At 38.7% G+C, this 121,896-nt stretch overlaps 1 protein-coding gene across 3 annotated transcripts; it reads right to left on the reverse strand.

Moving 5' to 3' along the window:
- Positions 1-41,366: 41,366 nt before the first annotated feature.
- On the reverse strand, positions 41,367-115,188 carry STIM2 (stromal interaction molecule 2). Of its 3 annotated transcripts, XM_055703180.1 has the most exons (13): positions 114,819-115,188; positions 76,713-76,843; positions 65,537-65,651; positions 58,370-58,481; positions 57,579-57,694; positions 56,063-56,240; positions 54,944-55,121; positions 54,182-54,349; positions 53,869-53,969; positions 53,381-53,619; positions 49,578-49,779; positions 49,160-49,308; positions 41,367-48,792 (listed from the first exon to the last, which is right to left on the reverse strand). In XM_055703180.1, the coding sequence occupies exons 1-13, from the start codon at positions 115,027-115,029 to the stop codon at positions 48,755-48,757; spliced, it is 1,938 nt and encodes a 645-aa protein (XP_055559155.1). In that variant the 5' UTR covers positions 115,030-115,188; the 3' UTR covers positions 41,367-48,754. The 3 variants fall into 3 exon arrangements, with proteins under 3 accessions (XP_055559155.1, XP_055559148.1, XP_055559164.1); XM_055703173.1 differs by lacking the exon at positions 49,160-49,308 and having other exon boundaries at positions 114,819-115,181; XM_055703189.1 differs by lacking the exons at positions 49,160-49,308; positions 49,578-49,779.
- Positions 115,189-121,896: the final 6,708 nt, after the last annotated feature.

Genomic DNA, 121,896 nt, shown 5'->3' on the forward strand with positions numbered 1-121,896 from the left:
GCTATAAAAGAATTCCTAACAGCAGGGAAGAAGGCATCAAATCAACTGCTGTCATATTAAATATTTCCTACAAAGGAGGAAATATGCTTTAGTGCAATGAGATATCCAGCAGAGGATTTTTATGTAGCATGCTCAAGAATTAATCTCTGTGTTCAACCCTGCACTACTACAGCTGAGTCAGCACCACTCTTTTAAATGACCTGATTCTGTAATCGCATTATTAATATCATGAAAATGACTTTCCTCTTTGCTGTTTTGTGCTATCAATGGAAAGCCACAGAACCAAAATGCATTAGCTCTCATAGGTCTTCTCTAGGATTATTTCCATTAATACAAACTGAATTAATATGGAGGCATTTGAATAATCACCACTTACATGCTAGTGCCAGAGCTATGTCAGGAGCTGTGGTTAACTTCTGTAAAACATTGCACTTTATTTGTGTTATTGTCATCTGAACCATGCATATTTTATCATTCTCTATCAGGATGATATCTTGCAATATACATTGTTATTCTTTTCTTATTTCTTGGCATATTATATACACACTGTCTGCTTTATGTTCCCTAATTAGAAAGCCTAAATTTTTAACTGGCACATGTTTAAATTTATGCATTTGAAGAGGGGAATTCATTACAAGAAATAAACATAAGAAATAGCAACATAATGGAGACCCTTTTTATTTTTGCAAGACATTGACTCAAACTTTGATTTGTAGGGATTTATATAGCTACAGCTTTTAACTGCAAAGAGGAGAGAGTCTATTAGGGTACCAGAGGATAGCTTTGATGGCCAGTAAAAGTAAACTCTTATTTCTGAGCAGTGCTATAATTCAAGTGAACTGCAAATGTGAAGAGTAAAGTGTTTTAGAAAATAACACCTATGATAAATTTGACCAGTTCTAATCTAACTGAGTTAATAACCAGTAGGTTCAAGGCAATCTGTGGATCTTGTACAGCAACCCAAACTCTAAAGACTTCAGCGTTTGTAGCAATGTATTAGTAAGCATTTTAAATGCAAAACAGCCTCGGATAGCCAGGTCAGAACTGATAAAAGTGCTGTACCATTTGTCAGCATATTTATTCCACAAAATAAATTTTAAAAATAAGATGCTTCACGAAGCAAAAACAACAAAAATTCTTGCAAGACAAAGGATATACTAGGAACTCATCAAACACTGTGATATACTGCTGAAAAAAATTATACCTCCCTTGTATGTATTTATGCATTATTTTTGAAAAAGATACAACAGGCATGATAGTGATAACAAGTAGTCTTACACACTTACACACAAAGGCAGGAGTCAATCAAATGTCTTGCACTGAAAATTACCATAGAAAAAGATTTTTCTGTTGCTATTAAACATGGTTGAAGCAAGTTTTCAGCTGTGAAAGAAAGGTATCATTATTAAAGAGAATTCAAAATAACTGGAGTGCCACACAGTTGCCACAGGCTCTGGAAGAAGGATGGAGGTAATAGCCACTGTGCTGTCCATCATGCCCACCACTTTTCTGAGTCCTTCCAACTTCTAGGCCACCTGTTGCAGGGTTATTGCAACATAAGCATGAATTCCTAGAGATGTAAAACTTCACTATACAAACAGCCTCTAAGCAAAACTATGGAGACAATAAAAGAATCACCATACCAGAAAAAATAAAGCTAGAACAGCAAAAAGCAACAATGTATTAGAAACATTGAACCAAAACAAACATTGACTTTCAGTGAAGTAAATATATTCATCTCCGCCTGAAAGGAGGTAAGACCTATCATTTATGAGGGGCAAGGCCTCTCATGAACGTACAACAGCCAATTTACACAAACATTCAGCTGGGCTATTTCCTCATTAATTTTCTTCTGAAATATTTTTTCTTCTTTGTATGTGGAAAATAATGCTTCACAAAAGTTCACACGGGGAAAAAAAATCAAGTGTTTAATCCTACCCTGTTACTGTACAGCTCCAGTTACCATAACAACTTGCTGTAGCTTTTCTCATAATAGGCTTAGGGTAGCTTGTCCACAAAACCATTTTGTCACTGGAGGTACCATTAGTACACTATTTCACACCCATGCAGCCTCTCTGTTGCCAAGAGTCAAATCTATTTCATTTTAAGTGTAAATATAATTCACAGTATTTTGAGATTTCATGGCTAGAAAAGCCAAACTACAGGAAACGTTCGTAATCACATCACTTATCAAAGTGGTACTGGGTTCATAGTTTAAAAAAAATAAAATTAAAAAATATCAACCTTTACCCTACTAGTGTTCATCAAATGCTTCAGTATTTCACTGTGCTTATAACAGTAAGTAGTATTTTAAATGCACGTGTGAATTTGTAGCTGTATTTTCAGTCATCTCACCAGTTCATTTACGCCAAATCTGTAGTTTTTTCATTTCTATAATTATAAATTAAATATTATTTAAGTGTGCACTATGTAACAACTCATTCGCAGGTATCTTTATTCCTGTTCTTTGGGTAAGTATTGCAGCTCTGGAGAATGATTGCCAAAATCCTGTGGATAAAGTTGGAAACCCAGTGCTCAGTTTGGGGCTCAAATGTTTCTTTGAGCTGCATTTCACAATGCAGACATTCTTTCATGTAATTTATTATTAAATATCAATTTCTCTCAGTCTAATTTTGGTAGCAAGTGTTTGTACAAAAGCTAAGGTGGAGCTTGATGTCAAAGCAGTAGGTTTGAAAGGAGGATTCGCAAAATATCTTTTAGATGTTTTGAGCTCTTATAATTCTTTAATGAAAGTATGTCGTCTTTTCAAGATAATTATTCACAGTGCCTCAGTGTAAGGGAAAAGGTGTACATTCAACCTAGTCTGCCATTTGGTGTTTCCAGTGGAGCACATTGAAGCAAAGTGCTGGAAAAACGGAACTCAAACATTCCAGGTCTTCTAGACACCTTCTACTGGCAGGGAAGATAAAAGATTAAATTAAAAGCCCCAATGCTTTTATCACTGGAGAAATCTAAATGCAGACAACTCCAAATTTTTTCTTCTGCAGAAAGTCTTAAAGTCTCCTTTTAATAGGTCATGAACAGGAACTCATAAATGTGCACCTGTAGCTGATGTTCAAGGTGCATTCACACTCCCAACAAAATTTTCTTCCTGTGGCTTAGCCCCTTGAAGCAGGCTATGCTGCAATCCTGCACCTGGTTTTGGTACAGCAAGACTAACAAACCCTTACCGATAACAAGCATCTGCCCATCAGATACAAGACCCAATAGCATCTCAAAGTAGCAAAGGAGTGGTGCCGTCTCTGATTCTATAGGATAAATAACACAAGGTCTGTGTGAAAGTCTGTGCCCTGGATGGTCCCTACTTCCCCATGCGAGGGAACTCTCAAACACTCACCAAAGTCTACGTGCATGTGGGAACCAGGATGAAGGTGGGCAGTGGTCCTGACTTACAGAGATGGAAAATCCCCACAGTTCCTCTGATTTTCTGTGCAATTTTCTGTACTCTTTGTGTGACATTTTAACCACCTTGTCAACTGATACAACAAAATTAGAGTCCATTTGCAGGGGTGTTGTAATTACTTTATTTCCTCTTTAAAGGCATTGCTTAATCTAAATTCTCCCCCACTTAAGTTTATTTCTATCTAAATAATTTGTATCTGTGAAGTTCTTTGAGGTCTTCAGATTTGAGTTGTGTTATTTTATGAAGCTTGATGTTTAAAGTAGTCTTAAATCAAAGCAAACAACATGACATATCTGGACCTAATTTGATGTGTAAAGACCATTATTATCTAGTTAGCAATCTCCTCTCAATTGTAAGTATTTTAAAAAGATCACTAAGAGAAAAATTCTGCAGTGTTACAGTCAACACATGCAAGTCATTAGCTAACAGAGTATCTACCCTTACCTATAGATAGAATTTTGTCTCTTAACAAGTGATGAAGAGCAGCAAGAAATTTTCATGTAGGCATCCTAAGTGGTTCTAGTCTAATTGATTAGCGTTTCCTGAGCAGAAGTGGCAAGCTAACACTACTTTGCTGATGTCAGCTCAGCTCTGACATCAGTACAGTCCCTACTGCAAACTTTAAAAGGACGTGTAAGTAATATGAGCAGATTTTTATTTTGGACCCATTAAAATGTTAGAGATCTCACTGTCAAATAAAACCAGCAATATGGAAATGAAAAGCAGTTATTTCCAACTTCAACTATTACCATGAAGAGACATAAACTAAAGTAAAAGTGTACTTGAAGCTTTCTTGGAAAAACAGCAATATTGAATTCTTGGGAGTTCATTAATCTGTACAACACGGTCCAGCTTAATATTGCAAATTCCTCAGCTTTCATAACTAAGCAGCCTTCTGTTGAGGGAAATGCAATGAAAAAAACAAAGAAGAGGTGATGAAATAAAATCAGTACAAACTGAAGGTTAGTAGAGCCTTGTAATTCCAGTTACCTCCATGGTCAAGTTAACAGGCTTTTACTGCACACAAACTAATGCCTTGTTTCTATCAGAAGACAGATGTGTGATCCATGACAATCACTACCCACTAGACAGTCCATTTAGACAAGGGAACAAATAAACACTGCTTTAGGAACACATTAAAAAAAAAAAAAAAAAAAAAAAAAAAAAGCTGCTGCCCAAGACACTGCCATGTAAGACAGCCTGAGCTCAACTCGCAGGCAGGGTGAGAAGGAACTCTGACACTCTAGTGCAAGTGCAGTATTTGGAAAAATAAGTGGGAGTTGTGAGGCTCTGGCACAAGGAATGGTGGAAGCTGAAGAGAATTTTTGTTAGCAATAGTCTTAGAAGGTCTGGAAATACGCAAACACAGAAACTGTTTCCTGTCCAGTAAAATTAAACTTTGATACATCTTCTTCATGTATCTGTTATACATATCAACAGGACCACGCCAGAGAAACGCATGTCTCATCTTGACCTTCCTCGGAACAAGTTGCAGTGTCGTCAATTATTTCAAAGAGCAAGAATGCTAAATGCAATTGTATCTTGAGATTCTGTAGCAGCTATACATCTACAAAAGACATGAAGAACCAGGTGCAAAGCCACATTCAAGGATACATGTAAACCCTGCTCTATTGTCATAACATGAAAAGCGTGTTTGACCAAGTGAGCTTATCCTTTATGCTCTTCTAAACACATGCTTCATGCTGTATCTTTTAACAAGCAGCTGGCTGTTGCACCAATTCATAATACCCTGAGTAGCACCACTTGCAAATTACTTCCAAAGAAATGAGTACTTAGAAATTTGTCAGAGACCTGATTAGATGGTGAAATGAATCTGTGTTAGAGGCGCAATAGACTTTGATCAGTTTAAAAATGGCTTGTTTGAACATTTGAAATCATTAGCAGGGTGCAAATGGGAGTGATATAATTTAGTGTTGAGAGCAATTAGATTGGAGTTCATTTTGTAGTGTCTATTGAGTATGATATTTTTATCTGCTTTATAAACATTATAATACTTGCATAATAGATGCGACACTCATTCTTCTTGAACATTATTATAGATGTCTTTTTCAGTAATATTCATACACATGAAAGCAGTGGTAAAAATAGTATTTACTCATAACCTGATCTCTCTCTGAAAGACAGCTGAAGATTTCGGTGGATCAAATGCTTACTCTGCCTTCCAAGATCTTTAGACATTTATCCAAAGATCTACTAAAGCAATCAATACAGATGGAAGCGAAGCTTAAAGACCTAGATCTACAAGTTACTGAGATTGGTTTAGAAAAATCCAACTACACATATTAAATAGAAAGCAACTTCCTTACAAAATATCATTAATCTGGAAATTATACTTCCAGTTTCTCCCAAAATTTAAAGTATTACTTCTAAAATAAAGCCAAGTAAAATGAACATGCTCCAGAGAGATTTCATTCAGAAAATATAGTGATCAAATTCCAGAGTTCTCTGTTATCTATCAAATTTATTTCATATTTTCTATGTGAAATTCTGATGGTTGCCTCCCTGCCTTGTTCTCAGCAGTCCTCCCCCAGTCTCCAGTAACAAAAATGTAAAGCTTTCATATCACTTTGCAGCAAAGAACAGTTCAGAAATACAGGGGTTTTTAATGGTAGCCTGCAGAAAAATAAACACATTGATTGTAGGGGTCTGAAACTCAAGATACATAGCCCAAGAAGCAACCTACTGACAGACAACAGGGTTTTCAAAATCTCATTATTCCACATAGTTCAGTATCTTTTTGCATTAGAGTAGATCACATTAAGGGCCTGATCCAACCATTTCAAACTCAACAGCAGTCTTTCCATTGCTATCAGTAAGCTTTGAATCAGACACCTAAGCATGGAAGTTGATATACATGGAATAAAAGTGCCATCTAGAAACCAGTAGCAGGACTGCCTCCATGTGATTCATGTGCAAAAGCAAAAAACACGCAGAAACAGACTAGTAAATGGGTGGGTTGGTTAGGTTTTTTTCTAATGGCAGCGTTCACCATGAGTCATTTCTAATACACAACACTTACTGTTAAATGGACCGCTTCAGTCTTTTGAGTAGTTTTCCTCACAGTACCTGTATGTGAGGTATGGAAATAATTTTATCTTCATTTATATACAAAAACTTTGGGCATTTAAATATGCTCATAAAAAGAAATTCTGTGGCAATGAAGGAAGTTATGAAGCCAAAACACGAAGTTCATACAACCAACTTTTTCTTCCCCAGCTTGAGTCTCTTGCTTACTCAGGCACTGCTGCAATATTTGTCTCTGCACCATTCCTAGTCAAAAAATTACTGTTTCCTTCAGGGTAGCATCAGGAGTTCAGACCTGTGGCACCAGCATGTTCCACAGTGGCTCTGGTTGGGGATTCATCCCAAATCAGAGGATAATTGCTTGCTCCTCAAAGCCCTATTCCAGGTTCCACAAGCAGGTTTTGCTGTTTCTAAGGGCAGCATTGACAGAGGAATCTGCATTGGCACCTTAACCAGAGCACCCATAGAGGCTCTGCTAACAGGTCAGAGGAAAGCAGCATATAGGCAATAACTGTCACTATTTAATGCTACAAAAGCTCCTCATCTGCCATGTAATTTATTCCTTTTGCTGAAGCTAAATCCTTAGAGCAAACATAACAACTACATACAGAATCAGTTTCAAATAAATGATGACTTCTGCCCCATTGCCAAGTTTTCACTCAGGAGCTTAAAATTTGTTGTCAAGCAAATCAAAAACTGCTGTTCCTGTTATTAGCACTCCACACCTATCAAACCATTACTTCTCATTCAAATCCTTCATAAAAACTCAGCTTGCTTAAACATGTGGTTGTGGGGGACTAAGTCTGTGAACTTTTATTAAGCTTCATTCATCCTGCTTTTTCAGTCACATATTTTAGAAGAGCCACATAGCATGGTCTTTGTCATAGGTTGTAAAGCACAGAGTACACCAATAATCATAAATTTAGTAATAAAAGATTAAGAAACAGAGTCAAGCTAATCAGAAAAAGATATTTTCCCAGCATCATATGTATTTCAAATATTTTTTCTTATTCTTTTTCCTTCCTGAAGGACATGTCAACATGGAGGGCAGAGCAAAACAAAGCAATCCAGCTCATGAGTTAACTCTAGTTCCCACGAGGCAGCTGAGAACAAGGTTAAGTAGAATCATCCCAAAACACTTCACCTATGAATTATTTTTCTGAAGCAAAATGTTTCATTTGGCCTATGCAAAATACAGAATTGTATAAATAAATAAAAAAATTGTAGAAAATTGACTGTGTTCAAAAAGTAACAAGAAATATATTTTTCTGCTGCAGATGGCCAGATGGAAAATAAACCAACAAGCTTTTAAACACAATTTGTCCATCTGAATAGTTTCATTGTTTTGGGAAGGGAAGGTTTTTTAGTATTATTTTATTCTAAACAATCAGTCCTTCAAGAACACCAAGTCACTTAAAACAGAAACAGTAAAATAAAAATCTTTCTGCCTTTGTTGGAAGATGTGTGATCAAATAAAAGCCACCAATGGTGAAAGCAAGATGATTTCAGAGAGACAGAGTTAAATAGAGAGGCTCCCAGATGACCTTACTAACAGATGTGGATAGTATATTACATCATCATTATGAGGCAAAACTACTCTTTTTGCTTGTAAGTTAAGTTAATGTGGTAATATCAGTACTTAGGGATTTTAATAATAAAACAGGTTTCAATCACCAGCACGTTTCTACACCTGGTGAGGATCGAGTCAATTGTATCAGGATGCATCCTGCAGAGCATTAGCTACTTACAAGTGATGTCCCTGTTCATCTACCTCCAAAGCTTGCAGGATAGCAAAACAGGAGCAGGAGAGGGAAGGGAAGCCAGCGTGGGTGGCAGCAACGCTGCTTCTGACAGGCCCCTTAACTGAGCCCCCATATAGGCTCCCAACACCACCCACCCACGCCACAGGGATAAAAGACAAGCAAAATTAGGGCAGGCCTTGCAGCAGTCAATACAGAAATATCTCTAGGACTGATCTGAATAGACATTGCAGAACTAAGAGCTATAACGTGTACACAAATGGTGAGAAGGAGCACTCAAGCCCAACCCAGTCAAGACAGAGGGAATCAAAATGTTTCCTCACCTCACTTGCTGCAGCCTTACCACTTGTTTGTATTCTCCAGTTTGACCCTCCTGTGGGCCTTGCCAGTGGTACCTCCCTATATTTGGGCAAGGACCCCTACCCCTCACATCTATCTTCCCCTGAGCAGCTCCACAGAGAACTTCCCTGTGCCAGATCCAAGTGATGCACCCCAGGTCAGGAGGCTCCTCAGTAGAACAAGGAGCTTTCCTCCCACCTCTACAGTGAGAAACAAGAAACTTGTATAATCAGTTAATTTAGACACTGAAATGAACGTTGTTTTATGTTCTGACATTAAAGGATATAAAAATAATTTAAAACCTGGAAGGCAAATTCACTGTTGGTGCAAACAGCTGACTTCAGTGACATTCAGCTTGTTTATGCAAGCAGCGAATTTGGCCTGCATGTACTTTTTGCTCAATGTTTCTGTCAGACAATGTAGAGCTAACAATATTTGGCTTCATCTCACTCTGGGCAGATCAGCTATTTGCACCCAGGACTTTTTTCTTTGCCCGCCAGTTTGAATTTTCCCCCAGCCCAGGCTTTGATGTACCTTTATAACAGCTGCAAAACACATTTCATGCCAAGGAGCAATTTGCAGGCACAGCACTAGACATTTCAGAGCATTGCTAGTTATTCATACAGTATTTTTTTGGCAGGTTTTTGAAATATAATACCATAGAACTGTCGCCTCTCACAGTAACAAGTATTTTCATGCATTTGTCTTTTCTGTGAAAATAATTCATAATTTTTTGCCACAACAGAGAACTCATCTAGCAACACAGAAATTTTAAATCCAATATTTTGCTTTTAATAGTGCTAATTCGAAAGCAGTCTTGACACATGTGTACAAAATATCTCTTGCAGGTAACAGAAAGGAGACAAAAAAACCCCAAAACCATACCACCCTTATATTCCCCACTGCATGCTTCAGCTGACCTACCTTCCCCCAGGGAAAGAACGCAATGCCTGGTAAATCATATGCATGCTGTGAAAGCAAAGGCTCATCTCTCTATTCCTGCTTTGTCTGTACAAAATGCACAAACTCATCCTTTTAATTTGGATAATAATTCCACATAAGAAAAGATTTCTGTTAAGGGTATCGGTCATATGTACTTCATCTACTTGAAATTTCTAAAACCAGGCCAGGAAGGCTCTGAACTTTGTAATTTATGAGTGATTTCACCATAAAGATATGGTAAATGATTAAAAAAAACCAAAATGAACCCAAACAAACTATACCTTGCACTCATCCTTTACTATCAGTAGCACTACCAGCAAAAAACAAAGCTGTTCATAGTATCTTTTCTCAGTGAAAAGAGTTTCCTCCACAGGCTAGCTTCTGGAGTATGAGAGGTTTAGTTGCCTTCTAAGACCCAAATGTATTTCCTACAAAGCTCTCCAAGGACAGTTTTATCACAGATTTAAATTTCATTGATCTTCAACTATTAGCAAGCCCTTCCTACAGGCCAACAGCCACAGGGCACCATTTCTAGCCTTCTGTGTTTCCTCAGTTCAGCAGGTACACCACTGTTTTCTTACCTTTTGTTTCACATCACAGGTAGACTTAGCCATCGTCCTGACCTAAATTTTCAATGTAGAAATCAGCCATCCAAATCTCATGTGCTGGAAGACATCCATCTCTATTCACCAAGTCCTCCTCACCTCATTTACCTTATCAAAAACTAATCTCATCAGACTTAAAGGCATTCTGATATTCTGGCTTTTAGCAAAGTACTGACTCATCTCTGGGGGCTAAGCTGGAGGCATTTCCAGGAGAACCTCCTGAGAAAAGCTGCCTGCAGCAAGTTTCAGCCCACCAGCGCAGGTCCCCCCTGTCCTGGAAGGCAGGTCAGCCCTGCTTGTCCAGGAAAGGATGTCCTTCTCCCATCTTCTCCAGCCCCAGAACCTCTTTAGGAAACAGAGAAAAGGATAACCACTGCCAATTCACCACTCTGCTCCTGCCCCCTTATGTACCATCCTCAGCTGCCAAGCAATTTGATATTCAGTTGGCAGCAAGCATCTTGTTCTCTCAGAGAAAGTAAACTAATTGCCTTCATTATTACTGTTGTTTCTCATCCCATTTGTGCTTTCTGCCACTTGGCTCTTTTGATCATTCATTTTAAACATACACAGACTTCAATCCATTTAGATTTATCAGTGTTGTATTCTGCAGGTTATTACTCTTTCCAGAAAGTAAGTTTTCTTGTAGTTTGATAGTGTTTGGATAAGTATGGAGTCAGTGTCTCCCTTTGCACCTTATTTACTTTTCCCCTTCTTCCACATATCAGTTAATAAAAAAATATGGATGTAAAGGGTAAGAAAATCTTACTAGATAAGAGCAACTGCAGAAACATACAGAGAAGTTAAACACCATCACCTAGCAAATCAATAGCAAAGTCAGAAAAACTTCCAATCTCTTGATCTAAATCCTAGACAGTCTCAAAAAAGTACTTTATTTCTAACATCGCCTTGGCCTCATTTATGACATATTTCTCATTTCAGTTGCTCGAAATATTTTCAACAGTGAAAGAAAAAAATACATGATAAGTTCTCCTTTATTTTCCTGGTTTAGTTTTAAATTAAACAGAAGAAACTAGCTTCAACCCTAAAACCTATATTTCAAAATTTAGGTTTGATTAAAAAAGGAGAGATTAAATGGACAACAGAAAGTGTGGATGATTTTTTGTTTAAAATGAGGCAATTTTTATTAAGAGCAGGAGGAAAAATCTCTACAAGTATTTCTCAACTGTAACTTGCTAAAGATAGATAAATATAAAATACAAATGTTTGACTCCAATTTGGTGTACAGAATAATAACTACATAACAACAATAGTCAAAACCTAAAGATTCGGTTCTCAGGATCTTCTAATATTGAAAACTTTACTTCGAAGCATTTTTGCCCAAGTATTTGATAGATGAAAAAGATACATATACCCAAAATGATCAGAGCAGATAGCACAGCAACTAGCCTTCAAGTTGTCACTTAAGAGACTCGGATAGCAAAAAATACAGCCAGCAAGGCAGCTGGATGCACAATTTATTTCCAGTCTCTTTTCTCATATTAAAGACTATTTCTCTGTCATAGCAGCAACATTCATTATATTTGGAGCAGTGAAACAATGAAAACATCATCACACCGTAATTGGCCTGGGAGATGCTGGCATTAGGGTATGTCAGTTCTTTCAGTCAGAGGAAGATTGTGGCTCATTCCTCTGCTGATCCCCACCCAGAAACAGAAACAGCTCTGCAGCCAAGAGCTTCTACACCTATCTTAGAGCTATTAGTCTATCCTGTCATGCTTAGATGCCCTAAAACAAAGTGATCAAACTCAAAACGAGCAGTCAGTCATCCCTACTGGATTCCACTCTGGCTTGTAACAAATTGTGGGTTTTATGAGCAATTACAATTAAATCATTCTGTGATGAATCTGTTGTTGAGAGGCACCATAGGAACAAAACCAGCAGAATAATTCAATTTGTTTTCTCACTAAAGATACATTGTTGATCCGTATTTTTCAAATCAAGACCTTCTACCCTTGTGTCTTGTAAAAGACAGAGGACATTTCTCTAACCTCATTAAGTTCATAACAAAGACCAGAAGGAATACTGTCTTCAGTTTTCAAAAGATGACATATGGTGTGTTCCACAGGATTGTCAGAACTAATTTCTGAAATCTTCACCTTAAATTGGCTGACAACTGTGCTAAGCTAAATTTATTTTTGTATTAACCCTTAGGAATACAAGCACTTTCCAGATTGCCACCAAATAGCGATACTAGCAACTTTGCAATTCCATTCTGTTGTTCATCTGAAAGCTTCAAGGCATTATACACGTGCCAATCTTCAGAACACCTAGTAGGAGAGATACTAAAGCCCCTTTAAAGATAGAAACATAGAGTAACAAATACAATAAATTAGATGCAAAGTAAGATTGCAATTCAAGGACAAAGCCAAGGAGCTAATTTCCCAAGACCTAGCTCATAGCTGCTGACAACCTTACTGTTAAAGACAGTATTTCCTAAATGTTTAGCAAACTCGCTACAGTATCAGCACCAGCCAGTCTGAAAACTTCTGAAAGCTATCATTTTCACATTCACAGAAAACCATCCACATGAGGCACTGACTCCAGTCCTGTTGACTTTATGAAAGCTGTTCTGGGTGGGACCCAGAAAGATGTTAATTTCAACACTTCCATTCATGTACATCAAGAATTTGATGAAAACTGGGAGACCTCTGCCTTGCTAGAGAATCAAATTGCTATTGTCCTGAGCAAGGACCTTAAAGTGAGATGCTCAAAACTATTAAGCAACTTGTTTCCCCTGCCCACCCCTACAAAAAATCTATAAATGGATAAAACATTGTTCTGTACTTCACAGAATCTATGAGGAAAGCTGATTAAATACAAAGTTACTCAGTTATTACAGCCAGCAATCATGTAGACAGGACGTTAGTAAAAAGAAAGTTTTTCCAATAAGTGCAGTGTCACCAGGTAAAACTTCTTCCATCATTTCAGATGGGCTCTTCTAGCTTTTGCTGAAGGTTGTTTCTAGCATTACTCTGTACAGCTGTAAGGCTACCTAAAAAGATCAATAAGATCAGTGAACGCTAGCAAAATCAGTTTTAACAACACATCCAGACATACATTTCTCAGAAACTAGACAAGGTAGGCATTCTTTGGCTTAGTAGCAGAGAAAAGGAAAGCTTACATCTCTAGAAATCATTTCCCATTGATCGTTTCTTGACCAGATACACAGCTTCCCTCAACTCCATCTAGAGAAGTTGCCTTAACCATTCCTAGATTTTCATTGCACTACGGCATATTGCAACATACTACAGTTCCAAGTGAGGTATTTTTCTCACAAAACATTTGACTAGAAGAAAAGAAAAGCCTTTTTGGAAGCGAGGAATAACTGTTGTCCCCAAGATATTTTTGTTCCCTCAACTGTAAGTTAGAAATTCCTGCACATTGTTATCTCTAAATCTAGCTACTCACAGATTCTTCCTAGCTGTATTTCCATAATCAGCTACAACCCATACTTATTTTTGGTCTGCATGTTCATTGTGCCTGACTGCAGTGTTAGAAATCACAACCCATCTGGGTACATTTTTTTTCTTTATCTGACTACTGTTTATTACGGCTAACAAGAATTTGCCTCTGCATTCTCCCCAAGCCGTGAATGTGGTTATTCAATCACGATATGTAAAGATCATTTCAGAGGTAATCTCAGATTCAACAAAAAGTATAGGCAAAAAGTACAGGCATTCATTTCATGAACAAAAAATACTTCAGCTGGTGTTGTTCAGGCAACAACATCAACTTACATGCAGTATTTGGGAGACATCACTCGGATTGTCTGTGAATAAAGAGTCTTCAGAGCCAAAGACTCTCTCTGTCATGCATCAAAAATTAAGCTCGCAAGCTCCTCTAGGCAGAGAGGAAGAAACAAAGAAAACATTCAAGTCACTTTTAATCACATACACATAATACACAAGTGAATGAACAAAAATAACACCAGTATAAATCCTTCATCTAGCAGCTCATCACCTCCATTGGAACTGCTGAAGCAAAGACTTTATGTCAGCTTCATATTGATCATAGATGGAAATCGGTTAACCATTTTCCTCTCACCATGAAACTGCAAGTATCTTTGTAATATAAAAGTTGCCTGTTCAACAACAAAGACGCTTTAGCTTCAACAGTCCTGAAAATTAGGCCGATAACTCCATTGTGCTGCGGCCTATATTCAAAACTTGATGCAGTCAAACAAATTAGAGATGTCTATCTACTGTTCAGAATGAGACCTCTTGATTTGGGGGGGGGGGGGGGGGCAGCAGGGTCATAATAGCATCAATATGTCTGAATTTTTGTAAATATTTTTTCAATTGTTCTCTAAAAATTAAAAGTTACTTTTTTCAGTAAGCTAGTATAAGCTCAGGATCCATAGTTTCTTACAGAGCTGTGCAGAGGCATTCTGGAAAGAGATACAGACATTATTGCCAAAATTCCAATCATTAGAATACATGAAGTGCTACACCTGAGAATACGGTAAGGTTGTAAGATCAGACAGGCACAGTTGGCCTGTAATTAATATAATTGCACTGACAAGTATATTCATGTGTGCATATATAGAAAAATAGTTATAGCATAAAAATTTTGTCTTGCATAATATTAATTTACATATAAAGTAATATTTAATAGAAGTAATTATTTCCTGCAATAATAATGTTTTCCAGTTACACTTCATATACAGTAAGAGCTTATGTGTGTGCCAAAGCATATAAAGGATTTTTATGCTAAGTCAATGCTACAACATTGTATTAGCAAAACATTTGGGAGCCAGCAGGCCCTAGGTTCTCAAATATCTTTGAGTCCAAGCTTGTTTTGCACCAGCTACATTGGCAAAAGGGTTTTTTAAACCAAAGTCTTGACCTTTCCAGGGCAGCAAAAGTTTCTACTGTACATTGCCATTTCCAAATATAGGCAGAAATAGTCCTTTCTGTACGTTCACAGGAAGGTACTCCGGTTCATTTTCAAGTGAAATACAAACCTATTTTCCCAAGCAAAGCGGCAAAACTCCAAGGGCAGGGGAAATGGTTACTGCTGGCCTTCAGTAGGATGATGTCTACTATGTGAAGCTGTGTAGCTGTCCAGGATCTAGGTGTCCCAAGACATCTTCAGGAAAGTCTCTAAAAAGTACAAAACCCACTAAGATACTGTTTAACAGCATATGTAGGCCCTAGTTTGCACAGTCTTTCCTACTGGTTTCAGTGCTTCAATCGGTTTTACAACACAAGTCTGAACACACTTTAGTAGGCTCAGACTCCCAAAATGTGCTCAGTCTTACTGCTTGAGGAGGTGAAACAGCTCTCTAAAATAACAGTACACTCTTGTACAAACACGTAACTGCTGAAAATGGAGACATCCCAGCACAAAGGGACGCTCTTGCACCTCCATCACCACATTTCCACACATTGCTGGTTTAGAAAAAGGTTCATCTTCATGACCCTAATGTATTCAGAATTCTCCTTGATGACTGCAGAAGAACAGAGCCCCACACACACCTGCTGCCTTCTCTTAACTTTTGATTCAGCAAAACTTTAACTAAATCTTATCAGTTAAATAATCATGACATTAACATGAACAGTTGCACTGCTATGTTGCTTACTCTTCTTGTATCCCCATCAGGTCCATTTAATTTATAGCATCTCTGAGACGAGGACTAATTACTGCTTTGTGTTTGCACTCCAATATGATTGAGCCCTACTTACAAGCATTTAAGATAATTATTGCATACTTGTATAAATTGCCACAGAGACAATTCAGGCATAACTACTTTTCTTCAGTGCATGTAAAAATCTCACTTTGCTGTTATTTGGAAAACAAGATATAGCACTGAGAACAATAAGAATTAGCAAAAAAAAAAAACCAACTTATCTGTGTGTGTGTCTGTGTGTGTCTGTGTGTGTCCATCCATCCGTCTATCCCCCTGTCTAAAAATTTCAGGACCTAGGATCAAATTTCATGCCTAATCTGTTCTTATCTGAACCAACTCTCTATTGAAGGCAGAAAACAATTAAGTGAAGCTCATGAAGTAGCCACCCTTGAATTTTTGGTTGAAGATGCAACTCCTTGTAATTTTCTATTTATTTTCCACTATATGAGGTTGAATTAGCTTAACATTTGCAAGATGTAAGCATCATTGAGCCTAAACTAGAAACTACACCTGATCTGGCCTCAAATATCACAAACATTATTAAAGTCCCTAACATTTTTCTAGTGGAGAAGTTTTTTGCATGGAAAATAAGCAAAAATGTTAGTAGCTCCAGCTTCACCCAATACTTCATATAAATGATGTCATACATTAATGGGATGCAAGCTTTCCAACAAATTCATGATAGGAACATTTCAACATTATGCATCAGTTTTTCAAACTCATTTCCAGTAGCATCACAGCTAACTCTCCACCAGAATATGTTGAGAATATGTGCTGACTTAGTTTTTGGGTTTTCTAAAGCAAATAACCTGAGAAAAAGTAGATACTTTAATCTATGTAAATATAAAACTATACAAAATTATGATGAAACAGTTAAAGTGATACAGATTATTAAATTAACCTGCCTCAACAGTCCATGAGGAAGGAAAACTGGGCTATCAAAATCAGCTGTAATTGTTTAATGTGGATGAAAACCAACAATTCAGAACTGATCATATAACTCACAGTTAGTGTGCGAGTGTTAATGTGCAATACCTACGTGAATCAGGCTCTATTGATATATTTTAAAGATCCAAAATCTATTTTTGTAGAAATTGTTTAGAGAAATGGAATCTAACCTACAGGTTAGCATCTTAGAAACACCAATTCAGAATTTAAACAGCTTAATATATTATCGTACTAAACACCCCAGTATTTTCAGAGAACAGGAGTCTGTTTGTTTAATCTCCTGGGATATTACAGATTAAGACATTAAAATTGCATGGGAAAGCATAACTGTGCCCCCTTGTGTGCATTAGTAACATCATCATATGACAGGTCCTGAACACATTACATGCTTTTCTGCCAACTTAGTTTTCAGCTTATGAAACTTTTTGTAGAATTTAGTTAACGCTGGGAATAATCCTGTAATGAGTAGCACAAATGTGACCGATAACAGGCAGCAAAGGGAGATGCACTGTAGGCCAGCCCTCCATCCCTACCACTCATGAGTGCTGTTTGCCCATGATACCCTCCAACACTGCTCACAGGCAGAGGAAATTAAAAAGCTGAATTTAAGCTGAAGGGAAGAACAAAGTACAATACGCCTGCAGCACGACTCATTCAATATCACTACCCCCAGGCCAGCAGTGTTGGGGAACATTGCCACAGGCAGTGTTTAATGCTGTCTTTAATATGCTTAGAATAAGCATTTTTATTTTAAAAAAAAATCCTATACTGACTGAGGATTATTTTTTTTTAATTACAATAATGGAGCACAGTCTCCAGAACTCCAAAGAGTCTTTCCAAATAACAATGAGTAGTTGCAGTGACAGCCTCTGAGCTTTTCTAACACAGTGAAATAAGGTAACTTGGGTGTCATTGGAAAATTACATTGGCTGCAGTATTCTGCTCTGTCCACGGGCCGATGTACTCTCAGAAGGGAACTACTGAAGATCTCCAGGAAAATTTGTTCCCTGTTCAGTCATGTGACCAAATACCACTTAGGTTAATTCAAAACCAAAAGTTATTGATTCTCTCTGCTTTTAAACAAGCTAATTTTGAGGTACCACATGGATGAACAGAGTACACAGAAGTCTGGCTGGGTACAGCACTGGAATTCTCTCTGTAGACAAGCTAGATTCCCTTCCTTCTCAAAAATCATTTAAAAAACCCCAAAGCATTTCCAATTTAGACAATAAAGTTTAATTGCATAAAAATCATGTATCCAATACTAAGCAAAAGAAAAAAACCCACAACAACAAATTTTAGAGAGGTTTCAGTGTGTAAAGCAGGAAATTGTTTGCTTTGTTCCCTCCCTCTCCCACCAGAGACAGTATTTATACTCTTGGCACAATGTGACAGAGCAGTACCTTAAAACAATAAGTAGGATATAATTGCTTTAAAATCTATTTCAGTACAGACTAGGTATGACTAGGGTACAACCCCACCACAAGTGTTGGTGTCCAAAATTATTTGTCTACAGGAGAAGGGAGTCTTTCCAGATGACTGCTTGACCTTTGTAGGAGGTTGAAGAACATGTTAGATCCTTTTCCTACCCACATATTCTGTTCTCCCAATTGCTGGTTTTCTGGTTATCGTAACTGATAAAAACAAAGAACTGCAGGTTAAACAGCATTTGCAGTTATAGATGTAACATTGCAAATAGTGGGATTAAGGCAATGAATACAGGCTTGCAGCCCCAAAAATTTTCAAAGATAGTACCTAGAAATTGTAAAAACATACAAAATTAGATTTTCATACACAGACATATACATGCAAATTGTGAAGGTGATGCCTAAAACACCACCTGACTTTCAGAAGTAATACAATCCAACCCTTAAAAAGGAAGAAAAAAAAAATCTGAAAAGGCATGCATAACACTGAAAATACATTACCAAGCTACCAATAAATTAGCTGCACTAACTGGTATCTTCTCTTTTCTGTGTATCTGACCTCTATAGTCTCTGCAAAGACCCTCACCTCCCTGTGGACCTGAGCAGTCCCCCATGCTGTATATACACCCTCGGGCTGTGCAACTGACTGTGCGCTGCTTCAGGAGCTTCGTTTGAGACACACAGACCCATAGAAACCAGTTAGCCATGCCAGGTAGGCTGCTCCTGGGGCTTACACTGGGCTGCTTTCAATTTCTCCCACTTTCATCTTCCCTGTTCCAGCAACCATTACAGAGGGGGAAGGATGAAGAAGGATAAAATCCCTGAAGCCTACAAAAGAAAAATTAACAAAACAGGCAATCAAGATCTGCGGAAAAGCAGGCAGAGCATCATTGCCAGAAATGGAGGGGCCCAAGACAAGTTTAGCCATTCTAAACATTAGGAAAGATAGGCTGCTTTGCCGTCTAAAATCCTTTCACTCCAATTACTATGCATAAATACTGTATTTCAAGAATCTTCAGATGAAGGACATGGAAATTATTTTTGTAATCAGATCTTGAAATCTTTGAGGTTTTTTTCCATGTTGGTTAACTAACACAGGCTTCTTCATGGTATTCACGTGTATTAGTCAGCAAACATTAGAAATGTTAAAAAAACTACTGAAATAAAGGTAAATTGGTACTGAGCTACATCAAGAGAAGCTTAAAAATCTATTTCAGCATGTGATAGAGAGAGTTTTAGCATATTGCACAAACTTCAAAATCCCATTCTTGTGCTGTTTGCAGGAAAAAAAACCCACAAATTACTCACTGCAGCCAGAAAGTCTGTTCTGGTAAGAGTTTTATTGGCTAAGCATGATTTAAGATGGAGCAGTCTTTTTTCCATATGATTTGCTGTTTTTCTTCATTATCCCTCCACCCCAGAAGTTCTTCTTCAAGTGAATCAAGTAGTTTTCCCTTGAATGGGATTTTAAACACTCATGATAACAATTCTGATAAGTAAGACTGCAAGCACAAATGCCTCAGTCATTCAGGAAAAATCTTTTGTGAGAAGTAAAATTTTTAAACTGTTTAGTTTTCAGGTAGTATCTTCATTTGAATTGGTTTTTTTATGAAAAAATGAAAATTCCATAACTCCTGAAAATCCAGTCTGTATAGGTATCCACTCTGTTCAAGGATGTCCAATCCCCTGTTAATGCAATAACTCTCTTGTTTTTGTGATCTTTCTGCTTCCAATGTGTGCCACCCGTCCAGTCTCAACTTTGCCACTTACAATCATTAATAATGTTCTAGTGTTAATCATTCTTCAAAAATAGATGAACGATGCATCTGCATGGATTTTAAAGTACAAAGTTGCACCTTTATTAGCCGTGAGGTGATCTTCCTCTCCCAAAAACCTAATACCTTACTGGGTCTAGGCTGAAGTTAAACGATATCTTTTGAGCACTTATAAAGCAAATGCCCTGACTCCTTTCCTCCTTATGATGATATACCAGCTATACCCTAAGATTCTGTTCATTATTTACCCCTGAAATCTGGTTTTCTCAGCTTTGCATTCCTTTAAAGAGTTGTAAATTAATAAACTCTATCCCTATAACACGAAACAAATCATATTCTTACTTCATTTTAAAGCAAAATTGTCCCTTAAAATGCAAGTAAAGACACAGCCACCTGCTTTCTATTCTCCCAGATAAAGAAAAACACTTCAGGCCAAAAATACAGAGGCAAATCAAACATTTGGAGTCTAGGCAATATCTCCATTGTTTGGGAGAAGGACAAGCAATGCTAGCAGAACAAATGCCTGATTCTCAGGAAAGAAGACTTATCAGATTGCCAGTGGCTGCAGGAGGAAGATCAGAGCCTCTTCTCATTCAAAACTTAAGGGGAGTTAATGTCCCATAAACAGCGTATTTTAAGGGCAAAGCTATAAGGTAACTTTAGCTAGGGACACGTTTTACGTGCTCCAACAATGATGAAATTATATGATTAATAACTAAGCAATAAGATACAAAACTGAGAGGAGTGGCGGACACACCAGGAGGCTGCGCTGCTGTTCAGTGAGACCTGGACAGGTTGGAGAGTTGGGTGGAGAGGAACCTAATGGAGTTCCACAAAGGCCAGTGTAAGGTCCTTCACCCAGGGAGGAGTAACCCCACGCACCAGTACACACCAGGCTGGGGCTGACCTGCTGGGAGGTAGCTCTGCGGGGAAGAACCTGGGAGTTCTTGTGGACACCAAGTTGCCATGAGCCAGCAGTGTGATGCCCTTGTGGCCAAGAAGGCCAACAGGATCCTGGGGTGCATTAGAAGCATGGCCAGCAGGTCGAAGGAGGTGATCCTGCCCCTCTGCTCTGCCCTGGTGAGGCCACATCTGGAGTGCTGTGTCCAGTGCTGGGCTCCCCAGTTCAAGAGAGACAGGGAACTGCTGGTGAGGGCCCAGCGGAGGGCTACAAAGATGATGAGGGACTGGAGCATCTCCCTTATGAGGAAAGGCTGAGAGAGCTGGGCCTGTTTAGCCTGGGGAAGAGAAGACACAGAGGGGATCTTATCAAAGTCGGCAAATGTCTTAAGGGTGAGTGTCAAGAGGCTGGAGCCAGGCTCTTTTCAGCAGTGCCCAGCAACAGGACAAGGGTCAACAGGCACAAACTGCAACACAGGCAGTTCCTTCTGAATATGAGGAAAAACTTCTTCACTTTGAGGGTTACAGAGTACTGGAACAGGCTGACCAGAGAGGGTGTGGAGTCTCCTTCTCTGTAGACATTCAGATCTTGCCTGGACATTTCTCTGTGCAACCTGCTTTAGGAGAACCTGCTTTAGCAGGGTGGTTGGACTAAATAATCTCCAGAGGTCACTTCCAACCCTGACCATTCTGTGAATCTGTGAATATTCCAGCAAACAAACTCCATTGAAACACCTTTTAATTTCAAAAATATTCTGAGTAACCCCCATTAATGCATGGGGGTTCAGCATTTACTTCACTTTCAGTGTTTACTGTATCATAATATTCCCATATTTAATAAACGGATTAAAGATGCAGCATAGACTATATATCTTTCCTCAGATAACATTTTGAGAACTACTCAAATTTGAATTATTTTGTTCTGTCTCTCAGCTGGTAATAGAACTTCCTTCAAAGGCTCTTTGCAGGTCTAAAAATCATCAGGCCTACAAAACGTTGTATCACATGTCCTAAAGTATCACAGATTCAATCACAGATCAATCACAGATTCCTCACACCTCTTTTTCTTCTGCAGGTCGTATCATATATAATGTTGGAACCATCCCCTAAAATGGACTGTGCTTCTGTTAAAATATGTTTTCCACAGAGAAAAGCCTCAAACTGAGAATTAAAAAAAACCTCAGAAGTGACTTCTGTCTTTTGATTAAAAAACAAAATATTTGAGCAAATAGAACGACAGCTTGGTTTGGGTTGGAAGGAACCTTAAAGATCATCTAGTTCCAACCCCACTGCATGGGGAGGGACACCTGCCACTAGACCAAGTTGCCCAAAGCCCCATCCAACCTGGCCTTGAGCACTTCCAATGACAGAGCATCCACAGCTTCTCTGGGCAACCTGTTCCAGTGCCTCACCACCCTCACAGTAAAGAATTTCTTCCTAATATCTAGTCTAAATCTACCTCTTTCTGTTTCAAGCCATTACCCCTTGTTCTATGGCTACATGCCCCTGTGAAAAGTCCCTCTCCAGATTTCTGGTAGGCCCCCTTGAGGTACTGGAAAGCTGCTGTAAGGTGTCCCTGGAGCCTTCTCTTCTCCAGGCTGAACAACCCCAGCTCTGTCAGCCTGTCTTCATAGGAGAAGTGCTCCAGCCCTCTGATCATCTTTGTGGCCCTCCTCTAGACTTGTTTCAACAGGTCCATGTACTTCTTACACTGGGGGCCGTAGACCCAAACACAGGTCAAATACTTTTTACTAATTTTTTTCCAGGTTTTCTCAAGTGAAACTACAGTAGCCCCATGAGGCAGCCAGCCTTAACTTCTGGAAAGAGCTCTCACCAGAATTCCCCCTGACAGGCTCCACAGCAGCAAGGTGGCTTACTGTCGTGGTTTAACACCAGCCGGCAACTAAGCATCACACAACTGCTCACTTGTTCCTCCTCAGTGGATGCGGGACACAATCAGAAAGCAAGAAAACTTGTGGGTTGAAATAAAGACAGTTAAACAGGTAAAGCAAAAGCCGCACACGCAAGCAAAGTAGAACAAGGGATTCATTCCCCCTCCCCACCGGCGGGCAGGCTCAACCACCCCCAGGAGGGCAGGGCTCCAGCACATGTAACCGTGACTGGGGAAGGCAAACGCCATCACGCCCAACGTGCCCCCTTCCTCCTCCTTCCCCAGCTCTACCCGCTGAGCATGGCGCCATACGGTATGGAATGTCCCTTTGGCCAGCCGGGGTCAGCTGTCCCGGCCGTGCCCCCTCCCAGCTGCTGGTGCCCCCCAGCCTGCTCGCTGCTGGGGGGTGAGGGGCAGACACGGCCTCGGCTCTGGGTCAGCGCTGCTCAGCAGCCACCGGCACCTCCCTGAGCCACCAGCGCTGGCTCCAGCACAGATCCAGAACATGGCCCCGTACAGGACACTGGGAAGAAAACTAACTCAAGCCCAGCCAAAACCAGCACACTCACCAAAGCGGCAGATGTAAGCACAGCACACTGGTTTCAAGAGGCAGGGTGAATCGTTTCAGTCACTGTGAGTAGTAAACCACTGAAATGATATTGCTGAAAGAAAATGAGAGGAACACTGATACTGAGGAAGGTCAAAACACACAAATTGACATCTCAGAGAGAAGGAAAGGATATTTTTTTCTTAATGCCATGCTAATAAGGGTGAAATAGACACCAATACTGTTTGCAGATGATATAAATAAAATGGTGTGTAATGCTCGGTAAAGTGGTAGGTGCAAAGGTTTCACTTATGCTTTCACAGGGATAACACACAAAGTCAAAAACCTTTTGTAAAATAGCTTCATTAACATTAAAAAGATGTAAAAGTATGACATTCTTCTAGTACTGAGAGCAGCTACAAAGGTAGTAACCCTCACTTCCTGAACATCACTTTATGTTACATGATAGCAAACCCCTGTGGAAAACACATTAAACAATATTAGCATAAAGCTTCCCACTGCACAGAGAACAGAATCTCCTTATGGTGACTAGAGCAGGCTAGAAGAAAAATGATGTCGCAAAAGGTGACCTCTGAATAATTTTATAGAGAAGTGATAATATAAACCTATTCTCCCAAAATAGAACAGCACAAGAATCGCAGTTATGAGCTGAAGAGGATTAGTTCAATTGTCCTATAGCAAGGAGAAAGTATTTGGTTTAAAATTAAGAAACTACAAATTAAGAAATATGATTACATTAAGTAAAATTCTGTTTTGTATGACCTTTCCTATTGACAACAGGGTATGAGTAATCTATAGAAACACTGGTCTTGTCATATCAAGCAGTGCATAGCAGCATTAATGCTGAAGACCTTCAAGACTCCCTAATGATAAATGGTTACACTGTGGTAGCACTAGTTAGCACGCAGAGTGCCAAAATCCCTTGAGAGTCAAAATATTCCCACAAATATATATCACCGATTAAAGTTTTGTAAAGTAAACACAGTAGATTTCTTACAAACAAATTGAGCAATGGAAGGCAGTCTTCAATTTTATTCAGTAATCGGGATAATTTATTTTTTTTAGATGCGGTAAGAGTACAAATTCATTCCAGTTTTAGCCAATAAAAAGCTCCATTTATGGTCTATAGAAATGCTAAACTTGTACACTTTGAGGATTTATACATAAATAAAGCCTAAGCTTAAAAATAACCAAAGTATTTTTTCATTCCTGTTTAAAAATATTTAATAGTCTTTGAGCCCAGCTGACTGGCAGCTTTTTCACAAATTCAAACACTCCTATTTTCCTGAAAAATTATCATTAAAAATTGTAGTTATTTAAACTTCCTTTTGCTTTCCACAGTTAAAAAAAAAAAACAAAAAAACACACACACATACAAAAAAACCCAAACCATAGTTTTCCTGTCATTTAATTTTTTCTACAACAAAAGAGCTTTGTCAAGGGACTTTGGGGGCAGCAGCCACCCCAGCAGCTCCCGCCAGGCCCCTCCTGCCCAGACGCTGGAGCGCAGGTGCCCGGGGCCCCTGCCCAGGCCAAAGGGCATGGCTGCCACTTTCCCGCCTCCGCCTGCAACCTCTAGCAAAGCTGCACATGTGTCCCACAGACACACACATGCAGAGGACACAAGCAGGGCCAGTCACTCAGGCTGCCACAGACAGGGTGCTGCCTTCAACAGCACCTACATACAGGACTCACATAAAACACAAGCCCAGACAGCCACATCCCTTCCCCCTTTTCAGCTGGTGGAGACAGGAGGTCACCGGTGAAGGCACACACAAACACATACCCACACCCCACATTCACAAGCGCACGCACATCTGTGGATCCCCAAGTACCAGCACAGCTTCTCTGCCTGTCCAACACCCCTGCCCAGATCCTGGACCCCCTTCCCTGCCCCACAGGTGTCCTACTCACCAGGTGGTTCTGCTGGAGGTCTGCTAGTGGACACACACGCACACCAGATCTGAGGGAGATACCCTCGCCCCCACAGCAGCTAACACCAGGCACACAGGCCGGGGCACAGTCCTGCTCCAGCTGCTGGTGCTGAGCTCCAGCTGCTGGTGCTGAGCCCCTCACTCGCACTGTTCCTGCCCCAGTGGCTGAAGCCGAGACCTCCACCCGCTCCAGTGGGTGGCACCGAGACCCCGCGGGCTCCAGCAGCTGGTACCACAGTGCAAGGGTGCCCACAGCCCCCATCGGACCCCAGCAGCTGGCACCCAGTCCTTGCAGCACTCACACACACCGGACACACTGCGAGGTTACACAGAGAGATCATTAAAAAAGGATTTAATCAGAAGATGAGACACACTGTGGTGATGAGGTGCAGGGCTGAGACAAGCATACTGACCAGCCCTGTTTTACAAGTAACCAACCCTTTCATTACCCCTTCCTCTCTATTCCCACTTTGCTCCTCCCTGATCCCCTTCCCCTGCACATTTCCCATCGGTTTCTCTAGTACCACTGACCTGCAACATCCTGGACCCTCAGGTTTTCAGCCTTATCAGCTGCAAAGTCTAAGTTTGCCTGCAGTTTCCTGACAGCTCGTTAATTTTCGTTTCTTGTCCTTGTCCCACTATGTTTGTCTGTCAGGTCTGTGACTCTGTAGTTCTGTTATTGCTTCCCCCCTTCTCCTTTTCATTGCATTTGTCAAGGTCCTTGACCAGATAATCTTACAGAAATACATATTCCCACATTCCCCACACCCTTTATCTCTTGGTGTGACATTCCCTATGTACTCCCACATAACTTCAGTCAGAAGTTTGTAAGGATAAGTGAAATCAAGTAAAAAATGCACTTTAAAAGAATCCATAGATAAATTGCTATGGGAGTATTCCACCTTCTACTCTTGCTTGAGGTGTGCTCAGGCAAGGACCGTACTCATACGCACACAGAGAATTTACACTCCCTGCATTTACAAAGTAGCTCCATTTTATTTCAAAGAATCCTTCAGGGAGGAAAGTTATACTCTGTGTGAGTAAAGGATGCTTTCAACTCAAAATACAAGGCAGATCATACTGCAATAAGCCAATCTTGGGGGGATGCGGGGTCTAGCTAGTCTACAAACCAAAGACAAGGATTTAGTCAACAATTCTACTTTATGAGAAGGAAAAAAAAATTACATTTTCCAACTTTGAAGAGAAGTTTGCAAGCTAATGCTATAACTGTTTCACTGTCTTTTTAAACCACGAAAAATGTAGAAAGTTTTTTGTCAAATAGAACTTAATTTTGACAGAAAGTTTATTGTTTCTTGTCCTCGTGTTCCAATAGTTATAGTTATGTACCCGGCTAACTCTCCCCACTTTGCAAAAAAGGGTAACATCAGTTACAGGAGTAGCACTATGCAATAGTGCTTAAAGCTTCCACAATAGCAACCTTCCCACAAAATTCAGAGCAAATGCTAGGCACAGTGAGTAGCAATAACATACTGGCCAAGGATGGCCAGGGCATGTAACAATGAGGGCAAAGAAAACACATACTTAACAGAATAACCGGCATCATCAAAGCTGGAGAAAGAGGAAAAGCATGACATCTTTGAAATTGTCTGTTCCCCTCCAGAGCTCCAGAAAGTGTTTCTAGACTTCAAATGTCTGATCCCCTAAAGACTAATTTAATTCTCCCTCCTCCTTAATAAATTAATTTTATTTAAATGATTAATTTATTAAATAAATTTATTATTATCAAATCTTTTTTCTGTATTCTAAAGTTAAGAAACACTGTCAGGAGTATACAAGAGATTATATGCTTAAAATTTATTACATTTGGTAACAAAGAAATGATATTCAATGTTCCAAAACAAATATTATTTGATGTAGAGGATCTAGGGTGGAGCTTTTGCCAAAGTGTTAATCTAGGTAACCATCAGACCAGCTCAATTCTTCTAAGATCTTACAATGCACCTGACAGATAGAACTCATACTTGCTCAGCATATGCATCCATATTTCAGCCTAAAGCTCTTTCCTTACAAATGTGTCTAAAGTACCCCAGCTCTCTGTTTTAACATGCATTTTGTGTTAGAATTTAATTCCGCTATATACAAAGAATCTGACAAAACACTGTTCAAAAGATTAACTCTTCCCCCAACCTCAAGTCCTCCTAGGAAACCATACATTAGTGGAAGTTCATATGTATTCCCAAAAAGTTCCTCTAAGTATCACCATTTCATAGCAGTTATACTTGACAAAATATGCTGCAGCTTCTAATTGAGTCAGGCAGTTTTTATGAAGAAAGGCTTTTTTTTTTCTCCACTTTTACAAAACACAGCTTATGAATTCTACCTGCTTACTGATAAATTTGACACTATTGGAAAAATAAGGCAGCTGATTTAGGAAACAAGAATTATTCACACTGGGGAGGTATACATCATTAACCATTTTTTGTTTCTTAATCTGTTCTTCATGTGCTGTAGATAGAACAATTCTGCCACCTAGAGTAAAATCCAGGACCAAGATAAAAAGATTTTGGTGAACATGTATTATCTGCCTGACTAATTTGAAATGGAAGAGACACCTTCCGTGGCAGATAATTAAATGCAAATATTTTGGGTTTATTCATTTTTTTAAATTGTGCTACAAAATATTTAGTAGGCTGTTGCTATCAAAATCAGCAGCATTGCCAGAGAACTAGGTGAAATATGATAAATACAGTTGAGATAATTTACATTTTTATTGGCCTTTTCATTACACACACCTCCAAGTACTTCCAAAACTTCACAAAGCAGTTACCCATTTCCCTGTATAAATGGGACAGAATTCCATTAACTAAGTTTTAAATTAGGAATTGGACAAATCAGGAATCATAACCCAGTTTAACAGGAAAATGGTTTCTGTTCATTCTTTATATATATATACACACATACATCACATTTCCAAATATTTCTATTTCTGAGGCAAAAAACTGCTGCCAGTTGATACGTAAAACACTGCTACCTGGGAAGGGAAAATTGAGGTAACGGCAAGGGAAAGCAGTTCCTTACAAAGAGTTAATGATCTTTAATTTATATAAAAGCCAGGATTTTAGCATCTAATTAGTATGAATTAGTGCATCTACCTCCAGCTCACAAGGGTGAAAAGCTGATGTATCCTTGGTTATGAATCTGTGGTTTTAAAGATAAATACAATAAATTTAAAGCAATAAATTGTCCTATTCTGAGGGCTCAAAGGACATATACTGAGGTCTTCATAAGCAGTTATGTCAAAGTACAAAATAGCACATAATTTTTCCTCTAATGACTGAAATACATTTGTGATGGAGCTGGTAGATGGAGATTTACTTCCAGCTAAATAGACTAGAAGTATGATTTTCTTCCTCTACGTTCTCTCTCTCAGACAGAGGAGAACGTTCTATGGAAGGTAATGCAAGGTTACTCCCTTGGCTCACCAGGCGCTCTTTGAAAAGGCATGGAGAATTCTCTTAAGTGGCAGGTTCTGGATGTAACCTTTGGATCACAGTCTTTAAAATATTTTTTTCTAGAAGCCAGGAGAGTGTGGCCAGATAAAGCATCAGGTTTTTTTGCAGTTCTCTTCCTTAAACTCCTGAAGACTAGATAGTGAGGTAGCTGGACCTTGGCATGACCCATCATGGCCATCCTTACATGTTTGTTTTTGTGATAGGAAAAACACCAAGAATGAGTTGTTGCTAGAACTAAAAATAGCCTGTGCTTATTAGCAATAATATGTTGCACTGGATGCACATAGCACACTTCATCTGAGGATCTAAGTGTTTTGCAAACATTAATTAAGCTCTGCACTGCTGTTATGATTCACAGAATGTCATTATCACACCCAAGGGATGTAGGAAAAAAGCCAAGCAACGTATAGGGAAGCAAGCCCTTGACAGCACAATGACTCTGGTTCCATTTCAGATCCCATCAACCTACATACCTCCCAGGACAAAAAGTAAAGTCAAGGATTACTCAGAACATAGCACATCATTTTTATGTGATTTTTGAAGCATAAATTACTGTAAAAATGTACTTCTGACCATTCTTTCTTTTCTTGTCACTTGTATTATTAGCATTTCCCAGTCCTATTATTATTCCTCTTTATTCTGATCTCTTATCTTGGTAACCCTGAGTACGTTCACCTTTCTTTTCAAATCCGCTAGTCTTTACCTACTTCCAATCATTTGTCCTTGGAGTATCATTTCCTTCAAACACCCAATTCTTCACATTCTTTCACTTGACGTTCCTACCCAGAAGTCAGATATTTTCCTCTCTCAATCTTTACCATGTTTCTCAATACTGCACTGATCATTTCTGACTCCCTGGGGAGCAAATCACTTTCTATTGTTATGAACAGGGAGTAAATAGGCATAGAGGATCTCAGGAGCAAAGACCAGCAACCAGCATTCGTTGTTCTCCACTACTTCCTTTCTTCTCATCTCCATTAAAGCAGAAACACACTGAGGATGTGTCCTCAGAGTTTCAGTAACTGGCATGTTTAGTGCTGTGATAGGTCTTTATAGTATCAGTCGCGGCATCACCAGGAAGCCAGCACTCCTGCGCGCCTCTCTGAAGTGCCTGTACGCTCTCACAGCATGCAGAACTGACATTGGGGCTTACAGGTCTGCATGCAATTGCAGAGGTATGATCCCATTGGGACCATGGAAACACGGTGGGATAACTCACACAACTGTTGCAATGGGTGGACACAAAGCATCATGGTGAGGAGGTGGAGTTGCCCTTGATGTGAGAGCACCACAGGGATGCATGGAGCTGGATCTGGGGATGGGTGATGAGCCAGCTGACAACTTACAGGTCAGAATCACTGGACAGACCAAAACCAATAATGTTGTGGTGAGTGTCTGCTACCAACCGCCTGATCAAGAGGAAGTACTGAATTTCAGACAACTTCAGACAACTGAAGAAGCCTCACATGCACAGACCCTGGTCCTCATGCAGAATTTGACCACCCCAATATCTGGTGGAGGCACAGCACAGCAAAACAAAAGCAATTGAGGATGTTTCAGGACTGCATTAATGATGACTTTCTGATACCAATGATCAAGTAGCCAACAAGGGAAGATGCTGGAATTTATACTTAAAAAGAAAGAAGAATGGGTCTGGAGTGTTCCAATTTAACCGCCGTAGACAGCTGAGCCCCATGCAGCCACTCACTCACTCCCCCAACAGAGGGATGAAGTAGACAATTTGAAGGATAACAGTGATAAAACTTGTAGGTTGAAATAAAGACAGACTAGTAAGAGACAGAAAAAAAAACGGGGGGGGGGGGAACAGGATGGACACGACATCAACAAAACAAAAACCCAATATGCTGCCCAGATAGTCCCTGAGCAACATTAAGCCCTGGAAAACTTCTCCCTAATTTTATTGCTGAGAACAATATCAGATGGTATGGAATATCCCTTTGGTCACTTGTGATCAGCTGTCCCAGCTGTGTCCTCGGCCAGTCTCTTGTCCACAGAGAGAAGACCTTGACACTGTGTTAGAGCTGTTCAGCAACAGTGAAAACATTGGTGTGTTATCAGCACCACTTTGGTCACAAATCCAAAACACAGCACCATACAGGCTGCTATAAGGAAAATAAACTCAGTCCCAGCCAAACCTAATACAGGGGGTGCGAAAGCTAGGGGCAGTCTTAGCTGCCATAACCTTGAGGCATGGAGTTCAGGATCCAGAGAGGAGGAAACAAGGCAAATATTAGAATCCTGTTTGGGAAGGAGAATAGGGACCTACTTGGAAGAGTCACATGGAGCGTGATCCTGGAGAAAAGTGTTTCAGCACAGCTGTTTGTTTTTTGTTTGTGGGTTTTTTTTATTTTTTGGTTGGGTGGGTTTGTAGTGGGTTTTTTTTCCCAGTGATCACCTCCTCCAAGCTTAAGAATTGTCTGTGCCAAGGTGCAGACTGTCAGAACACTCGCATGGATGAACAGGGGGCTCCTAACAAAACTCATCTATCAAATGGGAACATAACAAGAGATGGTAGCACGGGCAAGTGACCCAGGAGTAATACAGAGACACTGTCCAAGTGTGCGGTGATGGGGCTGGGTAGGCCAAAGTCCATCTGAAGCTGAATCCAGTGAGAGACATGAAAGGCACTAAGAAAGGCTTCTGCAGGCATATCAGCAACTTACAACTAGGGGCAGCGTGCTGAATGTGATGCACAGTATATGCTGACAGCCCGCATGGATAATGCTGAGGCACTCAATGCCTTCTATGCTTTGGCCCTTTTTACTGGCAAGATTGCCTCTCAAATCTCAGGTCCCCGAAATTAGTGGAAAAGTCTGGAGCAAGGAAAACTGTCAGTAGAGAAGGGATACACCCACAAGTGCTGAGGGAGCTGGCCCATGCCATTATCAGACCACTATCCACTCTTTTTGAAAGGTTATGGTGATTGACGAAGGTTCCTGAGGACTGGAAGACAGAAAGCGTTGTATCTTTCAGAAGGATAAGGAGGAAGGTAGGTCCTGAAGAACTACAGGCCAGTTGACCTCACCTCAAACCCTGGCAAGGGTGATGGAGCAAATAATTGTCAAAGCGATTTCCAAGCACATGAAGGACAGAGAAGTGATGAGTCATCATGGACTTATAAAGCAGGAATCATGCCTGATGTGGTGGTTTGACCCTGGCTAGATGCCAGGTGACCACCAAAACTGCTCTACCACTCCCCACCTCAACCAGACAGGGGAAAGAAAATATAATGAAAGGCTCATGAGCTGAGATAAGCACAGGGAGATCACTCAGCAATTACTGTCACGGGCAAAACAGACTCAACTTGGGGAAATTAGTTTAATTTTTTACCATTCAAATCAGAAAAAAAAAACCAAAAACCAACCAAAACCAAAAACACCTTCCCCCCACCCCTCCCTTCTTCTCAGGCTTAAATTAAATCCCAGTTTCTCTACCTCCTCCCCTCGAGTGGCACAGGGGAACAGGGGTTACGGTCAGTTCATCACATGTTGTTTCTGCCTCTCCTCACACTCTGCCCCTGCTCCAGCACAGGGTCCTCTCCCACAGGAGACAGTTCTCCATGAACTTCTCCAATTTGAGTCCTTCCAATGGGCTGCAGCTCTTCACACACTGCTCCAGCATGGGTCCCCCACGGGGTCACAAGTCCTGCCAGCAGACCTGCTTCAGCATGGTCTTCCCATGGGTCACAGCCTCCTTCGGGCATCCAACTGCTCTGGCATGGGGACCTCCATGGGCTGCAGGTAGATACCTGCTGCACCATTATCTCCATGGGCTGCAGGGGCACAGCCTGCCTCACCATGGTCTTCACCACAGGCTGCAGGGGAATCTCTGCTGTGGCACCTGGAGCACCTCCCCCCACTCCTTCTGCACTTTCATGTCTGCAGAGTTGTTCCTCTCACATAGTCCCAGTCCTCTCTCTCACTGGCACAGATTTCTGCTCCCCAGCTTCTTAAAATGCTATCACAGAGGTGCTACCACCATCGCAGATTAGCTTGGCCAGGTCTGTCTTGGAGCCAGCTGGCACTGGCTCCATTTGACATAGGGGAAGCTTCTGGCATCTTCTCACAGAAGCCACCTCTGTAGCAACACACACACACACTATGCAAACCCACTAGACCTGAGCAGCCTAATAGCCTTCCACAATAACGTGATGAGTTCAGCAGGTGAGGAGAGAGAAGTGGATATGGCTCATCCTGACTTTAGCAAGGCTTTTGATGGTCCCGTCACTTTCTTATAGGCGTACTGACAAAATGCAAGTGAGGTTAAGTGGACAATAAAGTGGACTGAAAACCAGCTGAGCTGCCAGGCTCAAACTGGTGGTTGTGATCAGCAGCACGAAGCCTAGCTGTAGGCCCATCACTAACCTTGTAGCCCTGAGGCTGATACTGGGGCCAGTACTGTTTAACCTCTTCAGCTGGAAGATGGGACAGAGCACAACAGCAGCAAGTCTGCACATTATAAATGATGGGGAAGAGTGGCTGATATACCAGATGGGTGTGTGGCTGTTCCAAGGGACCTCAACAGCCTGGAGAAATGACCCAACAAGGAACCTTGTGAAGTTCAGAAAAGGGAAATACCTCCAAGTGCTGTGATCAGTCCTGCTCTCCCCAGTACAAGAAAGATGGACAAACTGGAGCAGTTCCAGCACACAGGGCCATGAAAATGATTGCAGGACAGGAACATCTGAAGTGTGGCTCAGAGAGCTCAGATTGTTTAGGCTGGAGAAAAGGCTCAGGGAACCTTATCAATGTGGATCAACACCTGCGAGCACAAGACTAAGCTAGACTCTTCACAGTGATACACAGCAAAAGAACACAAGGTAATAGCCATAAATTCAAATGGGATTTTCCATTCAAAGAAAATACTGGTTCTAACACCAAGGCTGGTCACACATTGGTACAGGTTGCCCAGAGACACACTGTGGAGTCTCCATCTGTGGAGATATCCAAACCCAAACTGAACACAGACCTGAGCAACCTACCATAGATGACCCAGTTTTCAGTAGGGCTATTACGGAGTCTCCAGTGATTCCTTCTAATCCCAAAAGTTTCATGATTCTGTGGTCTGTGTTCTGATGACAGAATAAGGTGAAAATAAAAAAAAATAAATAAAAAGAAACTGACTGTTCCCCAATATGTTTCAAAATCAACATACCAAAAGAGATCAGAGACTGTTAGACATTCCCAAGAAACATACACTAAGTGCAATCCACCTGCAGGTTAAGCCATCAGTCATCTCACCCAGAATAAGATCTCCGAATACCTTTGAAACACCAGGTGGGCTTACTCACCATGTTGAGTACCAATGAAGTCAAGCTGCAAGAGTTTTACAGAAAAGCAAACGCTGATTGCTTTAGCAGAGGACACTTGTTCATGTCTGCAGCTAGCTAGCAGCAGTAACAGGATAAGCTTGAACACTCCTTTCTCTTATTTGTGTGTACTCTATTAATTTATAGAGGCTTTTAGAATAACTAGCAACATGGATGTGAAATACATATACAGCACTGTTGAAAGTCTTTGTGATTGTTCTGTACCACTTACGCTTTATACTCTCAGTACTTTTGTGTCTTTTCTTTCCCCCCATCATGTCACTTTATAAAACTCCCTGTTTAAGACGAAGGAAGGCCAAACATGGGTTTTATATTATGCTCTTTCCTGGCATCTCATTTTACTTGCCACTCACTTCCCACCACCACCCCGACCCCCCAAAAAATTAATTGGTTTGTGTGTATCCTGAAAGACAGAGCAGAGTTTAATGTAGCTTTGAAAATCAACATTTCTCTTTGCAAGAGAAAATGCTTAGCTCTCAGAAGAGTTTTATTCTTTAATCTGATGAATTACTAATAACATCTGGAATTCAGAAGAGTACGTTCAATGTTCAATTAACAGAAGCTTAACATTCATTCAACCCCTTACAGGAAGCCAGTCACTATTGTCTTTCACAGAACAATCGAACAGTGTAATTAAAAGTCACAAGGCAAGTAAATGACAATAAGAACTAGATTTCACCTTCCTCTCTGAAGCTTTGCTAAATGTATTATCTCATCTATTTGTATTTGTTAATGCAAAGATCCAAAGTTACTACCCTTTGTTGATACTCACACTTTTGAAGGGTCAGAAAACAACAGAAATCTTTCAGTGACAATAGACAAAACAGTTTTCCACTTGAAAGATTCATTGCTTTAAGGTGCTAGTGGAAATTTATATGGATCCTTAGCCATATATTTATTTTATACATACATATGTATATAGAAAAACACATACACACAACTGAAGTTGAGTTTGAAGCAATGTCAATTTTCTTTTAAGGAAGTTGGTTGGGGATTTTTCCTGTCTTATTACTGTGCAGATAGCTGTGCTAGGTACTAGCTATTTCATTTAAACTGAACGTGGCTGAGCTGCTCTCTGGTAAGGCCCCCAAAACATACAAAGCTCAATCAGTAGGAGCCTAGGCAGAGCAATCAAGTACTAACTTGGAGTGCACTGGGAAAAGCTCAGCTGGGGCTGCTGTATCTGGCTGCTGAAACAGAAAAGAACAAAGTCCTACTGGTTCACTAAAAGCAGCTTTGAAAGACCTGTAGTTTTATAGAGTATTTCCAGAGCAGCCATCACTAGGTAAGTTTAAGAGGGCTGCGTAAAAGGTTCACGAAGCAAACTTCTTCACAGCTGTGAGCAAGACATTACTACTATGTTTTATCACTGAAAAACATACATAAAGAACACCACACTACCTCAGTTTCACTAAGGACAGGTAAATGATTTGCAATGGTGGAGAGTATATGTAATAATAAGTTATATTCTTGCACTATAAAGACACAAAGTCTCATACACAACAACCTTTTCCTATGTACCTCTACAATCCAATTCTACAGTGCGGTAGAGAAAAAGTATAAATAAAAATTCAGTAATTAAGGTTTTGGTTGCACTTCCAGCATGACTTAGCAAGAATCTGCTAGTTTCAGCTGAACATATCATACTACCAGAGATGGGGGCAGAAGTGTAATAGAAACATTAGCAATAATCTTACTGGAAGACACTCTATTTGGAAGAAGTGCCCAAGGTAACTTGCATGAGCTAGAATTTCAAGTTGGCAAGTTGATAAAGCATTGTTTAAGTGCTTCAAATTTATATGATACTGTTTTAAATCAACTTAAAAAACACAAGTGTTGGTAAATCTTTCTGGTGTCCACAACAGTAAGCTATAACAATTCAAGGTGGCTTCTGATTAGAGATTCACAATCCAACAGTATTTTCATGAAAATCAATACCGATGTGATGTTTGAAATCATACCTTTTCTATTATTCTCTCCCCACCCCTCCTAAATTCTTCATTGCTCCAACTACACCCTAAAGCACAGTACTGATCAAAGCAGATGTCCTTTGCTGTTACAATCCCCTCTCTTCTTGCATGCAAAAGAATCCAATAGCAGGACACACAGATTTCCTTGAAGTCTTCAGTAAGCAAGTTGTGAATGTGATATATCATGGATGCAGCACTAAAACAGTGATTCACCAGTGTAAGACCCTCAAGAAAAACACAAAACAAAAAAAAAAACAAAACCAAAAAAAGAGGAAAGAGCTAGCATTTCAACAGAGTTCAGGCTGCTTTTAAAGCGAGGGAACTATTCGTTTAATTTCCAAGTCTTCAAATGAATGTTTGACTTCTCCCAGACAGGGAATACAGTAAGAAATAAAAGGCTTTTTTCACAAACAGCTAAGAAATTGAGCCGCCTGCCTCGTTTATATACTTCTTTGTAGAGAAGTCATCCTGTAATGCGCATACTAATTTTCCCTTGTGAAAAGGAGCAGCAATAATAACCAACAAGTTGAACGTTAGCATATTTGTGACCTAGCCATCAAATCAAAATGTGTGAATTACAGTGCTGCTTTCTCCATTGATGTTCAGAATTCAACATATGCCAGCTTACACAGTGCTTGGAGATGAAGAGCATCTTTAAAGGGATGGAAAGCATACACCCCCTTCTCCCTCTGGAAGAAAAGAAGAAAATTAATATTTGGTTGTAATGCAACAAAATCAATCACAGCTCTTTGATAATAGGTTTGTCTGAGCTTCCCTGGAAAATAGGACACTTGAGAATTCCTAACTACAGTAGATACAAATCCAAAATAACCTTTGCAGTTGCAGCGAATTAGTGCCAAGGAAGGCTGAATTATTTCCACACAAATCTCTGAACAGTTTGGTTCCACAGGAATACTGAAAGATCTGGCAGAAACCAAAAAGACAAGATGATCATCTGAACCAAAATACACCACCTTCTACCTACAGATCTGTATGAAGGTAAGCAGCACGGGGCAGCTATTCTTCCGGAGTCTGGCAAAGGGTATATATAAGAGGATCTAGAGAAAGGAATGAACGTTACTGGGGATCTTGCACTTAATTTCAATAGCTCTGGACAAAACAGGGGGAGCATAAGCAGCAGAACTGTATTCTCTGCTACATACTCAGGAGCAAGGCATGGGAAAGTATATGGTGTTTAGCTGTGTTTAGAGAAAATGCCAGCAGGAGTTTCTGCTTTTGTGCAGCTCCCCTTCACAGGCCTCCTACAGGACCTTTATTTTTAAAGTACAGGATCTCCAGATAATCCTCAAATTATTACCATTCAATGTTACAATGGAGGCTCTGAACAGGAGTCTTTTCAGACATGTGGAGGAACCCAGTTTGGTTTTCTCTTTAGCTTGCTCTAATGTTGAAGAGTACACCACACCTCTCAATATGATTGATTCAAAAAAAGAAAAGCCACCTCTTGTAAGAGAAATTACCATCACGGCAGCTAATGATTACCTTGCACAACTGACCATACTTTAAATGTCTTTACCGCTGTATTTTCAACTCACCCAATTCCAATCCTGACATCGTGCATGTTCAAGTTGATTAGCAGCTCAACACCCAATTCTACACTGAGCTGCCAAGACTCTTTCCCGAGTTCTAAATTACATCTAGAGCATTCCAGGGATAAAGTAGTTGACATTTCAAACATACATTTATCACAACTGATCACCTTATCACTCTTCCACACTTGTTTACACACATTCTGCCTTTCCAGTCTTCAGTGAAGTTAATTACTGGTAAACCTAATGAGGTACCTTCACTGTTCCCATAAGCAATGCAATTGTATTACTCCTTTTAGTTTCTTAACTCTTGGGCTGCTGTGCCATGAGCATTCTTCTGTAGCCCTTTGCAAGAGGAACTACTGTGTTTTCTTTTATTCATGCTACTTTGGGATGTTGAAGGGTAAAGTAACACTTATCTTTTCAAGAAAACAACCTGATTCAAGACTGCAGAAACTAGAGCTCCTTCAAGGCTTCTTCCTAATTTTGGCATGGTTTAGATGGAAAAAGCCTCAGTATTTTGGTGAATTTTCTCTGCTCCCTGCAGAACCTCAACTAGTATACTTGTCTATGACTAATATTAGCAATGGCACTTACTAGCTACAGCAGTTGCCTCAGACACATGATCCCTAGCAAGGCCCAGTAGCTCTGGCCAGACCTGCCAGCAATTAAGTATTCCAGGCTTGACAAAACAAAATGCCAATAAAAGACTTGGAACTTGCAAAAAAACTTCAGTTTGTCCGTAACATGAGGAGACACACTGACAAAAGCAAAGCAGCAGAGGTATCCCCCGCCTGATTTGTACAACGGAGGTTGCAGAGGTACACTTCAGGGCATAAACTGCAGCGCAGAAACTTTTCTTGGCATTATACAAGACAAAAAGAAGTCAGATTTACCACAAAACATAACTTCATGTTGAGGTAGATGCTGGAACTGATGGGTTGAGCTGCTTTTCAAAAGAAATTAAGATCACGTACACAAATAATTTTGCATTTAGATATTTTACACTAGAAAGCTTGTCCTAAATGGATGTATTCTCTCCTATTTGAAGTTTGTCATCTGAGGTTTTTGGGCTTGGGGTTATTTTTAGCTATTTTGTTGTTTTTCTAGATATTAAATTTGGAAGTTTTGCTGGTTACAGATCTGAAGACAAACATCAAAGCAGAAACTAACGGTTAAAGAACACCTTTGGCTGAACAATTCAGCCATGACTAGACTATGAATGCAAAGGACTTTATTTTAAAGGGTCATGCATCTCTTCAGAAAAAGTCCACATTCAGAAGCCCTTTGTTGTTTGGTACTGGTGATGGATTAACTTTATAAACTTCCATCAAAACTCAGTGTTTCTCTCTTATGTCTCTGCTGCTGCTGCTTCCACCCTAGACAGAAATTAAGCAAAGTCTCTGTCAACATAAACTACAGTTATCCAGTCTATTATATGCTCTACCTAGGCGACAGCATACCTAAAAAAAAGAAAAAAACACTTTAAACACCACAGTGTTTGGTGGTCGGGGTTTGGGTTTTTTGTTTGGTTTTGGTTGGTGGGGTGTTTTAGAGCTTTAGGGCAGCCATCTATCTTGGAGCATTCCTGGCGGACAACATCAGATACACCATTGGAGATAAATAAAAAACCAGAAATAACATTCTATTTTTCTCAAACTATTTTATCTAGAATTGCTAGATTAGCACATTCTATAGGTTAAGCAGAAAGCAGAACGGATTCCCCCTGCCAAAGCAGTGTTTTTATTCACAGCCCTCTTAACACCTTAAAAACAGGGTATCTTTCATCAGAGCAGAATTAAAGGCTGTGGGAGGTCCTTCAGCAATTTCATAGCCAGTGTTAGATCTTCCTTCATATATACCTCATCTTTCCAATCATTTTTCCAGACTCCTGCATTTCAGAGTACAAATAACCGTGCTTTTCCTCCTGTACCCCTGTCCCAGCCTCTTCCTTCATGCACACGTGTATTCACACGCCTTCACCCACATGCTGTAATTGTGACTTACAATTTCTGTAATACTCTCCTATTGCTAAGCCTCCTCTGTATAAAACAAAAGAGAAAAACTGGAAAATGAGTAATTTGGTAAGATTTAAGTAGTACACAGAACAAATGGAAATCCACCCTGAGGTTCAGAAATTACTTCCAGAATATTATCAGTCTAAAAGGTAAGACCTCTTAGAATACAGACAAACCTTGGCCTTCAGAAGTTAACTATTTAACTTCCTCCTGGAAACAATGGAGGAAAAGTGGTAATTTTAAGTACAGAAGTAGGAGAGAAACAGGACTGAACCATACAGGTATTGCAGCTGATAGGGAACTCAGTTAAACTTTACTTTGATTCCTTGAATAAAGAAACACTTTCCACTGTCTAGGTATGTTAGCAGTTACTTCGCACATCCTTACAAGGCACTCAAAAAGAACAGGGAGTATGGGAGACCTTTACCAAACTTAGAACCAGCTTAACCAGGAGCACTCTATCCCTAGGAACAGCTCAGTGCTCAAAGGACCTTGCAAGAGATTTCTTGCCCCATTTCAACTTTGTTCCACATGCTCCATCTCACCAAGGGCAAGCAGGATGCTATAGAAATTCACAAGCAATGCCATCACCCAGTGGGAACTGGTAAAACTGTCACTTTAAAAGCCTAAATTCGGCAGAGTAAGGAAATGGACTTCGATTCAACAGTAATCAAAAGCAGTTAATCTAGTAAAAAAACACCTGACTTCAGTGACTGAATACCAGTTTGCTGAAGTTGTTAATTAACCGAAGCTCAGTAATATCCCATGGGGATTAGAATGCTCTGTGTTCCACTTGCTCGGGTGCCAAGTCTTGCAGTAAAATATTTCTTATAAACTATGCTATAACATCTCAATCAAAATTTGCAGGAGAAATTAATAGTAGGTCCCCCCCAACAGAAAGGTATTTAGCGCTCTGAAGATGCAAAGGTGATTTAGGCTTTGCCAGCCCATATGCTTTTTCCACTGATAAGCAGTTAACACTGTTTAATCAAGAACACGAAGGACATATTGATGTGAAACCAGCGACCAACTCACACCAAGGTATTGCTTCTCAGGAGGGCTGCATTAGAAAACTACAACTGAAAATAATTTATATACAGATTCAATTACCAATATCCTATTTTTATCCAGGAAAAACTAATTTGTTTTGCACTATAGGTTCTCTAAACACTATTCTCATCGACCCCCCGGTCCACACCTGTATTGTCACTTATTTATCTCGCTGCAACCTTGTCACCTCTACATAGGTGGCACTTCTGGTTACAAGAGAAGCCACTTTTAAACAGCTCTTCTTGATATACAGCTAGTGCTTCTTTCCTTCTCAGAGTTGCTACAGTTAAAAAGAATATTAAATAACAGCACGAATTTTCTTTTTTTGCTTTTGGTAGAAAGCCACAGGTTCTCAAACTAATCCTCAAACTCAAAATCACAAGGCTATGCATTATTCCAGCAGTCACTTGGAAAGGCTTTTCACCTTGTTCAGAAGATAAAAACATAAAATCCCAAATCTTAAAAATATGATGCAACTTAAACTTAAAAAGGCTCTTTCAAGCAAAAGCACTAAGGCTCAGGATCTCCAAGCCTAACTCTGGCACCCTGGCTGCCCCAACAAAACTGTATCCACCTTTCCCTTCCCAGTAATATTGCCACCAAGCTTTAATAATAGCATGAAACAAAGAAGTGTTACAGACTCCTAAGCAGAACAAAGAAAATTTATCTCAAGTTTTAAAAAAGGCTTATATACTCTGGCAACAGCCTAAGTTCAATTAACATTACATAACATTCTCACTAACACAGTTTCACTTTTCAAAATGGAAGTCAAATTTATTCAACATTAAGTGTAACAACACATCAGAAATCAATATCCACTTATAAAATAAAGCAAAGTAACATGAATAAACACAGGAAAATACTGTCTGAGACTCTCCAAGCAGGACATTTCTCATAAGACTCACAGAAAAAAAAAAAGATTTTTATATGCAAACAGACTCAATTCCCAAAAACTCAGTTTTTTCCAGTTGTAAAGCAATATATAGCTAATGGGAGATAAACTAGAAAAGGGAATGAAATGCATCATGCTGTACAACACCAAAGAAATACTCCAACTGCATTTGCGTACAGCATTAACAACATGCAGTAGATGAGGTTAAAAGCAAGTACAGTGTGTATATATTAGAGACAGAAACTAGCCAGTCTGAGGGCTTTGTTTCTTATTTTAGTTCAAACTAATGAAAACAAACAGATGCTAAGAGCAAACAGAGGAAGAGCAGAATCTGCACTGAGAATAACATCTCTTCCCAGAACAGTAAAGCATCTTGAGTAAGATTTAAATTGTGCGCATTTTCACTCCGTTGGTCCTCTTCTTGCTATGTCATTCAAACATACCTAGCTCCAATGATGGGCTTTATGCAAGTATCTACGTTTCTATAAAGCTGTAATTAAATAAAACAATGCAAGTCATTCAAATTCCGCTAATCCTTTAAGTCAGGCATTAATATGCTGAACACTCACTACAACTCAATGCTATTTAAATTAAAAATAAAAACAGGGCAAGACATCTGGCAAACAGCCTTGCTGAAATGTAGGGTATTTTAATTGTTTTTGTTGCTTGGATGAAAGCAGTGTGAAAATACACATGCTACCCATTTCGTTAAGAACTATTTAAACAATTATTTTCCACAAAAAGTTGGGATCTTTGTTGGTTCTAGTCAGTCCACAGCCTGACAGATTTCTCTTGCCAGTCTTTTTTTTAAACAAACCCCCAAGATCTCCTATAGCTCGTCAGCTATTGAAAAGCAAGCAAGCAAAGCGCACATGCAAGTTATTAGATTTAGATAGCCAAATATAATTAACTACAAAGTTCCAAGCAGTAAGTACATCTACATTCCCCTGGGGAGACTCAGTCTTACTGGGAGATGGATTTGAATGCTGATAAAGAATGCCAGTTACCTGGTTCACTTCAGAAGTTCTCTGCCTTCCACTTGAGGACTTCCAAGAGCCCATTCTACCACCTAACAAGCTAATAAACTAGTACAAATATTCAAGACTTAAATTCATTTCAGTAAGAATGGACTGATGGCTTACAATTGAAGACTGACTTTTGTAGGGCTAGACATATTGACCTTAATTTTAAATGAATTCAAGTTTGAAAATAATTGTGCAGCATCAAGATAAAAGTAAAACACAAAGGAAAAATTAAGAAAGATAAACTTACCACTCACACACAAATTGCACAAGTCAATGCTCTACCTAGTTTAACTCAAGTACAGCAGTGTTTTTACAACAATATCCAAAAAGTAACTTATCTACCACTTATCTATTGGTAATTCTCAGCTGAAAAAAATGTTGTATTCAGTACCTGTTTACTTAACAGTAGAGGGATCACAACGAACCAAAATTAATTGAAAGGAATGTAAAGGAGAGTCTTAATTCAGATGTCTTTAGTGCATATTAAACCAAAATTGACTTTAAGACATGCTACTGAAACCATTATCTGAAACTGGTCTGAGGTCCAGCAATCACATAAGCTAACTATGAAATTTAATGCTGGGTCAAAAATGGAATAGAAATATGAAGGTAATGTCCTGCAGAGTACGTCTAAAGAAGAAAGGTTTTTTTCCTTGGGTAAAGAGTTACTCATCTGAAAGCTTTGAGACTGAATATACCTCTCATCTTCAGCAATGTAAGTTGTGAGTATTCCTTAGTCTTCTGATATAGGAGCAGATGAAACACCTCTGAACTCTTTTTTCATCCTCTATAATGAGCAAGAGGAATTTCTTTCTACCTTGCTCAGATGTGCTTTCCTTAACATCTAAGCAGAGACCAACCTTCCACTTCCATTTCAGTGAAGAATTAAATACACAGAACACACATAATTTGGTAAACTTGAGATTCAAAGTTGTAAAGGAAAAAAGATAACACAAATCATTTTATTTCTGAAAGACTGAAGTGGGCTGATAAGTACTGCCATCTTGCTTAAGTAATGTCAGATGCAAGAGCAACTGGGAATAACAATTCAAAGGTTAATATTGTTATAATTTATATGAATCAGTGCATTCTGTTTGTGCAAGACAGGACTAAGTGGAAATTCAGATCAGCACCATCTCTACAGGGCTATCTGTTGAAAACGCTACTGAAGCCCCAAAGAATGATTACCTAAACATTTACATGCTGTCGGGCAGTCAGACTCTACTAGCAAAAGCCTTTTTTGGTTATTGGTTATACCAACATCTGTGTTTAAGTCACTAGTAGAAAAGTTTACCAGCACTTTGAATCAAACAGCCTTAGAAGGTTTAACCATTACTCAGTGAAGATGCAACATCCAGGATTAAAATGCCTACAGCAATTCAGAGCAAGCAGTGTTTCAGACATGAAACAGTAATGCATCATTTTAGTCAGTGGAACTGGAACAAGTTAGAAAACAATGTGCACCCTCCTACTTAATATATTGTACAAGGAGATAAGCAAATAGTAAAAGAGGTCCAAGAATCAGTAATTCCTCTATTTGGCTTTAAAAAAAAAAATATTAAGCATTCGGTTTATTTACATTCTTCTTCCCTGCTTGTAAATGAAAAATAAATGCTTCTTTGCACGTTATAAAATTAAGGTAATAATCCCTCTCCAGCAATGTATCTTAGAAATGGAATGAAACTATCCTGAAGCTCTAAACCGGCAGTACGAGAAATGCTAGCTAAAGCTCACCTCTCTCCTATGCATGCTTTTTTCCCATATACTGGGAAGCAAAAGGGCAAAAATCTCGAAAGCTTCAATTTCTAATAAATTTTATCTTTTTAGGCTTTCAATCAGTCATAAATTAATGACCAATTCAAGCTGGCATCCATAAATATAAGAAAACTGAAGTCAAGTATCCTTGGCTTCACAATCTTCAAGGCTTCCAAATGAGGAACTGTATTCTTATTATAACATTACTACCTGAACTATGATGGAGAATCTTCCCTCTTTCAGCAAACTGCCCACCAGAAAGTGGAGGGTAACCTGCTACCTAGGTACCAGTGAGGTGGGGAAAGAGATGTTGACATATGCATGGAACTGCCTATGAGAAATTTTAGATTCCATCCCTGAGCAGGGAAAAAGAATCTACTTCCCTGTCCACTCTAAGCTGGTCAAAAGTATTCCCCATGGCAACCAGAAATCCTTTCCTAAAATTTTTACACTATTAGGAAAGAAGTATCACATAGCTTTAGTAAGAATTGTGGAAAGGTTTGGGTTTGTTCAGTTTTGGAAGTATTGGGTTTTTCTTCTTCATGCAGAACCACTTGACAGCTGCTTTTACAGGTGAAAGACTCAAATGGTAACCTCTTCAGGGAGAAGCCTTTTAAGCAGTTTCCACAAAGGGCTGCTCTCCTGACAAAGTACTCTTAAAATATTTCAAGAAAGCAAGATCCTCATCTTCTGAAAAATACTGGAGAATTTAAAATAGAACATGGAGAACAGAAACTAAAAAAAAAACCAACCCACCTCTGATCACAACCATTCTGAGTTTAGAGCTTAGGAATTCCCCAGCCATTTAAAGATGATGACACTAGATGATTGTCTTGAATGACTGACATGTCTTATAGAAATCCCAGTGGTTGGAACCCTGGCTGGATTCACTGACTGCAAGCCAGTTCATGTTACACCATTAAGCAAGTGGAGGAAAAACAGAGGACCTTTGAATGCATATCGTCTCACTTCTGAGCTGCTGACATATGCCAGATACTTCAACATTAAGACTGGATTTGACGTTTGCCGGTGAGGATCTGTCTACCTGACAGTCAGTGCTCTCAGCAGGATGCTAACGGAAGATGAGCATTCCTACAGTAGCCATAGTACAAGCAATGCAAGTCACTTTGGGGACAAGTTTAAGTGGCAAGATCCACAAGGGGTCTATTAAAATGATTTAACCCCACCCTCAACTCTATGAACTTAAAATTGCAGTCTGTGCTCCAACATACAATCCTCACCACTTCTGATCATATTAACTTAAGCTTTTAGTTCTATAATATTAATTATTAAATATAATATTATTAGCAGCTATAAAGTTACAGGACAGCTGGTAACAAACCGAGTGTTGAGAGTAGTCTGTGCTCCAAAGGTTTGCCATTTTGAAGCCAAAAAATCTGTTAACACTATGATAATCTTATTGATTTGTTTGTAGGAAGCCATAGCATTTTTTTTCCAGAAGACATTTAAATTGTGTATTTTAAAAAGAATTAACACTTAAACTCACAGCCAGTGAAGAGTACACCACCTCTTCCATTTCAATTTTTAGTTATACTTACTACAGAAAACCGAATTTGTCTGTTTTGGCTTCTCAGTATTTGAGCTTGCCTGGCTTACGTCAGGATTAAGTAGTGCTGTCCTCCCACTCCTCAACACCAGGTAATTTCTTCCATGTGTAAATATTTACTCTCCAGTATCAAGACGCTGTTTCATCATCTTTGGTAATGATAGAGACATAGTTCCTCAAACCTCACACAGCAATATCTACTATCCAGCCCCAGATCTAACTTTAAACTCTGTTATTGCTATAGCCTTCTCAAGTGCAGACATCAAAATTGAACATTTTTCTGGTAGTAGTCTTCTCCGTGCTGCTTGGGAGGCAAGGTAAGTTCCCTACTTTTACGTATGTTTTTTTCCCTTTGTATGTGTTCAAGTACTTCATCAGGCTTTTAACTACAACTCTGAATGCTCAGCATTGAAGTGGTTCTCTGGCACAAGTTTTTTTTTGCATTGCTGGGGGTCTTTTTTGTCTACCATGCACAGAGTGTACAATCTTTCTTCAAAAAGACCACTGTTACCTTCTGACAGTAATACTCCGGATTCCTTCTGCTCTCTTAAGGAATTAATCAATGTACCAGGACATTTAAGGTACTTGTACATGCAAGGTCTCTATCACATTTTCTAACCCTCCTCTTCAAACCATTTCACTAGCCATAAAATATGCTTTTGTTAACATTGCCATCACTTCTTGAGGACAGACCTAACACATTGGTATGTACAGTGGAACCTAAATAGAAAATTATAGAAAAGACATGTATCACTTGATTTCAGTTAGCTACAGGTTTTGAAGGCTTCTTACTAGAAAAAAATTTAGGCAGTCAGTGAATTAATTCTTTCATACAGTACAGCATGTACATATTGGCAAGAAGCCCCTAATCACAGGTCGCTGGCAGTGGCACCTGTTACTGAGGCAACTAGAATACTCCTATGGAAGAGCTGAAACTATTTAGTCATCACTGGGTAAATTGCTTGTGTTCACTAGAGCAAGAAGTATTTCTTTGGAATGTACCTCAAAAGAAATTCCGCTCAGTAGTATTTTCAAACTGAATAAAAGGCACTGTTACTCAAGCAGTACATTTGTTGTCTCCAACTGTTTTAAAAAAAAAATTAAAATATGTTTTTGAATAACTAGCTACTGTTGCTCTAAGAAGGCTTCCTTGTTACCTCAATTTTCATCTCTCCCTATAAAAGCTTAACATAAAAAGTGCTTTTATCTAAAGCATGTAGAGTCTCACCTTTATATCTATCTTTATATCTAAAATTATGAATTAGTATAACAGTATGCATTATAAAATTATACCATTTACTTCAGACATGGCTGAACAGCTAAATCTTCAAACTATACAAAAATAAAGTGTATGAAATCTTACAAAAGGAGGACATTAAGACATTAATAGCTAGTCCAAAAAATATAACTTATACACAGCAGTAATAAGCATAAGCAATGTAGCCTACAACAGCTTTCAATTAACAGGACCTCTGAAACAAGCATCAGCTAAAATTAGAACATTCCCAACACAATGTTTCCAATTTATTGTCTTTACCACAGTACAAACTTTTACAAACCAAATGTCCATTGTCTGTCAGTCTGTAAACAAAAGCTACTATCTCCCTCCTCATTTTAAGAGGGTGAATGTTTTCAGTCCTCGGTCAAGTTTCATATCCATCACTTGCATAAGGAATTAAAAGCCTCTTCTCTTGTTATTTTTCTTTTTTTTTTTCTTTTTTTTTTTTTTTTTTTTTAATCATACAGCCTGCAGTGAAGTAAAATCACAGTGAAAGTCCTGGAAAAAACATGATCTTTACAGCAGGACTTGAACCATTCTAATAATAAAAGCATGGCATTTCCATTTCCAGAAATCAAGTCAATTAGAAATCCTAAGTTCTACTTAAAAACCCCAAAAGATCTAAAAGTGAAAAGATTCATCTTCTCAGTCAAATACAAGTCTTTCGGTTTCACTTGCAGAGAGACTTTTCCAGTCTGTAAAACAGTAGTGCAATTCAATTAGTTCTACTTTTATTTTTCTTAAAGTCCAGTAGATAAATGTCCTAGCTCTACGGAAAGATAGGAAGATGCTCCAGTAAACAAGAAACTTTGGCAAGCCCAGGAAGGCTTACTAGTCCATTAAAGCTTAGAAGTCCAAAGTGGCTTAAAAATAGTTTATGAACAAACTAAAAACCAAAAAAAACCAAGAAAACAAAATTTAAAACAAAACCACTAAAAAAAGACAAACTAAAAAAAAGGAAATAAATAGGCAGAAATTAATGTAAACTGTCTGAACTTTTAATGATTTCTCATTAACAGCTGGCACAACCTTTGACAGTACAGTCAGTTAAATATAGTTGACCTACAGAGCATTCCATTAGGGCAACCAGTCTGGAACACTCAAATGGAATTACATTCCTAAGACTTAAAAAATAGAGTTCTTATAACACTACTATAGGTTTCTTCTGCCCACCTCACTTACACTTCTTCTTGAAGAGGCTTTTTATTTTTGATGGCTTTTTGTTTTTTTCACCATTTTGACACAGGTCCTGCGGGATGCTACTTATCCTAGGGACAGAAGCAGCTTCATGGTTGGGTTTACTATCACTGCTGGCTGAAGAACATGAGGTGTGCCGAGGCTTTGGGAGTGGGACCCCAGTTGAAAGCTGATTCATGCTGCAGGACTTCTCCAGGATTCCATTATAAACTTTGCTTGCAGGGCTAAAGATCATGCTCTTAGTTTCTGCCATGCCTACACAGTCAGGAGAGCCCCTAGAGATATCTGCAGTTAGAGAAGAGGAGTCTCCTGTAGATGATTCCTCCAGTGAGAATTCTTCTGGGGATATTTTCTGAGGAGAAAGTGTCTGGTAGATCTCAAGACTTGCTGGAGGAGACTGCTTCCTTCCGGTGGATGAATTTAAGGAGTCACATTCCGAACCTGTTTCCTGTATTTCCCTGAGTTAGAGCAAAGACAGGAGAAAACATAATGAAACTACTATTTCCTTCGTGTAATTAAAAAGGAAATTAATTTAGAATCAATAACATTAGTCTAAAAGCACCACCCACACTTTTCCTTAGTATTTAATTAACAACAAACATTAAGTTAAACATTTGAAGTCACGACTTTCATTACATTATTATCTAAACTTAAGATAATTAACTTGTGTGATCTTGTTTTTGTGAGCAGCACCATCTGCCCAGAATCAGTCATTTGTATCTCACTTCAAAGAACAAAAACTATCTCTGAGAAAAGTTATGAAATGAAAGAAGGAGAATTAAGCCTATCATACACAAAAAGTTTCTTCAGGACAAGTGTCCCTACCTTTCAACAAGCTCATTTGCTCCTTCCAAAAGGAATTTAACCTTTTCCTATGAGGCCATGTAACAAGAGTAGGTACACGCTCAACATGCTGTAAGAATTGTGTTACCATCCATCTTCTCTTCGCCCAGTAGCTGACATTGCTTTTGATCCTAGTTTCAGATGTAAAAGCCAGTAACATATTGTAATGGAGAATCAGGGTTAGTTCAGTGCACCCTGGATTGTAACATTACTTAACTGTATACGACATGCTAGCTATTTACATACATATACCAGACAAGAACTCTCTCTGTTCAATGAGGACTATATTAATTTATATTATCCTACAGATTACTTTTGGCTTGGTTCAACCTCTAATTCTAAACTGCTAGTCTCAAATAATCCTATCAGAGTTCCAAGTGCTGTTTGCTAATCTCCGTACCATTGTTTATCAGCAGAGAAGTAAATGGCTTCCTCCTCCTCTTCAGTTCGATAAAGAGCGGGGCAGCTCGACACAGAAAGGATGTCAGGGTCAGGGGACTGCAAAGCATGCTGAGACTGCGGAGATGATGGCACAACATTGCGTCTTGATCGACACAAGCTACTGCTTCTTGCCAGTGTGCTGGGAGGTTTTACAATGGACCCTGAGGCAAAGACAAAGCAAACCAAAACCCTCCAAGTGACATTGATGGTAACAATATCTACTCTGAAGACTAAATAGCAGCTATCTGCTTCAGCCACAGTGATTCTTAAAAAACTTTGACATTGCTCAGCTGTTTAGGGAGAAGACAGACTGGCATCACCTTACACATTCTACAGTTAGATGAAGCAACTAACCAAGATGCAACTGCAGCAGTCTTGTGACTGCCAAATATTACTCTGACCACGTGCACCAAAGCTCTGGCTCGCTATGCTCTCTTGAGAACAAAGAGAAAGATTCTACTGGAGCTCCCAACCCTTTATAAACTGAAAATAGCAATGCTGAAATTAGTATGTTACACAATATCCTGTACTTTACTTGCATGGTGATTTGGAGCTTAAAAGAATATGTAAAAGTTCTGCAATGCAGGTATACCTAACCGAACAACCAAAATAAAACACACTGCATTAGTTGAAAGTTATGTTAGCCATGGAAGACCAATTTACCTAACATGATAGAAAATATAACTCAATCTCATTTTCAGTGCAAGTATTTCCTATTTGACAACACTTCCTTTTGCCAGGCTAACTATGAATTTCTAGAAACAAAAAATACTACGAATGGGGGAGACAGCAACACAAAACTTGACCAGGAAAGTATCTAACAGGAAGTGACAAACTAAAATGTTCCTAATTAATTCCTCCTTCAAAGGATGATTAGGCAGCAATACTCCTACGGAAATAAATCTACAGACCTCTTTTCAGGCTAGCAGTTTTGAGTCTCAGGATTTCTCATACCCCTCCTCAAACTGTCCCACAGAATGCATCACTGCATAAGACAGACGGACCATAGCCTTCACTGATGTTCAAAACCGGTACCAAACAAAACACACTAAAAAAAAATCAATTATTTTTGTAGACAAGGATGTCTAGCCTGACAAAAAATGTTTTTATTTTTTGAGATGCCAGTTTTGCATCAGGTAAATTAAAGTTTCCCTTACTGGAATCTCAGGAAAGGTTGAGTTGTCATTCTGTTTTAGTGCAGGAAATCACAACTTCCACAAAACAAGTAACTGCACCTTCGCCAACGCGTAGACTTTGTTTCCTGCTGGGCTGAGCAGAAAAGAGAGGTATACAAGTCCCACATGACAGCTGTCATGTAACTCAAATTTTTGATTTTACTTTCCATGAACTCCCTACAGACCTGAAAAGCAGGTGCTGGCAGCTCAAAAATAAGCCTCTGTCATTACAAATATATGTCTAAAAAAAACCCACAGACATGAACTGAGATAAGAGTAAGAATCCCTTCAGAAAAGTTACTCTGTATCCAGGTAAATCAGATGTCATCCTACTTGCTGATGTAAAAGCAAAGATTGCACCATGGGTGAATTTTGAGAGAAGTTACAAGCATTTTGGTTCCTTGTAGGTATATTTACACAGCATTATGAAGGATTCAGCTGTGACAATTTAAGGTCTAGAATTTTCTAGTACAAATGAAGCTCAATAAATCAAGGAATCAGCTGAATCCTAATCAGTCAATGGAAAAGCAGGAATTTCAGTATTACTTTCCTGTAATGACTTTGTTCCAGTCTTGTACATCTGGTTTTTTATCCCCCCTTTTCTTCAGCCAGGATGATTAAACAGATCTACTTCACACCATTTTAGCCTGTCGTCCCAATTGCTGACTTCAAATGTTTCAATCTTAAGAGACCAAAGGATGCTGGGGCAAGGTAACAGCCCAGAGAATTCAGTTTAGGTCCAGACTGAAACAGTCTTGCTCATAACTGACCTGTCTGCATGCTGCATTTTGTCTGAAGCCTCATGAGTGGAACAAGCTATTTTGCTTCTGTCCCTTCTAATGTGTATTTGTCATTTTTGTCTAAAGGATGGGAATAATTTAGCAGTTACCAAACTAACCTACAATAACTTGACTCCTAAAGTGGTTTCAAATACAGATCATTTAGCATATTTTCTCTTTACTTCCCCACTTCCAAGCGTTTCCTGGTGTTTTTTTTTTCACTGAGTAGAAATTTTAAAACCTACTAAGTTAAGGAGAAGATACTTCCCTCATGTAATCACTCACAAAAATCAGGCTCTTGTGCCTTACCAACATTCAGGAAAACACATTTGAAATTTTTGTAGCATTACCAAGACTCAGATAACTTTCATCACTGAGACAACATCCATTAACTAAATACTTCCAAATGAACTGAACTTTAAAAACAAAAACAAACCACCATAATTGCAAAAGCCCACAAAAGCAAAAGTTTCAACTAAGTATGCTCTTAAAACTGTACAGTCCTCCTCAAATCACAGCTCCTCTGAAACAACTGCACTTTGCTTTCTGGCTTCACTTCTATGCAAGACCTGAATGAGAAGAGTGACTAAAAAACGAAGTGTGACTGAAGTCTTAAATACATATTTAAGTGTTTTGTCATTTTAGACCATCTGGAAAGTTGGATAATAAATGGAGCTCTTCATTTTGAAATCAGACCACAGGTTTCTCCATACAGACTTGGATGTTTAACTCTAGACATCTTATTTTACCGAGCCATCCAAAAATTTTGTTGCTAAGGTTTAAATCAAAGCATTCACAGCGAAGACAACTAGAGACACAATATTCTTTAAAAGCAATAAAAGCTTGCAGTAAGTAGTGTTGCATAACTTTGCAACGTGGCCTATAAAAAAGTGGTTACATTCAGTAGACAGACATGTGACCAAGGCACACTAAATGAAGCCGGCAAAGTGGCAACCACTCTCCTTATGCTATTTTAAAATACACTTCTAATTTCTTCTGAGAATCCCAGCCCTGGAAGAAAAACGTACACATAAGACAAAGTTTCCTTCCCTACTCATTTCTCAGCTTGATATTAATTGTTTGAATACCTCCATGGGATCTTTTTGATTTGCCTCTAGAGTCCAGTTAACCGCAACTTCCATGAAACAGGCTCTTGTATTGACGCAATAACTCAAGATACAAGGGTGGTCTGAATCCCCAGTGTATCTCTCTTGATCATAGTTTAACCAAATCTGGATTTTCCCTCCCTCCAGCACTTGGCCTCTCTGCCTCACAGTCAAACAATCCACTGTATCCAAACATAAACATTCTGCCTGAAAGCTTCCCTTGGATAACAGGATTTTGTTCCAGCCACTGAAGAATGTTTAAAAAGCTCTGTAGCACATGGCCTCTTAAAGGGTGCGATCCTCCTAGTAGCTCAAGGGACCCTAGACTAACTCCACCCCTTCCACCTGAAAGAGTAAGTGTGCTAACAAATTCATTATAATGCATTACTCATTACAAATGTTTGTCTACACAGCAATCCAAGCATGACAAGCAGACTTTCAAAACCTTAGCTGGATATCCCCCCCCCAATCTCCCACTAAGACAGAATAAAGGCTTTTTCTTCACATTATTTTTATTGTAAAAACCCATTTCCAGTTTATACAAGTCCCAACAGATGCATCTAAAATGCTAGATAGAATTTTGTTTCTTGATTTGACTTTGATCCAGTCCTGTTTGATTTCAGCACTAATCTCCCACCTGACTTTACAAATCCCATGCCTCCCCAACTCTCCCCCTTTCTTTTTATTGAGCACACCACTTACCATGAAACTGTGAAACTATTGGAGGAGTATCTTCATCCAAGTCATCAACTCCCCCTGCAATTGGGTAAGGAGGAATAGAAACTCGAGGCATAACTACCCAGCTGTGATCAGAGTAGAGAGAGGAGGTCAAGCTTGGTAGCCCAGAATTGTGTGCTATTTGAAAACCACAGATCTTCTCAATCTGTTGCCATCGATAAAGACGCTCTCTCAAACATGTCGTCAGCTCAGAGAGGGCTTTCCTAAAGAAAAGCACAAATTAAAATTACAGGCACTGTTCTTAACGACAAAGCAAAGCAATGCAAGCGCAATCATCCCAGCATACCAGAAGATCCATTAGGACTGTCCAAATATTTGTCATTTAATATCTTTTAAACTGTTTTACTTAAGTGCAATGGCACTAAGACACTAAATCCCATCACTCTCATAAAATTCCAGTGTTTCAGGAATAAATAGTCACAAAAGAACATGCATCCTGTTAATACTCTTACTTTGCTTCAAGGATTTTATGGTCCACTTCATCCAGGGAGGAGCTGTGTGCAACATGTAACGTTCCAAATACAGTGCTTCTCTTCTTTTTTATTTTCTCTGCCTAAAAGCAAGGTCAAATGAAATGCATAAAACTGGGAGTTACAGACTTAACACAGATATCAATCTTAACAATAGTGACAGGTAGCAAAAAACAACCCTGAGGAGGGGAAAAAAAAAAAATCTCCAAATGCTTATCTAGACAATTTGTATTTACTATTTCATATATCTGTAGGTCCGAAAAGTTTTAAGTAGGTAAAGAGTAAGTGTTAGTACCTCATCTTTGGCGATTGCTAATTGCATTTCTGCATGCTGTCTTTTGATATTGTAATACTGTACTTCAACTTCATGTGTTAACTGAAGCCACTTCTGCAAAGCTTCAGGAACAGACCAATTACTTCTCAGCTCAAACTCCTTTTCAGCCTTTTTTAAAGCCATGCGAACCTAACAATCAAGAAGAAATAAAAGTGTTAACAAGAGTATCATTAGAAACAACAGAAGAAAGTGAAATATAAGCACCTTTATAGGCTGCAGCAACATACTAAGGCTTTACGGAGCTTTGGTGTGTGCCAATTGCTGTCTGGAAGGCAGATCTGGCATTTCTGAAATATAGCATATGAATTTCCATATACTGCATTATACTTAGATTTTTTTCCTATGGTATATAGCCCCTAACTTGAAGCTTAAATATTTTTATAAGGCAGCATTTTTATTTAGTACAATAAATCTAATTATTGCACTGAGTGAGACAAAGCTACTATCTCTCATCTGATAACAAGGTGGAAAAAAGCTTTCGTATATATTTTGTTCCATGAATCCAACATGATGAGCTAACATACGAAGTGTATGTCTTCTTAGTTTCAGGATTATTTTCCTAGCTAATGGCATGACTGACATACAGTTATTAAGTGCTCTTTGAATTTTTCCATTCAAATCCATCATTAGAGAAATAAATGCTGCTTTAAACACTCCTAAGGATCTAATAAAACCAGGACCAATTTAAAATCAATGCTAAAATTATACACAGTTTGCAGATACCTGTACTAGCTCTTCCTCTGCATATTTGAGCCTGCTGAGCTCACATTCAGCTCCCTCCCTCAACTCCCTTAGGCGATGAGCTTCCCGTTTTGCATCATTGATCTCATCCATCATTTTGCGCTCCAGATTTTGCTTTTCCACAGCAACATTTCTATTCTCTTCTTGTGCCTTCTCAAGCCTTCACAATTGAACAAAAAATATGAGAAATTACACAGCGTATTTGTTAAAAGTTGCAGTCCAGAGGAGAAGAAAATGCATCTAGCAACAGGGCAAGAGGCAATGGGCACAAACAAAAACACAAGAGGTTCCATCCGAACATCAGGGAACAGTTTTTCACCATGAGGGTTACTGAGCACTGGCACAGGTTGCCCAGGGAGGTGGTAGAGTCTCCATCCTTGGACATATTCAGCAGCTGCCTGGACATGGTCCTGGGCAACTTGTTTTAGATGATCCTGCTGGAGCAGGTGAGGCTGGACAAGATGACCTACAGAAGTCCCTTCCAACCTCAACCATTCTGTGACAATAAAGACTATGCAAGGTTTATGAACCAACAGCAATTACATCACATAATGTTCTGTCCACATCAGACAAAATATGTGAAATTTTAGCTGAACTATCATTAAAGGTGTAATAAGATCAAAACACAAGTCATTATAGACAATTGAGTTACAGGTGCATCAGAGAAGACTGTCAGCTCTCACAGTGCTAAATAAGTAATAGAGAGCAATCAGTCCAGGTCTGTTTCAATCTTAGGAGCTTAAAAACCAGAGAAATGTTCTAATTCCCATATATATATATATATATACAAGTATCCCAAAGTAAACTGTAATTATATGAAAACAACAGTATATACTTTACATCTCTAGGTAAAAAAGGTTGATCCTCTGCTCTCTTTACATTCACCCTAAATTGATATTGCCTGCTAAAATACCCAGGAGCAATATCAACCCTAAACCCCATTGTCACCGAAATCACAATTTCCATGCAAAATGATGATGAACAAAATTCAAAGGCAGCTTAATGCAAATAATGTATGACTGAAAATGATCAGGATCTGTATTTGTATTTAACCTCAAAACAAAAGGACAAGTAAACATTAACTTTTTTTAGCTTTTATACCTTTCCTGCAAGTCAAGAAGACTTTGTTCTGCTGTTTGGAGACTTTCTAAGTCCTTCATCATCTTTGTGATATGTTCTCTTGAGGTTCTGTTCTGTGTATATGCAAACCAGCAGCCTCCAAACCCAATAACTATAGAAACTGTTAATATAAAATCCTTCATCCAGTTGTGAGGGGGACCTGTGCAGAGAATAGTAAGATCATTAACTAGTTCATTGATACAGGCAACAGACTATGGACTTTTTTTTTCCCCACAGCCTAAAAGGTTACAGAACCTGATGCTAAACAGAATCCCGACTGATTTATCTCCAACCACTTCCAACAACTTTTCAACCTTTCAAATGGACTCCAGAGCATTTCCATACAACTTAAGCAACTCTGCTCTGGCACAATCTACTTCACCTATGCTAAAACATACATTATATTGAGGAAAGCCTACTAAACTTTTACAGTACATAGTGTGTTATCTTTATTTAAATGAATTGAGAGTTTCCCCAATTACACTTTAATCAGGCCAGTAGGAACTTTAGTTATATTTGAGTAAGCTCTCCCCAGTCTGCACCTCTGGAATACCCTGTGCTAAGTTAAAAATGCACTTGTAGAAAATAAAGTAGATTTTAAAAGGATAAGTAGCTAGTAGCAGCACTTTTTAAAAGCAGGACCTGAACTATCAAAGTATCATATCCCAGATTCACATACACTTTGTTAGTACAACTTTTATAGTCACTTGCACCTTTATAAAAAATTTTTCAAAGGACAGTTTCTGTTAGCATTAAAAGGTATAATGCAGACGCAAAGTGCTTTTTTTCCCCTGAAAATCTCCAGCTCGGATCTGTCAGGCTAACTCATATCAGTCAGGCCAGCTCCAATCTGGCCTGACTTTTGTGAAGTCAGTCACTACTCTCCAAACCGACCACTAAGCTCAGGAATACCTGACATGCACAGTACCACAACAGCTCTATAACTGCATACAAGCAAGCTGGTGATGTGGTAAAGAAATCTCTGCACATGCTAAGATGGGTCAGATGTCAGCTGTGTAAATGCTGCATTAATTTAACTGCACTTAAGGCTGAGTCTGCACGAAAGACACCGGTATTGGATTTGCACCACCAGCTCCTTTTTGCTTCCTTGGGAAAGGTCATTCCCCCTCATTTCAGCATCCCACCTTACACTGTCCAAGCTAATTGGGAAGTGAATGTAACACTAGCTGCAAGTACAATTTAAACACTCAAAAACAGAGGACACTTCTTGTGACACAAAAGCCAACACCCTTCTGTCAAGTGGGGTTATACTAAAATATCTATATAATCTTATACACAGAAGTGAACCTTTGTCCTGATCCCAGCAACCTGACAACTTTTTAATTCATCGCCCAGTTCCAGAATGCATGCCAAGCAATCCATCAGTACAACCAGAAAATAGGTAAGCTGTCCTACCTACAGTATCATGTCACTGAAAATATTCTCTGTTGAATTCTTACAAATAAGAGATAAGAAAACACTACAAAAAGTTACTAACGGGTGAGAGGTCCGAATAAAACAACATCCAAGGCTTTAAGCTGAAGCTTCTGTCTATGGCTCCGGTCAATTATTTTCAAGTGAGAGATCATGAAAGCATGTTCATTTACTGCTATCCTGTTAATGATAAGACAAAACGTTACCTATTCCACAAGCTATATTCAAAACCAGTCTATGGAAAGAAATACATCAATAGCATTTTCAACAATTATATAGATTATAGTTATACAATGAGAGTGAGAGACATAATACCATGACAGTAGGGCTACAAAAAAGCATATCAGCATGTGGCAAAGGAAAAACATCAAAGCATTTCCCTATTCTTTTCTTTCTGGAATAATCATGACATAAATCCATTTGGCAGAGTTAAAGGTAATGGTATGTTTCCAGACTTGCAACACCAGCTCTCTGAAATACATACAATACTCAAATCTAGTTGTTATGCTCAAGAAATTAGGTTCTACAGACAGTTTTTGATGTATACCCATACAATTATTTGAAGTTGTTCAAAAGAAAGTTCACTGCCATACAGAATTATATGACCAATGATAGAAGCTTCAACAGTAAGAAGCAAAACTAAGACAAAAGGAGTGGCAAGAAGCATTTATATTTTGAAATAATTTGGCATAGAAAAAAAAATACACCAGCTGTTCAAAACCACAAGGACACTTCTCTTTTCTTGCATTTGACTGTATCTTGTCAGACTTTAGGTTCACGTAGTTGTTCCCACATACAGACTAAAGCAGTAACCTACAGGGAATTATCTGAAACTAATCCAGAAGAAATGTTCACCTGGGAAGTGTTGTTCCATTGACATTGCTGTCTCTAAAATTCTTTTCATACTGAGGCAGTTCAACAAATTCTGACAGCCACTGAAGGGTGTCCTCTTGGGTCCAGTTATGGACTGGAAGAAAAAGTCAGTTTGATTACCTTTAATTTTTGTAAAAATCAATAGCAAGACATAGAAGACAAGCAGTTACAGAAGACAACAGATTACAGCGAACAGAACAGTGCCAAAGAGAATTGCAGAAAAACTAGCATTAACCTTCACCAAGGTGTTTCTGGCATTTCACCTATCTCATTGTGTGCTTCTCAGAGGAAGCTTAGGCAAACTGTAAACAAACAAGCATGGAACCAACAGAAACATTTCTTTATTAAAAATTCCACAGAATAATTTACTGGTTTGCTTTAGTTTAAATCAGGACAGTCTTGTGACTTTTATCTGCTTAAACTGATCTCAGCCTCAATCCTTTTGTCCTTGCTACCCTTGCAGAACTAAAGACATGTCACCAGGTGCTGTAGCCATTTAAGGCAATACACCAAGATCTTTCCCAGGATGATGGCTTAAGAACTTGTTTTCACAAGAATCTCCATAAAGGCTCATGCCTACTAACCATAAAAGATGAGCATAGAACAGAGGAAATTGAAAGGAAATACTGGAAGACAGAAAACATATAGCAGGAAAACAATTAAACCTATGCCCAGAACAGCTGTATTACATACTACAATATTCCCACTAAGAAAAATTATTTAAATATGTAGACAATAATCAACAACTTGCCCATATAGCAGAACAGTGTACATAACTTTTTATAGCTACATATGCTCTAAGAAAATACCTCCCACAGATTTTAAAAAAAAAAAAAAAAAAAAAAGACCCCACTGAAACAAAAAACCCAAATTAAACTAAATTCACATTTCTGACCCTTACAGGCCAGCTGCTACAGCTTACACCTTAGCACTGGCAAGGCTGAAGGGAAACTGTCCTCTACATTTATCCACTCTGCCATAGTCTGTCTGCACGTGAAAGAAATAGTGACAGCCTCCTTCTGAACCGATGTATCTTTGCATGAACAAATATGTTTAAAAACACCCCACAATCCAAAGTTTCTCAATTGAAAACTAATTCTGTGTGACAATGCTGGGCAGACGTTTGTTTAGCAACCTCATCATAAGGACACATTCTCAGTGGTGAATTTTGACAATGATCCTTTAGAAAAAGCTGCTGAAAGCTTGACAGGTAAGCTGCAAGCAACAGACATTTTTCTGAGTTCAAATTCATATTTCAGTTCACAATTAAACTAAAATAAGGACTTTAGGTCCCCTGTCTGCACTAACATAGCTGTAAAATAAGCTTAAACATTTCAGATTTTCATCACTCCAGATAAGCGGAGACAGAACACATTTCATAGACCCACTTACAGCTTAAAAACAATAAACTCACAGTACAAACTACTTGCATCCTAGCCGTACGAATGGCTACACCTCTTTCCCAGAAAGCTGTCCCATTTCTTCCTCTGCTTTTGAGCCACAAGCTGTTTTCCAGGTGTTGATCCTGGTTGCACCAGGTTCAGTTTTGCCATATTACTCTAAGCTTTTATGGTAAATGTCTGGGCTTAATTTGTAAACAGATCATTTTCACATTCACAAAACAGTTAATCTTCGCAATAAGTGATCAGATTTACAAATCATTCTAAGCATCTCAAAAGGGTGGTAAGATCATCCAGAAATGTATCACCTTAACTGCATTCTGGAAGTATGTTCATAAAATGATCCAAAGCAAAAGCATTTTAACGTGACAGGAAAAAAAGATAAATCACCTAAAATAGCTACTATACACTACAGACTACCACTGACAGTACAGAACATGCCACTTCAGAAGCCATACACTGACTTTATAAATTGACAGGGAGGGAAAAAAAAAAAGTAACAGTAAGTTTCACTTCTGCTGAAAGCATTCTGTGGTCCCTCTCAAAATTTATGTAAATTTGTAAATTGTTTATAATTCACTAGTGATTTTAAACCTATCATGTAAGAAATGAGATACATATTTGATTACAGCAGAGCCTATCACATCTGTTTTACTGTTTAGTGTGATGTTTCCTTCGTAGAATATCAAGGAAATTTCCCCAAATGAACCAATTACACCTAGGAAAAAACACTTTGCTATTCATTATCTGTCACTGTATCAAATACCTCCATTATTACAGAAATATCAAAAAAGTGACCAAACTCTATCCTGAACTAGAATCAGAGCTTGTACTTTCTATATTCTTCTTAAACTGTTACCTGTTTACATAAAAGTTAGTACCAATTACTCTTTGAAATATGTTGTGTCCTTTTAAATGGCCACTCGCCATTTAAGCATAATCAGTACGTACAGTCAACTCTCATTCTGTGATTTCGGTGTCCGAATCTCTGCCCACACACATATTTTGTGAGAGATTTAGATTTATTATGTAACCTAATTCTGTATTAGCAGAATTCCAGTATCAGTGCCTGCAAATCCCTAACTTTTCCATGTGGAACTGGATCCTAAACTACCCTGTCCTCCATTTCCTACAGCACCACAGTGAAGCCCTGGGAGATTGATTTAGATCAGTGAAAACAATCAGACTGTTTCTTTTTGTTGGCATCTTTTATGTATTAGTAAGAAGTATTGCTTGTCTCCGGTAAGACCTTACAACCAATATATATGTTTATCCTACAACAATACACAATACTGATAAGCAAACTGGCCTTTCTTCAGCAGAAGCAGTTATAGCCTACTGAAGCATGACACAAGACAAGCAGTATGCATCGGGTATACTGAAAAGTAAGCAGGCCAGCTGAAACTCATCTCAACCAGCACTGCCAGTTAGAATGTGCCAGTTCCCGCTAATTAGCTGAGGTTGTCATTTTCTCCTTATTTTAACTGCCCAGGAAGAATACAGTGCTTTGGACAGGGGAGTAGCCACTGACAACTACTGTAAGTTAAATGCATATACCATGCAAGAGTAAGCAAAACAACCTTCCCTCTCACACCTGTTTTCACAAATAGGTATCTTGAGAGAGGATGTCAGCAACATGCTTTGGGCAGGCAGGTGTAGAAGCCACAGTGTTTACAGTGCAGCAGTCAGTCTAGATTTGCATCAGCTGTTCTATTTCTGATCACAAGTTTGAGGGTTTTATGGCTGTTTCTGTTTGGAGTTTTTTTTGGCTTCGCTGGTTTTGGTTGGTTTGGGTTTTTTTCTTCTAATTTTTTCCCCTCCTTTTAAACTGCTATAACATGCCTGAAGGTGAAGAAGGAAAAACAGCTTCAAACTGGCCCTGTATGAAAGCTCCTCCTTGCTAATCCATGTTAATGGCCCATTAAAAGATCATTTCTTCATGTTGAATTTATCATGTAGCACAGTGCTTCAGGGCAGGAAGGCATGAAGTAAAACAATATTACAGTGTCAGCCTCACTACCCCTATGAGCCTCCTACTCTTTCAGAAATCAAATTCCATTCAATAAGCATATTTTGTGGCAAGGAATGGATGACAGACATGTATTAGGCTTATAAGCTGAAAAAAGGCTGACCAGAATACAGAAAAACAGAAAGTTGTTCTGTAGCAAGCAGACACAAAGTTTTAAAAGTTAGTTTTGTTTTAGCAGGACCTTCAGCAACAACATCAGCGTGAAATTTGCTGCCACCAGAAGGTTTTTAAACTAACAAACCAAATAGCATGAAAAAGCAAAAGAGAGGAATGACCCTGACTATCTTTTCAACAGAACTCATTTCACACAGAAGGGCCAGCCCGCAGTACCGTACTGGTCCTGTCTGGAACCCTACACAGCATTATGTAACTCACCCTTGGCCAAGCCCTGCTCACATGCATTTCCAATCTCCAGATATTTAAAACCTGAGACAGCAAACAATTAAGAAAGTGCGAGGCAACAGTAACACATTTGTGGTATGCAGTTTAGTCACAGTTGCTGCAAGAACACCTGTGCAACATTACCTCAGTATACAACAGGTGACCACACAAAGTAAGCCATTTTTTAATCTTTTTTCCCCTAATAAGGTACCAGACTTTAGGTCACCTTCTACTTTCCACAGAAAAGGAAAAAAAAAAAACAAACCAAAAACAGAACAAATACAAAACAAAATAAAAAAAAAAGTTAAAAAAATACACAAGGTGGGGAGAAGCTTTTTTTTTATTATAGGGCAGTATGCACTATAGGACATACTCTACATTAAAGGCCAAATAATATGTCATAATGGTAAAGAAAACCTGGGTTGTTGATGTGGGTTTTTTTAAGGCAGTTTGTAAAAGACTAATCTGAGTACTACCCAAAATTAGTTAACAACAGTGAATCATTCATGAACTCCAGGTTTGGCCACTACAGTCTTGCTTTGCTATAAAATCAAGTCCCAAAGGACAACGCTACACCACCAAGAACACAGCATCCTACCTATTCCAAGACAGGTCAGAGAACTACCCAGCTGAAGGCCCCTGCACTGATTTTACAGACTCCCTTACTATTGAGGATAAATACCTTTACATCTCTCTTCAGACAGCAAATTTATAAGATTTCAGCCTATTACAGGGGCAGAAAAAAGAGAAGGCAGACACCTCTGAGACAAAGAATTTTCAAATATAATTGTACGGTCTGGTGTTCAGCCATCAAAACGAATGTTCATCTGTCCCCTCTGCTGCACTCACAACTACCACCTTTTCAAGGCCCTTGTTGAAAAAATACTGAAGATGCACCTTTGATTTTAACCCAACAGCAATTACTAAGCTCGATATTTTAGAATAGCAGAAAGGCTCTGTATATGTATAAATACTGCTTAATCAGAAAGAAAAGGACATAGTCAAAGCAAATACAAGCATATAGTCGCATTTACATTAAAGGAACAGACATACACAACAACAGAAACCAGAATACTTTCAGAAAGCAGTGTTTTCTATGGTTTAAACAGCTATGCTAGCTCCTAGGCATTCCTCTAAATGGAATGCTCTCTATAGAATTAGATTATGAGATTAAAAAATTTAAATGGTCACAAAAAACATAAGCAATTTCAGCTAAACTAAATTAAGTGACAGCCTTTTTTTTTTTTTTTAAATACTGAATGACTCATTGAAACTGCATGGCAACACAGCAAGAATAGGCTAAATGCTGATTTAAGTTACAATTCCTTTCATGCAGTTAAAACCTATAGCACCCTTGAAATTCCTTTAATTTGCACCAGTGCAGACTATGCCCTAAGGATTTTGCACCAGGTAGGGGGGATACCCAAAGCCTGCTCAATTTCAGAAATATCAAAAAACAATATTCTGAAGCTGCTTTTTTTATTAGGCAATTTTTAAAGCTTTGAATGGAGCCCATTCTTAGGGTTCTATTCACTGTTTTAAGATCCTTCTCAAGCAATTACTTAAAAAGAACCTCTGTTTTTGTTAATCCTAAAAGGAGACTCCAAACAGCAATAGCGCACTTACTGTATCATAAACCATGTTTTCACTTTCTTCCCTCAAATCCTACCTATCTCACATCACCCAATATCTTAAACAGAAAGCAAACTATTTGACAAATACTTCAGACAAACTTTCACATAAAGCAAGCTTTATGGGAACAAATGGGCAATTCTACTCAGCATAAATTAAGCAGCAATAGATCCAGAAAATGTTTCTGTTTAAGTACTGAAGTGCAATGTCAACAGCACTATTCAGAGCTTGTAATTCTCACACAGATACCTCAACACACTACTTAGGGAAGTTTCAAATTACCAATACCATCATTTATACTACCTTCCACCCTTTTGTTTAATGCTGTCAAATTGCATTAAACTGACACGATAAACTAGCAGCACATAAGACGAAAATACATCAAAATCCCTAAATTATCTAGAAAGGAAAAAATGTGTTTTCCATGTTACCTAATATTAAATGAAAGTAGTTTATTATCTGAGGGCTTCATGCTTTCTAACAGTCAGCAGACCACTGTTAACACTGCTTGGGAGTTTCATTCTAAGGGCCTCCCTGCGGTGCAACTTCAGTTTCCTCAAGAGCATGCACAGTGAAGCCATTATAAGCAGACACAGTAAGACCAGACATTCCTCTCAAAGTCTTTTGAGTCTTACTCACACTGCTCACACTACATTCAAGAAACCTGGAACAAAGATTACACAACAGACAAATTAGACACTTCTGATACCACTATAGCCCAAATTTTTGATAACTCATAAGTTAGACAAACAATTGTAGGGAGGTATTTTTCCGATACTTCAGTTGCAATACTTTCATTGAACAAGATCTTTAGTGAATAATTTACAGAATATTTGAAGAGGCTAAAATTTGCTGGTTAAAACATAGCCATTCACCATGCAACAAACACTTGACCAATATATTGCTTCAGACTGCACTTAACGACTTCCTACACTAGCAGAATGAACCAACGGCATGTTTTAAATTTCATTTCTCTTTTGTTTCTACTTTCAGCTGTTTGACTAAACTTTTAGATCTGTGCTGACCATTAGCACAACACCTTCTGAATGGTGTGAAAAAAGAAGTATTTTTTCTCCTAACATTCCAGAGCTCTGGAAGTTTCACTACATCCTGGAACATATTTGGCAGTGAATACTACACTACCTGTTAAGTAGTGTCTTGTGATATTTGAAATGTTTGGCTCAACTTACTTACTCAAATCAAAGTGAGGGAGGGACGATGGTATTAGGTTGCCAGTACCTTTTTCCAAAATGCTTTCAACTAAATTCCAGCTCTTTGTAGCCCAAAGATCTACATTGCAGTGGAAGCACACTGGACTTTCGATTTAATACAACATATAAAAAAATGAATGTTCAAAAAATAGCTTGACAGCAACCCTTAGGGATTACTGAATTAAAAACATGCTTATCTGTAATTCAACACTTCCAACTGTCACCTTCATAAATTGCAACCTCACATAGATGCATGTGTAAGCTAGTTTAGTTTACTTGGAATACACCCAGCACATCAAGAGGAAATTAACACTAGCTGGACAAAGAGTTTTTTGTCAGGTTTACATACGCCTATAAAGAACAGCACCAAAACAGATTCATGAAGATCATTTAAGAGGTCATCCATTTACTACTCCAAACTCCTTGGTGGAAAAATAGTTGAATTACATCTATTTTCAATAATGACCATCACTTTCACCTATTCTTCTTTACCTACCTTCAGATGTTTTCCAGCGTTTCCACAGATCCTCAATAGTGATGTGTTTGTCTTCTCTGTGTAAATGACTATGTTTATTAGAGGCATCCTTATATTGCATATCTTCCCTTAGAAACTGAAGAAAAAGGAAAACATCATCTTAAATGCCAAAGTAACATTTTCTAAACAAACTACAAGGAAATCAGGCAGAAGAGAATCTTTACTTTTTCTTGCTCATGCAAGCAGCACACTATTTCTGTAAGTTGACTACATGAAAGATGAAGAAAGCAAGCTAAACACTCTTACAGGAGTTGATTTTCACAATGATTAATACCTAGAAAAACCGAAGGTGCAGTTGCTAGTATACTAGGTTTAACATTACTAGTATGCCTTAGATTTACAGTGATTACAAAATGCACCACACAAGTCATACTGCATACTTCTTTATTCTGAAGACATTTAACCAACTTCACCTAGCAGAAGACCATGTAAGATTTGAGAACATGCCATATGGATGAGTAATAACTGCGTGCTGCTATACCAGTTAAATGCAAGTGCTTGAGGGATGACAGAAAGGCGTTGACTAAGTATTACTAAAGCCTTTTGATTAGACAACAAAAATTTTACTTCTGTTTCAAATTAAAAAACAGAGGTCATCTTAGGGACAGTTTTCTTCTTGCTAATGATTCCTCAGTGGTTATACTACAAGTACAGAATCATTACACAAAGCTGTTTCATTCTCAGTAATTAACAGGAAGCCTATGTCAAAATAACCACGCTTTGCCTTTTAGTAAACAGGATAAAAAGGAAGATCTTGCAATCATGGCATATACAACAGTGTTGTATCGATATTTCAGAAGTAACTACAAACGGATTTTCCAAACACATACAAATAAAAAAGCATGGAACTGCAAAACCAGTTTTATTTTTATTTCACACAGACCTAGAAAAGTTGAACTACTGGTTTGCAAACCACCTCCATTAATAGCGAAAACCTTCCACAAATATCAGTTCCTAAAAGCACAGCATAAGCAGTCTCTGTGAGCAGAGACCTTAGTACCAGAAAATTAATACAAGAGCTAAGTGATCTTCCACAGTAGATAGCTTGCTTTCTTCAGTTCTTGAAGGATAAAGCTGTTCAAACAAAACCACCTACAGACAGTCACAACAGCTAATGCAAAAACCCAGTTTTTTATGTGACTGGTCTGATTTCATCACCACTTCAAGCAGAGGGTAGGAGGAAGGCTAAGCTAGCGATGCACTGCAGAAGGCCCCACTTCTTTGAATTTAGCCCTGGTAATAATTTATCTGCAGAGCTTCCCACACAGGCACCATTTCTAACAAATCTAGAGATTACGTCATTCAAGAAACTGCAGGACAGACTGAAAAGTAGTTGATGTTAAAACATAATACTAACTCTTAATAAAAAGAGGTAGCGTATGATAGCTGAAATATGCAAGAAAGGACTAACAACAATTTCCTCTTATTAAAAACTTCATTCTTATCAATAAGGGAATCTAAAAATATGGGAAAGGATTCAAGTTTTCTCCTCTAACTGATAAACTTGGGATAAAATACTAGTCACCTTCCCTAATCCAATCATAAAGCTATGCATGTCTTTTGGTTCCAAATACAGACTGGATGCAAACTCTCTTTCATTCATCTACCACTTCAAAACTTTTTTTGGTTATCAGACATTAGCTTTCTAAAGCCTTTTGATTCCTAAAATAGTTCTATTTAGCTCATACAAACTGCACAAGAATTCTACCTCCTCTTTCCTATGTTTATAACACATAAATACGGATATATACACATACACACATGTATATACATGAGAAATATAGCAGAAATTTATGAAGTATGTAAGAACAATTGAAAACAGCAGCCTGCTGGGGCAGAGGCAATTACGCAAGTTCTGAAACACGACAGACCAGCAACTGTAAAAGAGCGTGGTAAGCACAGGGAAGGACTGATTGCTGTAACAATATGCAAATGTAAAAATATCTGTAGCATACTCTGTAGTCCAAGTGCAAACTCTGAGTTCTTCCCAAACTGGCACAACTACCATGAAGCTGGCAATTTCCACGGCTAACATACAAGTGCAATCAAAGGATGATTATCCTATTTGTTCCTCCTCCATGTTTATTAAAGGGTAAACTGAAGAAAAGAAATCAAACAATAAGAAATCAAAACAAAACAATCTTCTTATTCACTAATGTCTCTAAGCTTTCCAGATTAAAGTACAGTATCACAGCTGAAGCTGGAAAGAACTGATGTTTGCCCACCTCATCTCTTCCCTTCAGAGTGCAAGGACCTACCATCAACTACCATCCCCAACATGTCTTTTGGAAACTTGTGAAAAACTTACTAAAAAGACAGCAAAAAATACATTATAGCTCCTTCCCTGTAAAAACTATCTCCCTTCATAGAGGGGTTAAGGTACACACTAACACTTCAGCTTTCTAGTGACTGGTGATGCACTGCCCTTGGAGCCTCCAAATGTCAGGCATGGAAAACTGTAAAAACAAACGTTGTAGGCCAATCAAGTTTCTCAAGAGGAGCAATGGAATATACGCTGTTATGTAAATGTTTAAGCATATTTGCATCTCCTCAGCTAAAATCATATATCGGATCAGTTTTGTTCATGAAAAACTTGCTTCTATCATTACTGCTAGTTGTCAGCAGAGGTTGTAAAACACCTTAGGACAAGAATATTTGAACAGCTACAGGTGCCATCAAAGGAAGTCTGAATTGCTGTTAACAATACCTATATGCAGGGTTAGGAATACAGAAGAGAAGGAAGATGCCAACTGATAAACAGAAAAGCTACATCTCACCCCAAAGTACTACAGGAAAGCATTCCGATTTAAAAAATGGGACAGATAGGTTGCCTTGGCACCCAAGATAAGCAATGCCAACAACAGTTTATGGCAAACGTGCAGAATTTCATGTCATTCTGCTATGCAGCCGGCAGAGGGAGCAAAAGTAGTTACTGTATGAATTTACGTTCCCAACACACCGCCGAACACAAACGGCTATGCTAACAAGTGGAGAGGAAAAAACCGAAAAGCCCGGTCTCAAATCTCATCACAAACACAGAAAACAAATCCAAGCTTGAAGGACAAGATTTCCCAGGCGATGAGGATGACAGTGGAAAAAGATCTGGTTTATAATGAGAAAATGTTTAGAATATTTGACTAAGTCCCTCTTTAAAAAAAGGGATCATCGATGCACAAACTTGTAAGCAGTTCGCATTTAGCAATCAATATGCAGTTACTCCTTAAGGGGAAGGATTATGCATTTATGATAATTTCTTCAAGAAAAGAGCCACTCTTCTGTTCAGTCCCACCTATAATGCTCCCATACCCTCTAAGAATAACCACAATGACTTCCTCCCTCAACAAGGTTCTCTTACACCAGATGGTCACAATGGTAAAGTTACAGTGTGTATAGCTAGAAAGAGGCCATCATGTTTCAAAGAATGAATGCATTTGCTAATTAAGAGATACATGATATCATCAAACATCTTTCTTTCGCTTAAAAGATCTTTGTTTCAAAACTGGCCTAATACGGAAATTTTCCTTTAAGTAATTGCATCCTAAATTAAAGCAAGCCATAAAAAAATTAAAGAAAGCCACAAAAACAGAACAACTCTGGTAAAAAGAGAGGATTTTTCTGTTCCTTGTGGTAGCAGCTAATCTCTCTTCTGTTGCCCTGGTCATTAAGTACACAAAGAAAAGGTTAGAAAAATAACTCTAAATAGGGAGGTTAAAAGAATAAGCTCTAACAAAAAACATCTAAGGATTATCTTAGCCAACATAATTAATCAAGAGGGAGATGGCTTTATAAGACTACAAAGTTGAAACCAAGCAAGCAGTAGATAACTTAACTAAAAAAAATCTGTGTGAAATAAGGGGGGGGGGGGGGGGATCACTTTTAAAAGTAGTTACTCCAAAAACAAGGAAAGAGTAAAAAACCACCACACCTAGAGATCAAAACTCCAGTTTCAAGTCAAAAGTACCATAACAACTGTGCCTCTATAAAAATTCACATCACAAAGGCCAAGGTTAAGCAGTGTAATAGGTGGAGAGAAAACTTTCTCCTCCCTGGAAAGGACAAGACTTGTGGAACCTTGGAAAAGAGTTACAAGGTCACATACACCACAACCTTCCCGCCTCTTCAGAAAGTCTTTAGCTGTAACATCCACCAAAATCCAGTCAACTCTTAATCAAAATCTAACATGAAACAACAACAAAAATCCAACCCTTCCAAAAGGAGGAAAAAAAGGCAGAGCAAAATCCAATACTGGTTTGACATGAAGATAGCACTTAAAAACTAAAACTACATGCAAGAATACAAAAAGTTAAAATATGTTAAAGTATGGAAGTTACAAGACATACTTGCTCCTTGAAGAGCAAATGAACAACTGCACACTTTCACAAATGGCAGTGGAAGAGGACAATTAACCACACTCACTAACTGCAGAATGGAAGTACTCGTGCTATGTTTGTATTTTGTTCTGGGTAAAGGCTCAAGTTTATGATTTTCAGTTTCACCAACTTAAAAATAGACCCTCTAACTGACAAGTTTACTTTAGGAGCAATTGGTGACATCTCCTGGCTAAGCATTACTGTCTTCCTTGAGCATCTATTTTAATTTATATCTAACATGTTTAATTCCTTAAACAGTGTTATTTCCTTCAGTTTTATTCCTTCAAAAGAAAACCTGCAGAAGTTACAGTTTCAGTTTTCCCATACTACTACCTTCAGATACAGCTAGTCACCGTCACACAACCTTTTAGTACGTTCCCTCCCATCCACTGCTACCAGACTTGTTGAAGTATTAGAATGTCAGACTTACAAGTTACAGTGGCAACTATGTTTTTAAAAGTCAACATACTACGATTCAGGTACTCCGCGTTCACAACCGCCTACCCTACAGAGACAGTTTCTAAAGATGTTACACAGTAAAATAAGAAAATATATTTAAGCATAATAAAAACATTACTGGGAAAACGCAGGCTATAGCCATGAAAGTGTTACCAAGGATATCTTAAGTAACCTACCAATTGTTTTGAAAAAAAGATTATGGAAAAAAGCTCAAAACAATATTGTAGCTATTCTACTGCAAAGTAAACTTTGCAATCTCTTAACGGCCAAGATAGAATTTCCAAGGGGGCATTTCATTGTAGCAGAACTAAATGCCTGCAGTGCTACATAAACGGGTGCAGACAGCTACATATTAGCTTAAATACCTCCAAGGAGGCAAGGCATGAGGTAGGTCTGATCCAAATCACGTTGGAATAGGTTTCCATGCAACGGTGCCTATGAAACACAGGCTGCCTCTCTACAGGACTTCACTGCACAGGCACAGCCACAAACTAACATGGTCGCAAGGTCTTCAGACAAGACAGGGCTCCTACCTATCCTGCTCTGAAAACACAGACTATGTAGACATGTCCAGAGTTGCTTACAAAGCTCGAGAAGGCTAGAAGGCATACTGCCTGGGGGCGAATACATCAGCAGTTAAATGATAAAATGCCATGCAAAAAAAGACCTCTATTAACAGATCTAGACAAACTATGGGGATCCAAGTAACCCAATAGCTTTGGAAAAGGTTTGCTATGTTGGTTAGGAAGCTCAAAATATGTCTTTGAAAGATCAACATTTGTAACAGAATGCTCTTGCACAGTGAGGTATACAAAACACACTGAGGAGCCATCCCAGTACTACAGAAAACAGTTGTAACGTTTTCAGTTTCTGAACCACTGCAGCAGGTATTTCTCAACCATGCAGATTTTTGCCTAACCAGCTGACAATGAAGTATTACGTAGTTTACATAAATATGAACACCAGTTTAAGGACCTTTATGATACAAAATAAGGACTAAACCAGAATAGTAAGGGAACTTTAAAGGACATCTAACACCTTGCTGAGTGTATAATTCCAGACAACAAAATCAAGCAAGAGCTCAGCCTTATAGCAGAACCAACTAAAAACCTAACACCTGGGGTAGGCTCCTGAAGTTTAATGAGGTTCCAAGATGCACGAAAGAAGAAGGGAGATTAAGCTTTTGAACTGTCATCCATTGTTTGTTTTTTTTTTAACATCTGTTCCATACACAGCTGTACTTCCCCCCTCCCCAAAAATCTTCACTCCCTCCAAGATGCAACAATTGAAAGGAAGAGACGTTCTGGCATAAATTTGCTTTTGTTCCAAGAATACAGAAGGGCACTTCACTTAAGTCATCTCAAGTTTAACGTTAAATTCTGAAAGTGTTTTTTCACCTCACACTTTAGGCTTCTAATATCCAAAATACACACACTTAAAATGGCAGCACCACACTATCTTGGCCTCTATTCTTCAGGATTTCCTGTCATGGAATTTCTTGCGATTTTGCCTGAAGTATTTTGTACTCACCACTGTCCAGAACAGATTACCAAAACAAATAGGTCTCTGGTCCAAACTAGTAAATCATGTTTTATTCATTTATTAAATATCTCTTAAGGAATTAAAGAACAAAGATAACCACCGACTTCTTTCACCAGCTCATCTTATACAAATCAAATAGTTAGCTGTATTTCAGCAGTAATACAGAAAATAATTTCACATTGAAAAGTTATTAAATTTTATCTCTCCAGATTATCCCAAAATATAAATATTAGTGTGGAATATTTTAATTTAGCAAGCTTGTAAAATAGATTGTGATGTGTAGATGCATGTACCATTTCAAATGCTAAAAGAAAGGAAACAAACAACCAAGAATATGATTAGCAAACTACGTAATAAAAATAAGTAATAAGAACATGAACTGGTTCTCCTTTATTATGAAACTTTTAATCACAAATTAGCACTAAAGAGAGGGTATACTGAAGCATACATTTCTGAATTCACCTCAGTTCTATAAATTATTTTTAACTGAGTTGTTTACATTTGACCTCCATATCTTCTCCATTTTTGTTTCCTTCTGGATGCTTCAACTTTTTTTTCCTTTTTAGAGTCCACTCCTTCCTCTTCTCTCAAAAAACACAGCATACTCTCTCTAGACATAGGTTTGTTCCACCTCTGTCCGTTTATTCGCATCCAAGATGCAAATAACAACCTCAAGCCCTCAAACAACAGCTTCACAGGGCCCATCCGTCCAGAAACAGTCACTTCGGAGGAAGATCTTGGGCTGTCAAATATTCTGCCCATCAAATTTACCATAGCCAAAGTACTATATTACTATTTATTCCTCATCAGACCATACTAGCTACTTTTTCTGCTTTAAACACTACACAGAAGACAATAATACTCCCTGGTTTAGGCCACTAGATTCTTTTTGATTCTTGCCTCCAGACAACATTTTAAGTCAGGCACTTCTGCATTCTCACCCCTGATTTTCCAACTTCTTTGACTATACTGTTAAACACCATTCTCTGATCGTTTCGTACTTTCGATGCTGCACTCTCTTCCTCTCCACAGTGTTTTTTTCCTTTTCTGGTGGTTTTGTGGGAGGGTTTCTTGGGTTGGGATTTTCATTAAGTAATTATTTAAGTGCACTTATAAACTTAAACAAAACATCAAGATTATTAAGTTGATCTATCCAAAGATCCCACACAAAGCTGTAATTGTGCCATTAGCTTTGTGTGACAGTAGACACACTGTTAAGATACTAGTATTTCAAAAACATCAACTTATTTATTTCTACAGAGAGATTCCTTGAGGAAATGACTTGATGTAGGATCTACACATACAGGTTCTTTGGAAACAGGAAAAACCTATGTTAATAGTGAACAGATAAGTCTGTCATACTGATTGTGTCTTTTCATCATTGAAACAAAATCATGTACACGTGCAACAGATGCTTCCTGAGGCAGATAGCCTCCCACAACACATGACTAAAACCTCAATTAGTAATACATTCCTCCCTTTACCCTTTTACAGCCCCCCTTCTTTAAACCAGTTTAAACAATTCCAATCTTTCGTATGTTAATAAGAAAGAATAATAGCAAGAACTAGATTTGATTTAAAAAAAAAATCATATTAGCCTGCCCCAATGATAAGCATAATCTTTTTCCACATCCATCCTTTTTCTTCTTGTCTGATGTACCATATTCTCTGGTTTTCACACCATGATAGCCTACTTCACAGAAATCAGTAACTGCACAGTAAAGCATACTTTTAAGTAAGCCATGAATTTATTATCTTAACCATTGGGTTTTTTTCAAGCTGTACTTCTTGTTTTGAAGTACATAATTCTACACTGAAAATTCAGGGCAAGTATTAGAAAGTTATGTGAAACCTGAATGCAAAAACATTTCTAACATGAGTAGCTAAAGCTCTTCTTTTGTAAGTATTTTGTAATAACTAGAACCAGAAAAAGTATATTGTAGTGAATTTAAAAGTTCAAGTTTTTCATCTTTATACATCTCTTAAGTTATACCACCCAGTCTAAATTAGGTAACAGGTGAAAGAATAAGGAAAACACCATCTAACCAGTCCATGCTCAAACTAGAGCCCCTCTATCCTCCTCAGAAGACTTCAACAAAACCCTCATGTGTCTTAATGACTAATAAATCCCATGCTAAAAATTCAGATCAGGTTTCCCTACATCAATTTCATCAAGGTCAAATACAAGCTTCTTCCCAGTCCACACAAGGTAGTTCAAAACTGTTTTCAGTATCAGACAATTTATACGAAATAAAGTTTCTTATAACAGTTCAGATTTTCTTATATCCTCAAAGATCCTTCTGTAGAGAAGGAGTTTCTACATGAGACTTCATTTTACAGAGGAAAAACAAACTACAACATAAAACCGGGCATGAGTAACATTAGGAAAAGTAATAGCATGCAGATGAAATGTCTGGAATCACTGTTGAAAGTTCTCAACTGGATTAGCAAATTAGAATAGTTAAAATAAATACTTCAACATCTTCAGCTCTTGTTACCTTCCCCTCTCAAAATAACTTCTTTACAAGAACTTACTTCCTTGGTGTAAATATACACTTGGAATTTGTAACACTGTTTTAGTGCTGGTAAAACAGCAGAAACTTACTGTACTTTGTCACATTTTTTCCTGCCAAATAAAAAGCCGATGAATATCTAATCAACATACCTAATACACTGCTCTTCCAGGAGTCTTGCAAGCAAAAACCATGCAGCATGAAACAGGAAATCCATTACCCTGCTGTTAAGTAAAAACCCTGTATTTCATTAAGCTTTACTTCTCAAGTTTTTTTAATTATCAGTCCTCATTCTTATTCAAAACAAGCAATATTACCCACTGTGACAGAACAAAAAACACAAGTCTGGTTTTTAAATAGTGCATATTAGGACAACATTTTTAGCATATATTCAGACCTACTGTAATCAGGTAACTATGTTGTTATAGTGTCAGATCTGTCAAGATTATAGTAAAGATCCAGTAAGTGCTACAACAAGAGCATATAAATTAGTAGTTGAACTTGCAATTAAACCGCATTTCTCATTAATTTCGGGTTTGCTTTTAATGTCTTACAAGAAAGCACTCTATGCAAATACATATTCATCATTGATTTGCATGCAAACTGTACGTAGAAAAGAGCTCGTTTAGGGGGTATTAAATATTTCTTCAATATGTACAGCAAATAGTTTGAATATACAGTTTCATTCATCTCTCATTACCCCAGCTACAACAACCACCCTCATGAACAGTGTTTTTATTTCAGTCATTTTAACAGAGTTTAAAAGTAGCTTCTGTTGCTTGAGTTTATCTTGACATTCCTCTGGAACAGGAAGAAACTTAAGGTCAAACATAAAAATGGTCCACTGGAAGCTAAGACAGATCTTTTGAACACTAATGAAAAGCTTCCAATGTATAAATATTTCAGTATTTTCTTTTAACTTTCTTAACTTTCAGGTATAGCAAATGCAGCACAATGTCAAGAGTACCACACAGTGCTGAGAAGCTCCTCAGGAAGCTCACACTCATACTTCTGTTTCAGTTTGCAGACTGGATTGTACACTCCCAAACATTAGTGAAAATAACTAAACATTCTGCAGCAACAGTGCTAGACTATTTCGAGTGCCTGAACTACCTCGCCATGACACTCCCTAAGGTACAGAGCAGATTTTTTCTTTTTTCCTCCAAAGTTAAAAGGTACATTATTTTATTCTGGACCATTCCCTCCACTGTACTGTATTCTTTCAGAAAATTCACATCAACCAAGCATCGATCACTGTTGATGCTACTTGTGCACAGTCACACAGAAAAAGTAAGTAGCATCAAATTAAACTTGACAATGATAATTCACAACTTACGGAGAGCAATCTTCCCTGAGATGTTACCAAAAAGGGAAGAGAAATCAGGGCTAGATTCCTCTCCCACTCACCTCCAGTGAGAATGGGCTTCAGAACCACATAGCAATACCCTCATTTTTAGGGGACAGGAGATGAGGGGACATCTTCACTCCCTTTCTCAAGTCTGTACCTGACAACTGCCAGAAAGCAAAAGCAGCAGTAACAATGAAACTGCATCGATATTTCTATTCCTACCCAGTGATCTGAGAATCCTGATAGTAAAGTTGAATAAGTGTAAGGGCAAGTCCTTTACCAGGACCACCAGGAGCCTGCCTACCAAACCCATTTGAGCACACTCACCAAAAACTTGAGGCAAGTCTGAATAATTTTCCTTACTTCATAGGACTTAATTTACCATTAACCTACAGCAGACATTTACTACTTGTCTGTAAAATGTAAGCAAAAACACACAAAAAAACTTTCTAGACTGCTGTAACGGGTATTGTTTTGCACTGTGAAGTGCCTGGAACAGATCTAAGGTAAATAGAAAAGGTCAGTGATACCTTAAGCAAGAAAAGCTTGGAGCAAAGAAACTGACATGCCAGGTGGCAGATCATACCAAGTCCGACTCTTAGTTGCCTCAATGCAAGTTAAACCAACACCATTTGCCTACCTCTTACACTAATCACAGAAATAACAGCTTTTATACATAGTCATATAAAACTTTCCTTTAGGCTAGAACAATGGACAATAATATCCCATTTCAGACAATTCTAGAAGTTGGACTTTCCTTACACATTTGGCTGTGGGAAGGGCTGAATTAAGAAAAACAGCAACAACTACTCAACAGCTAGAACATAAAAAGCAGCTATATAAAACAGGGAGAAAAAAGAAAAGACAGATTTAAATATGCACAAGTGAAGGCTTTTCACTCCTACCTCGTCACTTTCATCTACTTCAATACCACCATCTTTGTCATCATCCATTTGCTTATGGATCATGCGGAGAGCTTCTAGGCTGAACCGGTCCTCCTCAGTAAAGCACGGTGGGCTGAGTGAACTGCAGGGATCTAGAGGCAGGGGGAACACACAAAAAAAGCCCAGAAATATTAGCTACTGTCACACTAAAATATAAAGCTTCCAAGCAAGAGAAAGGGCTTGAATTTCTGTAAGTGTACATATATTTCACTGCACACAGTCACCTGGTCATAGTTGTCAAATTTGGCTGTAAAATAGTAATTCTTGTCAAGAAAAAGTGCAGGGTGGGGTGGGGAGTGTCGTCAGCTCTTTATCCAGAAAGGCGGCCTCGATTGAAATAGTTTGACTCGTGAGGGGTTTTTTTTGCACCCCTCTAGCTGCTATCTCCACCTCTTCATCTATCACCCACCCTTAGTAATATATCACTGCAATAGCAAATAAAGCCACTGCATTTTTCAACCTCCTTTCTGAAAGCCTGGGCTAAACAGAGAGCAGTGCAGGAAGATAAAGAATTGTCATGTCCTACAATCATAGTTTCATACACAGATAACAAAGGGATGGTAACAACACTGCAGATCAAATTTAAAGTAGACAGTACTGCTGGATGCAAAATATTCATGGAGGACTAAAAAGAAAGCACACCACAAAGAAAATCCAACTGATAATAACACATGATCTCTCAGTCCTGTATGCTCTGATCAAAAACAGCAGAGTCACTGTGAAACAAGATTTCAGATCAAAAATAGCATTTTCATTTGTATTCATCACTGAAGGCTCACAATATATGCTTATCTAATGGCTCTGCTTCTACCACATCACATTGTTATAGCTCTGTTTTTTCCCTTCCACAAGGCACATGCCAAACGCTCCAAGATTCAACAACGCATGATGACCAACTGTCATTAAAGATCGGTCTTTCACAGACTTTGGCACTAATAGCTAGGTATTTCATTAATTCCAACCTACCGAACACCATCAAAGAATAGAAGGTGGAGAAGAACACACAAATAATTTTTTGGAAGTTCAGCTTTAATAAGACTGTAAATTCCCTTTGTAATAGCTATTATAAAAATACACTGACTAGATCCCCTAAACTGGTACACTCCACTTCAATCACATCAAAGCAAATTAAATTGAGGCAGCATACGAGTAATTTTTGCTTCTTCTAGTCTATCAAAGGGTTAAGCTTTCATATTACTACAGAACTTATTAAAGGCTCATTTATATAAGTAAAAGGATGCACATATAGAAATTGATAGGAACCAGCATTTGCACAGAAAAATAAATTATTTCAGTATTTCCATACCAATTGAATTGGCATGATTCTGCTTTTCTGTGTATTATAAATTTTAAAATAATCAGTAGAGGATAAGAGTCAGTTTGCAGAAGGCTACAAAGCAGAAGTACAAAGATAGCAACCACAACATAGCTGGAATCTCAAATGCACATTAATAGGACTGATCCCTGCAGCTAAACATGAGTCAAAGCATTCTTACTTTATCCACCAGTTTTATTATGCAGAAGTTAATAGTTACCTGTTATCTGTGCCCATGTATCAATTAAAAAAATAAAAAGCAAACAAAAAAACCCACAGAAAACCCAGACACCTCACTGACACGGTCTCAGAACAGAGAAAGGTTGGGTTTAGAACTACTTCATCTAGATCAGAGACAAATTACTAAACATTAAATCAGGCCACAACAAACAACTTTCAGTTTTGGAATGCAACTAATATTTCATGAAAAAAGTGAAGCCACGTAATTTTTTTACAATTTAAAAAATATTTCATTTGCCTATCTTTGTTTAATTAGAAAAGGTTTGATTTTCACAATACACAGCTTTTAGATTTTTGCCTTGCAATGAAAAAAATCACTATCATTGGAGGAGGTAAAAGGACTTATCCTTGTAAAACAGAGTGTTTGCTGTAGAATGGCTTCTCTTGCAATGCAATCAATCACCTAAAAATTTTACTAATAATTAAATTCCAACAACCATAAACAAAGAATGTGGCACTAAAATACAATCATATATCAGAAGAACCATCTTTGTACTGCCAGATCTGTATTTCTAAGTTAGAAGAAAGCATAATTGTCAAAACAGATAAACAGGTCCCTCAAACACGCCCAGCTTCTTCAATTTATACTTAGTTCTATTCTTACATAGAAGAAAATATCAGAGAAATGTTCACAGTTTGCAAGCACCCCCTCAAATGTTTTTCCATTTCATTTAGCTGAAAGCCCAGTTTTTCAAATCAAAAAGGTTTTCTCAGAGCACACTTTCTCCAAACTGAGGTTGATCAGTTTCTTAATCATAATACTTATTTATCTTTAAAATGTAACTTTTTGGTTATTTTAGCACAAGAGCACTTTTAAGAGCTATGGCTTTTCTTGAGAGAAACAAACAGGCTGCTTGTGTTTCAAATGTCCCGTGCACTGACTCCAGGAACACTTGATGTCTCTCTCAAGAGATGATAGAGTTCCAACTGCTTGTTTGGGGACTAAGTAGTAACATGGAGTAGCACCACATCTCAACTGTAATAAAAATGAACCCACTCTAAACAGAATCCGGATTTACCTTCAAGCTTATTTTCATATGGTAAAATTAAACATTCCCAGACTAACAACACTTGTCAACCCCTCTTTAGAGAACATTCTCAACACAAAAACAAATCACAAAGCCACAGCATAAGAATAAATGAAAAGCATTTCCCAAGGATACCTATGAAGCAGCCCTACCAGATTAAAAAAACAGCTGATTGAAATCTAACCATCTGCACCTACCTCTGCAGGAGATTCTAACATGCAGTATTTTGTCTTACTTGCATGGCAGAAACAATTCAAATTAATACTATATGAAGTATGGTTAGAAACTTCTCAAGCATCCAGTTAACTAACAAAAAAGCCAAGAGGAAAAGTCTCAAGAGACTGTAAGCACCGCAACTATAAGCCTGAGGCCCCGTAACAAATCATAGGACTAGTTGATAATTCATTTTTCACTTTGAGTTCACCCTATTGAAGGTGTTCGGGGATTCCAAACCTCCTCCTGTACCTTAAGGACAGACTTAATTTCATGTCTGAACCAATTTCTCTGTCCTAGTCTGGTATGTTGTCATAAATGCACCTAGTTCAAAATCCTCATCAGGGGAAAGAGTACAGAGATGATACCAAAAAGTTCACTCAGGGAGTGAACCTGATAGCTTAGAGTTTGACCCTTTCTTTAACAAATAGCACAGAAGAATTAGCAAAGCAAATGAGAGATACAGTTTGGATGAGGTAGACAAGGGGCATACAAGCACACCATATGCCACTCCAGGCAGAAGTTATTTTACAGACCTGTTTTTAACGTTGCTTAGAAGTGAGGAAGTTTCAGAACTTCTGGTCATCATAAGGAAGAAATTTTTTACTAAAAAAAAAAAAATAGATGTCGAATTTATGGCGTAACAAACTTGGCAGAACCTTTGACCAAACCTTTCTCCTGCCTTGAGGAGCTCGGTAACTGCCTCCTGGCTCTGAGGCAAGAGGAGTAAATAGCCTTCATCAGCCCAGGAAGCTGCACAAAGCCACAGGTACAAACCAGTCGTATAGGAGACTGTTAGACAACAAACCAAGTACAGAGTTATCCAATCTGGATTACAGGAAACTTTCTATTTACAGATAAGGGGAAAATAGCACTTACTATTACTTAGGGGCTTTTCTGCCCCCTTCCTCCCCTCCCCCTGACCTTTCTCTCTTTTTCAGTGAGGCTAAACCAAGGCAAGACTACAAGAGAAACTTCATTTTGAAATTCTCCTAAACTTTAGAATCACACCTTTTCCATCTCATTTCCTGAAGGCAACAGGAATTAAACATACAAACTGACAATGTCAACACAGGCTAGTAAGGAAAATTAATTCCACCCATACCTTCAAGCATTCATGTCAGCCAAGCCCTTGAAATTTATTTTAGGGATACACCATTAGAAATCACTCCAAAGCAAAAGTGTATATGCACCTCACAGTCTTTCATCCATCCTGCATTTATGTTTCCCTAAACTGTTGTGAGTGCAACAGTGAAAAGGACTGACAGATCGAGTAACTGCAGGATTATTAGCCATCCTACACACACAGCTTTTTGCATACGGACACTGCAGCATAAAAGCTATGACTGTGCCAAAGCCTGTGACAGAGGGACCCTAGCCAGCTGTCTGCAGTCCCAGCCTGGTCTCCAAAGCACCCCAGCCCTTAAGTCTTTTTGATGTCTCAAAGATCCCTTTTAAGAGTATAGCAATAGAAAAAACCTTTATGATATTCAGAGGTACCCGGAACCAGATACACACCTCCAAATTTAAAATTTAAATGCCTTTAAGCTTCCAGATTAGTTCACTCGGAACAACTTGGTGGCTGGGAGTTATTTGGGGAGACTGACTACTACACATCATTTCTGTTCTGTGAGAATGTTCACTGTTCACAGAGAGGGAAAAGCACTTTTTTGTGCTAACATATGGCAGTCCTATTGAAGCCCGCAGTGTTGCTGCGACTGCCTTTTTCTGATGAATCCAGGAGTGTACCATGTCCTACTAGTTTTATGATTCCTCATTCCTAAGAAGCCATCTGAGATAAAGGGAAACCTCACAGGAAAGGCAAGCACTATACAACTGTCAGCTTCCTAAACACATACTCTCAGCTTAAAACTGTATAAGCAAGCCATGAGGACAGAGGTAGGATTTCTCTGCATTTTCCAGAGCCAAAGCAGGTGGCCACAATACCCCAACCCCCCACTCCCTCCAAACGCATCTTCATCTAACTACAATTTCGATTTCTTTAGATTTCTTTTGTGCTTTAGTTTTACACTGTACTCTACTACATTACATTTTCTTCATTAATTCAATACAATTCCTTTCAAGGTAAAAAAAAGTGTAAGAAAACAATGATTTTTAATGACCTCCATACAAATCTGAGTGTCAGCTACAATACAGATTATTGAAGTTAACAAAAAGCAAGCATTTCCAAAAATTTGACCAGATGTTCAAAATAACCATTCACAGTAAAGCAAATAAACATGTTGCTTTTATCTTAAATCTTTACATAAGGTGTCATTAAAATCTTCAAATACTTGAAGAGACAGCCTCAGAGTGAGCTTCGTTTAATCTTTCAATTAAAAGCTCCTAAAGCAAATCACTCCTACTCTTAATAATTAAACTCCTCCATATGGCAAGTAGGCTGAGCAGGATATAACATTTAACTTGACAATGTCATTTGTGACATTTATTTAAATGATCAGAGTGAAAAATAAAGCTCATGATTGCAGCACATCTTTCCACTAAAAAACAGACAAAATTTTGACAAAAAGGGTGTAACACGCTTATCTTCTAATCACAACACTGATGTTACTTAAATGAGCTTCCTGAAGAGGAAAAGTCAATAATAATAATGACAGCAGGGAGAGGGGAGGGGGTACAATGGGAAAGGAGTTTCAGGAAATTATTGTCACCAAAGAATTTTAAAAACTGAAGTTTCACATTAGGCTTTTCCACTACTCCATATTAGAAATTCAGGTAATTTCTGAAATTGTGTTTATAACCTCGTGCAATAACAGCAGATAAGACTCAGCAATAAAACTCTGGACTGCAAAGTCTGGTATCTGAAGCACTTGTTTCTGAATACATGCGCAATGCTTAGCGACTGGTAAAATTTCAGCTTAAAAAAACCCAAAATTTGCAGTTCAGTTCCATGAAAGCTGCCACAATCCTTTTAAAATCCACTAAACCATCCTTCAGTTAAAAAAGAAGACTTTTCAAAGAACCTTAAAATAAATCATTACCACTTCACTATGTATATAAGCAATCTTTGCATGAGATGCAAACCTGGTTTTGTCAGTATTGACGTGTCCATCTATTTTGCTATTTCAGTAGCTTTTAATATATGCAATCAACTATCTCCCCCCACCCAAAACTTGAAACTTGATGAGGCAAGCAAGGCTTTGATTTTTCCTTAAATCACCATTATCTCATCTCTGCTTTCTCCACACCCACAAAAAAGCTGTCTAATTCTGAACTTAAATTTCATTTTTTACACACAGAAAAGAAAAAACAGTGAAATCATTTGAAGCAGAAATTTAGTCAAATAATGCCATTAGCAAAATCAAGTGTTAAGGCAAGTTTCAATTAAAGCTTTTCTAATCTTTCCTAGATAAAAAGCTTCAAAACAAACTGCAGAACAGCATACAGAACTTTTTGTTCACTTAAGACATTTAAAACATTATACACTACCTTAGAAAACTATTTAATAATTTCATAGTAATAAAAACGTTTACTCAGTGGAAAAGGACTTCTCTAGAAACAGAAAGGAATTCTCTAGATAATCAAATTTGATGTCAAATCTATTTTTGCTTTAACTGCATTAAAAGCAACTATCCCAAATCAGTAATGCTTGTTTAAAAAGGAAGTTGCAAAAATGGGTTTGAATACATTAATCATCTCAAGGATTATTCTGACAAGATGAAATATCAGTATAAACACTTCATTTAGACTGTTAGGAAGTTGATTATTAAATTACAACACTGCTGTGTCTGACTAGACAAAAATCAGGAAGATGGATTCATGGCTTTTCCATCTCCTTCCCACACACCCCCTGAGCAACGACACAGTCTGAAGGGAAGAGGAAGTTGGACAATTATTGTTATACAATGGTCAAAGTAGACTGATTTAGAAGAGGAACTCCTCCCAACCCTAACAAAGCAGGATGAGAGGAAACTGGGAGAATGCATCTTACACAAGCCATCAAAAATTCTGGTTTTCCCTCCTTCCAACCTTATTTGCACTTCAATGATACTTACTATACAAACCTACAAACACATATGAATGTTTAGTTTAGAAAAAAAGTGCCATATGTCTGATACCTACTCTAAGCAACAGGAAAGTCTGTCTCATTTTACTCGTATTTATTAGTACAAAACCAAGCAGGGAAATATTTAACACAATATAAAACTAAGTTTTCAACTATCTTGATTTAGTAGCGAAGACTACTTAAAACTCCTTTAAAGATGTATGATGCACTCTTTGCACTTTATAGTAATTATTAACATCTAAAATCAGAATAGCTCCAAGAAAAAACAAATTTTCATACGTTCATAGATGACCTAAATTCTTAGCTTCACCTGGGATAAAAACACACCCTTAAAACTCAGACAAAACAGAAAAGACAGTCTGTATTTTTGCCTTACATCCTACAGATGTTTAAAAGTTACATCTGTTGAAGGGACTGTGAATTTACTGGAGTTCGTTTGTCAACAGAACATTAATTAAGCTGATGAAAAACTACAGCTGTGTATTCATATATATTCAGTGACTATTAATATAATAACACACAAGGTTTTTTTATATTTTAGGTCTGAATTCTTCACTGCTGTTCTAATGTATTTCTCCCTTTTCTAACAGCAGGAAAACAGGAAAACATGCAGTATATCCCTGATCATGTAATTTAATCTGCCTAAGGAGTAACAGTAGCATAACATTTAAGCCACTTTCTTAATTTGGTCAGGAAATCAGAAAAGCAATTTACAGGTAGGTGACCTTCAAAAGTCTGACAAGATGTCCATGGAATTTCTGAAGCAAACTTCCTTAGTAACTGTTTTCTAACTAAAACCTCATCTTCTTGCTTAGAATTCCATCCTTGTTAACAGCTCTGCTGTGAATTAATCTGGGAGCCTGATCTTTAGCCTCCTGGTGAAATGTATAGTCAGTATTCAGTGTACAAATTTCTCTTCAGATATGGCTCTAGATGTGAGCAGAGCATGAGCCACTAAGTCCTTTCTGGCAGACTGTGATCTGCAGAATACAACCACCACAACAGTATGGTTAATAATACAAAAGTTTACGAACTTTTTTCATGTTAAGAAGATAGTTCACAACTTGGAATGAAAAGAGGGAGCAGCACTTGAAAAGTATTTCACCACCTTACATAGTTTCTAAAAAGTTTAATAAAAAGGCATAAGTTTTACAGATGTGGCTTGAAGATTTAAAAAAGCATCTTTAAAGACCTACATCCTTACACTTTCAGACAAACTGACACATGCTAAAATTGTGCATTAGAGGAGTGCATTGAAGACACATTTATTATTTTCAAACAAAAACAGATATATCTTTAAACTTACACTTTTCATCACACCAGTTTTTCCTCTGATATATTTGTTTTCACATGTGGTTCATAATCGTATCCTATATCCATGAATCAGGCATGCAAGCATGACATTGCTGACATTACTGAATTACTTCAGTCTTCTACACCATCTGATCTAGTACATATATTATTAACTGTTCTAACCAAGGAATCAAATTTAATCCTCTGTGAGCACCATCTGTAGCATCATCAGTTCCCTCACAGTTCCTGTAACAACATGTTGTCAGGATGTATTTATACTTTAAGAGAGCATATTAGAATTATACAACTGAAACCTAAAGCATCAGGGCACTTGCTTAATACATAATCTGCTAGGATTCCAGTATTTGAGTATTAACTTTGTCAGCCTATGTAATGTTTATACTTTCAGAAATACAGATGCACTGAATACACAGATCCATTTTATTTAATCAATAACACCATAATGAAACACTTCTTCTAGCACCATTCAACATCAGTAACTTTGAGGATGTATAAATGTAAGTTCCTTTAAATACTCCTACTATCTTACGTGAACTAGTCATGCAGATTGCTGGCTAGTTAAGGACTATCCTAGTCCCAGAGCTTACACAAACTGCTTTGCTGTTAGCACTCACATCCAGCTCCAGATTGCAGAACTGGCAGTTTTGCTCCTACTAATATGCTGCTAAATATTTTTCTCATGATTAACTTCACCAAGTGATAACTGAGCTGACAAACCTACCAATGGTGCCTCAGTTCACCTTGGCCTATTTCATGCAAATAAGATCTAAAGATCATTTTAAAAAAAAAAAGTTTTCAGAACATAAAAAAAATGAGATAGTCACATCTTTGGAAATAACATATGCTATTGCTCAAACTTAACAGAAATAGTGCTGTTTACAGTTATCAGAATGTTAGAATAAACCATAGTTGCCTGTATCTTAGATACATCTTGGTCGATACTGTTTTGATAAATGTACACCTGGGTCCATAAAAATAGTAGCAAATAGTATAGTTTTCCAATACATATTCTTTAGTTGTTAAAGTGGTCAATAAAATAGAAGCCAGCTCTTACTGACACAATGAACAAACACTGAACACTCACACTCTGTGCATTAATTCATGCACTGGAATCACACAGTAGAAAAAAAAATTAAACTCAGTTCAATTAAAAACTCCAAAAGAGTTAAAGAAAGTCACGTAATGTTAGAGAGAACTTGCTCAAATGGATTCCATTTAAATAAAAAAAAACAACCACCCTCATTCTACAAACACATGGCTCTTCCCATCAAAAAAAGTTGCGTACAATTCGCACACAAGTTTATAGTAGCAGCATTCCATCTCTAGAAAAATATTGAGAAGTTACATACAAAAGAAAACAGTAAAGTATCCAAATACTCTAAGTTTGCTTGAACAACACAGATTGCCAAACACTAACTGTACAGCTTCAAATAACATCAGTTGCTCCCAAAGAGCACGAGCATATTCAGGGTGCAAGGAAGAGCCAAAGCAGTAATTTCATATATATCTAAAGCAGAATAAGCCAAAGACTAATGCTAAAAGGATTCTAACTGCTCGTGCCCCCACCATTCATTTCTGTCCATGTACTATTGCCTTCCTTGTACCAACAGTAAGCACATTTGTGCAGTCATGCTGCAGGAAGGACCAGGAAACCGATTCTGCTTGAATTGGTTCTATACGCCTGCACAAACACTTGCAACAGCAAAAGAGGAGGAGGAGGAGGAGGAAACCCATGCAGAAGCAGGCAGAGCTGCACTTTACAGCCAGTGCTGCTGCTAAGCCCAGTCCTGACGTGCCCTATGTTACAAATGAATCCAGCCAGCAACACAGCAGGTGAGCAATAAACTGAAAAATGGAATTAATGCAGTGGAACAAAATCTACACGACTTGAGCGGTAAACTCCATTTTTTTTTTTTTTACATCCTTGCTTTCTCTACTAGGAGACGTAAGATAAGGTCGTGTCCTAGATGACTTATTGCAATTAACAATTATCAAGTGGAAAAATTAATACATAGTTACCTGCAACAAGCTGATGTCATGGCTGGACTTTAAATACAACACTAAACACCTGAGGCAATCTGCATTTTGTCAAGTAGATTTTTGTGGCCTATAAAAGCTAAAACCAACTTTTGTAACACTATAGCAGGAGCTAGAGCAATAGCAAACAGATAAAACATTCCACAAGATTTGCAAAACAGTTTCTAACACCACTGCTGGCAAGCTCACAATTTGTCCTTTCTCCAAGGCTCCCCCAACAAGCCTACAGAAGTCACAAGCTCCACACACAGCCCGCTTCGGCTGTATTAACAGCAGGACTTCAGAGACACCTAATCTCTACAAACTTACACTAGCAAGCTCAAGGTGTCCATTAGGCTCATATCTGCCCCAAGTATTTATACAATTTATGTACTTCCTTCATTCAAGCTCCAAATTTTTGACCAGTTTCCAAATCATAGGAGCCAGAGCATGCATTAAGAATTCCATACACAGGACTATAAAAAGAGCAAAATAATAGGACCTGTCCCAAACTTCCAAACTTGACAAACTATGACACTTGGCTACATAAAGCCAAGGGAGTTTGTGTTTCAGGGTTTTTTTTGTTTTGTTTAGAGGCTTTTTAAAATTTTTATTACTGGCAGACTTCTGAAGAGAACAGCCAGGAAAATACTTACGGAAAACTCAAAGGAAAGAACAAGAAAGTCTAAAGATATTTTAAAATAATTTAACACTGTGACAACTGAAGTTACAACCAATTGTAAAAGAACATTGGTATAAGATACCTTTAAAGGTAACCAATGACACTAAGAAATATGTAATTTACTCAAGTCTTCACTTAATTCCCAATATAGGCTCCTGACACACATGGGTAAAAATCAAGATGAAATGAAGGGCAGTAAGCTTTTTCCAGACAATCACTACTTTACTTAACAGGAGTCATTACAGGTACTTTATGACATATATACATATATGTCTATTTAAACATAAAATGTCATTGTATACTTTAGAGTCTTACAGAAGACTTCAGATACAAATCAATATTAGTGGTTATGAGACCTGAAAAGGCTAAAGCATGAAAAATCATATCCTTCATTGGTTTTTAAGCTTTGCCAGACACATACTGCAAATGGAACTGGGGATCTCATGCACAGAATTACCACTGCTTCTGTTGCTATTTGTTCCCTGCAAGACATAAGTAGGAAAACAGGCACAGAGCCAAATTCCAATAGACATAAGTGTTTCCGCCACATTACCTTTTTTTAATATATCAAGTATCAACACGTACAGGCAGTCCATCATTTTCAATATCAGAAAGGAAGTAACTTCCAAAAATTAAAAAAGCCACCTGCCCACCATTAAGCATAAGAAAAAGTAAATCAAAACTGTCAAAGATTCATTCTAATTAAACACGTTCAATTAGATCTCATTTTCAAAAATCCCAGGAAGCTGATTTCACATGCAACCTTCTGTTTCCCATGGAAACAGAAATATGTTACAAATAGAACATATAGAATAAACAAGGTTTGTTTTCAAATATGTTGGAGTTTCTGTCTTGTTGTTAGCTGTTCTGTACATGGTTTATGGCCTCCATAGACAATAAAAACATCTTAAGTTCTTCATTCACATCTCAAAGAGAAGCATATTTTGTAATACTATTCTACTTCGCCATTTAATTTTGGTTTAATCAAATACAAAGTACATACATTCTCAGGTTTTATCTACTTCGCCATTTAATTTTGGTTTAATCAAATACAAAGTACATACATTCTCAGGTTTTATCTCCAAGGTCTATTCTCATGCCCTAAATGCAATGCCTGACAAAGCTGACATCCAAATACCAACTATTCTTTGTCAGTCACATCTACCAACCAGCATAAGTGTTTTAATTTTTTCTATATTAACACAAAGATTTGTAGGTCATAAATCTTCCCTTTAAATCCAGTTCTTGTCTGTAACCATTTCAAAGCAATTTTTATACCAAGTCATCTGCTGGGGGCAGGAGGAAAATGTTTTTTACATTCTGAATTTCTGAGGAATACTGAGCACAATCAACATACAGTTGGATAGCAGAAAAATGGGTAACAGTTACCAGAAATCCCAGGATGGTCAGGGTTGGAAGGGACCTCTGGAGATCATTTAGTCCAAACACCCTGCTAAAGCAGGCTCACCTAGAGCAGGTTGCACAGGATCATGTCCTGATGGTTTTGAATGTCTCCAGAGGAGACTCCACAACCTCTCTGGACAGCCTGTTCCAGTACTCTGTAACCCTCAAAGTGAAGCAAGTTTTTCCTCATATTCAGCTGGAACTGCCTGTGTTGCAGTTTGTGCCTGTTGCCCCTTGTCCTGTTGCTGGGCACTGCTGAAAAGAGCCTGGCTCCAGCCTCTTGACACTCACCCTTAAGACATTTGCCGACTTTGGTAAGATCCCCTCTGTGTCTTCTCTTCCCCAGGCTAAACAGGCCCAGCTCTCTCAGCCTTTCCTCATAAGGGAGGTGCTCCATCCCCCTCATTATCTTCATATCCCTCCGCTGGGCCCTCACCAGCACTTCCCTGTCTCTCTTGAACCGGGGAGCCCAGCACTGGACACAGCACTCCAGATGTGGCCTCACCAGGGCAGAGCAGAGGGGCAGGATCACCTCCTTCGACCTGCTGGCCATGCTTCTCCTAATGTGCCCCAGGATCCTGTTGGCCTTCTTGGCCACAGGGCACACTGATGGCTCGTGGGCAACTATGCCTTATGCTCCATGACACAGAACTACATTCTTCATTTACTCTATTAAAACACAAAGGAAACTGTTTCCTCCTTTGTTTCATTTCTTTAGTCATATTTAAATTCACACATAGAAGTTATCACATGGTAAAGTTTCCAGTTAACATGAAAACAGATAAAACAAAAATACTTTTCTGACATTTAAAATGTTTGTTGAAGTTTTCTTCACACAAGTGAAGTTTTCTACCAATGCCAAACCAAAGCCAGGTGAAGCTGCCTCTAAAATCAACAAAAATCCAAAAAACAAAGTAGTATTTTTAAACCTACTCAGTTAATATTACCAAAAGTTAATATAAAATTTTCAAACTAGAAGTATACACCCAGAAAGTTCCACTCCTATTCAGAAATTCCCTCTGGAAACAATATGAACTAAAAGTCTTAGACACATGCAAAGAACAGCATTATTTTTACATGTGACAAAGTTGGGACTATTACGAGACAAGAACTGAAATCTGAAAACCACGGTTTTAATACGTTACTTCAAAATGGTAGCATCATAAACTGAAAGTTTAGTATGCTCACTATACTGTAGGCAGATAGCTATCTTGCAGTTCTCTCGCTTCCTTCACCTATGATAACATTGCAAACAGCCTACACTAGACAGATTACACTACTAAACCACTACCCTACTAGCTTCGCAATTATCAATTAAGTTCTCCGTTTCTTCCTTCCTTACTTTTCTCTAAAATTTAATTTTTCTATCTAAAAATCTTAAGGTTTATTTAAAGGAGGAAAGTCGAGGCAGTAAAGAAAAAAAGTCTTCCATCTAGGTACATCAGAAATTCAATTTCAAAGGTTTCTAAACAAGTCTAAAAATTTACTTATTTGTGAGCTATTAATTACCCTATCTCATGCAAGATAATACTCTCAAGAAACAGTCTGAAGCTTTTATGTTTGGAGTAATAAATTCTCCATCTTTTTCTCATTGGAGTAGTAAAAAATTATACCATTTCCTGCTCAGATGCCTTCTTAAACTTAGTTGAATGAAAGAACCTTTCCACATGTGATTTCACCTGGTTTCTCTCCAAAGCCTACTTGTTCCTACTCATCTGTGATTATCTAACACACAAAAAAAGTCCATGCAGAAAATTCTTTAAAGTACGCATGTTTTGAAGTACTTAACGCTGAAGCAAAACATTACATATCTTCTCTCTATATAAACAGATTATATTTTTTCAGCAAATCAACCAACAACCTAGGATATTCAAGTTTGGTTTGTTTTTATTTGGCCATTTGTGGGGTTTTTTGTTTGTGGGGTTTTTTGTTTGTGGGTTTCTTCCCCCCCCCCCCCCCCCCCCAGTAAAATGTTGCATTGTTTGGCCATATCTATACACATGAATACACACATACTTGCAGCATGCAGCCTTTTCTTTGTTTTGGGGGCTCATTTTTAATCCATTAATACTACACATTCTTACAACTTTAGCCTTCCAAATCTTATGCTCAATGAGCTGCTTCAATTTTATTAAGATTAAAATAAAACAGAGTTTCAATCCTACATAATTCCAAGACCGCCAGCTTTCAAGAAACTAATTTGTTTAGTCTTGTAAAGAGGAGGGCTAAGGTGATCTAATAGTGGTCTGCAACTAACTACTTGACACAGGCTGCAAACCCTCCTCAGTAAGGGCAGAGCATGTAACATGGGGCAACAGTTAAACTATGCACTGGGACCATCAGGGTACCCTTTCTTGCTAGAAGGGCTTTGCAGCATTAGGACAGGCTACTCAGAGGAGGTGGACTCTTCACCCTTAGAGGCTTTCAGGAGCTGGCCAGATGACCTTTTCTTGCAGTGGTAACATTCTCGCTCAAAGCGCAGGTTTGACATTCAGTGGTCCCTTTCAATCAGCATTTCTATCATCTCTTTTGAAAGGCAGATTTTAGAGTAACAACTGCCCCGATACTGAACTGAGGGCTCCAATTCACAAATACAAATAAAAATGTAACACCAGTAGTCATACTTACTTATGAAATGTCAACTGTATCCTCACCATCTGTTCCTAGGATGCTCCTAGGAAGCCTACTGTTGTGAAGAAGTTGCTGACCCACCACATTTACATCCCGAAGTTTTAAATATCTAATGATAATAAACAGAAGAAAAATCAAAGCAAGCCTGAAGAAGCCCTTGGGAAATCCTGATCAAATCCCAAATGGGTTCTTACAGCCTTGACATCTGTGCACAGGTTTTACTGCCTTTCAATGACAGGAGGAATGCATATGCATAATTAAAGAATGCATACAAATGAACTTATCCTTCAGGAATACCTTTGCAAAATCTGTATAGTTTTACCATCACGTCAGTTCAAACCAATACTTTGTATATAATAAAGAGATACGAGTTTCAGCAGAACTTAAAGCATACTGAAAGACAATAAAGAAAACACGGTGTCAAGAATTGAGATGCTTGTAGAAGCCCAGAGTTTAAAAATAGGGTGATCATCGTTCAGAAGAAAGATTTCATCACAACTAGAACAGGCATGTTCATTCAAGAATAAGGTTTTTCTAAAGCTACACTGTATTGTATAACATTACTTTGCATCTCCATAAGAAATACATTTTACATTAGGAGACATTTTGTACACACAAACTTACGAAGGTAACAAAGCTAAAAAATTCTACATTACGTGGCTACATTTAGCCCCAAATAAATGACAACCTGTACTTTTAAATGAGATACCTATTGCAAAAGCCTACATATTTGTGACATAGCTAAAGCAAAGAAACTATCTTGCACTGTTAGTTTTCTAAAGCTCCAATAATATTCAGTGCTGTTTTGGTAAGAAGCCTCAGCTTCCCTTTCAGCAATTTAAAAATTGAGGTATTTCAGATTCTCTAGGGATGAATACATTAAAAAAAATTTAATGGCTTTACTGACATTTACACAAGCTTAAATACAAAGATTTTGAGAAGGGTTAACAATTTTCACATGCAGAAGGAGAAGGGAAGAAGAGAAAAGACAGGGTTGTTGCAAAAATTCCACTGTTTCTATAAGCAGAAAAAGTAATTTATGAAAAAGCATTACATAAGTTACTGCACTACAACTGCAATCTTGATCAAAAATAAGATTCAAGATGCTGTTAGCCAAATTGCAGTCAATAGCAGGGGGAAGGGAAAGAGAAGGGTGTGGAAATGGTAGAAAAGGAGGTAAGATAGTAAGCCATCAGTTTTACTGATCTACATAGAGCAGTGTTAACAAAAGCACCTTACAAAAACATTCAATGTATTCACTAATATTATGTTTTTAACCTTAGACTTTACCCATATTTTGATTAGAAAGCTGCAGAAATGCTTGCATGTATGAAATACACTACTACAGAGAAGCAATCGCAATCAGATAAAATGAAGTGCAATTAAGGAGATATGCAGAATTAATGCAACCAATACCTTGAAAAGGTATCCAAATCTATTCCAATCGAGTTCAGTTCTTACACTGAAAGAAGTTCTACCTCAGCATGAAAAATACTGAGCTCAGAGCTCATTTGTGTGTAACTACCCACAGCGGCACCTTACAGAAGATGCAAACCCTGATGTAAAACCAGGGCTCAACCATAACACTACTAAGAATTTATTCCAAGCTTTTCTGAACCGCATCAGCTGTTTCATGTAACTGCACACTGAACTTGAGCACTATTTATTGATAGGTGGGTTTTAATGCAATTAACTATAACCCTTTCTCTAATACTTGCCAGGAATAGCTTACCTAGTAAGCAGAACAAAGCTATTAACATTTTTAAGTAACAGTACTTAATCTCAAACAGTAAACCAACATATAAAACTCAACTTATCAAACCATTATTTAAGTTTACCAAATTTACTGGTGCCGACAATTGCAAGTTTCATTGGGCTTTTTTTTTTTTAATCTACAAGTATTGAGACTCCAGAAGTCAGGTAATGTAAATTACTAGCAGTAAAATTTAATCTCTGCAGTGTATAAAAGATTCTTTGTTCTTTTTAAAAAAAGTGTAATTATTTCAAGCCAAGTTTTAGTAATAAACTTGAACACTGGAGTTCTTTAAAATCCCTTGTTTCATAGGAGATCACATGGCTATTGATTTACTGATCCCTTACAAAGGATTATGTGTTGTAGTAAAACATGATTAATAGAATAGGAATTCTTTTAGCTTGGCAATTAAAATAAGTATTACACCATTATTTTAAAGCCACGGAAAAGACCGCAATACTACTAGACTGGGGCAAAAATTAAATACCTACTACTCCAAGTACAGAATGACAAAAACTTACAGAAATTATCAAAGGAAAACCCCAACTTTGATAACAGGATAGTTGGTAGCCAAGTACAGTCTTTCAAATGACAATAGAATTCTGCAAATACCTGCAAAGATGATAAAAAATAAAACCTACACTACTAAAAAATGCAACCCTATGTTGCTACCAAAGCACTGCCTTGAAAAGAATCATTCCTTTCACCATCATTTAAGTGTCCCTTTCCATAAGAGGTCAAACAGAAGAAATTCCTCAAATGCAGACCAGTGGGGTGACAAACGAAATACCCAGCTCCAGAACATGCATTTTCACATACTTTTACTCTAAAGGCAAGTATTCCATTTATTCTAAAAAATAACAATTCCTGCCCACTCTCTATAATATGCAACATCATATATACACTTTAAAAAAAAAAAAAAAAAAAAAAAAAAAAAAACCACCCAAAAACTCCTTAAATGAACACAAGCATACTCTTTTCTTACCTGAAAGGGCTTTCTAGCTGCAGGCCAATTTGAAATGACTCCGAAAGAGAGACAGCAAGAGGGTGAGGGCTGTCATAAAAGGAGACAACCTTTTATATGCTTAAATACTCACTTGCAGTTTTCAAATTAGATCAGCATTTGTCAGAATTACATACTTCTATATATGCACAAAAAACTCATGAGGGCAAATGTTTGTACATAGTTACTAAATACATGACATCCGAAGTAACAAAAAGCAAGCCACTAGATAAAATCAAAATGAAGACAGACAGTATTTTAGCTGTTATTTTTCACAGGGACATCTTGATACAAATGGCCTAGAAGACCTACCTTTTCTCACAATATTTTTATTTCTAATCCCATAGCTATTGCTACATAATAAACTACAGTAATATATACCAACTTCATATACCAATAACTGAGCAGGCCCACTGACCTACTTAAAAACTCCTGCCCCATCAAATCCTCAAGGGAGGAAGAATTTGAGCACGGTTTTCAACCTTGTCCAAATTAAGCCAAATGGCAATTTAAAACCAACAAACCTTGGCAACAGTTTCAATGTTACATCTTCCTTCAGAAAAATGCCAGAGCTCAAAATTTGTTCAGTCACCCCTAGCACTTCAAATCTTACAGTGCCACCCCAGCTCTGCCTGCACGCTGTACGCTAGTTTGATTAATCGGTTTCTGCAGTCTATTATCCACCCACATGAAGATGTGGGTGATAGGAGCCACGCCTTCAAACAGAAACAAGGGAATCAGGCCAAACATTCAGCCATCTCTGCTGCATGGTGTCTTCCTGTCACCTCAGAGACTGCAAACTGACTCAAAAGCCTCTCTCCTCATTAGCATCTTCCCTAACTGATCAAAGCTCCACTGCCCAGCCACCTCAAGGCCCCTTGCATGAGACAGAAGAATAAACTGCAGCACAAACCCAGCGCAAGTTGAAGCTGCAGCCTCTGTGGCATGTCATTAACTAATCAGGAAGACAACAGACAGCTGATTTCATAAGTCAGTCTTAAGATTTTCTGTATGGGTGCAAATACTCAGCTCAGCTTGCTCACACCTCAGGCAGGACTTGCAGAGCAAACATGTTCACTTTTAGCACACCACTGAGCAGTCTATGGCTAGAACCACTAGTCTGTGGTTTTGCATGTTCAATTCACAGCCAGGAAAACAGCATGATTCAAACAAGCTACAGAAATATTTAGTACATCAAAGTCTTGCCACTTGTTTATCCCACCTAGGACTTCTCCATTAAGCCAGAACAACAACAACAAAAAAAACACCAAACCCCAAACACCCAACCATGTAAGCATTTTGCTTTCCCTATTCTTAATTTCCCTAAAAGCAACAACAGAATTTCATTTTTGTGTGATGAAAACATGCATTTATAGGTGATTAGTTTTGCTTTGGTTGGTTGGGGGTTTTTTTTAGACACTTTGCCTTCTGTTAGAGATAAGGGCGATGAAACTAAAGGAAACAATGTTCCCATAATTACATATTGAATTGAAGTCACTGTAACTCACTAGAATCTAAGCAACATTGTCAAAGAAAATTTGAGCGTGTTTATGCACAACATGTAAATAAGATGTTCCTTTTTATTAGGAGTTACTCAAAAAAAGGTGGCAATATTCATCATTTGGTAGATAAAACATGTTATCAGCAGAAATCAAGAAATTTTTTTGTTGTTAGTTTCAGTTTGGATCCACAGGAATGCTTGGTCACACAGAGCCAATAGGTTCCTGAAGGATTGTCCTCCATTTGTTCGCTGTTTAACATAAAATGTTTATCAAATGAGCAAAAAATATACTTCCCCTTAATGCCTGCCTTTTACTCAGCCTACCAGAGTGCCTTGAGTTTTCTCTTCCGTTGTCAATACAATAAATATTCCGTATGTTCTAGGAGAAAAACAGCTACACTCAGTTCTGTCTGGAAAACGCTGACTTTGTTTTTTGAAGGTAGTATTTTACCTGAAGGCAAATTCATCAGCCAATAAATTACACAAAATCCTTTTCATTAGCTGTTGTACTCAATAGAAGAGATGGTACAACATGTAAAACCAAACCAAAGACAACTTTTTTAGAAATAAGACACAAATGCAGCAGAAAAATTTGAACACAACGTATGGTACAAATCTTCTACACTCACAGGCTCACACCCAGGCAGTTTATACCCAAAACAAAAACTGAGACATTCATTTTTTCCCCCATCAATGCTGAATAGTTACAAATTCAATTGCAGAAATTATACCAAGCATAACAACCTCCTTCCTTCCTACTGATTTTTGCTGTTGACAAAGTAAAGCATGTTAACAGCAAATGCCATCTATGACAATCTGAAGAGAAATCCAAGCCTGAGCTGTGTGGAGGGGAAGGTGCAGAAAAACTGACCATTGCTGATCTGTGCAGTCAGTCACCTGAGGTAGTTATGCACAGTGGAATGTTTTAGCAGATAATTTCTTACCAGAAAGACTGCTAATTGGTATTAACTCCATTAAGTTGTTTGCTTAATAAGCAGCTATTAAAAATTACTAAACAGAGAAATGCAGAGGTAATTACACCTTCCTTGATTCAACTCAGTGTGATGTTCTGCCCATCTCCAAACAGAATGAGCATAATTCCAAAGGAAGGGGACATCTTCATAAGCAAACAGCATACAATAGAAAACAAAGCAGAGAAAAATAAACCAAATAGTATTTTTTTTCCCCCAAATGACAGTATTTTGAAAGGCTACTAGGTAACAAAAGAACAAAAACCACAAAAAAACCCTCACAAAAAACCCAAAACACAGAAAAAAAAAACACAAAAAAAAAACCAACACACAAAACCACAAAACACGAAAAGAACCAACCCTGCCTTTAACAACGAGTTCTGCTGATCATCACATCCAAGACACCAAACTTTCTTCAAAGTGAGATCTACATGGTGGAACAAAAAGCCATGTTTATTTTAGGTAAGATAAAAACCAAGCAGACAGGAACAATCCTTCACACTTCAGGACATAAAACAACTAGTAAACGTTTTCTGTAGGAAGAGTCATACTGAATCACTGTGCTGCAATTATGTGCTAGACTTCTCACAATATCCTTTTCTCAAGCCCCTGGTAGATTGTTATTTCCATGTGTTAGATAAGCTACTTCTCTGATTTTGTAAAACAATGAATATGTTCTTAAACAATGTTTTAACTGATCACCTCTGGACCAGTGAAGGGGGAGAAATGCACAACAATATGCATAAAAGCATATTTGTGAGTAACAGCATCAACTGCTGTCTGAAAGAGCCATCTCTGGAAAAAAAACCTACAATTCCCCAAAGAGCCTCTATGGATTTCCACATTACAACACCACAAATAACATACATGGATTTTCTCTTAAAACAGCAGACACCAACATTTTAGTAAAAGTTGATGCCACAGGAACTGAATCCTCTCTCTTATCACAAAATGAAATTTCAGCAAAATTGTTCTGAATAACAGTGATAGATGCTCTATCAAAATACAAGTTTGGCCTTTTTTAAAAGCAGTAAAAATACTGACCAATATCACTTTGTTCCAAACACAGTATTTTGGTGGTCTGTAAAGATCTGCGGTCACATCCAAAATTTGATTCCATTAATTCTTTTAAAAATTTAAGTAACAGAAGAAAGATACATGCATACAATCATCCCTGTATGTTATCTGTTATCCAATTCTTCAGAGGTAAACAAGTACTTGTAAGTAAGGCTAAATTACTTACAGAAAAGTGAAAAAAGCCTTTAGGTTTTCTCATGGCATAATTTCAGTACTACTAATTTTTGTACAATCACGTCTCATGCATACACTAACACAAATTCTGCTAAAGTAAGTTTTTCAAAGAAGTAAACCAATTACTAAATGTTACCCTAAAGCTTTATCAGTGAATTAACTAACAACTTTCAGTCACTAACAAAAGCATGCAGGAATATGCTATGAGTGGAATAAAGAATCCACACTGCAACCTGCCAGGCACCCTCAGAGTGGAAAATTTCAGAATCACCATGTTTCTCATATAAAAATAAACCACATAACTAAAGACATGTCTTAATTTAGCATTTCTGTTTTGCTTTATACTTGTTATTTAAACATCTATGACAAAATATTGTTTACTTACATGAACACACACACCAAAAAAATGAGACAAGAAATAATCCAAAGCAACATTTCCCAGCTTCCCCAACTTGTTTACTGCTGGGAACTGCGTATGCAACCCTTTAAATCCTACACAAAACAAATCTGTCACAACTAGTATCCTAATGACTTGTATGTCTGAATGCCATCAATGCGAAGGTACTTTGTTCTAGACAGACGCAGCATTTTTACAATGCATTGTGCAGCACACACAATCTTTGCCACCCTCCGTGGACGGATCTTTCCCCTGGCCTATACCTCACTCCACTGGCAACTTTTACTTAGCTTCTCTTCTACCCATGTTCAGCCAGCATCCATCTTCTGTTGAACATTCATGAGGCTGTACTGGCAACTTGTCATTACTTACTCTTATTTGCCTGTGATTTTCCTATTTGTTCTTTCTACAGTCTGGTTGGACAACAGTAACAGCTGGCTAGCACAGTAAACACTATGCCAAGCAGGTGCATGGACAGAACAGAGGAGTTAATTTTGACAGACACACCTTTTGCTGAAAGCTGACTACACTACTTGTAATTATGGAGTATTTCATATTCATGTAATATTCAGTTATTTACTAGCATCACTATACACAAGTAAAATTCCAGTTCAGAGGAGATATTAATGCTGTAATACCTCATATAAAGGTCCTTTTGCAAATCTAAGTGCATTAGACAACCCAAAAACCATTCCCAAAATTAAGCTTGGGTCAACGATCAACTCTGAGTGCAATGATACAGGTGTTCATTAATTAGGCAGAAAATGCAAAGACAAAACAAATTCAGACAGTAATAAGGCCTTAACTAATCTAAATGGCTTTGCATGATATTTATTAAGAACAAACTCCAGATCTCTCAAGTACTCACTGTCATATCTTTCACCCACTCTCTGAACTGAACCACCTTATAAACAACATAAAAGCAAAAGCTGAACAGAAATCTACTTTTGGAAATTTTTTCTTTTGAACACATTGCTTAGCAAGTTCCATGGGACACCCAGCTGAGGAGGTAAATAGCAGGTGTAACCAAAAGTGAAGGTAATGTTGGACAGGCATCCAAAGCCAGAGTTTTGCCTGAGGAAGAAAAGACATTAATTAAAAAAATTACATGTCAGAATAAATCATTGTATACTAGACAAATCACTACTCCTAAATATATCATTTAGCTGTTGAAAGATTTGCATATAAAGAGTTACACTGCAGATTTCTAGAAGCCTTAATTATATGAAAAACCTTCAGCTGTGCTTAGAAATACAGTACAGAACTTAAGCATAAATGTTGATTTATTAGAACTTGCATGAGTCAGATATAACAGGTAAGAGTTCTCTGCAGATTTCGATGTTCGTACAAAAAGGGAACAGAAACTCTGGAGAATCCTGTCAGATATTCTGAATGACTACTGAAAGATCCTCAAACACAGGACAACTATAGACTCCTAACAAGCTGCAGATTACATGTCACCAAACATTCCTGAAGAATATGGGTTTTCTCTGTCCCTGGTATCTTTCAAATATAAGTCCGTGCCATCAGAAAAAGACACTGCCCACAGCTCTCATCTGCAAAACAGATATGAATAGTAATGAACCACTAAGAGCAACTCCAATGCCATGGTACCTTGCAAAGACAGAGTAGGCAGCCCAGTACTCTGCTCATGACTAAACCAATCACAGTTGCATGATACTGAACAATTGTGGGCGAGGGTATCACAATTTCTAATTTAGCACAACATTCTGCCATGAAGTACAAAGTGTTACTTGAAGTTCCCAGATGCAATTAATGCAGAGGTGGAATCACTCTTTCCTTTTTCTATAGCTGTGCTTCAGTCTTACCTACATATCCAAAGTATTTCTGTTAAGAGCTTCAGAACCACATTAACTGATGGCAGTCTGCTTTTTACTTCTGGTACTTCTTATGAACATTGGCAGATAGGTCTAAAACCATCTGAGCACGTTACAGACACACACAGAGAAAAAAAAAAGCCAGCAAAACATGTAAATTCATTCTGGAACACAGCATTTTCAGTTATGTGCTGTTGTAACCAGCATTTTACAAGACCCACACAATTCCTGCATCAAATAGCAATACAGGATGGCTGGATTTGGCTTTTCAGTATTTCTTTTTCATTCAAACTAGAGCAAAAAATAAGCAGCGAATCAAATGCGGTGAGAAAGCCTGTTAAGGAGGTTGGGGTACACAATCAGAACATCTAAAACATGCACAAGATTTGTTGGGGTGGAGGAGGCAAGGCAAGACAAATGCAACAGCATGACTCAATGGATAAGACATTTAGAAGAATCTTACAAAATACATTATGAAACATTACATCCTAAAAAAATTAATTTCCTTACACTGCAACCCAACCACTCAGATGAATTCTGTAAAACAGTTCAAAAGCTAAGTGAATTCAAGCATAGATCATCTTCTCTAGTAGGCAAGTCATCTACTAAGAAGCCTCAAACCTTCTGAAAGTAATAAATCATGGCTAATAAGGTTATCAAAGATGGGGAGAAGGAGTTAACACCACCTCCCCTCCCCTAACACATTAATTATAGCTTCCTAGGTAGTATTACTGATTGGCTGAAATTTTAAAGCTAAATGACACAGAAAACAAAACTTAAGTGCACTTAAGAAGCACTGTGAACATAAATGCCAAATTAATATCCAACCTGAGCAGCAATTATTTATCATATAGCATATAAAAACTTAAATACATTAAAGAAACATGCCAAAAATACTTGACTCAGAAAGCGTTTAAGTTTAGATATAAATGTAAACAGGTTAGAGGCTCCTTAAACAGGATGAAGTACTGTTGCTAGAACAGTTCTCGTATAAAGCCAGAACAACAAAATTTTTTCCCTTAAATCTGAAGTGCCCTCTTCACACAAAAGAAATCTGACACAGCAACTTGAGTTAGTGGTGTGTCCCATCCATCTCAACAGAGCTTTCTACCTCATGACAAAACAAATTTACTCTGTTACAGGAGCCCAGATTCCTACCTCAGATGCCAACACCTCAACAGATGTGAAATGAATCCCATCCTTAAAGCTTCTGATCAAGTAATTCTACGGGGGCCTTTTAACACCTCTGGGGCCCCTACAAACTCAATAGTAAACAACAAATTAAAATAATGAATAGGTGAAGCAGGAAACTGTGCATAGTAATTGCTACCCAAGCATGCTTCTCCCACCACATGATCTGAAACACTAGCTCCCAAATGATGCCACATTCTCTAAATTCAGTATAATAACAATAGCCTTGGCATGAGCAACAGCCAGGCAGAAAAGCCAAGGAGAAGGAGGAAGCAGGCTCACTGCTGGAAATACCCACCAGCGTGGCAGCAACAGCTGCTGCTGGGGCCGGCTGCTCTCCTCCACTCTGAGCCCTCTACCCCACCAGTATCCATCCCACATGCTTCAACCCTTTCTGGAAGAAGCATTGCTTCATTTCAATTAGTAAACAGGGAATGCCTCACGTGCCATCTGTAAATCAAATGGGTTTGCCTGTGTGCCAAACTAACTACAACTTGCACTTTGAAGTAATCTATGTTTAACAGAAGTTTAAGATAGGCCAAAGAGGAAGCAAGTTTCAAAATATTTCTAAGTAAGATGTCTGAGACCATCAGGGGAGGCTATTTGATAAAACAAGTGAACGTCAGAGCCAAAGGCACATTACTCATGCAAATATAAGTCTACTTATAATCTTGGACAAGACGCACAGGAAAAGTACAGTATTTACCTCACCCTAGCATTTCAACTGCAATACTTTGAGCACTTCATTATTAGTGGTAGCACCAGTATGAACATCATAATTCACCCTCTACTATATGTCTCTAACTTACTTCACATACTAAGAAAATATCTAAGAATTATGCTCTCCACTAGGTATCCAACAACCCCGGGGTTAAGAAAAAAAAAACCTCAGAAATGTCTTAAATGCTTTAATTCCACACAATACAGGATGCTCTATATTCAACTTCTGATCTTAAATTCACTACCTAGCCAAACAGAAGGAGCTCTTTGAAATATCCAAGCAGTTGTACAAATGGCAGCAACCATGGTGATCCCAGGACACATGCCATCGTTTTCCACAGCAGTTTACAGTTGATGTTTTCAGTTCTCACATGTGTGCAGAAAATGCCAGAGAACTACATATTTAAGCCTGTCTGAATGCAAAACTTGCCAAAGAAAACTTAATTACAGCTCTGAAATACATGCTCCTTCCTTCTTCTAGCAAGTGTCCTACTACACTCCCAATAAACAGACCAGAATTAAGCTTGACCTTTATGATCACTAGAAGTATAGCACAGACCCGGAAAAACTGAATTTTCACTCCTTCAAACACTAAATATACTTCTCTTAATTTTCATGTGCAAAATGTCCTCGTTACTAGCAGAGTTTCCACTTCCACTTTCATTTTTATTACATACACCAAAAAAATTTTGAAAAAGGCAAACTGAACCAGACACATTCATGAAACATTTCTGCAGTCAGTTGCCAGAGCAGAACCCCACGGCAAAAAGAGTTTCACTTAAAGTATTCACAATAGTACAAGCAACAGCAAAATAAACATTTTCATTCCAATAAGTCTCAGAAAGCTTTTGGAGAAAAAAATTTGAAAAAGACAAGAGGCCACCAAGTTTGAAAAGTTACAGTTATTTTCCCCTCAACATCCAGCAAATAAGAGTGGCCTGGTAGGAGCTACAAAATGAAATCCCATTTTACAAAGCAAATCGGATTGACTGATCTTCAGCAACAGGCTGATTGATCTTCAAAATTGTCACACTACTACCTAAAACACTACAGCTGCCTAAAACCTCCACTTCACCCCCAGTCAGATCTGAAGGTAAGATACTAGAGACTAGTTCTCTCATGACAGAGCAAGGCACTACGTCTAGCCTTTAAGCAGGTTAACACAGCATTCTGAAAACTCAGGGTCATCGGTTGGTATGCTTAACTCTCTGCCTTAAAGTCTTCTCAAACACTTCACAGGCACTAGAAAACCAGTATCAGAACAACAAGTGACAAGAGTTAAAGAAGCACTTATTAAAAGTGCTAAAAATTCAAAAAAATCTATCCAAGTGAATAATCAACTACTACTTTCATATTTAAAGAATAAAAGCAATAAATTGGGTAACAAGACAATGGCTATCTTGTTCTTTGGCTTCTGTAAGAATGTTAATCTGCTGTTGACAGCATTTTGGGCATAGAAAACTAAAAGTGGTTAGAAAAAAATCAAAACCAAAAAAGTCATTGTAATTTTACAAACTTCTGGCAGGAAAGGAATTTCAGCCTTCAGATACTACTTAGAAGACTGCAAACCAGTGCAAATCAACAAAAGAAAAACAGTTCAATAAAATCAATTTATGAATTCAATCAGCACCAGCAAAAATTCTGCCAGTCCTTAACTTGAAAAATCCCAGTTGATAACGCCTCCCAAAAACTTACTGTACAAATCCCAATGCAGCTTACTACAAAATTATGACATTCTCCTTTAAGCATTTTACTTATTCCTTCTGCTTTAGCAGTCACTTGAAACATTTGCACAGAACTAAAAATGAAATTCTAATGGAAAACAGCAAGTATTTTGTCAAATTATCTTGCCTCAAACAACACAACGATACCTTGCAGTTTTACAAAAAACTAGCAAAACATACGAATTAGCTGCACTGACTAAAGGTGTCCACCTCGTTCAGCCTTGCACAGCACCAGTTGGCAGCCCATAGCACAGTACAAAGGATGATGGCAAAGACCACTTTTCCCCCCCAAACCCAACCCATTTTTGGTTGGCAAAACAGTCCACGGCAATTAGTTTCCCAGTTCAATTCCCCCTATTCATGCCAGTGTGCTCTCCCCCTTCCCCCAGGAAAATGGAAAGCAGTGGAACACACCTTATTTTTAAACCTTCTGATTTTCCACCAATGCTCCCAGGTCTCATAGCATGAAAATAATTACCAGTCTTTCTAGAGTTGCCTCCTTTATAATACTCATGATTTCAAAGAGTCATCCTCAAAGAGACAATCCTCACTATCACTGTTGCAAAGAGACATCCTCACTATCATCACACCTCCTAAGACCTGAAACCCATCTGGCTTCCACAGTGCTCTTCCATCCCTCTGTCCCTCCACCTCTTTGGCCTTCCTTGCTTCCAGCCCAGGGTTCATTCGACCTTGACTTCACCATTTTCAGCACATTATTCCAGCAGAAAATGAACCCAACAACTAAACTGAAACAGCTCAGCATGAGGAAGAGGACAGGCTGAAGGCCTAAACCACAGCTGCCGAAGTATATGGGCTTCAGCTTCCAAAGAACTATGGCCACAGGGCAGATCTTTTAAATTCAAGTGCCAGCTTCTTTTCATACACACTTTACATACATACAAACATATATACAAAAGCATTGGCAAGCTTTATTCAAACCTCTCCTAGTTTTACAATCTTTTCAAGTGACAACAATTAGTATACTATTTACCTTTTTTCAGAATTTGTAGTATTTCTTCCTGATCGATAACCAGGCTGTTTCCAAGGAACAATCCACCATTACTCCCAAAAATCTCAAGTATAACAGCTAATCAGAGCTCCAATTATTTGGTTAAATCCAGTCCAAGTACACACTTAACAGTATGAAAGTGCTAAAACAAGTTCCTTCCTCCTTTCCCTCCCTGCCCTACTTCCTTGCACTTCAACACTACCCTCTCATCATCCTATCACAGAGTATCATGAAATACCAAAAAGATCTCTGCAGGCACCAGCAGTTTACATTGAATCCCCCCCTTCCCAACCCCCTCCCTTCATCATCTCACTAGACATCAAACTTCCACTCCCTTCTAAGCTAAATGGTATAAAGCTCAGTTTGTAATGACCTAGTACTGTGAAGATGCATCCTTTTTCTCCTCTTTAAGATAACATTTTACCTGTGATTGCTTATCACTCTTTTGTAAGGAAACAGCAATTTCTGTGGACCTGATCACAGCCGAGGTTGTGTACAGAGCTTCCATTTTGTTGAAATGAGGAAGTCTTACCACTTATCAACATCAAGAGAAATTAAAGCCTTGACTACTGTTCAGAGGGTACTATAAACAGACATGAGGCAACATAAAACAAGTTTCTGAATGCTTTTGTGACAAAAAAAGAAGCACATCACAGATGCATAGTTTCCTAGGAAGGATGTTTACTTAAGAAAGGAAACCAACCAGTTTTACTTGGATTCCTTTATAACAAAGTGTAAGAGTAGTCAATTGGATGCATTTAGACTCAGATAGGTGGGGTTTTTTTCCCTTCAATCATCTATAACTGAATCAAGCATGGGACTCCTCTTCATTATCCTGTCTTAATAAAATCACATTTCATCAGTTTTGCTTTATATAAGTAAATAGTTATGCTAAGCAAGTGATTGTAGTTTCGAGACATGAACTCTTAAAAAAGCATGAATTTCTCCCTAAGTGAAGTTACTATCATCTACGATAACTTCTCTCTTTAAGAAGCCATACTAAAGTCTTTGTTCTACTGATAATTTAAAAGTCTCCCTCTACAAATTTTATGGATTGCTGAAGTATTTCTTTACCAATTTTGAATGCCATTTTTCAACCTCACGGGTGGTAACTGTGTAAAACATTGCTTTTTGCAAGTAGCTAAATCCCCCTTTATCCACCTTTCTCAATCTCTATTTACTTGGCATGCATGGGCTTTTACAAAAATCGTTAATACTACCTTACTCCAACACTGTTACCTTCTCACGCACACCCTTGTGCAGCTGCGCACTGAACTGAAGCAAGCCTGATTCTGCTGAGAAAAAAATTAATACAAACATCCAGCTCAATCAATTCCCCCAGACTAGCTCACCACCAGCCATGATAATATTAAGGGAGCAGCTGGAACACACAGAATAGTCAGGGAGGGACAGAAAGCCACAAGCACAAAGGAAGAGCACCTATTTCTGCAGAAACAGCCTACACCAGGGTCCATTTAAACCAGTTACAAAGCAACATCCTTCAAAGGCTGCAGAGCTACAGATCTCTCATCATTGCCTGCAACACACAGTAAGACCACTTACCAGGAGTGCATTTTAAGACCAAACCCAAAATATCAATTTACTTAAAATGCAGTCTTTGAATGAAATCCCAGTGAATATGTAATACAGGTTCATATGGTGAAGTCAATGGAAACCATTTCATTGTCTTGTATCTGTACTCACACTGACATATCACGGTGCTGTTCCCAGAGTAACTACAATGTCCTCTATGGCTCTGACAGCAGTGTCTCAGTAGATACATTCCGGGAACATCAACCAGGTAGAAGAGAAGAGACTGAGGCAGTCATATTCCAAAAAAGTACTGGCAAAGTTAGGTCTTTCAAAGAAAAATTAAAAATATACCCTGGGGAAGGCAAGGGCTGCCTTGATGCATTTCATTTGCAAGTAAAAATTGCAAGAAGAAAAGGATATACATACATTTTTCCTTCCTGCCAAATTATAATGTAAGTATTGGAGCTATATGATATTATGTAGTGTAATATATTTAATTCTGTTTAATTAATGATGTTTAATTTGCTAATATTTAGCAAAACAGTAAATAATACTTAGCACTGAAAAAAGTAATTTCATTTTCATTTCAAAATAATTGGCAAGTCTTTAGGCAATGAAAATAACAAGCCAACAGCATTTGTCATATAGGCATACCATGTCACAGCAAGAAGTTACCTTGCAACCTTCCATATATAGCAATCTAGAACTAAAACTACAGTTAGAAGGAGGTCTCCTACTCAGAATAATTAACTTTCATATTTCTTTCAAAATCATCACCGACCTCATGGTTTGGATGGGTTTCTTTATTCATTAACAATATATTTCTTGCTCACTGTTCTTCAAATAAAAGCACTGGATAGCATTTCAAATTGAGGAAAAATTAATCAAGCTTGTCATTTCCAGACTATAAGTGGAGACAAACAATGTAAGACTTATTATTATTATTTGCTTTAGATCTAGAAATACAAACAAAAAATTCACCTCCTTACTGCCTCTAGTGAGGGTAGGAGGGAGGAATGCATTCCAAGTAATATCCTGCGACAAAAAAAAAAAATTCAGCAGATTGACAAAAGTTATGTTGATAACTTCCTAGCAAAACTCACTTAACATATTTCTACATGTAAACAGAGTAAATCTAAAAACAACCAAAAAAAAAAATCACTTAAGCCATTTGCTCATTTATCAAATGCTACATGTACAAAAGAAAAGCCAAGAAACAATCAAGAGTTACTGATGACCAATCTTAATGGCAGCCTGTGGGAGTTGTTTACTATTAAAAATAAAATAATGTTTGTGTGAAATTTAGAAAGGAAATTAACATATTTAACTTGCAGAGAACGCTGAATCTGAACTAATTCAGTTCACACAGACACCTGATGGTTCTGAGAAGAACTGTTCCTTTATCTGTGTAATATTGTAACGTGCTTATAACTACATACAACTAACCCCTTCCTTTATTCTAAACCACAAAGTGAGAAAAAGCACCCATACCACACCTTCATGTATGGAAAGTTTCCTATTTTAAGAAGAAACTACACAGAGCTTAGAAATCCAAGATGACTTCATCAAATTTTTATTCAACAAAAACATATTTCAATTAAACTCTACCACAAGTTTTCTTTGTTTTTTAACAGGTTCAGATAAACTACTGGTTATTGCTTACCTCAGTTTCAGAAGCTGAGCAAATGACAATTTCTTACAAATTAATTACAACCACAGAAACTAAATACACACAAAAAAATAATCAGGTATTAAAATTTTAATTGGAGACAGTACCAGAAGGCTGAACTGCTGACAGTTTTTAAATGTTTCATGATGCAGAATAAAAGGTAAGAGACAGAAAGCATTGCCTAGAGGAAAATGATCAAAGCGATCTTTGCATTCCCATAAATTCTGAGCCACTGCAAAAGTTAAAGCTTCACACAATCCAAGTAGCCTCAACAACCACTTCCAATTTACACAAGTTTCTGTGGTGCTGCTTGTGGTTAGCAATACAAGCTGCAATAGCGGCAGGTTCCCTCCTGCCTCTGCATCCAGGAATCACAGGAGAAGCAATATTTGCCTGCAACAGCATAACACTGTCTGCATAGAGAGGAAATTTTCTCCTGATAAACTTAAAAGTCTGTGCTAGAGACCACAGAAATGAGATTTAAAATGTCACTGGTTCTTACCTGTTAATTCAAATTCTGTTGAGTCAAATGAGTCAACAGTTCTATTATGAGTGCTGTTAAATTCTTAACTGTTCTAACAAGCACATTATCTTCAATTGTCAAGACAGATTTTAGTTAAAACTCCGGAGTACTTTTCATTATATAGACTTAAGGATTCCTTGAACAGGTCTCTGAAAAATGCCATGCTTTTGGGATTGGAAGGAAAAGGAGAAAGGTCCAAAAGGAAAAAAAAAAAGAATGAAAAAAACCACCACAAATCAAACAAACATGAAAGATACAGTAATAAACTCTCTTCAGTTAAGTTACAAGTGCTCACAGAAATCAAGTAAACAAATGCAGATGTTATAGTACCCAGATAATCATATTCTGGTTATACCGATTCTAAATTTTCACAATGTATTATCATTTTGTTCACCCCCTCCCCCTTTCAGAAATGCAAAGATAGTTTCCATAGTAACAGGAGAGACTTAGAAGTATCCAAAAGCAAAATAACACTAACTTATGTAATAACTTGAAACTCACCTTGGTTTGTAAAATGTGCGTGTGCTTATTTTAGGTCAACAATACATAGTGGTTATTTATCCTTAACACATACCATATATGATCAAGAGAAACATCTCAAGTTCCTGTATTTTAAAAAGCCAGTTTCACAGATAGGATATAAAAGACTAATCCCAATGAAGTCTTCTCATACCTCAGGATTTCTGCAGGAAATTACAGCCAACTCTTATGTAAAATAATACTCTTTTGACTTCCAAGGAGTTTTTGACAATGTATTAAAAATTAACAAAAATAAAAGTAGTAATTTTCCTAGCTTTTCCACATCATCACAACTATTCTCAATATGCTCCTCTCCCCTGATGCCAACTGCAAAAAAAAAAGGACATATAAGTTACAGCACGGAAGCTAAAAAAAATCAATTAAAAGGATATAAATTGCTTACTTCATACAAACTTGAAAAAAGGAAACTACATTTTTAGGTGTTTTTCATAGTGGTAGCATCATGGGAAATCTTATCAAGATCAACTGCCTCCTCAGTCAGTTCAGTCCTTCTTTGACAAATATATGGCAGCTCAACCTGCTTAAGGTAGATGAGTATCACTGAGGTTAGTTAGAAGAAAATGAATCATGCCCAAACTGCATAGGACCAGCTAGACATAATCTGGTAGGAGGTCCCCAGAAAAGCAGAGCAGCTTATAACTGAAAGAGCAATACAAAAACGTCTTGATGGAGGGATGATACCAAGTAAAAAAAAAAAAAAAAAAAAAAACAAAAAAAAACCACACCAACAAAAAAAACCGGGGAGGGTCACTGAGGGGTTTTAAGGCAAGCTCTGCTACTGTAAGACAAGAAACACAAAATACTAACTAAACCTGGCTAATTCCCACAGTAAGTCCAGGGAAATCTTCAGAACAGGTGATGCTGACAGTCAAGGGAAAAAAGCTCACAGTACACCAGAAGCTGCAGAATGCACTAGCAGAAGCACTGAAGAGTTACGGTAATAACACTGGAAGGCTGTAAGGCAAAAATACTCAGCTATGGCTAAGTTACAAGGGCTTGAGATCTTATCTGAGTGGGATTCCAACGCTGCTCTGCTACATAAAGCCAAGATTTTCCTTGGTTGCTTGGTTTTTAATATTTGTTTCAAGAACCTCTACAAATCCAGCCATTTACAGCTTTTTTAGCTATATCTAGTAGTTGTGACAATTCACCAGCTGCCAACTGAGCTAATCAAAACCCAGAAACCTTGTTTGCTGGATTTCTCCTATTCCTTATTACTAAAAATAAAGAATATGCTAAGAAATTAAAAACCTAATGAAACTGAGAACAGAGCAGAAACCAGCTGGATTTCAGGGGCAGATGACTGCATTGAGATGCTATCAGAAAGCAAATGATGGCTTGAAGTTGACATCCTTTAGTGGAAAAAGAACTTTCAATTTCTATCCTCCCAACAGAAACAGTAAGACTAGATCATAAAGTACTTAAAGACAAACAAAAAGTAGTAATGGAATAATAAAAAAAAAAAACCAACCCAAAAAAAAAATCTACCAGCCTTAAAAAGCAGTTTGCTAGGGAAGTGACAGAAGTCTCATAGCTCACAACCTTTTAAGATCAGCGCATTTGCTACATGACCAAAGTCACTGCACTCTGTATTAGTCCACACACATAACCACCAACTTCCAAATGGATTATTCAAGCCAAAAAAAGGTCACTGTGCCAGTTTTACAGTCACCTTACTGATGCAATTCTATGGACAGCTATGCTCAAACCATCACTCCTTGCCATCACAGGAGGCAGACCACCCTTCTTCCCCACTGATGATCCCACCTGGACAGTCCCATCCTGCCTTTTCGTTGCACTGGCACTAGTGCTTAAAGCATATCAGGAAAGAGTCTGATTAAGAAATCTATCGATTTTTCTGTTGCCTGTGTTTCTCTTCACATTCCTGCAAGCTAGAGCAACTGACAGCGCTCATCACAACACTGGGGACAAGCAGGGTACAAAGCAGAAAGGCAGCAGGAACTCCCTCCCTCCCTGTGGGCTGCAAGTATTGGGATGAGCATGCCCACACCTACTGGCTCTCTGCTAACAATATTGCTTGCCTGGCCAGCTGGGGTCAACTCCAAACAAGAAAGCCACCCTTCAACAGCCACCCACATTAGAATGGCTTAAAACAATTGTCAAGTTGCAGCTAAAAAGACACGTTTTCTAGAAAGCCTCACTTCTCAAGTGCCAAAGTCTAATTAATATGAAGAGCTCAGAGTGTTAAGATGATAGATAAGTTATTATCATATACATATATAAATAAAAGTTCCAGAATGGAAACTCAATTACAAGCAAAACAAATCTTTGAATGGCTTTCAGGAAAATGTTACATTATGTTGTCCATTGTTTCTTCAGTAAATACAATGTACTGCTGTAGTTAAAAATGGTCTAGCTCAGTGTTACAAGCCATTATTTGAGAAAAATTTATTAGCCAAATACAGGTCCTGGTTCTTTGTCTCACCTGAAAGGCAGACAAATTAATCCATGATCACGAACTAAATTTAGACTTTTAAACAAGAAAAGAATCCACAACTATACAAAATTAAAAAGCAACGTAATTAACAGTCAATGAATGAACTGAACGTGAAAACCCCGTGTTGTCTTCAGACTCAGAACAGAAGGTTCCTTAAAACTTTCTATCAAATTCAGTAGTGAACAGAGCCATAATGAGTAGAAAATCGCCTCATGACGTTTCATCCAGTGGAAACACAGCTTTGTTGATCCGATTTCCATAATTATGACTAAATACCTTCATCACAGTGTCAGATGCTACATATACAGCTGTCATTTTATAAATATCACCATTAAAAAGGCACACATACACAGGAAGACAACAGTAATGTTAATCTATATAAACAACTGAGTAAATCCCTGAATATCCAATGAAATACAGCAGGAGTAGAATCTTAGGCTCTTTCCTAGTCCTAAAATTCATTATACATACCTTTTCTGTCAAGATAAACTTGTCTAGGTATCTAGTTTTTCTGTCTAGATAAACTTTGCCAGCTTCTCCTCTAACACAATAAAAGCCCCCAATAATAGGAACTTACTGAACAATCTACGTAATTTGACTGCTATAGGTAAAAACTTTCCAGTCTATATTTAACCTAAATCTCACCCACGACAATTACTTCCTCTTAACAAGAAAACAGAAAGTTTTTAAAAAAAATCAATATGCTTGTGTGAACTATTTATTGTATATACACTCCCCACAGCCTTTTCTACCCTCCAAAATAAAACAATACTTTAAAAAATTTTTAGCATCAGTGATAGGTTGAGTTTCTCTATCCACATTGCTACTTTCCTCTGCATTTTTTGGATTGTTTAACACTGAACTAGGCACAAAAGTGCAACCAAGAAGAAAAAAAACAGATGCCTTCTGTAATTTAAACTGGATCAACATATCCAAGGATAGCACCCACTTTTGCCAGCTGTGTAACATTGCTTATTCAGATCGATTTGTTACTAGGGCTCCTGGGTTATTTCCTAAGCTGTGCTGCCCATACACCACCAAGTATCTGATAGCCTCTTCCTAGCACAGCCTTATCAGCTTTTCATCTTCTGGACTGTATTTCTCAAACCTATTAAGATGACATAAATTAAGTTTTTTTCTGTTCTTCTCCAGATGAGTGTTGGCAATCCCTCTTAACTCCATGGCACATCTGCAGGTTTTATATTATCTATCATTCTTTCCCTAAAAGATAAGCAAAACAACCCGCTGAACACGTCACCTGATTTTCTCCCAACCTTCAAGAGTTCTTCCAGCTTTACAAAGAGTAACTTAAAACTATCTGGGGGTTAGTTACCAGACAGGCAAAAACTTGCGTGATGAACTTAAACATTCTATTTATCGAGTGGATGAACACAGAACTATGTTAAAAACCTCCTAAAGATTAAAACTCATTCTAAGATGGCTTTTAACCATAAATATTTTCCAGACCAAACTCATGTAGCACAATAAATCCAGTCTTAACATGTTAGATTTCTCAAATAAATGTATTTCTTTACCAGATTCACTGCAGGGGAAAAGCACGACAGCTGACAAGCATCTCTGTACTTTTATAGTCCATAAAATAGTCTTTTTTCCAGACACTGACACATCAAGATTGATTAAGCATGAAATGTAGACAGCATCAGCACTATAATAGCAAGAACTGTTAAATACCACCTACAACCAGATTAATTATGGTCTGGAAAAAAAAAGCTATTCCAACACAGCATTTTCACAATACCCTTGGGAGGTTTGACTGCTGCTTCACAGATTGCGGATGTTCCAACTTCCTTAGTTTACACGGCAAGCCTACAGATTGGACAATTTGTATTTCAGAAATGCTGTGTCCTCAAACAAGATCGGCTAGATCACATAGCCTTGCACCTCCATCTCAGAGTTCCTGCGGGAATACCGTTGAAGTTCCAGCAGTTACAATTAACGTTTTTAAAGCGTTATGTTGAGAAGAAACCTATGCATGTTTCATCCACTGAAGCTCAGTAATTTCAGCTCAGGATGTCAATACTCTTCCAAACAATATCAGAAGTTTTTCCTCTGATAAGAAGCGCACACTAATTCAGAAGGAGTACGGTTTGTGATTTTCTTCCACCTTCCACACACCCCCTCCCATTAGCGAGCTATTTGAAAAGCACACCAAGAGACGCAACAAACTTCTAAATGTTTTCGAGTTACTACCTGACGCTCAAACCCCATCTTCCTAAGTGAAAAGCCTGCAGACCATAAAGCTTCCTACTGCTCAAGACAGGTTCATAATGCGTATAAGCAATCCAGAGCCGTCGACGCCTGCTGAAATTAGATTATTTTAAATGTTTCACCACAACTGCTGTTTGCAACTGCAGGCATTACCACCTGCCGCAAGCCCGGCTGTACGAATGTATTCACTTGTTTCGATTAAGTGAAGCGGGGGAAAAGCTTTCGACACTTTTCTCGAGGGCTAAATCCCCTCCGAGGGCGCGGGATGGACACCTTTGTCTTCGCAGCACGGGGCTCCCGGCCGGCGCTGCAGCTAGCTGCGCGGCGGCACGGCAGGACCCGCAAGCGGGCTAGGGGGGGTGTCGCCTCCCCGCCCCGGGGCCACCGCAGCCCGCCCCCCCCCCCCCTGCCGCGCCGGGAGGGCGCCCCGCATCTCGCCCGGCAGCCGCCCTGCGGGTGCGGGAGCCGCGGCAGAGGCGCACGGCGGGCCAGGGCCGGGGCGGCGCCCCAGGCACCCACCCGCACGGGCGGGCGGCACCGCGGGAGCCGACGCGGAAGCGGCGGCCCCGGGTCGCAACAGCATCGCTATCCAGCGGGATCCCGCGCGTAGCCTGCGGCGGGCGCCTTCCCGGGCGGGGCAGAGGGGGCGGCCGGCCGCCGCCGGGGCAGTACCGCAGTGCCGCCGCCGCAGCCGGGCCCCCTGCAGACCGGCCCGCGCCCTCTGCAGAGCCGCATCGTGCCTGGGCCCGCGGCGGAGGGAGGCGGCCCCGGAGCGCCGCGCACCGCGCCGGGCGGGGCAGGGCCCCGCCAGCAGCCGGTGTGTGTGTCCCCCGCCGGCGGGATGCTCCCCCCGCCCCGCCGGCGGCACGCGTGGGAGCCGTTACCTGTCACGACCGCCGCCGTCTCCGCCGCAGTGGCGGCGGCGCCTCCTCGCCCGCCCCGCCGGCCACCGCCGCCGTCCGCAGCCTCCGGGTCGCGTCCCCCGCCGGCGGCAGCGGGCGGGAGCAGCCCGGGCAGGAGCAGCCCCAGCAGAAGCAGGCAGGTTGGCACCGGGGTCGCCGCCGGCCGCCCGCCGGGCGCTCGGAAGCCGCTCATGGGTATCGCCGTCGCAGCGAGGCGAAGGAAGGGCAGGGAAGGAAGGAAGGGGCTGGAGCTCCGCCGCTGCCCGCTCCGGCGGCACGAACCCGCCTCAGCGCCGGTCCCACGCCGCCTCCCGCCGCTTCCGGCGGCCGCCGCCGAGCCGCCCGGGCGACACGTCACCGCGTGGTGACGTCACCCGGGAGGGGGCGGGGGCCGGGGCCGGGGCGGGGGCCGGGGCCGGGCAGGGGCGGGCGGCGGGAGCCCGTGGGCAGCGGGGCTGGGCCGGGGGGCTGCGGCGCGGCGGGACGCGCCTGGGGGCGCGGGAGGCGGCGGGTGGCCGGGCCTGCTGCGCCGGGGGGCGGCGAGCGTGCGTGCCGCGGCGGTGCCCCTCGGCGGAGCGCCGGCAGGGCTCGCTGCCAGCCCTGCCCCGGAGCCAGGCCGGGGGTCGGTGCCCGGGCGGGGAGCGGCCGTGGGCCGGCGGCCGGAGGGGCCGCCAGTCGTGTGGCCGAACGCCCTCCGATCTAGGCCGGTTAGCTTGGCCGCATCCAGGGAAGGCACCGCGTCTTAAAACGGCGCTTTAGCTCTACAGGGGGGAAAAACGAGACCCTGGAGTTCGTTACATTTGTCCTTATCGCAGCGACACTGCAGCAAATGCGGGCCCCGGGGAGCGCTTCCGAGCGGGAAGGGACATACGAGAGAAGGTTCGGTTCGGCATGTACCGCAGCCCTAAAAAAACAACAAAAAAAGTAATGGTGTTTTAATCTGATCCCATGCAGCTGAAATCACGAAAAGTAAGCCCTCGCCGAGATTAAACCTGATTTCATTGTGCTTAAGACCTTGGCCAAAAAAAAAAAAAAATAATAAAAAAAGGCAACAAAACAAACCACTTTTCCTTAAGATGTTTTCATCAAGCTGCTGAAAGGGAATAAAATCTACTTTTGTGCTTCGTCCCGTGCAGAGCTGTGGGATTCTCAGCATTCTCTTTGGAGTTGGTTAACAAGAATAACAGCCTGCAAAGACCAAATTAAACCGAACATCTCAGATACACAGTACATGAGAAAACAGCACAGTATGGATAGTAAAAGCTCTATAACCATTACATTCGTGATTAATTGTTCCAAACACCTAAGAAATAACTGAAGAGGTGTTTTGAAAAGGTCCTGAGAAAAGCCTTTGCCCCATTCGCAGACCCTACAGGAGACAGGAGCATAAAATGGAGGGGTAGGAGCTGCTTGGCAGAAAGCCAACTGTGAAATTGTTACAGTACCATTGAGTGCAGCAGGACATAATTTCTCTAGCAACATAATTAACAAGCATCCTCCATCCCAACTGCAACATATTTAAAAAAAAAAAAAAAAAAAAAAAAAGAAACCCACAAAACTTTGAAGTAGTGATACAGCTTATGAAGATTTGGAAAACGTGTGTACACCTAATGAATTCTCTTCGTATTGTGAAGTCTGTGCTTGGCCTTATAGTTTCTGTTGCTGAATACAACAGCTTTTAAAGACCAACAGTCAACAGTATCTGACCAGATCCTGCACAGAGAGAACAATGAAAGGTCTGCATCTTACAAAAGCTTATTCAGTGTTGTTTAACTTCAGGGAGGGGAGCTGGAGCAGAGTAAATTCCCTGGATGGAAACAAAGAAACTAGCTGCTAATTTAATTAATTAGTTAATTTTGAAATACATAAAAAATGGTACATGAAGGTTTCATAAAGGCAAGTTTCCTGGATGAGCGTGAACTATTTTAACTGAGAGCCACTGGAGTCAAAGAGTACAGGCTGCATGAGTCTTATAGAGAAATGTCACACATCAGAGTAGCTGTGAGATGGTGACACTAACAGAGCACACTTCCACGAAAATGCTGCGGACCTGAAGTGGAAAATGATCCTTGTTAAAAATCCTCTTGCAAAGTCGGTTCATTTTTGTCTCTTGCTTTCAGCTATAAGCTGCCACATCAGGAAGCACGGAACGGATTGTTTTCAAGCAATAGTTTTGTTCTGGAGTTGCAAGGAGGTCACTGCTGGCCAGGGCACCTTAGCAGAAGATCTCACAGTGAGAAGCATATTAAATGGAAATACCTCATGATGCCCTGCCACTTCACATCATGCAGACGCAGCTGCATGAGCTCAGAATCAAGGAAGGTACCTACCCTGGGCGGCAGCCTCACTCATTAATCCACAGAAACCAAAATGATTTGTGGTTTCAATATGAGGACCCAAATACTGCTGAGTGCCCTGCAAGGCTTGACCACAGAATCATAGAAAAATTTATGACCTCTAGAGTTCATCTAGTCAAACCCCCCTACTGAGCCCTGAGGAACACCACCGATAACCACATGCCAGTTTCATTTTGGTCCGTTGACCACTACTTTTTGAGTGGACTGGTTCAGACTCTCTTCCACCTGCCTTGTCCACTTACCTACTCCCTACTGGGCTACAAAGATGCCATGGATACCATGGCAAAAGCCAAAAAATCAATGCGTGTGCTGCTCTTACCACCTCATCCATAGAGCAAATCATCTCATCATAGAAGGCAATTGTGTTAGTAGAACTATGCTGGGGTTTCCAAATGAGCTTCTTGTCTTTCATCATCCCAGAAATGGCTTGCAGAAGGATCTGCTTCATGATCTTCTCTGAGAGAGGGGCTGGGTAAGGATGACTGTCCTGTAGTTTCCTGCACCTTGCTTTGATGGTAGGTGTGATAATTGCTTTTTTTCCCAGTAACTGGAAATCCCACCTGATTGTCACAGCCCTTCAAAGGTGATAGGAAGCAGCACCTTCCTCGGCACCTTTAGAAGCACCTCCTGTCTAGCCCTAAGGACCTGTAAACATCTAATTTGCTGAAGTAGCCCTCATGCAACATTCCTTTGCAGTTGATAGCAGCCTCATCCTCCAAACTTTGCCACCAGGCATGGAGATATGTGAGGCCTGACCTTGCTAGTAAAGAAAAGAGAAAGAGGGCTTTGTGTATCTCAGCCTTTTCCAGGTCATTCATTATTGGGTCACCTACCCCAGTCAACAGCAGAGCCTGTGGTTCTAGGCTTAGTGTGCTTGTCATTAAAATGATTTAGATTGTTTTCCCAGCCTTTGGGTGTAGACAGCTGGAATAGAAAGGCTGTGTTGTGTGCATGGTGTGAATGGAGAATGAATGGTAACGCCTGGATGTGGGGGTGCTGGATGGAGCACTCCATCTGGATCCAACTGAATGCAGCAAAAGGGCTCTCAGCGTAGACTGTACTAATGGCACCCAAATTAGAAGGTGATCAAGGCCCTAGCACACCTGTATGCCGTTTCACAAGACACCCAGATCTGGAGAAAAAGAGCAATGAAGAAATCCTGATGACTCACAGAGGTGGGACAGGATGGAGAACTGATCACTATCAGCTGCTCAGGGCTATAAAGGGGCATATCCAAAAATCTGTGCATGGTTGCCAGCTTAAGGAGGGCTCAGGAGATATGGGGGGGACTTCACAGCTGGCATCATTCACCTCCAATTACAATGGATATGGGACCTAATGTCCTGGCATGAGCATTGCAGTGCTGGAGGGGCACCCTGTGGCTATGTAGATTTCGTGAACACACATCCTGGTGCTCCTGAGCATAGTGATGCCCTGAGGGCATGACTGACAGTTAAAGGTACTTCATTCTGATTTCTGTTTTATATAAAGCCACTTTCCCCTCAGAAGGTGTGTAGTACCTTGTCAATAGGGTATCACAACAGTATTTCCCACAAGTGCATCTCTTCATTTTTTTCCAGAGAGCATACTGGTCTCAAGGCCTAGAGTTCAGTCACTTAACGTTACTTTCAGTCAAGAGTCTTTCTTACCGATAATGGATTCGCACAGTCTCAGTCAAATTTTCTGAGTGTGCTTTGCTGCATGGATAACCAGAGATGCTTTTTTGAGTTCTGTCCTCCATCCTTCCGTTGATCTGCAAAACAGAAAGTTAATTTTGGGGTTTGTGTGGTTGGTTGTTGTTGTTGTTTTTTTTTCATAGCATGTATTTTACTGCTTTGAGTTGCCATTTCTGTCATCAATTTTATCATCTGCCTAGCCTGGTTATGCATATTGATTTATCTAAGTAGAAAAAGGGAGAGGAAATAATCGTTAGAGTTGTTTAATGCTGACAGTTCTTTCCAATACATGCATTCAGCTGGTCCTAAAAAACCCTGGAACCAAGTTTGAACAGCAGAGTAAAGGAGAAAAAAAAAATTTGACCGCTATTTACAGTTTCCCCAAACTGCACACTGGGAATGCTCTGGTTAAATATGAGAACTCAAAAGGAAAAATATTAATCGGGTAAACAGGCTGATAGTAACAAATGAGAAGGAAATCTGGTGGGCAGAACAGGAAAAAAAGCACAAGCTGAAAAATATGGTGGGAGGTCACATTACAGAAAAGAAGACTTAGAAATAATAGGCAAAATCTCAGGTAGACATTAATACAATCAGATTTATTTGTTCAAAAAACAGTGCAAATACAAACTGACAGTAAATTAATGTAAATTCAAATTAGCAATGACCACCAGATTATTGGTAAATTATCCAAAAAGCACTTGATTCTATAAAAAAATGAGAAAGAAGCAATCATGTTGAACAGTCTTGAGATTAAAATTCAAATGTCTTCTCTTGATTAGGGAAGTTACTCCTACCTGCACCCAAATTATATTAAAAAAAAAAAAAAAAAGTATTGATTGCAACCTTCTAGTTCTCTGATTTCATGTGCTGATAATATCTTGATAAAATCTTGAATGAAGGTGGAATTTTACAGGCTTCATATTTGTCAGGATGAGAGGATAAGTTTAGGAATTCCTTCTCAGTTGTTTCTGAGTTACTGAAGCTTATGTTTTCAGGAAGGAGAGTCGTTAGCTCAAGGGAAAACTATACTAAGTATTTTAAGTGGTCCTGTATTCCCAGCCCTTAACAGACTAAGAAACTATGGGACATAGATGTTATCTCAGTCCAATAATGAAATTGCAATGGAGACAGTGGAAGTGAATGAAACCTTTTTCCTTATCTGATTAGCCCTTATGATCTTCTTAAGACCAAGATTCTAGGTATCTCTCAAATGAGCAAACTGGCTGGTAATAGGCTAAAATGCTTTTAAAGTGACAACATCTCAGTCAGCAAGAAGGAGCAGTCACTAACTGCAAACCAGAGCTGTAGATCTGTAAAGAACTTTTTGATTATGTCTCCTAATTATTGAGGCTTTTTTTAAATTAGTATTGTCACTAGTATTGCTGAAGATATTTTTTTTCTATAACACTTAAAGAATAAAGTACAAATATAAAAAAAAAGTCTTGAAAAATACAGAATGTTCAGCAAATGTTCATTGCAGCTGAGTCTCCTATTTGCATGGAAACTTTGCATATCCTTTTTTCAATTTGTTGAGTTCCTTATGGGAACAAATATGCCATTACAGCTAGATGTTGGCTAGGCAGACTGTGGTTGAATTTTGTTTATTTCAAAAATAAACAAAGACTCAACCTGTTTACACAAGATCTGGAGGCACATCTGCAGATAGCAAATCTGAGGGAAAACAATGGCAGAATGGGTGAATAAAATATTTCAGGCAGCACTTTGATTTCTGGATTCTGTAGTAGGAGCCAAACAGCTTGCCAGGACACAGTCTTACTGGTGATGCAGACGCAGGAGTCTTGCTATCTGATTGATTATTTTGTGGCACCAGTCAGATTACAACAAGGTGACGGGTTGTCATATGTTTTGACAGCTAAAGGGCATTCAAGAATAACACACAGTTGTGGAAAATAATACATTACAGATTAAGGTGATCAGAAGTATGCTAGAAACTGCCACAGGACAATCTTTGTGATCATGATGTGACTGAGTCCCTCTCCTCATCTAATCTACTCAGAAAATACCTCAATTTTATTTCTTTTTTTTTTTTTTTTTTTTTTTTGGCCAAAATTGATTGCTAGACTGTAAATGTCCAGACACCTTATTAAATTTTAAGAAGACTTTGACTGTGGCAATTTTGCACCCCCAGTTAAGTCACAATCAGCTCATTAGTAGTTCAAACTGTCTTTAAGATCAGGGTAATTATTCTTGATGTTTAACAAACAGCAATATTACACAACCAATCTATACACTACAAATAATTTGCTTGCCATCTTTCTTTTTCAGTTTTCAAGCAATGTGAGAATTCAACCCATTTCAACACTGAAGTGATAGCTACAGAGATGGCTCAGTGAAAAAGAATATCTCAGAGGGAAGGGAGTACAGATAATTTCATTGCCATATGCAAAAAGAAAATCCCAGTATGTACATAAACTTTCTTTCACCTTCTCTGAATCTCAGTAAATCTCTAAATCCACTCTTACCTAGAGCAGAGACAGTCAGTGCTTTGTATCTGCTTATTCCCTCCCTTCCTGCTAGACAGGAAACAAGGAAAAAAACGTTACAGTCAGGAGGTGATGAGAGTCACTACTGCACATGACTAGCAAATGCATGGGGAAAAACATAGAATAAAAGTCACAGTAAAAAAAATCTCATTTGGACATAATAATTTAGCACATATCTGTGATCGCAGCAAGTATTGAAGGCTGCCTCCTGAGGTGTGTTTGGGTATGTCTTCACTGGGCAAAAAAAGTTCCTACTCACTTGTAACAGGAACTGTCAGGATGGAGTCTGCCTATTCAGGCTGGTAGGGGTGTTCTGGGGGATCAGTTGTAGTCTCAGTGACTCTAAAGTAATTGTAGCATTAAAAATAATGTAAGTAGTGACTTTCAGAATGTTGAGTTTTTTTTGTCTAAATAAGTAGCTAAAGTCTTGTTACCTCATGATGTATAATGCTGCTCTTTACCTGAATGAGCATAGTCAGAAAAATACTGTCAGATTAATTATGTATAAGGGCAACCATTT

The sequence above is a fragment of the Falco cherrug genome, chromosome 1 (genome assembly GCF_023634085.1).
Source record: "Falco cherrug isolate bFalChe1 chromosome 1, bFalChe1.pri, whole genome shotgun sequence".
In the NCBI taxonomy this organism is placed as follows: domain Eukaryota; kingdom Metazoa; phylum Chordata; class Aves; order Falconiformes; family Falconidae; genus Falco; species Falco cherrug.

Bases quoted from the DNA above. Each gene is read 5' to 3' on its own strand.
- STIM2 (XM_055703173.1), bottom strand. From the start codon at position 115,029: ATGAGCGGCTTCCGAGCGCCCGGCGGGCGGCCGGCGGCGACCCCGGTG. The intron at 65,652-76,712 runs GTAGGAGTGAAA...CTTTTTCTTCAG, and splicing joins AAGTAGATGAAAGTGACGAG to TTTCTAAGGGAAGATATGCA. The intron at 56,241-57,578 runs GTTAGTAACTTT...TTCTCTGCACAG, and splicing joins TTTATTCGGACCTCTCACCC to GTCCCCCTCACAACTGGATG.